Source organism: Borostomias antarcticus (assembly GCF_949987555.1).
Source record: "Borostomias antarcticus genome assembly, chromosome: 5".
Classification (NCBI taxonomy): Eukaryota; Metazoa; Chordata; class Actinopteri; order Stomiiformes; family Stomiidae; genus Borostomias; species Borostomias antarcticus.
The window spans coordinates 20,266,623-20,410,801 of NC_140238.1; the positions used below are offsets into that span (position 1 = coordinate 20,266,623).

General features: G+C 44.6%; 4 protein-coding genes across 4 annotated transcripts; 2 read left to right on the forward strand and 2 right to left on the reverse strand.

Moving 5' to 3' along the window:
- Positions 1–34,919: 34,919 nt before the first annotated feature.
- rrp7a (ribosomal RNA processing 7 homolog A) lies at positions 34,920–41,421 on the forward strand. Its single transcript, XM_084438202.1, has 7 exons — positions 34,920–34,986; positions 35,255–35,397; positions 35,721–35,846; positions 40,221–40,344; positions 40,460–40,557; positions 40,809–41,016; positions 41,152–41,421. The coding sequence occupies exons 1-7, from the start codon at positions 34,926–34,928 to the stop codon at positions 41,235–41,237; spliced, it is 846 nt and encodes a 281-aa protein (XP_084294328.1). The 5' UTR covers positions 34,920–34,925; the 3' UTR covers positions 41,238–41,421.
- Positions 41,422–41,645: 224 nt separating this feature from the next.
- On the reverse strand, positions 41,646–46,377 carry LOC311309663 (zona pellucida sperm-binding protein 4-like; the record flags this gene model as incomplete). The annotated part of the gene is made up of 12 exons (XM_084438991.1): positions 46,167–46,377; positions 45,932–46,053; positions 45,572–45,701; positions 45,109–45,243; positions 44,688–44,860; positions 44,490–44,569; positions 44,013–44,146; positions 43,358–43,529; positions 42,887–43,031; positions 42,463–42,532; positions 42,041–42,169; positions 41,646–41,818 (listed from the first exon to the last, which is right to left on the reverse strand). Exons 1-12 carry the CDS (start codon positions 46,360–46,362, stop codon positions 41,646–41,648), a joined length of 1,659 nt encoding a protein of 552 aa, XP_084295117.1. The 5' UTR covers positions 46,363–46,377.
- A 399-nt stretch (positions 46,378–46,776) lies between these two features.
- On the forward strand, positions 46,777–86,176 carry wbp2nl (WBP2 N-terminal like). Its single transcript, XM_084438084.1, has 8 exons — positions 46,777–46,913; positions 47,897–48,005; positions 49,018–49,156; positions 54,696–54,788; positions 55,203–55,415; positions 55,780–55,875; positions 56,471–56,547; positions 84,611–86,176. Exons 1-8 carry the CDS (start codon positions 46,855–46,857, stop codon positions 84,665–84,667), a joined length of 843 nt encoding a protein of 280 aa, XP_084294210.1. The 5' UTR covers positions 46,777–46,854; the 3' UTR covers positions 84,668–86,176.
- Positions 86,177–88,741: 2,565 nt separating this feature from the next.
- Positions 88,742–101,766, reverse strand: LOC311309552 (heme-binding protein 1-like; the record flags this gene model as incomplete). Its single annotated transcript, XM_084438882.1, has 4 exons — positions 88,742–88,919; positions 89,160–89,340; positions 90,384–90,522; positions 101,689–101,766. The coding sequence occupies 4 exons, from the start codon at positions 101,764–101,766 to the stop codon at positions 88,742–88,744; spliced, it is 576 nt and encodes a 191-aa protein (XP_084295008.1).
- Between the last annotated feature and the right edge of the window lie 42,413 nt (positions 101,767–144,179).

Here is a 144,179-nt window from a genome sequence, read left to right on the forward strand (position 1 = left end):
TAACCTTCCCAACCCTGGTTTCAGCTAGTTTCTTTCACCAGGCAATCAGGCTACTGAACAAAGGACACTGGTGACCTGTAGCATACTGTTGCATAGACTGCACTAAGTACTGTATACTCATCACTTACTGTATAACACTTAACATTGAGATAAGTATCGAGTAACAGGCTAAGCACTGTTATTATTGGGTAATGAGCCTAGCACAATCATTACTATGAGTACTGATGAATCTCGTTGTCTTTTATTATTGTCCTTATTTCAGCTCTGCTTTGTGTTTTTATTTCAATAAAAGACGGCCCCAATCTCACACAATACCACACAGTCCAGTGTCTCCTTTTCAGGTGTATTCCAAATGAATCTCTCCAACACGGGATTTGAGCCTCAGCCTTTATCTCTAACCACAACAATGGTGTTTGGCACAGAGTGTACCAGCCATGTCTTTATCTCATAAGTCTATGGAAGAGGGACACCGTTGCTTACCGAAAACTCAAGCCGACAGCCATACTCAGAGGTCAATCATCATAATTAGGAAATAGCTAACAGGATCATATTAAAAGGCATTTCTCTGAAAATCAACAATATTCAACAGTACTGAGAACTTAAACACTGGACACTTGTGTCTGAACGCTGCTATTACAATGCCACACATTGTATATTTGAGTAACGAGCCGAGTACAATCAATGCTAGAGTACTGAGTACTGTGTTTTAAACATTGCATATCGTGGTGAGTGCTGCTACTACTATGTTGCACATGCATGTATTAGTATTTGTGTAATCATTGCCATTGTAATTATTGTGTATAATTATTATTATTATTATTATTATTATTAACATTGAGTGTAAGTATTGCCATTGCAAGTCTCCATCAGGATTCAAAAAAAAAAAAGGATTTGATGAATGTCAACAATAAAAACAGTAGGTTCCATTCATTGCAGATCAGATGACTATGGTTTGATACTTGCAGATAGAATTTGTTGTGTTTGTGTTGAGAGGGAACAATCAATGTGAGCAGCTGATTCAGCAGGCCTGCTCCTCATCTGAGCACAAGTCTGTCACTTCTGCAGGAGATATATCTTAAAACCCTACACCAATCACTAATTTTGAAACACCAACACAAACTCAGTTATTGGGAGTTGAGTACTGTTGGGATTGGTGTGAGGGGGAGGGGGACTTAGTGATAGGGAGGTTGCAAAAACAGCCTTTTTGTAAGCAGCCTGTTTCTCCTATGAAGTGATAGGAGACAGTCTTTTTCAGGATAAAAATTATTCTTGTTGAATGTAGCCAGTAAAGGCTTAACGAATGTTAAACAAAAAAATTGGGATACACTTGGAGTTCTTTTTGGCTATCTAGCTAACGTAATGCAATTGTTAGCTAATGTTACGATCACAACCAACGTCCGATTTCCTGTCAACTGCAGAGGTCACGTGATTTCCTGTCAATTGTGGAGGTGCCTCTTGCGCATGCTCACAAAAAACGACGGATTTCCTGTCAACTGCAGAGGTCACGTGATTTCCTGTCAACTGCGGAGGCACCTCTTGCTGAGGTCGGCCATCTTGTCTGCAGCCAGGTACTCTTGACTCAAAGCGGGGAGAGCCGGGAACGTGCGTCTACATTTCACATAAAGGTGAACCTGTTCGTGGACGCGCGTAGGCCAGAAAAGCACAAAAGGCACCGGAAATAGTCAAATTACTACAAATTTGCAAAGATGGTGCGGTTCAATAGTGCTTCACTTTTGATAGCGGTCAGTGAATGGAGTGGCTGTATCCAGTTCTATTTATACATCCATGATCTGCCCCCGCTTGGGAGGGGTAGTATTTCCAAACAGATTTGGCTCTAGGTATCGAACACAGCAACACTATTTAGCCGAAATGTAGGCTATCTATAGCCTAGTTCTGGCGCTCCACGTATTCATGCGCTCCTATAGGGACCACTGGAGTGGTTGTATCATGGATGTATTAATAGAACTGGATGCGGTGACTACGTTGACGCCTCGTTTTTGAGAGTGAAGCTTACGAAGTTTACACATTCATGTGGATGTTTAATGCGCGTTCACCGCTCTCCCAGCTGTATTGCATGTCCCTGCATTAGCATTGTTAAGTACCTGCCATCAAATCACGATTCTGACAAATATATAGTTTCGAAAAATTATTTCTTTATCCAGGCATCTTAGTTTTAACAATTGCATTATAGCGGAGCAGGTTATATTTGCTATATGTGGTATTTATTCTGTTCACAACTTCGCGATGAGCCAGGCTACAGAGCTCCAGGAACCCCTATGCCAAGCCGAGCTGGATCACATTGTGGCCGGCCCAGAGTCCTCTGCTACGGCTACGGTTTCTGGAGCTCTCTAGCCTGGCTGTACGATCGCGAACTTGTGAACAAAATAAAAACCACATACGAGCAAATATGACCTGCTCCGCTATAATGAAACTGTTAAAACTAAGATGCCTGGTCTGGGTAACTGAACGCCTTTTCGCCGTAACGACGTAACCCACGCATTCCCGTCACCTGACTCAAGTAGCATGCTACATTTTTCTCGCCTGCTATATCGTTTTCGTGGAGTAGTAGGTACTATATAGCATGCTACTTCTCGCCTGCTATATAGCAAGTAGCAGGTATTTCGGACACAGCCCCAATCTCAAACCACCCCCTAAGCCCTCGCCCTATCCACTCCCCCTCCGTTTGCGCGTTCACGCCGAGCTTCGCTATGTTAAGGGCCGTCCCAAACCAATTAGCGCGGAGTGCGCTTGGAGTGCGAGTGGGCTGTCAACCCCTTAAATAGCAAGCCTGCATCGGTGCAAGCTCCCGATCATAGACATTATAAAGAACTAGACTCGCCACGCCCCCTTTAGACTCGTCCGACGAGACCGCCATGTTATGCAGGGCATCATTTGGAACATGTTACTGTTGGGCTTCAAAGCTGCTTGTCATTTTGTTCGGTAAATGACTAGTGACTCTTATTATTCTTTTAGTATCAGCCTAAATACAGTTAGACTATCCTAACAGTGAGACAAATATTAAATAACAACAAACAACAACAAAGTGTTTTTCAACGGTACACAATATATTGGGGTATAGAGGGATTAATGATACAATATGCCAATTCAAACTTCTATCAGGGTCCTTTAATATGGGTTTCCCATTTGTTCCATTTCAGCAGGTACAACTCTACCTTATTCATAAGTCTGAAGGTCAACTTTTCCATAGCTGCCAAATGACCTAGCTGACTAAACCAAGTGTTCACAGAGGGAGCATCAGGGGCCTTCCATTCACACAATATCAGTTTGCGACCCAGCATAAGTTATTAATTAAATCGCTGAGAAGAGAGGGATCACCCAAGACAAACAGACTAGGAGAGAATGAGACTTTATATCTCTGAATAAGTTCAATATGAGCACTAATTCCCCTCCAGAAATCTTGTATATTAGGACAGTCCCATAGCATATGCTTCCGAGTGCCCACTCCCCCCTGGCATTTCCAGCAGTCAGGGCAATCCCTCAGCTTGACCTTGTGTAATTTCAATGGTGTCCAGTAAACTCTGTTCAATATCTACTGTAAAACAGTCTAGTTCTTAGATCTCTGGACATTTTTTTTTTGAATTCCTTAATATCCGGTTCCATTCTCCCTCTGTGAATGATGTGCCCAGGTCAGACTCCCACACCGCTTTGAGGGCAGAGGCTGAGTTGTCAGAGCAGCGTAGGAGCAGTGAGTAGTAGTAAGACGCTTCGTGGCCCAACCCAAATGCCTTAAGTATCTGCGTGAAGAAGTCTGCCGTGGGGGGCAGTGTGGAGGGGGACCCAAATGTTTGTGTAAGTAGATGTCTAATTTGTAAATAACGCAAGAACTGATGTTGAGGTAGCGCAAAGGACTCCTGCAAATCACTAAAAGACCTAATAGTACCCCCATCATACAAGTCTGCCAGTACCCTAACTCCTCTGTCCACCCACACCCTCCATATAACTGGCGATTTTCCTATACATAACTTGGGGTTTAACCATATAGATGCTGAGAGATGGCGGTGCGAGTCAAATTTACACATAGCAGCACATCTCTTCCACAACCACTGCATGTAAGTTAGAATTGGATGAGGCACCCTTGTCTCGTGCCTCTACCGAGCTCGAATGATTGTGAGAGAACACCGTTAGTTAAGACCGATGCTCTAGGGTGAGTGTAAAGAAGGTGAACCCAGCCTATGAATTTAGGACCGAAACCAAAGGATTCCAGGGTGGAGAAGAGGTACTGCCACTCCACCCTGTCGAACGCCTTCTCTGCGTCTAATGAGAGAGCAGCTGCGGGGGAGTCTGAACTGCTTGAAGCCCACATTATATTAATTAGTCACCTGAAATTATCGGCTGAGCTGCGAGATCGTATAAAGCCCACTTGGTCTGGGTGTATTAGCGTGGTTATCACTTTATTGAGTCGGGCTGCGAGTATTTTAGCAAGGATTTTAGATTCACATCCAATCAAACTGATGGGCCTATAGCTTCTGCAGTCGAGGGGATCCTTGTCCTTCTTCAATATTAAAGAGATGACAGCGTCAGACAAGGAGGGAGGCAGGGTGCCCCTGTCCATGGCCTCGCAGTACATGTCTAGGAGTAATGGGGAGAGTTCTCCTACATAGGATTTATAGAATTCAGCCGTGAAGCCATCCGGGCCAGGGGCTTTGCCAGATGAGAGATTTTGGATAGCTTCGCTTATTTCTTCCAAAGTGATTGGCTGATCTAGTGAGACCACCTGATCCCCTGACAGAGTGGGAAGACTGAGGGGAGTCAGAAACGCCTTGATCTCCTGTCCATCTACATGTGACTCAGATGAGTATAGGGCAATGTAAAAATCTCTGAATGATCCATTTATCTTAATGGGGTCTGTGAGCAGTACATCATCCTCTACTCTCAGAGCTGGGATGGAACTTAGAGCCTCCCTTTGCTTAATATATCTCGCCAACATGCGTCCAGCCTTGTCCCCCTCCTCAAAATGTTTTTGCTTAGCCCTAAACAATGCAGATTCAGCTTTATGAGTTAAAATGCTGTTCAGTTCGTATTTGAGTTTGGTCAGGGCAGTCAAATTGGTGGAAGATGTGTTTTGTTTGAAAGTATTCTCAGCTTTGGTAATCTTTTTCTCTAGCTCAAGCTGTTTGGCCATGTTGGTCTTTTTTTTAAATGAAGCATGTTGTATAATATGGCCTCTAGTGAATGCCTTCAAGGCTTCCCAAACTATGCCTGCAGAGGGCTCCAATGGCAGTTTAGTCTCCTTGTAAAGATTAATTTGAGCTCTTAGAGATTCTTTGAAATCTACATCCAGTAAGAGGCTGGAGTTGAGTCTCCACCTGGGAGAGCGAGCAGTTCTATTAACCCTCCTGTTACATTCAGGGTCAAATTGACCCGTTTTAAAGTTTGAAAATCTAGGAAAAATACTTAAAAGGATTTTTTTTGTATGAAACTTCTTCTGCTTACCTTAATTAGTACTATAAAGATGTAAAATGAAAATGGTTCATTACATGTATTTGCAACCCCCACCTGCATGTTTATATCACAGAGATTGTATTTGGGTCAATCTGACCCGGCAGTGAAAGTGGAGGCTAAAAGGGGTCAGAAGTTCAATTGTGATGCATATTGTCATTTCATACTCCCTCCCATACACACACACACACACACACACACACACACACACACACACACACACACACACACTTTCTCCCTACTTGACGAGAACCGGGAAAACTTCTCCCACACACTCACACCTGGCAGTGAAAGTGGAGGCTAAAGAGGTCAGAAGTTCAAATGTGATACATATTGTTATTTCTTGCTCCCTCCAATACACACACGCACACACACACACTTTCTCCCTTCAAGATTTTTACTTGACGAGAACCTTTATTTTCCCGCGGGAAAACTCCTCCCACACTCGGGCGAAATATAAAGGGTCTCTGCACTGGAGTACAACATTACACTCTGCAGGTGCAGTGATCAGTCAGAGCTTGATAAAATGAGCAACATCAGTGCAGAGAGGACAGCCCTGGGCTATCTGGAAAACATCCTCCATGACCACGACAGTGAAGTAGAGGAGAATGTCTCTGAAGATGAAGACCATCTTGAAGTCAATTCTGATGATGAAGATTCTGTTTATGAATCATCAGATGAGGAAACTGGGAGGAATAGCAATGAGACATTCATGTCAAAAAATGGTGAACTACAGTGGTCCTCATCCCCCAATAGACACCAGGCAACGCTGTCAGCAGCAAACATAATAAAGGCAGTGCCAGGGCCCACCAGGATGGCAGTGACTCGCGTCACTGACATCAAGTCTGCTTTTGAGCTGGTAATTCCCAGTTCGGTACAGAAAATCATCCTAGAGATGACTAATCTGGAAGGGAGCCGTGTGTTTGGGCAGGAGTGGAAGGAGCTTGATGAAACGCATTTACATGCGTATTTGGGCCTCCTCATCCTGGGTGGGGTCTACAAGTCCAAGGATGAATCAACAGCCAGCCTGTGGGATGCAGACACAGGCAGGAACATATTTCGAGCCACAATGTCTCTGGGGACCTTTAACATTTTCTCCAGAGTAATCCGATTTGATAATCGTGAGACAAGAGCTGGCAGACGTGAGAGAGACAAGCTGGCAGCTATTAGGACAGTGTGGGACAAGTGGGTAGAGAGGCTTCCACTACTCTATAACCCAGGACCTAATGTCACAGTGGATGAAAGGCTGGTGGCATTCAGAGGTCGCTGCCCGTTCAAGCAATACATGCCTTCCAAACTGGCAAAATATGGCATAAAAATATGGGCAGCATGTGATGCAAACTCCAGCTATGCACTGAACCTGCAGGTTTACACTGGAAAGCCGGTTGGAGGAGCCCCAGAGAGGAACCAGGGCATGAGGGTCGTGCTCGACATGGCACAGGGTCTCAGGGGTCACAACATAACCTGTGACAATTTCTTCACATCCTACAACCTGGGTCAGGAGCTTCTGAAGAAAAAGCTCTCAATGGTTGGAACTGTCCGAAAGAACAGAACTGAGCTCCCTGCTGAATTGCTGGCGATCAAGAACAGGGCCCCTCAATCCTGCAAGTTTGTCTTCACAGACACCACAGCCCTAGTGTCTTACTGCCCCAAAAAGGGAAAAAATGTGTTGCTCATGAGCACTCTCCATAAGAATGCTGAAATCGGCACCAGAGAGGATCATAAACCAAGCATGATCCTGGACTACAATGCCACCAAAGGGGGGGTGGACAACCTGGACAAAGTGACAGGGACCTACAGCACCAAAAGAATGACTGCACGCTGGCCTTTAGTCATCTTTTATAATATGATTGATATATCGGCCTACAACGCCTTCGTCATCTTCACGGAGATCTTCCCTGGGTGGAACAGCTCTAAGCTCTACAAAAGGTGCTTGTTCCTTGAGGAGCTGGGGAAGGCACTCGTCGTCCCTCATATTGAAAGGAGGAAGCACATGCCGAGGACCCCAGCCACTGCAGCCTCAGTGAGGGAGATCCAGGAGAGGGCAACACCAAGTACTCCTGTGCGTGAGGTGAGTAAGAGTGTGTGCGTGTGTGTCCTTGTGTCAGGATTGGCTAATTTGATCTACAAAGGAACATGACATCATAGATCAAAGCACAATAAATGTATAAATCCTGTGTAAATAATGTTTGAGAGCAGTCCCTCTCTTTGTAGCAATGGATAAAGATTGTTCCTACATTTCCATGTTAGTGGTTATTACTATGCACTAGAAAGACAGTAAAGTAATCATTATCCTCATCTTTCTAGGTTGCTGCTGGGGGGAAAAGGAAGAGGTGCCAGGTGTGCAAGCCGTCTGATGACACCAAGACGAGCACGACATGTGTGTCATGTGCAAAATACATTTGCACAAAGCACACAGTGACAACATGTCCCTCCTGTGCTGTGTAGACACAGACACATTCATTTTTGTTAATTTCTGTTTCTAAATGGCATGAATAAAAAATAACTTTGAATAAAAATCCTTATGACTCATTTGGCATGATTTTAAATGAACAATATGAAAATTTTATAAAAAATAATATAAGAAAATGTATGTTATGCAAAACAAACGTAATATCTATGTTTTTGTGAAAAACGAGTGAATTATCCTAATTTGAGCCATGATCTGTGAGAGGTGAATAACACAATATTTTCTCTTTTTTTTTTTTTCACTAAATATTGATTGAATTGATAGTAATAAGAGGTACAACAATGTTTATCTGAATTTTGAGATTTCTGACAATTTTTGGATAATTAAATATGCACTGGGTCACATTGACCCGGGAATATTTTGGCTGTTACAGAAAAACGAATATGACAGGAGGGTTTAAGGGAAGCATGCTGAGAAATACAGGGGCGTGGTCAGAGATTAATATGTTACCAATAGTGGAAGATGCTGCAGATGAAGTGATAGAGTTTGAGATGAGAAAGAAATCTAATCTGGACAGTGTGCCATGGGGAGAGGAGTAAAAAGTATAATCTCTAGTTGAAGGATTAAACAATCGCCAGACACCTACTAGCCCAAAGTCCTTACAAATGTCCTGTACGGCCCTAGCTGATCTATTAGGATGAGGGGCAGGTGGATTCCGGTCTAAGATGTGATCTAAAACTAAATCTAAGCCCCCCCCCCCATTATGACAGGATAGTCCCCTAATCTGATTAGTTTAGATTCAAGATTCCCAAAGAAGGCGGGGTCGTCAGCTTTTGGGGCATAAACATTGGCTAGTATTACAGTTTGTCCTTGAATTTCAGATAATAAAAGTAGAAAACGCCCAGTTCCATCGCTGACTTCTTCAAGGAGTTTAAATTGCAATTGTCTATTAATCAAAGTTACAACACCCCTGCTTCCATTGGCGATTTTATAGGGGGGGCAGGGGGGGCAAGTGCCCCCCCTGATTGGACAGCCCAACTCTGCTCAGATTCTTAAAAAAAAAAAAAACTTTTTACTAATTAACACAATTATTAAATACATAATTGTGGTTTGTACCAGTTTGTGTTAGATCATCATTAATTTTAAAAGTGTATTTATTACTTAAACTAGGCTACCTTTAAAAATATATATATTCATAATCCACTAATGGCACAACTCGTCCGTCGAAAAAAATGAGATCTGACTGTACTGCTCAGTGCTCAACAAGCTACAACTAGCCAACCTGCTCATGGCAAAAAGAGCTATAAAAACAATTTACCACTTCTTCATAAAATAAAATAAAATCTGGCAATGCTAATGAAGAAGCTACCACTCGAAATGACAGCGTAGCAGGTGCAAATGAATGCAAAAGTGCTCCAGAGGCTATCGGAGCTAGCACTAGCACTAGCAACATCACCATCGGCGAGGAAGCTAGCACCAGCAGGCAGTTGCAGTTTGATGTTGGGTATGGCCTAGTGCTTGGTCATAAAGTCATATTGACATGCTCGTGGTGTCTAGATGAAGTTTGATGCGTTGTACATATTGAATTGTCATACGGATTTCTTATTAGCATATTGTTCACAACTGGTATTCTTTGTAAATAGATGGGACGAGACGGCAGAACTGTTTTGTTTTTTTTCTCACGTCAAAATGTTGCCCCCCCTACTCTCAGAGGGTAAAATCGCCTATGCCTGCTTCTATTACTCCCACACGAGGCAAAGACCTGGCCCACCCAACCCCAGCGTAATTTACGGGTTTCCTCTGGCATCAGGTGTGTCTCCTGCATAAACACAACATCACATTTCTGGGATTTAACAAATGTCATAACTTTCCTTTTTTTGATTGGATGATGCATACCCCTTATGTTCCAGGTCATGAAGCTTAGCCCTGTTTTATAGCCCGCTTGCATTCCAAGAATCATTGTAGAATGTCCCTGAATATTCAAATAAATTAAGTTTGAGTTGACCTGGCAATAACTGTACCATTATAATTTCGAGTAAACCTAGTAATATTGGTACCAATCTAAAATAGTAGGTGTACAAAGAAAAAACATAAAAGACATTAAGATAAGTGTACATAAGAAGAGCCAAAACTATGACTGGGTGATTATAACAGAACATCACCCATGGGCGCTTGAACAGCACTGCACCCAAAAAGAAAAAAACACTTGGGTTCGTGGTTCTCAACAGTGACAGCCTTCAAGGCGGCTGCGTAGCAGTAATCACCATGTGGTAAACTGAATGAGATTGGAGTAAATTAAAACTTCTCCTTAATGGATCACAGAGGGATCAAAGTCCCTAAACTGAAACATTTACATTTTGAAAACACGATTTATAGGGCTTGTAGTAGCCTCTACTTTGACCCAGATTCAAGCAATATCACAAAAAAAAAACCTACACCAATATGCTGACCGATCTAGTAGGCTATAGGTCAATAGCCTTAAGGCGCACTGGGCAGTTTAACCTGTATTGATCTACATTCTACAATAACGCCACGGAAAACGTTTTACTATGCATCTGCCATTTCCATGAAGAGTAACAAACGTCCGCTTCAACAGGTCAGCAGAGTCCGAAAGTGAAAAATACGATCTCACCGGGCTGGATGACTAGTCTACGGCGGGCTGTCGGTAGCAGGAAGAGAGCGGATAAAACCGATCGCTTTCTTCGGGTCATCAAACTCGCGTCGGCCTCCAGCCGACTTGATCACAAGGAAGGCAGGGTACATCAGTGAGAATTTGACGCGTCGTTCATGCAGCAACTGCTTGCACTGGTTGAACTTGGAGCGCATCTCAGCGACTGGCCTTGAGTAGTCCGGAAAGACCATGATGTGGTGTCCATTCCATGTCACTTTCCCCATCTTCCGTGCTGCCTCTGCAATCCGCTCCCTATCCTTGAACTTCAGGAACCGAGCAAGGATAGCTCGCGGTGGATGAACACCATCTGGTCGGGGCCTGGCAATGGTCCTGTGCGCTCGATCGATCTCAATCCCGTTGGGGTAGTCCAGATGCAGGAGCTTGGGGATGGTTTCACTTAGGAATGGAAGTGCGTCCCGGGCCTCACATCCCTCGGGGAAGCCGGCGAACCGTAAGTTGTTGCGCCTGCTCCTATTCTGCAGATCATCGACTTTCCGGCGGAGTTGTTCAACTTCACTCTTGGTGGCAGGCGGATCCGTTTCCATGGCTTTATTGGCATCCTCAAGAAAGTCCAGCCGAGACTCAGCATTACCGATGCGAGCCGTCATTTCTACTATTTTGCTCTCGACGGCTACGGTTGCTCGCTGAATGATGCTGAGTTTTTCCTCTTGTTTCTCAGACGTTTCTTTAAGTAGCGCGTACATTTTAGCAATGTCTGCAGCCAGTGAGGCATTATCCACGTCGGGCTTTTTGATGTTAGGCTCGAGGTTAGCATGAGGCGTTGCTTGGCTAGCAGTGGCACCCTGAGCTAGCTCAGATTTTGTCGTGTTTGAGCCTTACCTAGTGGAAATACCGGGTGTTTTCGCTTGATTAGGCATCTTTGTCGGTTCGCACGTATAGTTCAACACAGGAGAGGTTAATTTCGAGTATTATCTCATAATATTATAAAATATACTGCGTCGACAGCCGGAGCACTCTTTTAAGCCGCCATGCCTGTTGCCCGCCTCCACGCGACTCCTAGACTAGCCTTTTAAGGTTTTATGAATACTCAGGCATTTGCGGGAAGAGAATGGTAGCCTAATATGGGTATTGTAATTGTAATTATTTACTTATCTCACAATTAAATTGCATAGCTAACTGGTTAGGATAACAGAGTAGTCTAGCTGCCCTAAGGTAACATTACACGGATAACGTAATTTATTCCACTCACATCGACTATTAACACAGTTTTATATAATGTAGTGTCTTGTTTTATGCGGGTATATAGAGATAGTCCCTCATATAGCTAATTGTCAAACTTGTATTTTGCGGCTTAACAGAATTTGTTCATATTTAGGTAAAATGTCCAGTTGGACTCAAGGATTAACTGATTACATTGTGGGGGTCAAAGGTCACTGACATCACAAAAGGTGTTTTTGGCCTACTGAACATGATATCTCAAGAACGGCTTTACAGAATTTGTACATATTTGGCCAAAATGTCCAGTTGGATTTAATTAGATTATTTGGATTAGATTTTGGTATTCAAATGTCAAAGGTCAAACAAAAGGCACTTTTGAATGCTAACACTAGCTAGCTAATGCTAATTCTAACACATTAGTCTTAGCATTAGCGTTAGCATTAGCATTGGTGTTAGCATTCGCTAGCGTTAGCAAGCATTAGCATTAGCGTTAGCTATTCTAGCTGTAATGCTAGCTAGCATTAGTGTTAGCTAGCGTTACTGCTAGAATACCAGCAAGCTAGCGTACACAAGCACCATCCACATCAACACAGGGGCCCTCTCTCAAGACCAAATGAATGTTAACTGCAACTTGCATTGTTGGGCGGAGGCATTTAGCCGCTACGTGGTTTTTCTAGTTGATACTGATGCTAGTGAGAATCAGGGTTCCCATGGTCATCAAGACGTTATAGAAAAATCATGGAAAAGTTGTAATATTTATTGGTAAAAATGAGTGGGAACCCTGGAGAATACACCAGATACAGAGTAGACCTTAACAGTATACTGGGGGGGGGGGCTGCATCTATAATCTCTTGGCAAGTCACAATAAAAAACATTTTTTGTCACAATATAAATATACAAGCATTCCAGCTAATCCCAGTGATAGGAAATGCCACTAATGCACAATTACAGGGGCCGTGTCCGAAATGCATACTACCTGCTACTTGCTATATAGTAGGCATACTACATACTATATAGTACCTACTGTTCCACAAAACGAGTGTAGTATGCGAGAAAATACAGAATGCTACTCGAGTCATCCAGCAGAAGTGACAGGGTACGATACTGTTTACTCCCGCGAAACTGTGGTACAATTATCCGGTGTTTTCTGTGATCATTTTGTGTATTATCCACAAAAATGTTGCCTTTTCCTGGCATGGGATGTGCGGCTGCTGCTGCCGCCAGGAGAAGTCGTGTTAACACTGCAAGGAGAAGAGCCGTCATGAGATCTTCTCGACATGCTTGTAGTTGAGGTAAATATTGAACGTTAGCTTGCTAGCTACGCTAGTTAGCTAGGTTAGTTGATAGCCCCGCATGTGCTCGCTTGGGGCTAGCTATACTGTTACATTTGTACCAGGGATGTTATATTAAATTGATTCTGAGAGGCAAGTAAGCAAAACAATAAAACTCAACTCATTTTAAAGAGGTGGGTAAACTGAGTTTACCTGGGTTTACTCATCACTACACGCCTGCTTTGTAATGTTACATTTTAGCTCTACAGATAATGACATCTATCTATTATCATATTGTAAAGACAAGTATATGCCATACGCACAAATGAGTTAAAGTTTGCCCTAATAATATTCCCCCTGTAGGCTCACATGGAAGACAGAGGTCCTCACCAAGTCAACCTCCACGTCCCTGCTGAGGACCTATTTTGACGGCGCGGACACAAGGAGGGACTTCAGATTGTCAAAGTCGACACAGAGGAACCTTGGTGATGGTCAAGGAGGATGGGGCAAGACCATGGAGGTGCTAATAATAGCAATAACAATAATAATAATAATTCATTGCATTTAGAGCTTTTCTCAGTACTCACCCTTTACATTGGTCTTGTCATTCACACACAGGTGCTATAGTCTTTGGAGGTAACATTACATCAGTCATTTAGCAGACACTTTTGTCCAACATTACCTTAGTCATTTATTTAGCAGACACTTTTGTGTGTCTGCTAAGCGACTTACAGTAGGCCTAATTGCATTTAACAATTTAAAGGTTGAAGACCTTGATGGTGGCCATGGTCCTGCTGCTGCAGATCATCCCAACCCTGGAGATGGCCTCAGAAAGTGTCTCACAGCGGCAGCACCAGCACAAGCTGCCTGGATCCCAGCTCTTGGTGAGCACGACTACCCCCATCCTGCCATAAGTAGTCAGTCTATCAGTTCATGAGTGTGCTTTGCCTTGTTCTTTATAGACAGCCTTGAGGCTTTAAACACCAATCAGTTGGTCATAGGCAGCCTTGAGGCATTTGTTTAAATGTATTTAAATGTATGTGTAACACTGTACATAGTAATCAGTTCTTGAAGTTTTTTGGGGGGAGACAACTGATCAGCGTTCTCATCGCATCTCCTGTCAGTACCTTTTGCAAGGAAAGCTAATGATCTGACCAAATATAAACAAGTCAAAAGTATATTTGAAGACCATTGTGTAATAAAAATATCCAAGAAATGTTTATGGTTGTGTTTCTTCCATTATACATGTAAAGGTTACTTCTTGATGTATTAACATTTCAACAAAGTGTAATATCTACACATCAGACACATTGTCTTGATATGTCTACATGTCATGTACAGTAACTTGGAAGGTCTTGACACAACACGCAGAGCACTTTGGACATGTAACTCCCTTATCAAGTAGTCGTTAGTCAGACACATTAAACAGTGATGCTTTCATAACCGTCTCTGAATAATTCCAATGAAGCATTGTGAACCAACATGTGTTCTGTCTTTTATGCCTAATTGCAAACTACAATGTCCATTAGAAATGTTATTTTACTCTAATGACTGGTTTAAGGTATAGTGACATTTGTTCTTTGACTGGGAATACATTACAAGGAATGACACACAAACACCAATTTAATTCAAGAAAATACATTTAATAAAAAATAAAAACAATAATGGAACAAGATAAAACAGTTTTTTTTGACTGAGGCTTCTAGAAGCAACATCAGCCGGTCCTCCCTCTCCTTAAACAACCCCCTTTCCTCCCTCCACTCAGCCTTCATCTCTGCCTTCTCTCTTCCCCATTCAACATCAGCCGGTCCTCCCTCTGGAGGACGGAAACACCACGCTGGAAGGCTTGGAGTAAGTTAACTAATGTATGCATTGTTGTTCAGAAGCAATCCAGCGGTCTGTTTACTTTGGATATTGATTTATGTAGGACCTTAGAAGCTGGGCTGCAGGGGAAGACGGAGGCAGCCTGGATAAAGCACACAGAGAACCTTGTAGCCATGTACAAGGTGATTTTGATCTACAGGCTACATGATACCAAATATATTGTTAGGGACTCAGTTTGAATGACACGAGAAAACTGTTATCTAACCTCATAGGACCTAAAGAGCCCCAGAACTGGGGTCAGCACAGAGGGAGGGGAGGCCACAGCCGCTTCGTGGAAGTGGTACGGGGTCTTGGAAGAGGCGATGGGGGCCACCCATGCAGTTACACCGTAAACAGGGAGGAGTTGGCCGTCCTCCAGAGAATCATCGTCCCTGGTGTCGTCGTTGGTCCCTGTAATACATCCAGAAGTATTATGGGACAATGAATACTAATATATTAATATATGATATATGAACAGTTGAACTCGTTTAAATCATGGAATGAACAGACAATTGTTTAAACAACTTCAAGTAACGTTAGGCTCGGTGGCTTAGGTTAGCCATTTAACAACTCATCACAATTTCGACATTTCTTATACATTTCTTAAGCAATCATGGTCATATTACATGGAAATGTTACTCTGTTTGTCTTGATTCTAGCTATAATAACATTTAAGCTATGACATTAATACGTTTTGAGCAAGAGCCGTCTGAACACCTGTAACGTTAGTAGCCTATTAACGTTAGCTGGGCTAGCTAGCTAACGTAACGTCCACCCCAGAGATCAATGCAAGCAGCTAGCTATCATGACGTTATTTTTCGAAATGTCATTTCTACCCCACCTATATACACAAAACTGCATTTGTAGCTCTGTGTCATTATAACTAAGATATCTGTCAGAAAAAATATTTTTTTCATCGACAAATTAAGTCAATACTTACATTTGAAAGTTCCCGCTGCGGTCCCGGTGACTTGTAGATCCACCATCTTTTCTTTTCTTTTTTTATCACTGCCCAGTGACGTATCACGTCTCGACTTCCGGAACAGTATGCTCTGGACTATGCTACATTTTCGCCCATTTTTTCGCTGATTTCGCCTGCTATATAGTACCTACTATATAGTAGGCGAAATACAGTATGCACAGTTTTGATGTAGCATGCTGCATCTCGCCTACTATATAGCAGGTAGTATGCATTTCGGACACGGCCATTGCTCTCGGGCTGCGTTCCGAATCGCATACTTCTACTTCTTACTACCAGTACCTACTACAGCTGCCCTTAGAAAGTACGTACTTTGCAAGCAGTAGGCATCCAATTGGGACATACTACCTTGTCATAACATTGCGCCTTGAAAATAGCCCACATCCGTCGCTGTCCATAACGTGACATTCGTCTACAGCATGGAGGTATAATATAACTGGAGACGGCATTGAAAATGGCTGCCTATTCATTTCAATGAAAGTTGCTCACCGGCGCATGAAGCCATTTGACGTAGTGGCCAAAGCCCGGTATTGCAAGTCACGTGACGGCATGCGGCCCAAGACCCTTATTTCCCATGGTTTGTGGATTATGATAGATAGGGCTAGAAAAGGAAAACAATTTTTTTCTCGGTATCATTCAGCATCAGAGACCAATCTAATCAATATAAACTTTTAATTCAATGGGGTTTTGTTTGTTTTTGAAGCCACCAATACCTGTATCGAGCCATTTGAAACATGTGCTGTGCACGAGCCTCGGGGACGCTGGTCGCGCGTTCGTGAGTCCTGCGAACTCGGGAAAGCACATCACCATAGGAAGACCCGCCCTACTCTGCCTCTGATTGGATAGGAAGTCATATGTGATGACGTCGGCTAACATTCGCTATGCTTTTAGCAATGAAGCTGCTATGATCATGCTAATCATAGATATATGTCTATGATGCAAATGATCATGACATGTGGTTACTTAAGGACATCGTTGGAAAAGATCTAGAGGGTAAGTGGGTCAATGTTGAATAACTTAGCTAACATTATCTAATGTTACATTTCTTTATATTAAAGGATTAACATGGTGATTTTCACTTTTTTTGAGTTTGAACGTGCTATTTGCACAATAGGACATTGAAGAAACACAATAAAAACATTAAATATATCCGTTTTGTCGTTTTTGAGAAACTGGAAGCGTAACATTTTCAGTGCAATTTGACTCGGGGTAAAAATACTCCGAATTCGTGACGTTTTTCCCATTCTTGGCGTCACCCTAAAGTTTGAAAAACCCTCCTCCACTCCCCTGCACCCGCCTCCAACAGAAACCTGTCTGCGCCGTTTCACCATCTATCGAACACGGTAAGGTAGTTCTGAACCTTTTCTCATCTTGAGAACAATTGAATAGTTGCAGTCTCAATGATGACCACCTCTTATTTTAATATAATTTGTACATTTTATAGGCCTAATTGTATTTGTGGTTGTCATACAAATTGGGAAGTTTTTACCATGATCGTGTCTGATTAGTAGCCAACCTAGCTAATGTTAGATAAACGAACCATAACGTTAGCTGTAATTGGCAACAGTTTTTAAAAAGCTGTCTGATCCAGCTAGCTATCTGTCTTTATCCAGCATGTTGACGTTAGCTAGCCTAATGTTTGGAATGTCAGCTAGCTGTGTTAATTATCCTAGCATGCTAACGTTAGCTCTCAATGCATTTGCTTTTGGTAACGTTAGCCCTCCAGTGCAATGGCAGAAACACAGCGCACCATACTGTACTCTTCCCTGGCAGAAACACAGCGCACCATACTGTACTCTTCCCTGGCAGAAACACAGCGCACCATACTGTACTCTTCCCTGGCAGAAACACAGCGCACCATACTGTACTCTTCCCTGGCAGAAACACAGCGCACCATACTGTACTCTTCCCTGGCAGAAACACAGCGCACCATACTGTACTCTTCCCTGGCAGAAACACAGCGCACCATACTGTACTCTTCCCTGGCAGAAACACAGCGCACCATACTGTACTCTTCCCTGGCAGAAACACAGCGCACCATACTGTACTCTTCCCTGGTATAAACACAGCGCACCATACTGTACTCTTCCCTGGCATCAAATCTACTTGCACCAGGTGCAAACTGTGCTGTAAGGTTTCCGAAGCGATAGCCTACCATAACTGTTGTGAGCGTGCTTTGTTGTATAGGCCAATACAATAGGCAAAGTTACGAAGTCAAAGGTGGATATAAGTCAGTTTGTCTCCACAAGAATCTCCCAATTATCTCTCGCTCAAACTTAATTCGATATAATTTAGACTTACTGATAAATAGCCTATTGTTGTAATTTATGCTGTTTTGCATATGCAAAATATCGATGCTATTACTAATCGCTTTTATAATTTGTCCCCTTTTCTTGTAGCCAGATCACTACATTTCCAATACTGGGACTCGGGAGGTCCAGGTCCCTTCAGGGCTCTGGAGGTGTGCAGGTCCTGGAGGACAGGTTGCAGCCAATGTCACCTAATGATATTATAAATGTTACAACACCGCCCTGTTTTATGAGAAAGTAGCCTATGTCTTAATTTAATGTCATGTTGTATGCGCAACAATTACCTCGGAAAATAAAGACGTAGTCCTACAGTACCCGTGCGGGTTTTTGTCATTTATTTATTCTCACATTTGAACTTGATCAAACACACCTGCTGTGTACTGAATCGTTTGTCCTAAGGTCTTGTATGTTGCAGCGTTGTGATGCGCATATAGAGGCTATTGTGCTAAAATTATGACTACATTTCAGGGTGGGTGGAGGTGAAGATATTAAGTCAAGTTATTATGTTCCTTTCATAATTTACAACTCTAAATAATTGTAATTCTGCAAAACATTCTGAAAGTTGTGTAAACCTTATCATCACTGTGGCATCTGCTCCACATAATGTTGATCATCCCAGCACCTCGATCCGACCCAACTTCAGGAAGCATTGCGCATTTTGGGATTAAACAGCTCCAGTAGATATATTCTATTATAACCAGAGGGCATTACAATAACATTCAAAACGAGATCTATTGACTGCATGACCTGTTAGTCTCCAGACTCCGGAGTAGGCTATACCCCTTGACCGCTGCGCTCACGGAGTCGTGGTGCACGGCCCGCTATCTCTCCAAACGCATGCAGTCTCCCACATAATTCGGGGTAGGATAAGTAGGCTACATGTAGGCTACATCCTCTCCCCCTTTCTGTAAAGCGCACATTGTGTTGCCTTTGTATATGAAACAAGCTATAATGATTGAATTGATCTGACTAATAATCAGTTATTGCGGTGGTATTCCACTCAATTCCTTTATATCACCACAACTGACAGATGTTCCCAGAACAGTAACGTTTCAGTGTTCAACTGGCTTTGTTGGACACCTACTAAGATAAATAACGTTAGACTGGTGAACAATGCGGATGTTATGTCGGTTTCACAGCGCAAATGATCTGTCTTCTGGTAAGACCCACAGTTGCAATTATTTGACTAACTAGGTCTATACTGTTCGTAGCTGGCTGAAAGCTATAAGTCTAATAGCCCAAGCCTCCAAGCTTGCGTGGCCGGCTGCAGGGTGCTTTTCCTCTGTCGCGGGGGAGACGTGTCGTCGTTATACTTTTATCGTACTTTTCCCAAATTGGCCTAATGCAAATTCGAGGATACGGCCTGTTAGGTAGCGTGTATCTTTATAATGTTTGGGGGTTAATATAATATTAAGGACTTTGTAAATGCCCCTAGCAGCTAGAAAAATGGCTATTGATCTGGCTGTTGCGCGATCTAGCTCTTGTGTTGTTTAGCTCGGAGCGGTGGTAGCTATGGTAACGGGGCACACGCCTGTCAATCATAATGATTCCAGTTGGTCATTTGCTCAGAGAACTGTCAATCAGTTGTTATGAATCACGCCCAGTTTTGAGTGAGTGAACTTTTTGAGTGGCAGATTCAGACCTCTAAAAACATGTTTTAAAAGAATTTGTATGGATGAATTCTGAAATAGTTAAACACATGTGTTTTGTTGTTGCCTAAAGATACCTGGAAAGTGTTATATTGAACCACCATGTTAATCCTTTAACATCAACTATATTGATAGGCTAGGGAGCTATGCTAACGGTAGCTATGCTAACGGTAGCTAATGCTAACGGCTTAGGGTTAACGTTAGTTAATGCTAACGTTACGTTCGGAGGTCTCAGATGTATTTCAATTTTAACATAATGTTGAGCATGATCAATGTGACATTGTTCATACATTGATTACAGTCTGTAATCTTGTCTGGCGTTATTTAGCTATAGTGGGCTGATGCTTGCTGCTGCTACTATAGCATTTGCCACATTATACATCAAATTAATCAAGCATAGTTAGTGTTATTACCTGAAGGCATTATTACCATTCAAGTAAGCATGCCATGTATATGCCATGCCTGGAAATCAAATTAATAGTGTAATTCCTCCCCATCATAGCTCATTGTACACTGATATAATCATTCTCCTTGCCTTTGCTAATATTCATCTCTTTTATCAAACTTTGTGCTAGGAAAGAAATCTGGCTGTGATTCGTCGCTAGTGCTCATCCAGGCTGTTGTCATCTCCCGCCTGGACTCCTGCAACTCCCTACTTCCTGCAGCGTTGGCCATCAGACTCCTGGAGAAAGCTGCTGCTGACCTGGTGTTCAACGGCCCCATGCTCTTCCACAAAACTTCCCTACTCCGTTCTCTGCACTGGCTCCCTGCGCTGTCCCATCCCGTTTTGGACTGTGGTGCAAGCCTACAGGGCAAATGAACAGCTCCCTCCTACCTCCAGGCTGTGGTCAAGCTCTGCTGCCTTGAGGTGATTGGTTCCCCAGTTGCTCCAAGCCCCCCTATGGCAGATTGTAACGGCCATGGCTCTTTTCTGTCCTGGCCTCACAGTGGTGGAATGAACTGTGCACTGATGTCAGAACAGAGCCAATAATACACACTGTTCATAGTGAGCCTAGTTATTATTGATTAACTTGGACTGTTTCCTCTCTTCTTGTCAGTCATTAAAATATGTTCAGTGTTTCACAATACTGATGTATAACATTTCATTATTTTGTCTCAGACCATTTCTGAAACAATCATCAGTGTCAGTATACATTTCCCTCCAATGTTATTGCTTGCCCATTTTTAACCATTTAACTACCAGACTGTACAAACGAATTGCACACCTATAGTATTTTCTAGGTATAGCCTACTTCTCCACTTTCTCTTAATGTTGGTATGAAATGGCAGTCAAACTATGCAATGATGTTCAACACTATTTCCACCCAAATTCCCAACAAATGTGGCCACCACACTGTTCAGGACATTCACAGGTCTTGCTCTCAGGGATCGTTAAAAGAAAGGGACATGGTTCCTCCATAATGTGCTAAGGCTCTGCTTAGATCAAAGGCTTGGTCATCAGAAAATATCACAAAGACAGTAATCACAAAACAATTAAAAACATGTCACCAGTGTATGCCTTAACCCTAGTCAAATTTCTAGTATGTGTGAACCATATACATGGCAGTAAACAGATCTTGAGTCATACAAACTGGAGGATGCTTGACCCATACAAACTACTTTAACTCAATTTCAATAAACAACTTAAAATATGGCAGACAGAAGAGCTGAGCAGACTTGGTAGATGACTGGATGATCTTACAGAGAACCAAGGGAAATTGACTGGTATTAATGCTAAGAGTAATGAGGGATGAGGTGCAGCTGGGCAGAGTGGAGACAGGTGGCAGGTGATGCAGGAGATGGGAAGGTGAGTAGGCAACAACCAAGCATGAACAGGAACTGGACCACTGGCTCCCCTTGACTGTCCAACCCATCCATCAGCGCCAGCAGAGTGGACACGATAGAGCCAGAGAGAGAAAGGCAAATGCAACGCAAGGTTAGTTTAGTTCCAATCGCCCATGTGCAACATCAATCAAGTCCACACTGGATCACCCTGTATAGGCAGGCACACTCAATTGCAAACACACTAGATATCACCCTGAGTCGGCACACTGGTACATGGGCGCATAGTTTAAGCTGGGCTAGACAGGCATGTTATCCTCTACCGTGAGTGCAAGTTAACAATTGCTTCGTCAGACTAGTTGCCCTGACGGAAATGAAGCTCCGCTCCCCAGACTGCCGACTGGCTCTGCTTTCTTAGTCCACCCCTCAGCAATCAAGTCCAGCCGAGGGTGATGTGAAAGTTATTTTTAGTCAGATTGTCAAAGAACACGCTGAGTGGTCGATCAAGCTGGTTTTAACAAAGTACAATAGTTTATTCTATGTTACGATTCTGCAGAAGCGGACCCTCGCACCGGAAGTGATTCCAGGCAAGAGTGAAGCATGGGAGTAGGGTTCGGGGGTTTATACAGTGAAGGAGGAAGTGACAGTTTCAGGGGGAATGCAGGGAAGTGATGTCACACAGGGAGGGATTTGTAGTTCTGACAGACTGATCTATGAGAACGAACTACAAGGTTTAGAATTACAGTCCAGGGGGAAAACAGAACACTTTGTTGAGACTTGAAATTCATTCACAATTCCCCACTTTGTGGATTAAATATCCACAACTATAATAGAAATGAAAGAATCAACAATGTGAAATCAAATTATAAAATAGGCCTATCATAAAAATAATCCAACATCTTTGGCAAAAACCCTATTCTACACATATGGAAAGGAAGTAATCTATTTCTCCACTAGGTGGAGCATAATAAAGATTTAACAAACTCAAGTTATTTAACACACCAAGATCATTTTCTTCTCATATGCAATCACTTACCAAAACTCCTCACCTTAATTTGGCATAAGCAAGGTAAAAAGATACCATGATTATTAATCTAAGACATCATATCTTCATGACTGAGTGGGAAAAACCCTATTTGTTTTAGAAGAAAACCCTTAAATTCAAATTAGAACCAACAGATTATGTATCAAAATATTCCAAATAGTCAATGTCAATGGCACAGACATCAAGATCTTGAATTGCCATGATTAATAGTTAATTTAACTTTTTCTATCATTATTTAGGCAGCATAGGCATATCTGGAACAGCATTTAAACATACACTTAAGAATATTTAAAAAATAATAACGATGAAGAACATACAACTGAAAACACACATATTTGAGAATATCCAGGATCTGAACTAACCGAACAGCAGATATAGCCAGTATTCTCTCTAAGGGAAGTCTATTTTGTAGCACAATCTTTTCCATGTAATTTACTTCTGTAGCTAAGGCTGAAATTACTTGGTATTGTGCGATCATGTGTCATGCGTTCATGAGAGAAATAATATACTGAAACTAAATTGAAAATTCGAGACAGCTCTATGGTGTCTAGTTTGATTGCTGATGAATTCCCTGCATTTGAGTGTGATCAATCTTCTTAATCCTGGACATTACATGAGCAAGATAACATTCATATGACACTGTTGCAATTTAAAGTTGAATACGCTATTTCCCTATAGCTCAAAAATATGCCATTTGGAATGGCTCTCTGAACCTTAATTCCACATCTCATAAATCTGCTTAAACACTAATTTGTCCTAATCTATGTGTTGTATCTGAAAATATTAATACATGCTGTGATGTATTGAAGAGGTCACTTCAAATTGTTTAACTCGCTTTTCAAGTTCAGCCCTGTGGATGCAATTCTGTTAGGCTTCATTTTGATACTTGGTTGATGTAGTTAGGTGCATAGCAGTTAAACACAGTTAAACACAGTCCCCTGAGAATAGTCCGGAACAGCTTCTACAAAGATCAACTTTATAATTATGAATTTTCAATACTTCTATACCCACTCTAAACTAAACTCCAGTCACAGTTTCAACAGTATAACCTGGAAATCTCTGTTGCTTTCAAATCTTATATATGCAGAATGTAGTATTTTCCATTCATCTTCGTCTCAACAGTCAAGTGGAGTGCAACATTCAAATAGGACAAACGCTTGTCCACATTGCCATAACGATCCTGAGAAGGAGGTGACAGGCAAGGTCACTTCTTTCAATAGCTCCTCCTCAGAGGAAGCCACAGTGTGGTGACCCATGATTGTGTTTTGCTGAAGTGGTGGTCAGAGTTGTCCTCCTGACAGCAATGAGGAAAAGTAGTGCGTTATTCTTTGTCTGATTTCTCATCTGAGGAGACCAGAGAGTGAGCTTTCGCCCTGGTGGTGACACAGGATATTGCATCTTGGTTGTTGGAATTCTCAGGCCGGGTGGCCTCGTCCTGGTTTGGAACCAGCCTGCAGTGGCTGGCGTGTACCCGCAAAGTCCTCTCTGCTACGTCTGAGTTAGCAGCAGGAACTGGTACGGGCCCAGCCAACGGGCACTCTGGTTTCAGGTCTCTGCTCACAACCCATTGGCCTGGTTGGAAATGATGCAGGTCGGCTCTCTCAGGTCGGCAGACCTGTGAATCCACAGATGAGACAGCATAGACAAAACAGGACCGGACCGCAGCTTTTAGCAGCGGAGTTAGCAGCCATACTGGACACAGGATCAGAGGTTTCAATAGGAGCTTGGCCTTTGCCACCATCTTAAAATATTACACATTAAGTTTCTTCTTCAGCTCTGCATCTTGTTCTTTCAACTACTTTCTAATTTCCTTCAACTACAACCTCCTCACTACCTTCAATTCAACTTCTTCATTACCTTCTTCACTACTACTAGTCTGTTTCATTACCAACAACCAGTTAACTTGATAACATCCTTTACTCCCCCTCTTTTTTGAAACATGATCTGGTCAGTGTGCTAATTTGAAAACATAATGAAAGCATGGAATATGCAGTATAGGTTATGCTAACTATGAAATGAGCATTCATTCAAAATCAGAGTGAGAGGAGAATATCTGAGAGGTTTGAGCGTGGCTTAATTGATCTCGGTCAATATGTTGAGTCATGTCTCTCTGCCTTCTGGAGGAGGAAGCAGAGTTAAGAACAGTGCATCTTTGAAATGCACGGTCAACAGTTCATTCTTATTAAAGCAGCAGCCACGCTGTGTGTAGGTGCGATGTAAATTATGAATAGTCACAACATGCAGGACATGGATAAAATCGCTTGCGCAATGCTACTAGGTCTAAAACAGCATCAGTGGTAGTTGCCACTGGTTTCAAGTAGGACCCAAGTCCTTTTAACAGAGTCAAGTCTTTTTAGTCAGAAATACTTAAACAGAGTGCATTAGTCATCGTCAAAACCAGTCGGGCTCGTCAGTCCATGTAATCTTGTCAAGTGGAGCTAGCTTTTGTCTAATGAGGGTTGTCTGCTAAATCAGGGATAGACTCTGCAGTAGTCTATTACCAAGCAGCCTTTGTTTATTTATCATTAGTAAGTGACCAAGGTAATTAACCTGCTCACGCACCAATTAGATTTAGGTCTTAGAAATTCTATGGCCATTTCCTAAAATAAAACAACATATTCGTATCATCAAACCATGAGTCCTTGTTTCTAACAAGAAATTGTTATTCAAAATAATCATTTAAAAAGGGGAGCACCAACACATTATGTAAAACAGCGCCCTCTAATGGTGAAAACAAAAATTCCCTTAAATCAGGGTGAACAAATGGAAAAAATGCATTACTCAAACCAAAACAATAAATGAATAGCTTCATATGGGGTTCTCAAATCATGAACATTTTACCATTTTACCATGCAGCTGTCTCTGTGGGCCCTCAGACGCACAGACAGAGCCGCATGGGCAGTTTACATACAATAAAAGACAGACAAAATAAAAGACATTTCAATTTCTCACCACTCTTGTGGGTAACACCAATTCTTAGAAATTATGCGCCAGAGGCACATAAACATAACAAAATAAATCATAGACCGCAGTTTTGATAAATTGGAGTGATGTCTTTTCTTTTTCAAGAATATGTATCTGAGCATATTAAGTTAACATGACAATACAGTGGCAGTCATTTCAAATTATTAAAATACTTGCGGTTCCAACCGGTTTGGCATTTATCCGGTAGTCCAGGAACGTCAATTCTCTGTAAAACTCAAAACCAATGAATGTGCATCTGAAATCAGTAAAACATGAAATCTTAAACAAAACAAAATTCTCAAAATTGGGTTGTCAGACAAATGTATCAGACTAAGATATTGGCAAATATGAATGATTTTTCTTTTTTCTCTTACCTCTACCCTCCCCCCCCCCCCCCCCCCCTTGTCACGTACACTCTCACTCTCCCTAGAATGGGAGAGGAACCAGAGGGAGGTGTCTCAGAAGAGTAATACCCTAGGGGGGGCGTTATTTCAGACATCCCTGTTTGGGGTAAGGGTATGTAGCAGCCGTAGAGATGACAGTTGGTCGAATAACAGGAAGGGACGTTTGGACAGGAACAACGGACGTGGCCTGAACCAACAAAACTGTTTGGATAGGTGTCACAACAAGGAGGGGCCAGTATTGGGGGTTGGTTGAAATAGTTTACATCTGCTTAACAAGGGACATGGCCTGAAACAACAAAACTCTTGTTTGGATAAGAGGTCAGAACAGGAAGAGGCCTATCTGTCCCTTCACTTCTCACACACATGCTTCAGTGCACTAAAAATAACTCCCATTTTAAAAGAAAATATGAGAACAAACAATGTAATAAAAAGTTACAGAAAAAAAACTAAACACGTTTAGTCAACCAAATTACTGCTGTGCTGAGAGATACTTTTTTTTTTTTTTTTTATCCTGTTATATATATTTTTTTTCCCAAGATGGCAGTCATCAGAAGCCAAAATGGTCGACCCTCAAATGGAAAAGAGGAACAGGAAGTCTCTCTTTTTTTTTTTTTTTCACACAAGCAGCAAACCAGGAAGTTAACCACGTGGGCACAGAGGATAGAACTAACACGTGGGTAAAACAACATGTGGATGAACCAGCTAGCATTGAAACAATAGAACAGAGGAGAAAGCTAGTTTGTAGCTAGTTTGAGCAGAACAAGAACAGTACTCAGCTAGAACGCAGCTAGCACGAAAATCAATCACAAATGTACACAAACCAAAACCCAGCATAACCCCAAAACACTCAACATAACTATGGGTTTCAATCAGTTAAACAGGACCTCAAATCCCAAGACAAGACAAACAAAATGAAACAAAACAAGGCCTACCCGACTCACTTAGCAAAAGCAAATCACCCGGGGTTTAAAAGTTCTCGAAGTGTAACAGCCACCTCCGTGTTATGCCCTTCACAACCGGAGTACAAAAAACAAAATAACGAGCCTTAAAACAACAAAAGCCCCGTCGAGTCGCAGCAACCTCCCGCAACGCGGATCCCAAAACCAAAAATTCAAAAGAGAAGGCTTTTCGAGAGTAATAACGCTGTGTAGTACTCCACTATTCAGTACTGAAAACGCTGTAAATGCGTCGCAAACAAAAACCTAACCCTGGTTAAGATATATAGGGCAGGGAGAACATTAGGCTTTTTAAGCGGGCATGCGGTCAACAACCGGCTTTAAGAACAACAACCAGGACACGTGTGCGCGACACCGGCTCGAATAAACACTATTGTCTAAGTTTTCACACAGCTGAACAAACAAAAGACCACTCTTAACTAGGTTCAAAACAACGTACCAGACTCCAGCAAGTTCAGGCTGACTCGGGCCTCGGGGGAAAACCGCACCAACTAGATGTGTCCCCGAGATTGAATTCCCCCCGTCCTTTGAGAAAAGTACGACACGCGTCCGTGAATTCAGCCCAAAACACACCGAAGTCCAGCAGTCGTTCCCATTAGAGCATTTTCGTCGCCATATTGTGAAAGTTATTTTTAGTCAGATTGTCAAAGAACACGCTGAGTGGTCGATCAAGCTGGTTTTAACAAAGTACAATAGTTTATTCTATGTTACGATTCTGCAGAAGCGGACCCTCGCACCGGAAGTGATTCCAGGCAAGAGTGAAGCATGGGAGTAGGGTTCGGGGGTTTATACAGTGAAGGAGGAAGTGACAGTTTCAGGGGGAATGCAGGGAAGTGATGTCACACAGGGAGGGATTTGTAGTTCTAACAGACTGATCTATGAGAACGAACTACAAGGTTTAGAATTACAGTCCAGGGGGAAAACAGAACACTTTGTTGAGACTTGAAATTCATTCACAGTGATCAGAGCCTCTGTCAGCGGCCCAGTTCAGGTGCACCCCATTAGTCTTTCATTAGTGACACTGCAGCTTCACTACAGTACCACTGCTCGCTAGAACTCATAAGTGCATCTCCTTTCTAAACAAGCGTCTAAGAGCTTAACCTGTTGCTAAAGACAAAGTACAAGAACAAATAAAATAGGTGTTAAAAGGAAGGGTCCAGGGCACATCTTGAACAGGTGAATTTTCAGCATGCGGCGAAAGATGGGCAGCGACTCTGCTGTACTGACATCAGTGGACAGTTCCCACCACTGTGAGGCCAGGACAGAAAAGAGCCATGGCCGTTACAATCTGCCGTAGGGGGGCTTGGAGCAACTGGGGAACCAATCACCTCAAGGCAGCAGAGCTTGACCACAGCCTGGAGGTCGGAGGGAGCTGTTCATTTGCCCTGTAGGCTTGCACCACAGTCCTAAACTGGATGGGACAGCGCAGGGAGCCAGTGCTGAGAACGGAGTAGGGAAGTTTTGTGGAAGAGCATGGGGCCGTTGAACACCAGGTCAGCAGCAGCTTTCTCCAGGAGTCTGATGGCCAACGCTGCAGGATGGCAGCAAGTAGGGAGTTGCAGGAGTCCAGGCGGGAGATGACAACAGCCTGGATGAGCACTAGCGACGAATCACAGCCAGATTTCTTTCCTAGCACAAAGTTTGATAAAAGAGATGAGTATTAGCAAAGGCAAGGAGAATGATTATATCAGTGTATAATGAGCTATGATGGGGAAGAATTACACTATTAATTTGATTTCCAGGCATGGCATATACATGGCATGCTTACTTGCAATGGTAATAATGCCTTCAGGTAATAACACTAACTATGCTTGATTAATTTGATGTATAATGTGGCAAATGCTATATAGTAGCATCAGCCCATTATAGCTAAATAATGCCAGACAAGATTACAGACTGTAATCAATGTATGAACAATGTCACATTGATCATGCTCAACATTATGTTAAAATTGAAATACATGAGACCTCCGAACGTAACGTTAGCATTAACTAACGTTAACCCTAAGCCGTTAGCATTAGCTACCGTTAGCATAGCTAGCCTATCAATATAGTTGATGTTAATATAAAGAAATGTAACATTAGATAATGTTAGCTAAGTTATTTAACATTGACCCACTTACCCTCTAGATCTTTTCCAACGAAGTCCTAAAGTAACCACATGTCATGATCATTTGCATCATAGACATACATTCATATCTATGATTAGCATCATCATAGCAGCTTCATTGCTAAAAGCCTAGCATGTTAGCCGACGTCATTACATGACTTCCTATCCAATCAGAGGCAGAGTAGGGCGGGTCTTCCTATGGTGACGTGCTTTCCCGAGCTCGCAGGACTCACGAACGCGCGACCAGCGTCCCCGAGGCTCGTGCACAGCACATGTTTCAAATGGGCTCGTTACAGGTATTGGTGGCTTCAAAAACAAACAAAACCCCATTGAATTAAAAGTTTATATTGATTAGATTGGTCTGTGATGCTGAATGATACCGAGAAAAATTTTGTTTTCCTTTTCTAGCCCTATCTATCATCATCCACAAACCATGGGAAATAAGGGTCTTGGGCCGCATGCCGTGACGTGACTTGCAATACCGGGCTTTGGCCACTACGTCAAATGGCTTCATGCGCCGGTGAGCAACTTTCATTGAAATGAATAGGCAGCCATTTTCAATGCCGTCTCCAGTTATATTATACCTCCATGAAGCCAGCAGGCTTTTCTGGCTATTCTGACCCACAATCCTGTGCGCAGCGGAAATGTGCGTCACATGTGCAAGTCGTGACAGCTGTAGACCAAGCCCCCAGGATCAGCTTGGCGCATTGAAGCCACCATGGGCTTTCAGGCCAAGCTCGGTATTGCAAGTCACGTGACGGCATGCGGCCCAAGACCCTTATTTCCCATGGTTTGTGGATTATGATAGATAGGGCTAGAAAAGGAAAACAAAATTTTTCTCGGTATCATTCAGCATCAGAGACCAATCTAATCAATATAAACTTTTAATTCAATTGGGTTTTGTTTGTTTTTGAAGCCACCAATACCTGTATCGAGCCATTTGAAACATGTGCTGTGCACGAGCCTCGGGGACGCTGGTCGCGCGTTCGTGAGTCCTGCGAACTCGGGAAAGCACGTCACCATAGGAAGACCCGCCCTACTCTGCCTCTGATTGGATAGGAAGTCATATGTGATGACGTCGGCTAACATTCGCTATGCTTTTAGCAATGAAGCTGCTATGATCATGCTAATCATAGATATGAACGTATGTCTATGATGCAAATGATCATGACATGTGGTTACTTAAGGACATCGTTGGAAAAGATCTAGAGGGTAAGTGGGTCAATGTTGAATAACTTAGCTAACATTATCTAATGTTACATTTCTTTATATTAACATCAACTATATTGATAGGCTAGGGAGCTATGCTAACGGTAGCTATGCTAACGGTAGCTAATGCTAACGGCTTAGGGTTAACGTTAGTTAATGCTAACGTTACGTTCGGAGGTCTCAGATGTATTTCAATTTTAACATAATGTTGAGCATGATCAATGTGACATTGTTCATACATTGATTACAGTCTGTAATCTTGTCTGGCGTTATTTAGCTATAGTGGGCTGATGCTTGCTGCTGCTACTATAGCATTTGCCACATTATACATCAAATTAATCAAGCATAGTTAGTGTTATTACCTGAAGGCATTATTACCATTCAAGTAAGCATGCCATGTATATGCCATGCCTGGAAATCAAATTAATAGTGTAATTCCTCCCCATCATAGCTCATTGTACACTGATATAATCATTCTCCTTGCCTTTGCTAATACTCATCTCTTTTATCATACTGATGATGTCACTAAATCCCACTGTGATTGCTTTTTCAGTCAGTGAACAGGAAGCAGAGCAACCCCTCTCTGTTCGATCACCTGATAGAAGAACCTCCTAGGTGAGACCACACTACAGTACGTTGCTCCAGTAAACATATGAAGACCCAGCCGTATTTAAGCTGTCTTGTCTAATTTGAGCTGTCTTGTGAAGTCCCTGTTTTTCACATACTCCCCCCAACACCCCCCCCCCCCCCCCCCACCTACAGATGTGTAGTGCTCTGATCTACAGTCCCCCAAGTACAGGCAAGACCCCAGTGGCGCGGGTGCAGACTAACGAGTGTAGGCAGGGAAACACAAAGGTGTCTATAAGGAAAGGTGCTGACTGCCTTAGAAAGTGGGTTGGTGAATCAGAACACATAATCAGCTCTGCCTTCTCTTTGACCAGGTTAGCCAATGGGGCAACTGTGGCGGTTGGGGGAGGGGGGTATAATTATTGGACAGGACACCTGACCATCATCCTCAGTGTTGACTGAGAGCTTGTGATGGCTGTTTGTTGGTCTCTCCCCAGGTCAACCTAATGAGACCCTCCTTCATCTTCTTCCACAAGATAGACCGGCTGGCCCCAGTACGCTCCAGCAGACAGGACCAGATACACAGGTGAGGCCTGTCTGTCACAGAGCCACCGCCTCGCTCCGCCTCTGGTGTAACTCGGTTCTTCAGCTTGGCTGCGTACTTGATTGATGTTGCACATGGGCGATTGGAACTAAACTAACCTTGCGTTGCATTTGTCTTTCTCTCTCTGGCTCTATCGTGTCCACTCTGCTGGCGCTGATGGATGGGTTGGACAGTCAAGGGGAGCCAGTGGTCCAGTTCCTGTTCATGCTTGGTTGTTGCCTACTCACCTTCCCATCTCCTGCATCACCTGCCACCTGTCTCCACTCTGCCCAGCTGCACCTCATCCCTCATTACTCTTAGCATTAATACCAGTCAATTTCCCTTGGTTCTCTGTAAGATCATCCAGTCATCTACCAAGTCTGCTCAGCTCTTCTGTCTGCCATATTTTAAGTTGTTTATTGAAATTGAGTTAAAGTAGTTTGTATGGGTCAAGCATCCTCCAGTTTGTATGACTCAAGATCTGTTTACTGCCATGTATATGGTTCACACATACTAGAAATTTGACTAGGGTTAAGGCATACACTGGTGACATGTTTTTAATTGTTTTGTGATTACTGTCTTTGTGATATTTTCTGATGACCAAGCCTTTGATCTAAGCAGAGCCTTAGCACATTATGGAGGAACCATGTCCCTTTCTTTTACCGATCCCTGAGAGCAAGACCTGTGAATGTCCTGAACAGTGTGGTGGCCACATTTGTTGGGAATTTGGGTGGAAATAGTGTTGAACATCATTGCATAGTTTGACTGCCATTTCATACCAACATTAAGAGAAAGTGGAGAAGTAGGCTATACCTAGAAAATACTATAGGTGTGCAATTCGTTTGTACAGTCTGGTAGTTAAATGGTTAAAAATGGGCAAGCAATAACATTGGAGGGAAATGTATACTGACACTGATGATTGTTTCAGAAATGGCCTGAGACAAAATAATGAAATGTTATACATCAGTATTGTGAAACACTGAACATATTTTAATGACTGACAAGGAGAGAGGAAACAGTACAAGTTAATCAATATTAACTAGGCTCACTATGAACAGTGTGTATTATTGGCTCTGTTCTGACATCAGTGCACAGTTCATTCCACCACTGTGAGGCCAGGACAGAAAAGAGCAATGGCCGTTACAATCTGCCGTAGGGGGGCTTGGAGCAACTGGGGAACCAATCACCTCAAGGCAGCAGAGCTTGACCACAGCCTGGAGGTCGGAGGGAGCTGTTCATTTGCCCTGTAGGCTTGCACCATAGTCCTAAACTGGATGGGACAGCGCAGGGAGCCAGTGCTGAGAACGGAGTAGGGAAGTTTTGTGGAAGAGCATGGGGCCGTTGAACACCAGGTCAGCAGCAGCTTTCTCCAGGAGTCTGATGGCCAACGCTGCAGGATGGCAGCAAGTAGGGAGTTGCAGGAGTCCAGGCGGGAGATGACAACAGCCTGGATGAGCACTAGCGACGAATCACAGCCAGATTTCTTTCCTAGCACAAAGTTTGATCAAAGAGATGAGTATTAGCAAAGGCAAGGAGAATGATTATATCAGTGTACAATGAGCTATGATGGGGAAGAATTACACTATTAATTTGATTTCCAGGCATGGCATATACATGGCATGCTTACTTGCAATGGTAATAATACCTTCAGGTAGTAACACTAACTATGCTTGATTAATTTGATGTATAATGTGGCAAATGCTATATAGTAGCATCAGCCCATTATAGCTAAATAATGCCAGACAAGATTAAATAATGCCAGACAAGATTACAGACTGTAATCAATGTATGAACAATGTCACATTGATCATGCTCAACATTATGTTAAAATTGAAATACATGAGACCTCCGAACGTAACGTTAGCATTAACTAACGTTAACCCTAAGCCGTTAGCATTAGCTACCGTTAGCATAGCTAGCCTATCAATATAGTTGATGTTAATATAAAGAAATGTAACATTAGATAATGTTAGCTAAGTTATTCAACATTGACCCACTTACCCTCTAGATCTTTTCAAACGATGTCCTAAAGTAACCACATGTCATGATCATTTGCATCATAGACATACGTTCATATCTATGATTAGCATCATCATAGCAGCTTCATTGCTAAAAGCCTAGCATGTTAGCCGACGTCATTACATGACTTCCTATCCAATCAGAGGCAGAGTAGGGCGGGTCTTCCTATGGTGACGTGCTTTCCCGAGCTCGCAGGACTCACGAACGCGCGACCAGCGTCCCCGAGGCTCGTGCACAGCACATGTTTCAAATGGGCTCGTTACAGGTATTGGTGGCTTCAAAAACAAACAAAACCCCATTTAATTAAAAGTTTATATTGATTAGATTGGTCTCTGATGCTGAATGATACCGAGAAAAAAATTGTTTTCCTTTTCTAGCCCTATCTATCATCATCCACAAACCATGGGAAATAAGGGTCTTGGGCCGCATGCCGTGACGTGACTTGCAATACCGGGCTTGGCCTGAAAGCCCATGGTGGCTTCAATGCGCCAAGCTGATCCTGGGGGCTTGGCTGGCTTGCATACTGAAAAATAGGTCATCCTGGTATTTTTGCCATACTGCATGTGGCATACTATGTATTGGGACATACTACATTCTGTTTTGGCATACTATATAGTAGGGTAGTAGGCGATTCGGAACGCAGCCCCGATAGCCGAAGCAGGAAGTGCACGTGCCAAAGAGATGCCGCAGGAAACCGCATATAAATAACGTTCCGTCTTCCTACACTGTCAATTATTGCAGATTATTTTACAGCACTCAAACATTTGTTTTTCTCACACTGATTTAATTGCCTCAAACAAAATCGAAGACAAAAATAGGAGAACATCACTTTATCCCTATATCACTTGACTTGTAGCAAACTCTTAAAAGCCTGTATTCATAGCCGACATAAAATAAATCTATAGGCCTAGGTCTACGTCAAATGTAGCCTACATCATATATTCCTTTCCATTAGGCTGCGATATGCAAATGGATCTTCACAAAAGAAGGAATGCTGCCAAAGAGGCATAGGAGTAAGTTATTAATTGATTTATGTATTTGTCTCGGGACAGTGTTATAGTATTCATTTAGTTAGAGTTCATTTGAAAAAACATATTTCCGTTTGGACTTTTGACCATTTCTCATCATACATGGATTTAATTATAGTGATTTATATTTGTATTATAAATCCTAAACATTTTTCCCATAAATCACCTAAATATGCCATGGTGACGGCCCTGTCCCGGTCGGTTCCGGTGGAGTGGGGAGTCCATCCCACATTTGGCTTTCCATTTATATACCCCCCTCGATTGAGAGTGCCCTCCACAGCTGCGAGTGACACTTCATTTGGAGGGACACTCGGTGGTGGAGTGGGAGTGGGTAGGGGGTGGTTTGGGATTGGGCCGAAGTAAATCGCTTCCTGGCCCCTTGGGGGTAGTATCCAGTTCTATTAATACATCCATGCTCTGGGGTCACTTCGGGGCTATGTACTTCCTATGTCAGAGGCCACAATAAAGATGGCGCCGTCCAAGACGCAACATGCCAGCCAGGCTTATATTATTCCAGGAGGATTTACTGGTAAGTAAAGCATTTTTTTCACGAATAAGGTTATAGAATGAGATAAACGCGTTAACCGATTAAAAAAAAAGATTGTCCAAATGCTAACGTAGCCCGAGCTCCATATAGGCTACATACGATGCGTGGTGTTCTTATGCCCGCTAGCTTACTAAAATGACTTTGTAATTCGTTAAATATTTGGCTCCTGCTGTATTTAATTTAATAGAAATGTTACTTAATAAAACATAAAACGTATTTTATTGACGTGTCCGTCTTCTCTGTCTGTCAGTGCTGTCCCTGCAGTTCAGTTCGGACTGTGCTGCGCAGCACAGCGTGTGCGTAAAAGAGCACAAGGTGCGAACAGAGAAGACCTCACAACGACCCTTCGACAGAACGCTGTTCGCCATCAACATTCCTCCCTATTGCACAGAGGTATAGTGTCACATCCATCTAGCTAGTCCCCACCTATTTATATATTAATACATACATGGTCTCCACTTCAATGGAGCTGAGTAGGGTGACAGTCTACTGCTACTGTGATTCAGCAGGGGTATCTAAATTCGACTGAACATGCTTTTGTATACTGTTACATAAACAAAAGCTTACAGAGTCAATTGTGGCCTAGACTCGGCTTCCCCAGACTGCTGCATCCCTATCCAATGGGTGTAACCTTTAGAGAGAGTAATCCCAGTGTGGTCTGTACAGGAAAGATATATTCAGTGTGTTCTCTCCCACCATCGTTCTCCCTCCTCCAGAGTATCGTAAAGGAACTGTTCTCTCAGTTTGGTCCTGTTCAATCCGTGGAGCTGAGGGAGAAACCAGGGTCCTTGGAGCACTCAGGACCCAAACTGGCCAAGTACTTCACACCAGCACAGAAGCAAGTATGTCTCTCTATGAAGATCAAATGCATTAACACAATTGGCTGGATTGCACCTGTCGGAACATCCCTGCTTCCCAATAGATCCAGAGCAACTGTTTCCCTCAAATGAACAGAGAAGATCTGTCTTTGTGATGGACTTGGGTCTGGGCGATTGTGTCATACTTGTAGGGCACAATCCTCAGCAGGGCGGAGCCTCGAGGGGGCACATGTCCTCCAGGGCGCACTCGCTTTCACTCACGAAGAATGCAAGTTGCGCCTCGGAAGATAATAATGGAAATTGCAATTTATCGTCGTCATATCCCCTGTTGTTACGCGTAAGCACTTGTATGTTTGCCGATTTGATATAAACGCATGGCTGTGTTCTATACCTAGAGCCAAATCTGTTTGGAAATACTGCCCCTCCCAAGTGGGGGCAGATCTAACTGATGAAGACGTGGCCTTAAACTTTGCATCATTTATGATTGTTATTAATGTTCCTGAAGGCAACCTCAGATGATTTTTATGTGCCTGTATGAGGTAGGCCTATTTTTCATAATGGCCTACTATTAGTTCCAACTGTGCTTTACACACGATAACGCACCCAAAAAGGGACCCCGTTTAAAAAAAACACATAACCACAAACCCTAAATAATTTTATTCCCTTGCCAGACAACTTGGCTCACCAAGGAACGATTGCTTGTCCATAATCGCTTGAACATTTGGACACTTTAGAAGTCAAATGTCATTGGAAACCAGTGCGCACAGCTCCATCTGAGATCAACAGGGATGATTTTACCCAGTCGCAACTAGACATCATTCGAACTACAAATAGGCTGCTTGTTGTTGATGTCACATTTGCTTTCGGAATTCTGTTCCACTCCTTTGATTTCTAGCCCTTTATTCACCAGGAGAAAACACAAGAGTAACATATTGGCAACCGAGAGCAACAAGAGTTATGGAGTTGAATTGACACGGTTCTTATGACGCGTTGCCAAACCCTTGCACGGTACAAGGGTCCGCTCCTCAATGTGTTTTCCATGTTCGGCCTCTTCGCTTTAGTAGACTATACTGCCCTGCGTTGCCTGTTATTGTATGATATTCTAATATAACCAGCGGGCGTTGCAATAACATTCTGAACGAGACCTAGGACTAGCCTATTGACTGCAGAGGTAGAGACCTACTGCATAGAAAAATGATTAGAAATAACATAGTAATTTGCTATATAATAGTAGTAGTAGTAGTAGTAGTAGTAGTGCTACACCATGAAGCCCAAGGTAGTCAATATGGATGAAAGACAGGTCATTTTTAGGTTTACATCATATCTGTGGTTAAATATTCTTAAAAAAAATAAAAATAAATTAACTAAACTAATATAACAAAATATACATGTGTTAAGACAACTTACTACTTCCAAATAACTATAGGGCTGATGATGGTCACAGGGCTGATGACTCATGGCACATTGCCAGACTCCATGTTGTCGGTTACTCTTGTTCCAGTAATTAAAGACAAAGCTGGTAAAGTAGGTAGTATTGATAACTACAGACCCATAGCACTAGCCAGCATTCTGTCCAAAGTGCTTGAAAAACTGCTGCTTGAGAGGTTAAGTGTCTATATAACCACCACTGATAATCAATTCGGCTTTAAGCCCAGGCACAGTACTGACCTATGTACAGTATAAATGCTCTAAAAGAAGCGGTAGAGACACATAGAAGGCAGGGCTCTACTATGCTTATTGGTTTCATTGATGCATCCAAAGCCTTTGACCGCGTCCACCACTACAAGCTTTTTACCAAGCTTAAGCTTAGGGGTGTGCCTAGTATACTAGTACGCATCCTAGCTTACTGGTATGCTAACCAGCGGATGCAGGTAAAATGGGGGAGCATATTATCCACCCCGTTCAATGTTGGTAATGGGGTCCGGCAGGGGGGGCTTTTATCCCCAGCCCTCTTCAATCTCTATATGGACGACCTGTCTAAGCAGCTGGGGGGGTGCAGGACAGGATGCATGATAGGTGAGACCCTGATCAACCATTTTATGTACGCGGATGACCTGGCCATTCTATCCCCCAGTAGCGCTGGGTTTCAACATTTGCTTAATATCTGCTCAGTCTATGGTGTTGATTTTGATGTTAAGTATAATGCCAAAAAGAGTATGGTACTGATATGTAGGACTAAGGAAGATCTGGAACTTGAGTTTCCTGTGTTTCATCTCTCAGGGCAAACCCTGTGCGTGTCCAATAGTACAAAATACCTGGGACACATTATCACTGACACAATGGAGGATGACGCTGATATGTACAGACAGAGGAGAATGCTCTATGTCCAAGCTAATATGCTGGTCAGAAAATGTCACTACTGTACTGTTGATGTTAAAGTGAACCTGTTTAGAGCTTACTGCACCCCTCTCTATACAGCTCCCCTCTGGTTGAACTATAAGAAGGAGAGCTTGCGCAAGCTTCAGGTAGCTTACAATGACTGCCTTAGGATTCTGCTGAAGAAACCCAGGAGTACCAGAGCCAGTGAGCTTTTTTGTAACCTTGGACTTACCACCTTCATGGCCCTGTTGAGGAACCTGACCTTCAAATTTATGTGCAGACTTGACCGCTCTCTGAATGACATCATTGAACTGATGACAGATCCTGGCCGTAGCTCTGTCAGGTACTTGTCTACCATCCGGGAACACTGGCATGAGTGCCTCTCTTAGCCTTTGTGCCTGTTATGTGCTTCTAATTGTGTGTGTGTGTGTGTGTGTGTATATATATACTGTCTTTACTGTGGGCTACGAGCCTGTAATAAAGTTTATATAGGTATATTTTACACATTGGTGTGACAGGTGTGTGAAAACCTGGCAAAAGCAGTGTTATTAATAAAGGATGATGTTAAATGATGTCTTATTTGGATATGTGCGTGATATTGTTGTAGGCTCCCGCAGGGCACGGTAGCCTATGAGTAATAATTGGTCAACAGTTCATATAACACGTAATGTCACCTCCAGTAAATAATAAAAATGTAATCTACCGTACCTGAAAGACTTGGATACGTATTATATTACAGACAAACTATTCATTTAAATGTAACTATTTTAACTATGACTAAAAACCAAATGATTCGGGACACAGAAGAAAATGGTAAATTGCGTTTATATCAAAAACGGCAAACATACAAGTACTTACTTGCAACAACATAGGGGATATGATGACAATAAATTCCAATTTCCATTATCTTATTCTGACACGCAACTTGAATTGCATTCCTTCACAAGTGAGACTGGCCTAATCCCAAACCACCCCCTACCCACTCCCACTCCGCCACCAAGTGTCCCTCCAAATGAATGTCACTCGCAGATGTGGAGGGCACTCTCAATCGAGGGGGAGGGTATATAAATGGAAAGCCAAATGTGGGACGGACTCCCCACTCCACCGGAACCGACCGGGACAGGGCCGTCACCATGGCATGTTTAGGTGATTTATGTGAAAAATGTTTATGATTTATAATACAAATATAAATCACTATAATTAAATCCATGTATGATGAGAAATGGTAAAAAACCCAAACACATGTTTTTGCAAATGAACTCTTCACTAAATGAATACTATAACACTGTCCTGAGACAAATACATAAATCAATTAATAACTTACTCCCATGCCTCTGGCAACATTCCTTCTTGTGAGAAGAGGCATTTGCATATCGCAGCCTCAGTTGCTTTGTCTGTTCCATTGTCCCTATATAATGGAATATATGATGTACATTTGATGTAGACCTAGGCCTATTTAGATATATTTTATGTCGGCTATGAATACAGGCTTTTAAGAGTTTGCTACAAGTCAAATGATCTAGGGATGAAGTGATGTTCTCCTATTTTTGGTTTTCCTATTTTTGGTTTTATCTTTTGACACCACATTCTGCGATTTTGTTTTAGGCAGTGAAATCAGTGTGAGAAAAACAAATGTTTGAGTAAAATAATCTAAAATAATTAACAGTGTAGGAAGACAGAACTTTATATGCGGTTTCCTGCGGCATCTCTTTGGCACGTGCACTTCCTGCTTCGGCTATCGGGAGCTTTCACCGATGCAGGCTTGCTATTTAAGGGGTTGACAGCCCACTCACACTCAAAGCGCACTCCGCGCTAATTGGTTTGGGACGGCCCTTAACATGGCGAAGCTCGGCGTGAACGCCGGAGGGGGAGTGGATAGGGCGAAGGCTTAGGGGGTGGTTTTAGATTGGGCCAGTGAGCGTTTTTCTTCCTCATCGGACATCAGTGCACCCGGGACGTCATGCGCCGCCATGCTGAGGATTGCGCCCTACAAGCATGGAATTCTGGGGGACAGTGTCCTTGTCATACGGCGGCCTTGGTCAGTAACGTCCACCTTACCCCTGTGCTTGTGTCTTTCAGGGGTTCCGAGTGGGTTACATTGTATTCCAAAACGCCTCCAGCGTAGCAGTGGCTAAGTCCCACCCCCACGATGTCCCACTGGTGGTCTCCACCGCGCAGCAGCCCATGAGAACGGGCATACAGAGTGAGTAGCGCTGAATAAACTAGCTTGTGTTAAATACGTGTAGTGTTGGTTTTCTGAGAGGGAAGGATACTGTAAACTTGACATCCCCACGCTCACGAGGTTTGTATTTTCACAGAATGGATCCAACAGTACAGATGGGCGTTTGTTCAGCCAGACAAGCTACAGGAAGCGGTCGACTTCTTCATTCAGGGCTATGACAAGAGGAAAGACGAGGTGAGGTCTCTCCTCTTTATTTCCTCAGCCTCGTCGCATGGGTTGAGTCTCACGTCTTCCCTCTATTCACGGCATCTGTATATTTATATTCTTTTGCCCTCTGATTTCATGAAGTGCCATATAAATATCATCATCATCTTTGACATGTTCATGAGTCTCCGATCCCCTCAAATCTATGCATAACAGGAAGAACTTTTAGTCATTTCGGGACCATAGATGTCTGTGCCTGATAGCGCGTATGTTTCTCCCAGGAGGCGGAAAGACAGAAGAAGGAGCTGGAGGAGCAGGTGGCGGACGAGGAGGGCTGGGTGAAGGTCACCAGAGGAAGCCGCGGGGCCAAAGCCCGCCCGCGCAGCGAGGCGGCCAACCAGAGGACCCTGCATAAGGAGAACAGGAAGAAGCAGAGGAAGGAGCTGATCAACTTCTACACCTGGCAGCACAGGAACACGCAGAAAGAACGTATGTCATGGTTACGTCTCATTAGGACTGTGGCATTGCAAGACCGGTCACTGAACTGCACCTCACTGTGACCTTGGGAGAAAATCGGCTCAACAAACCTGAAAATATACTTAACCCCCGACCCCTCTCTTCCAGATATTGCTGAATTGAGGAAAAAGTTTGAAGAGGACAAGCAGAGGATCGCTTTGCTGAGAGCACAGAGGAAGTTTCGACCTTATTAAATCAACAAGGCCCTCTTTCTCCCCTGTTTTATCACCCTAGTTATTTTTGTCTGCAATAAATCATCCATCAGTTAAATCTATTTAGATGTGCTTTATTTATGTATGTATTATAGATATGCAAGTTCACTATAGAGTTTACCTCTCTGTATCACATTTAAATGAGTCATACGGTCAAGTGTGTTCTACTGGGAAGCCTTCATACAGTAATTTGGAGTGTCACTTCTATCGTGTACTCTAGTAATTCAGTTTACATTACACTCCCTATGAATCCCTCAGCCTGAATGTAATCTTTGTATCAAAGGTTCAAAAACCATTTGATGTATTGGAAATTAGAATAGGTGTGCATAGAAAACTGACAATTTCTGTATTATAGCACTAAAAAGAGACTTGAAATGGAGTGGAGGTGTTTTATTTTGGTTGTTCAGCGTCCTGGCTGGGATAATCATGCCTGGATTCCTCCTCAGTGACATTGTGTGTTTGTTCTGCTGACGCACGTCTCATCCTCCGCCAAGCAGAGAAGAGCAGGATGAATACGATGGACGGACAAATGACAGCAATGGTGTATAAGGACACCTCTAACACTAAAAGAGAGGGAGCAGGAACACAAGAAAATGTATTAGTATAGAATACCGTGAATATTACCATTTGTTACTATTTTACTGGATTCATTGTGTGGGTTATTTAACTACAACATCACATATACATGTTGTCTTTCTGCTATACTTCTGTCTGTTCTTTGAAGTATTTTTAATGTTTTCATGTTTCCTGCATGTGTGCCAAAGCTGTAGCTGGTAGGAGCGTACCTGTGCCCAGCCGAGCCACTGGCTGTTTCTCCGGTCCAGTTCCCCTCTGACCGAACAGCAGAGGGCCGAAGGAGACCAGCTGGGCCTGCTGAGAGTCGGAGTCCCTCCGCTGCCTCTCCCCGTCAGACACTGTCAAGAGCAGGATGCCACTTCATCGCTACAACATAACTGGATTGGTAGCCATAGTGGTTAACAATTGCCCGGATCAAAAATGCATCTCTCCCCCCCCCCCTTGAAGATACCATGATCGCACATGATTGGATAATGTAAAAAGTAAAAGCATGTGGTTCTCTACATATGTGTCACCGGTCTAGTCATGGCAGGTCAGTGGTTTTTCTGGGAAGGAAGTATTCTAAGGTTGCATGTTTTAAGATTCCCATATGGGGCTTGAGTGCAGTATCTCTATGGCAGCAGCCACTCACAGGGGATGGAGCAACGTTGTGCACACTCAGTGTCCTCTGTGCAGATCTCCACCCAGCAGTAGAAGTACATCTGAGAGAGAGGCAGAGATGGAAAGAATATAAAACTACGTAAATAAAGAAACTTGCTAAGTAAAGAAAATGAGCTGATTTTTAAATAAAAAACGACATTATCTAGAGTAAATGTAATCAGATACTGTCTGACTCTAGTAATAATCAATATAGAACTGCAACAAGGCTTCACCCATGGTAGGCTATATCATAAATAACCAATGCCTGTCAACCAATCAGCTTAGACTAAGTTCAGAACTACTGCAGACAAAGTGTGTACAGTATACGTATCGTATATATAGCAAAATAGCGATCAGAGCTGAGAGATTAGAGGATCTGAAATGTCATGCGTTTCATCTCCACACCGGGCCAGTACCTCCTCCATGCTGGGGTGCCCTGTCTCAGGGTCCAGGAAGGCGAAGGTCTTGACATTGAACCTCCTGACCTGCGAGTGGGAGGTGGTCTTCGCCATGCCGTTCTTGGGGATGGAGCTCCTCATGTTGTCTAGGGGGTTAGGACACCTGACAGGGTGGGGCAGGAGAGACAATGCCAGTAAACACCTATGGAATCCACTAGGTTAATTTGAAAGAGCACAGTAGGGATCCATCATCTATCAGTAGGGAACCATCTAATTATAAACTTTAAATGATAACACGGCATAATATATAGTGTATAGAGAGGATATCCAGGTATCCAAGTCAATAGGTCCATTCACACAGGCAAAACGTAATCCGCATAACTCCAGGGATCCCTTGGTGCAAATGGAGACGCATCGGTGCGGATCCAGATCGTAGTGGTGTAGCAGGAAAGGCGCTTGTGTCCTCCCTCCTCTCCCATCCACCCTCACCCATCGTAGAGCAGTGTCCACACAGAGTGCCTGGAGGCCGGGTAGGCGAAGCAGTCGCGGACGCGCAGGGAGAGGTCGGGGGGCGCGATGGACACCTCCACATACACTGGCTTCCTCAGGGACAGCGTCAGGGGCAGCTGGTCCCCGGAAAGAAAGGAGGTGAAGGATTCATCTGGAACACAGAAAAGAGGGGAGTGGGGGGGGGGCTGGGGGGGAGACTCACAGCGAAAGAGAGTGAGGTGCCTGAACTCCGGGTCATGTTCACTGTTCAAGGGGACGTTCACTTGCCTCTCAAAGTTAAAAGCTAAAATCAGTGGTCAGAATTAAAATTAGTTTTATCGCCATGCAGTTTTTCAACGTACTAGGAATTTGCTTTCGGTTGCGGTGCAAAACATGGAGACAAAATGCTAGTGGAAAAAGAATAAACTAAGAAAAATAACAACATACAAAAAGTAGTGTGGTCGGTGTATATATAGTGAATGTGCAGAGTGTAATGTGTATGCGAGTGTGTATATGGTGTGTGCGGCGTGATATGTGAGTGAGGTGCGTCCTATACAATGCATTCACTATTGTGTTTGCTCCCTACTTCATGTTCATTAGGTTCACAGTTCCCTCCTCGTTGGGTGCTGGTGAAGATGCTGTGACCAGGCAGTACCTGTGGCTATTCTCATCTGGACTCTGACCGACCCCAGAGCAGTGACTGGCGGAGGGTTAATGGTGGGACTCAGGGAATGCAGGTCTTTGTGCTGCTGGTCGTTTGATGCCTCATACTGACACTGGACCTGCAAACTGGAAAACCCAGATTCTTTAAAAGGCAGACTCCGGAATGTGATGTCTCTCTTCTGAAATGAGAGGGGCAAAACCCGCTAGAGATGATCAAATAACGAGCTATTCAACCTCCTGCCAGAGCCTTCAGGCTTAAAGTGATCACAGAAATGCACAGCCACTGAAAAAGAGGGTTATATCTCCCTTTCTTTCTTCTCTGGTCGGTGAGTGCCCAGTTTTCTGGGGGATGAGGCTGCATTGCTTGAGTCTGACTTTAACATCGAACAGCAATGATCATCTCTCAAGTCTCTTACAATGAATCGGCTAGTTGAACCTCAACCAAGAAGGAAGGCCAGAAAGCATGTACCTGAAGGGTGAATGTTTAGAAGACGTACTGGTCTCCAGTTCCTCCACCTCCAACTCATAGCTTATCACATCCCCCTCCATCTGTAAACACAAAACAGGTGGCAGTAGAACACCTCTGATGTATTTAGTTAGAACCCCTGTCTAAAGATAGCCTTTTAAGGCAACATTATTATCACCTTCATAGATAACTAGAAGTCACCTTCATCTTAGTGCCACAGTCCGTCACCCCGACCTTGAAGACGGCTGTATCTGGGGTAGTAACGACGGGGGAGCACTGAGGCTGGCCGTTGACCACCAGGCTGCTGGGGTTGATTGGGGGATAAGCGTCGGAGGCCCTCACCCAGAACACAAAATGGCCATCTTGGGAGCAGGCTGATGGCAGAGCGAAAAGGACAGATCATCAGTTACCCTGAATGTGAAGTCACTGGAAGATGACACTTGCCAGAGGTGCCTCTTTTTCAGTTTATGATGTCACATCCCAGAATCTAATAGTCATGCAAATGGTGTTGACACTATAATTTTTGTAATCCTCATTACATGCAAGATAAATTCAGTATCTGTAACAGTCCAATCATAGCCTATATCTCTGTCACAAGCCAAACGCCATCCACCTGCCTTACCATTCATCCTGTAGTAACAGGTGAAGTTCTGAGCATCGTAGCAGCATCCTAGTTTGAAACAGGCATCGCCAGAGACATGCTGGGGTCCACAGGCCACTTGCAGGGCTTTATTAATCTCACACTGGCCTGGTGGTGCTGGAGAAGAGCAGGTTCACTGAATGGACTTTTGATACAGAAATGACTGGTCAAAATGACTAATCACTAGAGGGATGTAGAATGGCTGGGAGTTTTTGAGGGGACGAATACTGCACGTGTCTATGGTCTTTAGTGAACATACACAGTGTAGCTTCGGTTAACTTTATTCTAATCGTATGTGGACAAGGGTTTAATGGCTTCCTGTTTTGAAAGCTGGACTCCCCCACCTCCCACATTCCCATCTAACCCCTGTACTGTATGTAGGCCTGCTGTAGTACTCACCACCTCCCACCTCCCAATGTAACTATGTAGGCCTGCTGCTACTCACCAGTGGGAGTGATGTGGGATTTCACAGCCTTCTTCAGAGCCTTCCTTGGCAGAGGGCAGCTGATATTGACCCTGTACCACTGTTCACCTGTGGTCAGCTGTACTCCCAGAGATACCACAACTGTGTCACCCTATAAAACAAGAAGAGATCAGTAAAAACACTAAGCTCGATTTCTAGACACTGGTGTTCAGGGCCTGCATTCAGGTCACACACAGACAGTGACAGACGCAGAAGGACAAGACGCTGACAAATGGACATAGACGGACAGAAAACACTGACTGAAAGTAATGTGACAGAAGAGAAGACAACATTGGAAAAGACAGCATACAGGCAACCAATCCACAAACCAATTCAGTTTACCTCAGCCTGGGAATAGCAGCTGTCATATCTACTGAAGAATGAGAGGCTCCCATTCTCACTACCCCTCCACACACCACATTGTTCTTTGGCTTTGGGCACTGGTACACTCATTCCAGTCCTGTCTAAAGATAGGAAAAGAGACAAATTCTTAAAATCCACCATGGGACTTGAACGTAGTTTTGAGGTCTAAAGTGAATGCATAATAAATAAATTAGGAAATAAACTAATACTTCACCTCTGATATGTAGATTGTGTCGAACCAGTGGACCGAAAACAGCACGCATTCGTCGGCTGGCGCAGGTGACTCGAGGCAGAGCGTCTCGTGCTCTTTGTTCAGGTGTTTTGTGTATCTCAATAGGTGGTTGGCATCGGCAGCATGGCACCACTAAAGCAAATAATACATAAAACGGACGACGAAAAGAGAAATGCATTTTAGTTTGTATCGATTGAGATTTTAGTGATTGAGAAAATGTAGTTTCGTTGTTGCAGCTGCGACGTTTTTTGTTATCGTGAGAATAGATGACAAACTATATGTCGCACGAGACTTGTAATCACTGCTGATTGATTTTTGACGCACTCAGTGTAGTCAGACTCTCCAAACGAGGTACATTTTTTGCAATACATCGTTGGCTGCAAGGCTAACCCAAATATATTAGATATGCTAGGTTGCTTACAGCATGAGCATAGATATCACTTGCCTTAAAAATGTGTAAGCATAATAGCTAAATCTACTAACGCTGTAGTCTACAACATGACAAATTCCACCTAGCCTTTATTGTTGACAAATTGGCAACTGTCAACAAAATATTTGAGTTGCGAGTCACGAGACAGCTGTTCAGGTGACGTAACAGCCTGACGTTTTGGGGCATCCCGGTTGACAGAACCAACGGCCATATCGAGAACTACTAGACCTCTCTGTAAACATGGCTTTGAATAGAAACCATTCTCAAAACGGAGGCGTTCTGATAAACAACGGCGAAAGGTAAGGACATTAGGCAATCATCAGCTAGTGCTAGGCTAGCTAGCAAGCTTGTTTACATTTCCTAAGCCAGCTAGCTAGCTTGCTCGTACTAGCTAGCAGGGATAGCTAAGCTAGCTACAGCGAGCTACAAGTGTCGTAGTGATAGTTATTGCAGTAGCCTGGCTAGTTAGCTAGTGCTAGCTTTACCAGCCTCACGTCGTATTTGGTCCTATAATAACATAAGTCGACTTCAATGTTATTCAGATGTGGTTAATTGCAACGTTTGCAACTGGATCTAACTATGCTAGACGTGAAAGCTGGCCTGTTCGCTAATAGCTAACGTTAGCTAACCACACTCTTGAAGACTTCTCGTCTAGAAGTTGAGTAAGTTGTTTAACGAGATGTTTGCGAAAGGTGTTGACATATTCCGGAAGTGTTATGGTGCGTTCGTTTATTACTGGGAGGTGGCAAATTGCGACTTGCTACTAGGAATGATTAAATAAAACGCCGCATGAACTCACACTTCCTCGTTGCAAATTCGGATATGTGTCTCACCCCCCAGTTGCCGGCTGAAGTCAATATCATCATCATATCATTCGCTATAGCTCGAATGCACACAGGTCGGAGGTAGGTATTTTGCCACTTGCGACTTGCCACCTCCGACCACAAACGAATGCACCATTAGTTTTGCAACACACACACACTGGATGAGTAGAGGCAACACGCACACCAACTTGCTCTGTTTTAGTGGTGCTGGGAATCAACTCCCAAAACTGGATTCCAGCACAAAATGTCACCTCTGCATTAATTTATTTAAAAGTCGGCGTTTGTGTCACAGAGACCTTTCTCAAGATATCAATACAGAGGTGAAAGTGTGTGCGGTAATCCACTTTTTCATTGGAATGGCTTGAGTAAACAGACATCAGGTGTTTTACAGTTTTTCCGCCCCTGTCTATCTGGATCCATTACATAACACACACATGTATGTGTTGATGTGCTCACAGTGTGCTGAGGGACTGCAAGAATGTGGAGCTGTCCTTCAGTGATGTCACCAGCAAGACAGACCTGCTGAAAGGGACCAAGAAAGGGACAGTCTATCTGACTCCATACAGAGTAAGCCTAGCCTGCTGCTTACTATCCAGTTATTCACCGTTATGCATTATGTCTGTACTGGTGTTCATGTGGGAGAATGTGTGTTTGTGTGTGTGTGTGTGTGTGTACATTAGAGGTCTGCAAGGGCCTGAAAGGTTGGCCCCAGCCCGGTCCAAGCCTGTGGCATTTTGGCCCGGCCCTACCCTAGCCCGACTAGTTAAGCAATTTCTCAGCCCGAGCCCGACTTAAGCCCGAAGCCATTATCACCACACACAGCTTCACGAAATTAGCCTACGACTAAAATTGCACAGTGCAATAATGGAGAATTACTTTCTCTTGGAAAATGAATCAGGTGAAACATGAAGTTGAAAATGTAATGAGTTGATACAAATACCATGTGCATGGAGGTAATAACAAAATAATTTAAATAAGAAATGTCTCTCTTCCTAGCCAACAATTGGTCTACATGACCACAAACTGAAACATTAATGTCAGATTCACCAGTTCTCTGTTAGATGAGCAACAAAACTGCTTGTGTTGAATAGCCTTAACATTCCTCACAAATCTTCACCAACCAGTTAAATCCAAAGGCAAAACTATTTATAGTTAATTCTACTCAGCTGTTCATTTGCGTGCACTGTGCAGGAAAAGGATGACAGCCACATTAAGGTACAGTAATGTTGGCTAACTAGCTAACGCAGCCAGCTCAGCTGTGAACATTCGCTCTAGCCTATTTTCACATCTCACGTGCAGGAACACTACATCACGTGTGTCTGTATCACAGAGCCCAAGCCCAAGCCGAAACCTATGCATTAAAAAATCATCCTGAGCCCAGACCTAATCTGTCCATGGGGTTGGGCCCCGTCAGTCTTGCAAACCTCTAGTGTATGTGTGTGCATGTGCCTTCTGGGATGTTGGAGGTCAGGCTTTAAGTTATGAATTCTGTTACATTGCCCCCACCTCTCTCCCTCTCCCTCCCTCCCTCTATTTCTCTCTCTCTCCCTCCCTTCCTCCCCTCCTATCCGTGGTTCAGCTGGTGTTTGTGTCCAGTAATGCCAAGGACAGCCTGGAGTCTGTGATGTTCCCCTACTACCTGATGAAGGGCTGCAGCATCGAGCAGCCCGTCTTTGCCGCCAATTACATCCGAGGGACCGTGTCTGCCGAGGCTGGGGGTTAGTAGAGGGACCAAGGTTGGGGTTACAGTAGTAGAGGGACCAAGGCTGGGGGTTGGTAGAGGGATCAGGGCTGTGGGTTGGTAGAGGGACCAAGGTTGGGGTTACAGTAGTAGAGGGACCAAGGCTGGGGGTTGGTAGAGGGACCAGGGTTGGGGGTTAGTAGAGGGACAAGTGAGCTCTGTGGTGCAGTCCTCCTTCTACCAACTACGCACCATATCCAAGATCAAGTCCTTCCTCACCCACAGTGACCTACGGATGGTCGTCCTCATGCTCATTTTCTCCCGGTTAGACTATTGCAGCTCCCTTTATGCTGGGGCTACAGACAAAACCATCCATCGCCTGCAGTTAGTACAAAATGCCGCTGCCAGACTGGTGTCAGGCACCAAAATGAGGGACCACATCTCCCCTTTCCTCATCTCCCTCCACTGGCTTCCAGTGAAGCAGAGAGTAATATATCTGCATGTTTGCTTTCAAGGCTCTCAACGGTCTTGCCCGGCCTATATCAAGGACCTGGACCAGTCCCCGACCTCTAGGTCCAGGCCCAAGCTCAGATCTGATGACCAACTGAGCCTGAGGGTCCCACGGACAAACCTAGTGAGGAAGGATGACCGTGCTTTCGCAGTAATGGCACCGAAGCTGTGGAAGGGGCTCCCTTGGAGCATCAAGACCGCCCCCACTCTAGAGTCCTTTATGGCCAAACTTAAAACAGACCTTTTCAATGTTGATTTCTGAGCTAGCGTGTTATGTGTTTTGTCATGGATGTTTCAGTCTCCTGTTCTCTAACTGTTGTTCCTGTTTTGTCGTTTCTCGTTCTGTTACCTATCTGTCTCCTGGGCTGCGCCACGGGCTGATGTAATTATTGGATGGGGGGCGCATTACAAATAAAAACTAGGGCTGCGAGCAGCAGTGAGCGGGCCCTCGCACCCCATGCGTGTCGGGGTGCGGCACCGTTAAAGGGTGTGCTATTTCGGTGTCCAGTACAGAGAGAAACTTCCTGTCACCAGTAGGTGGCGCTCTAAGCGTGACTCAATACCGACGCATATATGTGTTCAGGATGCGACCTTCATCAAACCTGAGCAATTTGGAGTAAATCGGATAACATATGTAGGAGTTATGAGGACTTCCTGTTTCACCAGTAGGTGGCGCTGTAGGTATGACACAGTTCTGACTTACAGATGTGTTCAAGATGCGACCTTCATCAACCCTGAGCAATTTGGAGTAAATCGGATAACGTGTAGGAGTTATGAGGACTTCCTGTTTCACCAGTAGGTGGCGCTGTAGGTATGACGCAATACTGACTTACAGATGTGTTCAAGATGCGACCTTCATCAAGCATGAGCAATTTGGAGTAAATCGGATAACGTATCTAGGAGTTATGAGTACTTCCTGTTTCACCAGTAGGTGGCGCTGTAAGTGTGACTTAATACCGACGCATAGATGTGTTCAGAATGCGACCGTCATGAAGGGTCAGCAATTTTGTGCAAATCGGATAATGTATGTAGGAGTTTTGAGGACTTCCTGTTTCACCAATAGGTGGCGCTATAAGTATGACGCAATATTTACACATAGATGTGCTCAGGACAGAACCGTCATGAAGCATGAGATATATCGGACAAATTCGATAATGTATGGAGGAGTTATGAGGACTTCGTGTTTTATGGCGAAATGTCAAAATTTGGCGGGGCGCCACGGCAAGCGTGTTTGGTGAAAACTCAATTTTTTTATACATTTTGATCACAAAGGTCTTAAGATGAAGCTGACCGAATATGAAGTTTATCGCATGAAATCTGTAGGAGGAGGAGTTAAAGTATGAGGCATGGAAATGGTAAAAACAAGGAAAACATGGAACATTAAGAGCAAAATGGCTGACTTCCTGTTGGATGTTGGGTATAGGTCCAAGAGACATTTTAGTGTGTCTTGCTGAACTACATATGCCCACCAAATTTTGTTCGCCTACATCAAACTGAAAGGGGGGGCTCGCCATTTTTTATTTTCCAGGGGGCGCTCTTGAGCCGTTTTGCCACGCCCATTTCCGTCACCCATGAAATATCAATTTTTTCACCGGGAGTGACGTATCTGCAAAGTTTCATCCGTTTTCATCGATGTTTAGGCCACCAAAAAGGCGTTTGTTTGGGGAGAAGAAGAAGGTAGAAGGAGAAGAATAATAATAACTAGGGCTGCGAGCAGCATTGAGCGGGCCCTCGCACCCCACGCGTGACGGGGTGCGCCGCCGTTAAAGGCTGTGCTATTTCGGTGTCCAGTACTGAGAGAAACTTCCTATCACCAGTAGGTGGCGCTCTAAGCGTGACTCAATACCGATGCATAGATGTGTTCAGGACGGTACCTTGATGAAGCGTGAGAAATGTAGTGTAATTCGGACAATGTATGTAGGAGTTATAATGACTTCCTGCTTGACCTGTAGGCGGCGCTATAAGTATGACTCAATACTGACCTCCAGATGTGTTCAGGACGTGACCTTCATCAAGTGTGAGCAATTTGGTGTAAATCAGATAACTTATGTAGGAGTTATGAGGACTTCCTGTAAGCAGTAGGTGGCGCTATAAGTATGACTCAATGCTGACACACAGATGTGTTCAGGATGCAACCTTCATCAACCCTGAGCAATGTGGAGTAAATCGGATAACGTATGTAGGAGTTATGAGGATTTCCTGTTTCACCAGTAGGTGGCGCTGTAAGTGTGACTCAATACCGATGCATAGATGTGTTCAGAATGCGACGTTCATGAATCATCAGCAATTTGGTGCAAATCGGTTAATGTATGTAGGAGTTATGAGGACTTCCTGTTTCACCAATAGGTGGCGCTATAAGTATGACGCAATATGGACACATGTTCATCCTAAAAACAAGGACTAAATGGCACATTAATAGCAAAATGGCTGACTTCCTGTTGGATGTTGGGTATAGGTCCAAGATACATATTAGTGTGTCTCGATGAACTACATATGCCCACCGAATTTCATTTGCCTACATCAAACTGAAAGGTGGGGCTCGCCATTTTAAATTTTCCAGGGGGCGCTCTTGAGCCGTTTTGCCACGCCCATTTCCGTCACTCATGAATTATCACATTTTTCACCGGGACTGACGAATCTGCAAAATTTAATCCGTTTTCATCGATGTTTAGGCCGCCAAAAAGGCATTTGTTTGGGGAGAAGAAGAAGAAGAAGGTAGAATAATAATAATCCTTCGAATTTCAATAGGGCCTCGCACCGCCAGTGCTCGGGCCCTAATAATAATAATCCTTCGAATTTCAATAGGGCTTCGCACCGCCAGTGCTCGAACCCTAATAATAATCCTTCAAATTTCAAATTCCGTGTCCTCGGCAGTAAGTCGTCTTCCTTTCCGGTGGGAGTTGGCCTCCGCCAGGGCTGCGCTTTGTCACCAATCCTGTTTGTGATTTTCATGGACAGGATATCGAGGCGTAGTCGTGCGGAGGTGGGTTTGCAGTTCGGTGAGCTGGAGATCACGTCGCTGCTATTTGCAGATGATGTGGTCCTCATGGCATCATCTGCCTGTGACCTCCAGCACTCTCTGGATAGGTTCGCAACTGAGTGTGAAGCGGCCGGGATGAGAATCAGCACTTCTAAGTCTGAGGCCATGGTTCTCAGCAGGAAACCAGTGGTCTGTCTGCTCCGAGTAGGAAATGAGTCCTTACCCCAAGTGAGGGAGTTCAAGTATCTGGGGGTCTTGTTCACGAGTGAGGGAACCATGGAGAGGGACTTTGGCCGGAGAATCGGAGCAGCTGGTGCGGTTCTGCAGTCGCTTTACCGCACTGTTGTGACGAAAAGAGAGCTGAGCCAAAAGGCAAAGCTCTCGATCTACCGGTCTATCTTTGCGTCTAAAGGAGCCAGTTGAGGTGGTTTGGGCATCTAGTGAGGATGCCTCCTGGGCGCCTCTCTAGGGAGGTGTTCCAGGCGTGTCCGGCTGGGAGGAGGCCGCGGTGTAGACCCAGGACTAGGTGGCGGGATTACATCTCCGCACTGGCCTGGGAGCGGCTAAAGATTCCCCAGGCAGAGCTGGTTGATGCTGCCAGGGAAAGGGATGTCTGGGGCCCCCTGCTGGAACTGCTGCCTCCGCTACCCGACCCCGGATAAGCGGATGAAAATGGATGGATGGACAATTTCAATAGGGCCTCGCACCGCCAGTGCTCGGGCCCTAATAATAATCCTTACAATTTCAATAGGGCCTCGCACCGCCAGTGCTCGGACCCTAATAATAATCCTTACAATTTCACTAGGGCCTCGCACCGCCAATGCTCGGGCCCTAATAACATAACAGGGACTGAGGCTGGGGGTTAGTAGAGGGACCAGGGCTGGGGGTTAGTAGAGGGACCAGGGCTGGCGGTTAGTAGAGGGACCAGGGCTGGGGGTTAGTAGAGGGACCAGGGCTGGGGGTTAGTAGAGGGACCATGGCTGGGGGTTAGTAGAGGGACCAGGGCTGGGGGTTAGTAGAGGGACCAGGGCTGGGGGTTAGTAGAGGGACTGAGACTGGGGGTTAGTAGAGGGACTGAGACTGGGGGTAAGTAGAGGGACGAGTCTGGGGTTTAGTAGAGGGACTGAGACTTGGGGTTAGTAGAGGGACTGAGACTGGGGGTTAGTAGAGGGACAAGGCTGGGGGTTAGTAGAGGGACTGAGACTGGGGGTTAGTAGAGGGACGAGGCTGGGGGTTAGTAGAGGGACGAGGCTGGGGGTTAGTAGAGGGACCAAGGCTGGGGGTTAGTAGAGGGACTGAGACTGGGGGTAAGTAGAGGGACGAGGCTGGGAGTTAGTAGAGGGACCAAGGCTGGGAGTTAGTAGAGGGACTGAGACTGGGGGTTAGTAGAGGGACCAGGGCTGGGGGTTAGTAGAGGGACCAAGGCTGGGGGTTAGTAGAGGGACTGAGACTGGGGGTTAGTAGAGAGCCAAGGCTGGGGGTTAGTAGAGGGACTGAGACTGGGGGTTAGTAGAGGGACGAGGCTGGGGGTTAGTAGAGGGACTGAGACTAGGGGTTAGTAGAGGGACTGAGACTGGGGGTTAGTAGAGGGACTGAGACTGGGGGTTAGTAGAGGGACGAGGCTGGGGGTTAGTAGAGGGAGCAGCCTGAGACTTGGCGTTAGTAGTAGAGGGCAGTCCTCTGCCCTCCGACCACAGATCATCTGGATTTAGATTTGTTTTTAATGTATTTAATCTTGTTATTTATGCAAGAAGTCACTATACATGGGTCTCTTTTTATAGGCCTGCTGAAAGGGTTATCGGCTGGAAAGAGCTGGCAATGATGTATAAATCATGTCAATCCTTCTCTATTGAAGCACTCATTACAATGAAGTTTATACAGGATAAGGCTGGGTAGTGTAATCTCATCCTGAATCAGTGAATGGTCAGTTGACCTAATCAAAAACTGAATAAAAGAAAGAAATCGTACACTCAAGCTCTCGATGCAGGGTGATTTAATCAAACAGACCCATGTTTCGGCCTTGTAGCCTTTGTCAAAGTCTAATCAACCTGTTGACAGTGAGTGACATACTATCCTGTGTTTCTAGGAGGCTGGGAGGGCCAGGCCACCTTCAAGATGTCCTTCAACAGCGGGGGCGCCATTGAGCTGGGGCAGCACCTCTTCAAACTGGCCACCAACGGTAGGTCGTGACCTCGTTCATCCCGGCGCTCGCCAACTCCTGCAACCTCACCTGTGAGATCATCGTTCCAGATAACTAAGTGGTGTTAAATTAGGTGGGAGGAGCCCACAGGATCTGGGAACCAAACAGAGTTGAACTATCACATCTCATTGCACCCTCCTCTTGTGAGTTGGGCTCCTTCCCGTCTCCTGAATTCCAATGTAACCCCTGCTAATAACTCATAACATCCTGGTTAGAAACAAAAAGGTTTACTGGGTGAACATTTTGATCAAGTAGTTCAGTATGTATTTGTTTGAAAATGAAATGGCAAGCCATTTCAAGGGTGTTATCATAGTCGTCGTTCTCTATGTAATGATGTTAGTTTCTTAGACAGTGGGACCCGACCTTTAACCTCTATCACTCGCCGTGTCTCAGCGTCCCGTGCCCCCCCTGCCCAGAACGGCGGCGCCTCCTACGGCTACCCCGCCCCCGGGATGATGAACGGCTACGGGCCCCTGCCACCTGCCCCTCACAGCTATCCTCAGAACTACCCCTACGGACCCCCGCCGCCACAGCAGAACGGGTTCTATCAGGGCGCCCCCGCCCCCCAAGCCAACATGGGCTACCCCTACCCAACAGCAGCTGCAGGTCTGTCACCTCGGGCAGCTTGGCTGCTTCTAACATTGCAGTATTTCGTTTGAGTATTTAATTGGTTTATGCAATGGTGATAATGTAATTTAATTAAAATGTAATGATGTTGGAAGTGGTTGTGTCCAGGAATATGATTCACATGTTGTGGCTGAGTAAGATTGACATGGTAGTCTTGGCCAATCTAGAAAAATGATGATACACTGTTGACATCCACTGTTGTGATGTGTGTGGAGTTAACCAGTCATTTATGTAAAACAGTGATGTGTCCTAACACCCTATGCTGTTTTAATAATAGGTTTATCGCTCTCTTTCTCTCTGCTTTTTTCTTTCTCTCTCTCTCTCTCTCTCTTTTGTATTCTAGGAGCGTACCCATCTGCCCCTGCCTACATGGCTCCACCTCCCCCGTACCCTGGACCGCCCCAGAACTGGTCTGCACCTCCCACTGCGCCCCCTCCAGGTCTGTTTCTCTCTCTCTCTCTCTCTCTCTCTCTCTCTCTCTCTCTCTCTCTCTCTCTCTCTCTCTCACCGAGACAGGGAGGGAGGGAATGTCTGTCCCCATGCATCTGTCACATCGGATGTGTCCTCCTCAAAATGAATCCTGTGGTGCACGGGACAGTGAGAGGGGTCCTCCTCCACGTCAAATTCTGGGAGGATGAAGAAATGGGACACCAAATCACTCTCTTGTCTCCCTTAACACCCACTGGACCTCCCTGGATACCACACGATAGTGAGCACTCACTGGGCTGTCGCTGACATGTCAGCTTGGTGGTGGTGTGTGGGGGGTGTGGAGGCCTGCCCTCTGTGCTTCATGGTGCAGTAGCAGCAGTGGTCAGGCCTAGCAGTGTGACGGGCCTAGCAGTGTGACCTGTATCGCACTCCCATCCACGCTGGCTCTCCTTACGCTTTCTGGAGCTGGGTGTCTGTTACACAATGTGTGTATTATTCATGTCATTTCTTTCTTTCTTTCCTCTCCTCTCTCTCCCTCTCCCCATCTCTCCCCCTCTCTCTCTCCCTCTCTGTCTCTCTCTCTCCCTCTCTCTCTCTCCCCTCAGGTAATGCCAAGGCAGCAGAGGCAGCAGGCAGTGCTTACTACAACCCCAGCAATCCTCACAATGTCTACATGCCCATGGTGAGCAGCAGACCACTTTCTCTTTCTTATTGTAATGACCTGTAAGGCAAGGCAAGGGAAGTTGATTTCTATAGCACATTTCACATCAAACATCAACACAAAATGCAACAAACACAGTTTATTACACTGCAATGAATAATTATTTGATTTAATGGAAAGCAGCGGCAAAAAGAAGTCTTCATTCTTGATTTAAAAGAACTGAGAGTTGCAGCAGACCTGCTGTTTTCTGGAAGTTTGTTCCAAATATGTGGAGCATAAAAACTGAACGCTGCTTCTCCATGTTTTGTTTTAACTCTGGGGACAGAAAGCAGGCCTGTGCCAGATGGCCTGAGAGGTCTGGATGGTTCATAACGTACAGTAGCAGCAGATAAGAAATATATTTTGGCCCTAAACCATTCAGTACTTAATAAACCAACAGCAGTATTTTAAAGTAAATTCTTTGACAGACAGGAAGCCAGTGTAAAGACAGAACTGGATTGATGTGATCCACTTTCTTAGTCTTAGTGACGACTCAAGCAGCACTGTTCTGAATCAGATGCAGCTGTCTGATCAAATCAAAGCTTTATTTGTATAGCACATTTCATACCCAGAGGCAACACAATGCGCTTTACAGAGAACAAGGGAGGTGGGCATACGACCCACTCTCTACATATTCCAGAGGGAAGCAAAAAAACAGTAATCACCCGGGGGCCAGATAAGTGAGCTGTAAAGTTTTCCCTGACCCCTCTCAACAAGGCGATCGAGCAAGCTCCAGGAGTATGTTTGTCTACCGGCTAAGAACATTTATAAAGCAATACATTACATTAAATTACATTTCAGAGTAAGAGAGGCTAAAAAAGCATCATAGGAGAGACATGGCAAATACTGGTGTGTGTTTGCTATGGCCCAGGCCTAAAGCCGGAAGTGGGCTGGTGTATGTCTGTGTGTACGTGTGTGTGTGTGTTAACTAAATGCTACGACAGACACGGGGGTATCTATCGGACTCCGGGAGGTCTGCTGGTGACAGTGGGGCATCCACTGGACCTGGTTAGAAGATAGGAGGGAGAGAGAGAGGCACTAGGGAGAGGGAAGGCAGAACAGGGTTAGTAGCACATAGAGCCATAAAAACCACACAGATATTTAAAACAGGCAACCTGGAGCAAGCTCCTAGAATATATTTGTCTAATGGCTAAGAACATTTATAGAGCAATAAATTACATTAAATTAAATTTTCAGAGCAAGAAAGGCTAAGAGAATCAGGTCCAGGCCTAAGCCGGATGTGGACTGATGTGTGTCTGTGTGTGTGTGTGTGTGTGTGTGTGTGTGTGTGTGTGTACCAAGGTTATAATAGTTTTGCTTTTTTCATTAGTGTTTATTTTTTTATCGTTTTAACTTTTTGTTTTTAATTTCAGTTTAGTTTTGATTAGTTTTAAAGCAGGTTTGCTAGTTTCGTTTTTATTTTTTGAAAATGCTTAGTTTTAGTTTCGTTTTTATTAGTTTCAGTATTATTTTTAGTTTTTTATTCTTCTGTGCAAGACTTGTGAGACCATCCTGATTTCGTGAGCTCACGTTGTTTCACTCCGTGTGAAACAAACCATCTGGACCACGTCAGGTTACTCCTGCGCTGGGGCACAGCTAAAAAACATGGAGGATAGATTTTATATCCACCCAAAATACTAGGCTTATGTATCAAATGAAAAAGACTAAAACTAAGGACATTTTATTAATAATTTTAATTTATTTTAGTTAGTTTTGTAAACACACAATACAGTTTTAGTTAGTTATCGTTTTTCTGTAAAGTCTAGTTTTTATTTTTATTTCAGTTAACTAAAATGTTTTTTCACACCTAGTTTTCGTTTTTTTGTTAGTTTTCGTTAACTATAATAACCTTGGTGTGTACTTAATACTACGACATCCACAGCTGACACGGGAGTATCTATTGGACTCAGGGTGGTCTGCGGGCGACAGTAGGGCATCCACTGGACCTGGTTAGAAGGTAGGAGGGAGAGAGAGAGGCACTAGGGGAGGCAGAAAACGGTTAGTGGCACACAGCCATTGAAGCAACACAGCTGTCAGAATAGAACAAGCCTGTTTCAGGGTAACCAGCTTCTGTACACTACTTGATATATATACAGTGCATAGCAGGATAAATACCAATGTATACAGAGGATTCACAGGTAGGTTTGAGGCTGCCTTTCTGTGTCTCAAGGTCCTGGCTAGTGATTGTAGGCTAGGTCGAAAAGGTACGTCTTGAGATCTCGCTTGAAGACCTCCGTTGTTTCGGCCCTTCTTAGGCACTCCGGTAGAGTGTTCCAGAGGTTGGGGGCATAGAAACTAAAAGCTGCCTCTCTGTGTTTCTTGGTCCTGGCTTTTGGAACTGTTAAAAGTTCAGTACCTGAGGATCTGAGTGGTCTGTTGGGCATGTACCTAACAAGCATGTCTGAAATATATTCTGGTGAGTGACTGTGGAGAGATTTATAGACTAGTAATAGTATTTTAAAGTCTATTCTAGAGTTGACAGGTAACCAATGTAGTGATTTTAAGGCTGGTGTGACTTCGTCTAGTCTTAGTGAGGACTCGTGCTGCAGCATTCTGTATCATTTGTAGCTTAGAGATTGCTTTCTTTGGTAGGCCTGATAGTAGAGCATTGCAGTAGTCCAGCCTGCTTGTGATGAAAGCATGCATTAATCTTTCGGTGTCAGCCTGAGAGAGAAAGGGTTGCACCTTGGCAATGTTCCTTAGGTGGTAAAAAGATGTCTTTGTAATATTCTTGATGTGGTTTTCGAAATTAAGATCTGAGTCAAGTATGACACCTAGGTTTTTAGCCTGGCAATTGGTGTCAATTTCCAGAGTTTTTAAGTGTGCAGATAGTTTCTCTTTTTCAGCTTTTTCTCCAATGATCAGTACTTCTGTTTTGTCCTGGGTTAGTTGGAGGAAATAATGTGACATCCATACATTTATATCCGTAATACACTTGACAAGGCAGTCAACCAGGCTGTAGTTACTGGGTGTTACAGAAATATAGAGTTGGGTATCATCTGCGTAGCTATGGTAGCTAATGTTGTGCCTCCTGATGACACTGCCAAGGGGCAGCATGTACAGGCTGAAGAGAAGAGGTCCTAGAATCGATCCTTGGGGCACCCCACAGGTCATAGGGATCTTTCCTGAGCTATGTTCACCAAGGGCAACGAAGAAATCACGACCGGTTAGATAGGTCCTAAGCCAATTTAGGACTGGACCAGAGAGGCCAACCCACTTCTCCAGTCTTTCGATGAGGATTGCATGATCTATAGTATCAAAGGCTGCACTCAGGTCCAGGAGGACGAGAACAGAGAGCTCTTTAGAGTCAGCATTAATTCTGAGCTCATTTACAACTTTGACTAATGCCGTCTCTGTGCTATGATGGGCACGAAAGCCGGACTGGAAAAGGTCAAGGGTACAACTTGTAGCTAGGAAATCATTAATTTGTTTGAAAACAATTTTTTCCAGGATTTTACTCAAAAAGGGAAGGTTGGAGATTGGTCTAAAATTGCTAAGAACTGTGTCTAAGTTGTTTTTCTTCAGCAAGGGTCTCACCAAAGCAGTTTTAAGTATTGGTGGGAAGACACATGTAGATAGGGAGTCATTAACAATGGATAAAATGTCATAGGATACAGTCAAAAATAGTTTTGAAAAAATCGGTGGGGATGGGATCCAGCAGGCATGTGGAGGATTTGAGTTTGGATACTACTTTTCTCAACATTTCTGTGTCCATCAGTGTAAACAAGCTCATATGTCCATTACATGGAGGGAGAGGATCTGTGAACGGGATGCATGGCCTTTCCTGGGTGATATTCCTCCTAATATTCATAATCTTATCTCTGAAGTAAGCTGCAAATTCCTCACAGTTGGAGGTAGAGAGCAGGTTTTCAGGTGTTTTTATGGCAGGGTTTATTAGGCTATCAATTGTTGAGAAGAGCACTCTTGAATTATTTCGGTTGATAGATATCAATTTTGAGAAGTGGTCTTTCCTTGCATTTCTTATTGCTTTATTAAAGGCAGAGAGCTGTTCTTTGAGAATATCATGGTGGACCTGTAGCTTGGTTTTTCACCATATGCTCAGATCTTCTGCAGGTTCTCTTTAGTTGATTTGTTTCCTCATTTCGCCATGGAGCTTTATGATTGGCTGTGATCCTTTCAGTTTAATAGGTGCTAGAGAATCCAAGGCTGCCCTTACTCTGGTGTTAAAGGTGGTTGCTAAGTCTTCAATAGTTCCTAACTGCCCCACTTCTGGAGTTGATAAATTGTTTGTGATCATTATTTCTCTAAAACTATCGGCTACTGCGGAGGTAAGATAACGTTTCTTGATAAAGCGCCCAGTACTACTTTTGACTTTAGGAACCAATGCAGTGAAGAAGATACAGAAATGGTCGGAGAGAGCGAGGTCACTAATAGAGGAGACGGTGATAGTCAGGCCCTTAGTAATCACTAGATCAAGGGTGTGGCCTCGGTTGTGGGTTGGCTCAGTGATATGTTGGGTAAAATCCATGGAGTTTAGGAGGTTGATAAAGTCCCTGGCTTTCGAGTCCGCCTCAGTGTCCACGTGTATGTTGAAATCTCCAATGATGATAATCTTATCATAATTTGTATGGATGATGGACAGGAGTTCTGAAAATTCTGTAGAGAAGGCAGGGCATTGTTTGGGAGACCTATACACGGTTACTGCCAGAACTGGGGGCTGGCATTTTAAGACAATAGCGTGGTATTCAAAAGAGGTAAAATCATCAAAGGAGATGGTCCTGCAGCTGAGGGCATCTGTAGCTATGGTGGCTGTTCCACCTTTTTTCCCACTTCTGATAGATTGAAAAAAGCTGTAGTTAGGAGGAGAGGCTTCAATGAGGGCTGCTGGTCCATTTATATTTAGCCAGGTTTCAGTTAGGAACATACAGTCTAATTTACGTTCACATATAAGATCATTAATGAGAAAAGTTTTGCTTGGTAGGGACCTGACATTCAGGATCGCCATTGAAATAGCTTCCGCAGAAAAGGGCTGGCTCGCCTGACTAGTAGGCCTGGGTGGTATATTCACTGGAACAGATATCAGGTTTTTCATATTAGATCCACCTGACTGTTTCCTTATGGTAATAGGGGTGCGGTGGGAGATAATTCGCTGAATGGCATATTCAGGTGGGCAAAATTCGTTTATAGAAATATAAACGTCGCTATGCCAGGTCTCAGTGAGGGGCAGGGAATCCAGGTCTATGGTGATTGAGCGCTGGTGAGATGGAGCTGGTGTAGCCCGACCCGTGGGTACAGGAGGTTTATGTTTGGCAGTAGGGTGGTTGAGATGGGTCGGGCTTATCCCACATCAGACGCTGGATGATCTCAGCGTCAGGTCCATATTCATACTGAGCAGACGGGCACCTGACCTGCTAGGATGAAGACCGTCCCTGGCGAAGAGGTCCGAGCGGTTCAAGAAGGTGGTGAAATTATCTATGAAGGGAAGCTTCAACTGGCAGCAGTAGCCTTTCAGCCAGATGTGGAGCTGACGGATCCTACTATATTTGGCATCACCATACCGGGGAGAGGAGAACGGGCCAGAGATGATGCAGGTCTTTCCTGACGCCTGAGCAGTGGAGATCAGGGCCTTGAAATCCTCCTTCAGCCGCTCAGACTGCTGGAGCTTGATGTAATTTGTTCCGACATGGATGATGATGGATGAGGCCAGGGGATAATCCGCGAGGAGTGATGGGACAACAGTCCTGATGTCCGAGACCTTAGCTCCTGGGAAGCAGCAGGTCCGGGCTTTCGGGACCATTACATGGCGCACCATGGATGATCCGATGACGAGCACAGATGGGGGGGCGGGATCAGCGGCGGGCCCACTGGGCTTAGGGGGCCTCCTTGGCTGCCTCACACCTGAAGGCCAAGTGGCAGAGGGTGGGGGCCGGGGGTCCCCTCGGTGGACTGGACTGTGCTCAGGCCGGGGAGCAGGCTGATTAGCCTGGCTGTTATGCCGCTCGCCAACCAGAGAGGCGTGGGTGGGCTGCGGAGGACTGGTAAGGTACTGAGTAGAGCAGGGTGTGAAATGAACCCCAACAGCAGGGAGCCAGACCGAGGAGCTGATGCTGCTAGTATCCTTGGACCTCTTGGATACAGGCTCGGCCAGCGGAGCAAAGCTATTCCTCAGCTGGAGGGTGTTGTCGTCGGAGGGTTGGGAGACGACCCTGGAGGTTTCCCTTCCTCGTTTCCTCCTAACAGTGGTCCAAGGAGTGGAGCTTAAATGCTTGGGTCTGGCTCCGAGTGCGGGCCAGGACTTCTCACCCAGGAGGAAACCAAAATCCACATCCCCACCCCCGGACGCCGCCGACGGTGGAGCAGTGGGAGGCAGGACGCCGACGTCTGGGTCGGGTACCAGTGAGTCCAGGAAATGTTCGGTTTGGTGTATAGAGTGTAGAATAGAGATCTACCTTCCAACTCTGAGATTATTTGGCTGCGCTGGGGGCAACCCGAGCAGTTTGGGGCGGCAGGGTGTGGAGCCATCGCAAGACTGGTCCACGCAGGTGAGAAAACGCTTCAAACTGCAGGAACAGCCCTCTGTTTGCTTGTAGATGTAATAATCCCAAAGCCGAAGAGGGAGAAAGCCCGGTGGCTGTAGGCTATCTGTAGCTACAGTATTTCTAGCTAGCTCAGGACACGCATATAGAGCTTCCCCTCAGGGTAAAAGGGCATCAGATCGTTAAAATAATTGCGGAATTAAAATAGGAGGATAAGAACCACCAATCTATTTGCTAAAAGCAAGGCTCAGCTGCTGGCTTGAGCAAAACAACGCTCAGCAAGCTGTAAGACAAGCGCAAACCAGAAGACAACCAACCCAATCTACTTGCTAAAAGCAAGGCTCAGCTTCTGGTTTGTAAATCCCGCTCAGCAAACTGTAAACAAACGAAAACCAGAAGACAACAAACTTAGTCTACTTGCTAAAAGCAAGGCTCAGCTGCTGGCTTGTAAATCCCGTTCAGCAAACTGTAAATCAAACGAAAACCAGAGGACAACAACCTTAGTCTACTTGCTATAAGCAAGGCTCAACTGCTGGCTTGTAAATCCCGCTCAGCAAACTGTAAAACAAATGAAAACCAAAGACAACAGACCTCGAGATCCAGACGTCAGACTCTCAGGTACCACCAATGTTTATGCGCGACTTCGATCACGGAGGTATGGTATGCAAGTGGATAAAACTAGAAAAGAGCAATAAACCTGTGATGCTAGCGGGGAGAGGGAGTGCTATAAATCCTTTAATCCTTGATATATTCTTCAGGTGATAGTAGGCTGACTTTGTAATTGTTGTCTTAATGTGACTGTTGAAATTCAGGTCTGAGTCCATGACTACACCAAGATTTCTGGCTTTGTTTGTGGTATTTAGCATTACTGATTGGAGCTGAGCACTGACTTTTAATCGTTCTTTGGCTCCAAAGACAATAACTTGTTAGGGCCCGAGCACTGGTGGTGCGAGGCCCTATTGAATTTATAAAAAATTTGATAATTCATGGGTGACGGAAATAGGCGTGGCAAAACGGCTCAAGAGCGCCCCCTGGAAAATTTAAAATGGCGAGCCCCACCTTTCAGTTTGATGTAGGCGAACGAAATTCGGTGGGCTTATGTAGTTCATCGAGACACACTAAAATGTCTCTTGGAGCTATACCCAACATGCAACAGGAAGTCCGCCATTTTGCTTTTAATGTGACATTTTGTCCTTGTTTTGACCATTTCCATGCCTCGTACTTCAACGAACTCCTCCTAGAGATTTCATCCGATCAACTTCATATTCGGTCAGCTTCATCTTAAGACCTTTGTGATCAAAAGTTATCAAAAAAATTGAGTTTTCACCACACACCCTTGCCGTGGCGCCCCGCTAAAGTTTGACATTTCGCCATAAAACACGAAGTCCTCATAACTCCTCCATACATTATCCGATTTGTCCGATATATCTCACGCTTCATGACGGTTCTGTCGTGAACACATCTATGTGTCAGTATTGCGTCATACTTATAGCGCCACCTATTGGTGAAACAGGAAGTCCTCATAACTCCTACATACATTATCCAATTCGTCCGATATATCTCACGCTTCATGAAGGTTCTGTCCTGAACACATCTATGTGTCAGTATTGCGTCATACTTATAGCGCCACCTATTGATGAAACATGAAGTCCTCATAACTCCTACATACATTATCCAATTTGTCCGATATATCTCACGCTTCATGACGGTTCTGTCCTGAACACATCTTTGTGTCAGTATTGCATCATACTTATAGCGCCACCTATTGGTGAAACAGGAAGTCCTCATAACTCCTACATACATTATCCAATTTGCCCCATATATCTCACGCTTCATGACGGTTCTGTCCTGAACACATCTATGTGTCAGTATTGCGTCATACTTATAGCGCCACCTATTGGTGAAACAGGAAGTCCTCATAACTCCTCCATACATTATCCAATTTGTCCGATATAGCTCACGCTTCATGACGGTTCTGTCCTGAACACATCTATGTGTCAGTATTGCGTCATACGTATAGCGCCACCTATTGGTGAAACAGGAAGTCCTCATAACTCCTGCATACATCATCCGATTTGCACCAAATTGCTGACGCTTCATGAAGGTGGCCTTCTGAACCCATCTATGTGTCGGTATTGAGTCACACTTACAGCGCCACCTACTGGTGAAACAGGAAGTCCTCATAACTCCTACATACGTTATCCGATTTACTCAACATTTCTCATGCTTCATCAAGGTACCGTCCTGAACACATCTATGCTTCGGTATTGAGTCACGCCTAGAGCGCCACCTACTGGTGACAGGAAGTTTCTCTCAGTACTGCACACCGAAATAGCACAGCCTTTAACGGCGCAGCACCCTGACACGCGTGGGGTGCGAGGGCCCGCTCACTGCTGCTCGCAGCACTAGTTTTTATTGTTGTTTAGTTGAAGTAAATTCTGGTACATCCAATTGTTGATTTGTTCAATGCACTTACTCAGGGATTATAGTCCCCTGGTGATATGGTGATATAAATTTGTGTATCGTCTGTGTAGCTATGGCAACAATTTGTTGTTTTCCATAATTTGAGTTAGTGGGAGCATGTAAATGTTGAACAGAAGAGGCCCCAGAATGGAGCCTTGGGGATCTCCACAAGTCATTTTTGTCCGCTCAGATTTGTAATTGCCTATTGACACAAAGTAGTCCCTGTCCTTCAAGTAGGATTCAAACCAGTCTAGCACTGTGCCAGAAATTTCCAGCCAGTTTTCCAGTCGGCCTAGTAATATGTTCAACCGTGTTGAATGTGATGCAGTAATACCTTAATAAGAGTCTCTGTGCTGTGGTGTGGTCGAAATCCTGACTGGAAGACATCAAAACAATTATTTAGTGCTAGGAAGTTGTTCAGCTGTTGAAAAACTGCATTAAAAAAAGAAAGAAAAGAATTTACTTAAACGGGAGGTTTGATATGGGCCTATAATTGTTCATTTGTAAGGTGTCTAGATTATTCTTTTTTAAGAGTGGCTTGACGACTGCAGTTTACAGGGTTTGTGGGAACAGAAGATATGTTTACAATTTGTGGGAAATCAGAGGCCTGCAGTTGGATACATTTTTGAAGAAGCCTGTAGGCAGAATATCAAGGCAACAGGAGGATTTCAGATAATGTATAATGTCCTTCAATGCTTCATGGTTGATCGGATAAAATTGTGTCATGGTATTAATTTTAAGTGGACACTGGGACAACATATCCTGTACTTGATATGGAGGCACTGACTGCTTGTCTAATTTTCTGAATTGTGTCAGTGAAGAATGAGGCAAATTCATTGCAGGCCCTGGTGGATAGAAGTTCAGAGGCTTTGTTAGCCTATCAACAGTGGCAAAAAAAGCACGTACATTATTATTGTTTTTGGTGATGATGTCAGAAAAGAAGGACTGCTGTCCATTTCTCAGCTCCAAATGATAAATGCGAAGTCATAATGAACATGGAGATATGTTTTTCGCCACCTGCGTTCAGCTTTTTGTCACTCTTTTTTCTATTCTGACCAGCGTGGCGTTTTTCCATGGAGATTGTTTCTTACCAGAGACCACCTTCACCTTAGTGGGTGCAATGGCATCAATAATATTAGTAATTTTAGAATTGAAATTATCTACAAGCTCATTGACTGAGACCCAAGACAGGGCAGGTGTGGATGAGAATGCCTGAGTAAATATTTCACTGTTGTTTTCAGTGATGTACCGTTTTGTGATGACCTCTGTTTGAACTGTTTGTGTGCATGGAGATAGTACTCTCAACGAAAACACAGGAATGATCAGAGAGCGCAACATCAGACACCTCAACTTTAGAAATATTCAGACCTTTGGTGATGATCAAGTCCAGAGTGTGCCCCTTGTTGTGTGTGGGCTCCGTTACTATGAAGTCAATCCATAGTTACACTATATTGCCAAAAGTATTCGCAAGTTTCAGTTAAAAACATGAAATCAAGATTGTGCTTGATAAAATCATTGATTAAAATAGGGCTGCACAATTAATTGTGAATTAATCGAAATCGCGATTATGATCTCCACGATTAACTAATCGCAAAAGGCCGCAATTAATGTGATTAATAATCTTGCTTTGAATTGAGTGTGCTAGGACTACACGGATGAAACACAGTCGCTTATGCTGTCTGACCAATCACATGCGTTCCCACTGAGTGCGCTGTGCGCAGCAATTTCACTGAGAAGACAGATAGCAGTAGTGTCACGAGTACAGTCGTGAGTAGTGATAAAATTAGCGAAAATGAGGTCAGTGAGTTAGTAGCAAGAAAGGGATCAACATTTGTGATTTGGGAGCATTTTGGTTATTAGTTGGGCTAGCTTGCAAAAGCTAGCCCAACTTGTGATATTCCCACTATTTCTTTCTTTATTAGGTGGGCTAGCTTGCAGAAGCTAGCCCAACTTGTGATATTCCCACTATTTCTTTCTTTCTTTCTTTCTTTCTTTATTATTAGGTGGGCTAGCTTGCAGAAGCTAGCCCAACTTGTGATATTCCCACTATTTCTTTCTTTCTTTCTTTCTTTATTAGGTGGGCTAGCTTGCAGAAGCTAGCCCAACTTGTGATATTCCCACTATTTCTTTCTTTCTTTCTTTCTTTCTTTCTTTCTTTATTAGTGTGAATGCTGCAAGCATTCACACTATTGTTATCCAGTTCTTTATTTTTTTTTTTACTTCTTCTTCCGTACGTTTTTTGGCTCTCTGTAGCTCCTTCATACTTTGAGCCACTTAAACCATTCAAGTATCAAAATGTTCAGCTTGTTAAGGACATGCGCGGAATCCTTTCAGATGTTTTATACCTTTTATACTTTTTAAAATATTCAACTTTTTAAACAATTTTTTTGAATGGAAGTCTATGGGGGAGTTTTGAAACCTTCTTCAGCCATCAACTCCTTCATACTTTGAGCTACAGAAACCATTCAACTATCAAAATGTCCAGCTTGTTAAGGTCTTTATGGGATATCTTTCAGATTTTTTATATCTTTTATACTTTTCAAAATATTCAGCTTTTCTCAAAAAACAATTACAATGGAAGTCTATGGCAGACCTTGAAACCCCTTGTCAGCTTTGAAACCTATCTCCTCCTTCATTTTTTGTGCTAGAAACCTCCTTCAAAGTTTAAAATGTTCAGGACCTTTAGCTGAGTAAAGGATCTATTCAGATTTTTGAAATTCCTTATAGTTTTTATGTAATTTAAGTTTGTTTTGGACCTTTTTTAACATTGAAGCGGATATGTGGAATGTTCAGTTTATAGAGTGTGGCAGCCTGTGTTTTGAAAACATCTACACGTTTTGTAAACTGCTGTCGCACCTACAGTTTTAACAGCTCATACACATATTCTACATTAAAACGTTCACACAACTGTGCTGATTCGTACAATGTAAGTATCTTAGCCGTGTGACTTGTAGTTTTCGCTGTATGACGATTTGTTTGGCAACTGCGCTCTCCATTGAAACGTATGGGCCCACACTCTGACTTTTGAGCTGCTCATTTTGCAATTTTACCCTTTTTCTAACTCGTTGCCATGCCTACAGTTTTTAAGCTACACGGACAATTATACATAGAAATGTTCAGCAAATTCTCAGGATTCCTACGGTGTCAATATCTAAGCTGCAGCCTTTATACTTTTTGAGAGAGAGCTGTCTGAAGCCGGCATGCCTTTCCATTGAAGTGAATGAGAGGATGCTCAGTGTCGGTTGGGATTTGAATTTGGGGACACGCGCAGGCTCTCTGTACGCACCCTTTTATGACTACTGTGGTAGCATTCATATTCCTTCCTTCCATCCTTCCTTCCTTCTTTCCTTCCATCCTTCCTTTCTTCCATCCATCCATCCTTCCTTCCTTCCTTATATTCAAATAAATATTTAGAATGACACCCTTTTTCAGGCTGCAAACTCATATTAATATCTTTTCTCCTCTTTCAGCTATTGAACTCAATAGCTGAATCCCAATCTGAGTGCGCAAACCGCACTTGCGGCCCCTCGCACTTGTGGCCTGAGGCCTGAGCACTTAATTGACGTCAGCTGGAAGGGCCAGAGGGTGCAGGGCCGTGAATTAAATGGGACAGCACTCCCAGTTTCGCTCAATGCCCCTCCCACTTCGTTTTCATTGGCTGCCGCGTTCCTCCGACGCAGAGGCTGCTCTGACGCTCCCTTCAGCTCTGCAAATTGACCGATTTACGTCTGTTTTAATTTAATAATAATTAAAAAATTAGGTTGGGTGGGATATGTTTGCAGCATGTGGATTTCAAGATAAATGTTGTGTTATTTGCAAATGTCATCATTTATGTGTGATGCACTTGGATCATGACTCGGATGTAGGCTACTCAAGCACTGTGTCACATGAGACGCGGTGGGCTGTGGGTATTTTCTGCTCCTAAGTCCGTGAAATTGCGGACTTTCGGTAAGTGCGGTTACAGTGCGCAAAATGGCGGCGTGGCGCACTTGTGGACCTAGCGATTCCGTTTTGGGACTACCCTGAGCCCTTGTGGACTTAGCGGGAACGCGCATGTAAGGCCACAAGGCCGCGAGTGCTCTGCACTTTCGCCTAAGTGCGCGATTTGGGATTCAGCTAATAAAACTATGAGTTATGATGAGAGGTCTAATCTATTTTTGAGTGTAGTACTAGCAGTACTTATAACAAACACCTTCTGCCTCTCACTGCTACTGCTTCTAACCTCAACTTCCATACAACACCTCTACAACTACTGCTCAGCCCCGGAGTGGGCTATAGACACATGGTCTCCAATGAGGGGTGCATGGGGATGGCCTGGCAATCACTGACCTGCCCCCCACAACCTCTGACCTGAGGGGGCGGAGTCTCGCCACCACGCCACTATCCACGCCACCGTCCCCACATCTCAGACCCTGAGTTGGCTAAAGACGCAGTTTTCACGGTTGGGTGCATGTGGGTGGCCCGGGGAGCAGTACCCTGTCCTAGACCGGCTCTTACCCGAGGGGGCGGAGTCTCGTCACCACGCCACTATTCACGCCACTGTCCCCACATCTCAGCCCCTGAGTGAGCTACAGACACACGGTCTTCACTGTTGGGTGCATGAAGATTGCCCGGATGTCAGTGCACTGCCCCCGACCTGCTCTGACTGGAGGGGGCAGAGTCTCGCCATCACGCCGCTATCCACGCCACCGACCTCACAACACAGCCTCTGAGGTGACTAGAGACACACGGTCTTCACTGGTGAAGGCAGGTGGGTAGCCCGGCACGGCCTACACTGTCCATGACCGGCTCTGACCCAAGGGGGCGGAGTCTCGCCACCACGCCACTATCCACGCCACAAACACCACAACTAAGACCCTGAGTGAGCTACAGACACACGGTCTTCACTGGTGGGTACAGGGAGATTGCCCGGACGTCACTGCACTGCCAGCTACCTGCTCTGACCCGAGGGGGCGGAGTCTCGCCATCACGCCACTACCACGCCACGGACCTCACAACACAGCCTCTGAGGTAGCTAGAGACACACGATTTTACTGGTGAAGGCAGGTGGGGAACCCGGTGCGGCCTACACTGTCCACGACTGGCTCTGACCCGAGGGGGCAGAGTCTCGCCACCACGCCACTACCACGCCTCGGACCTCACAACACAGCCTCTGAGGTGGCTAGAGACACACGGTCTTCACTGGTGAAGGCAGGTGGGTAGCCCAGTGTGGCCTATACTGTCCGTGACTGGCTCTGACCCAAGGGTGCGGAGTCGCGCCGCCACGCCAAGGACACCACAACTCAGCCCTTGAGTGGGCTAGAGACACATGATCTTCACAGGTGGGTGCACAGAGATTGCCAAGAGGTCACTGTACTGTCCCCGACTGGTTGTGACCAAAGGAGGCGGAGAATTGCCACCACGCCACAGATCCCACAACTCAGCCCCTGAGTGAGCTAGAGACACACAGTCTTCACCAGTGGGTGCACTGCCCCCGACCAGCCCTGTGACCCAAGGGGGTGGAGTCCACCACACCACTATCCACGCCATGAACCACAGAACTCAGCCCTTGTGGGCTAGAGACATACGGTCTTGACCGTCTGGTGCATAGAGATTGCCCACAGGTCACTGTACTGTCCCCGAACGGCTTCCAAGCTATACATTCCATCATGTATTCCATCAGCTTTGACAGTATTACTCTATTGCTCATCTTTCAAGCTAAAGGCTCAGTTCAAGGCTTAAACTACTCAGGTTCAAAAGTTTACCAGTATTTAAGTTCTTAGCTTCTTTAGGTAATGCAGTTCCAATTCTGCAAGTTTCACATTTCAGCTAAGCTTCCAGGTTTTCCAGCCTACAAGCTTTTTAGCAATACATTCCGTCATTTATTCCATGTTTCAGCATTGACATTATTACAGTTTATCTTCCAGCTTTTGTAGCAATGTAGTTAAGTTCTTAGCTTCTTTAGGTAATGCACTTCAGCTTCCAATTCTGCCAGTTTCAGCTAAGCTTCAAGGTTTTTTCAGCTTCCAGGTTTTTTCAGCTTTCAGGATTTTCAGCTGTTCAGGTGTGATACATTTGACATTTCAGATTTTTAACATTCATGCATTTTCAGCAATGCTTTTGCTATTCAGTTCAGCTGCTCAGCATTCACACGCATTTTCTGCAGGAAATGCAATTTTCTAGTTATTATTATTATTATTCTCCCCGCTTTTTTGAACCTCTACTAGTTCTTCATATTTTGTGCTAGAAACCTCATTCAAACTTTAAAATGTTCATGACGTTCAGCTCTTGAACGGATCCATTCAGATTTTTGATATTTTTTATAGTTTTTAAGAAATTTAACTTTTAAAACATTTTTTTGTCCTATTGAAACTGCTTGAAATGCTTTTGGAATGTTCAGAAACTTTATGTTTTTAGAGTGGTGGCAGCAGTTGCTTTGAAAATATTCACACATTTTGTAAACTGCTGGCACTCCTACAGTTTTGAAAGCTCACACACATATTATACATCAAAACATTCACACAACTGTGCTGATTCGTACAATGTAAGTATCTAAGCAGTGTGACTTATAGTTTTCGCTGTATGACGATTTGTTCGGCAACTGCGCTCCTCATTGAAACGTATGGCAACACAGTCTAGCTTTTGAGCTGCTAATTTAGCATTTTTACTATTTTTCTAACTTGTCGCTATGCCTACAGTTTTAACAGCTCATAGACATATTATTATCAAAACGTTCCCATAACTGTGCTGATTCGTACAATATAAGTATCTAAGCCGTGTGACTTGTAGTTTTCGCTGTATGACGATTTGTTCGGCAACTGCGCTCTCCATTGAAATGTATGGGCCCACACACTCTACCTTTTGAGCTGCTAATTTTGTATTTTTACCCTTTTTCTAACTCGTCGCCATGCCTACAGTTTTTAAGCTACACGGACATATCATATCCTAAAATGTTCAGCATTTTCTCAGGATTCCTACGGTGTCAATATCTAGGCTGTGACATTTATACTTTTTGAGAGAGAGCTGTCTGAAGCCAACATGCCTTTCCATTGAAGTGAATGAGAGGATGCTCACAGTGTTAGTTGGGATTTGAATTTGGGGACACGTGCAGGCTCTCTGTACAGGCACCCTTTTATGACTATTGTGGTAGCATTCATATTCATTCATTCCTTCCTTCCTTCCTTCCATCCATCTTTCCTTCCTTCCTTCCTTTCCTTCCTTCCTTCCTTCCTTCCTTCCTTCTTTCCTTCCTTCCTTCCTTCCTTCCATCCATCCTTCCTTTCTTCCCTTCCTTCCTTCCATCCATCCTTCCTTCCATCCTTCCTTCCTTCCATCCTTCCTTCCTTCTTTCCTTCCTTCCTTCCTTCCTTCCTTCCTTCCTTCCTTCCTTTCTTCCTTTGCTTTCCTTTCCTTTCCTTTCCTTTCCTTTCCTTTCCTTTCCTTTCCTTCCTTCCATCCATCCTTCCATCCTTCCATCCATCTTTCCTTCCTTCCTTCCATCCTTCCTTCCTTCCATCCATCCTACCTTCCTTTCCTTCCTTCCATCCATCCTTCCATCTTTCCTTCCTTCCTTTCTTTCCTTCCTTCCTTCCTTCCTTCCTTCCTTCCTTCCATCCTTCCTTCTTTCCTTCTTTCCTTCCTTCTTTTTCTTTCTTTCTTTCATCCATCCATCCATCCATCCATCCATCCATCCATCCATCCTTCTTTCTATCTTTCTTTCTTTCTTTCTTTCTTTCTTTCTTTCATCCATCCATCCATCCATCCATCCTTCTTTCTTTCTTTCTTTCTTTCTTTCTTTCTTTCTTTCTTTCTTTCTTTCTTTCTTTCTTTCTTTCTTTCTTTCTTTCTTTCTTTCTTTCTTTCTTTCTTTCTTTCTTCCATCCTTTCTTTCTTTCTTTCTTTCTTTCATCCATCCATCCATCCATCCATCCTTCTTTCTTTCTTTCTTTCTTTCTTTCTTTCTTTCTTTCTTTCTTTCTTTCTTTCTTTCTTTCTTTCTTTCTTTCTTTCTTTCTTTCTTTCTTTCTTTCTTTCTTTCTTTCTTTCATCCATCCATCCATCCATCCATCCATCCATCCATCCATCCATCCATCCATCCATCCATCCATCCATCCTTCTTTCTTTCTTTCTTTCTTTCTTTCTTTCTTTCTTTCTTTCTTTCTTTCTTTCTTTCTTTCTTTCTTTCTTTCTTTCTTTCTTTCTTTCTTTCTTTCTTTCTTTCTTTCATCCATCCATCCATCTTTCTTACTTTGTTTCTTTCTTTCATCCATCCATCCTTCCTTCCCTCCTTCCTTGCATCCTTCCTTCCTTCCATCCTTCCATCCTTCCTTCCATCCATCCTTCCATCCTTCCTTCCATCCTTGCTTCCTTCCTTCCATCCTTCCTTCCATCCTTCCTTCCTTCCATCCTTCCTTCCCTCCATCCTTCCTTCCATCCTTCCTTCCCTCCTTCCTTGCATCCTTCCATCCTTCCTTCCATCCTTCCATCCTTCCATCCTTCCTTCTTTCTTTCTTTCTTCCTTTCTTTCTTTCTCTTTGTGGTGGCGTGGTGGTCTCGCCACCACGCCACAGTCCCCACAACTCAGCCCCTGATTGAGCTAGAGACACACAGTCTTCACCAGTGGGTGCAAGGAGACTGCCCGGAGGTCTTCATGGTGGAGTCAGGTAGGTGGCCCGGAGAGGGGTACACTGTCCCCGACTGGCTCTGACCTGAGGGGGTGGAGTCTCACCACCACGCCACTATCCACGCCACAGGCCCCACAACTCAACCCCTGAGTGGGCTAGAGACACAGTCTTCATTGGTGGATGCATTGAAATTGCCCAGAGGTCACTGTACTGTCCCCGACTAGCTGTGACCCAAGGGGGCGGGGCCTAACCAGCACGCCACTATCCACGCCACGGGCCCCACAACTCAGCCCCTGAGTGGGCTAGAGACACACGGTCTGCACCGGTTGAGTCAGGTAGGTGGCCCGGAGAGGGCTACACTGTCCCTGACTGGCTCTGACCTGAGGGGGCGGAGTCTCACCCCCACGCCACTATCCACGCCACGGCCCCACAACTCAGCCCCTGAGTGGGCTAGAGACACATGGTCTTCACCGGTGCGGGCGGATAGGTGGCCCGGAGAGGGGTACACTGTCCTCGACCAGCTCTGACCTGAGGGGGCGGAGTCTCACCACCACGCCACGGGCCCCACAACTCAGCCCCTGAGTGGGCTAGAGACGCACGGTCTTCGCCGGTGGGTGCATGGAGATTGCCTGGTCCGTAGTATTTCTAGCAGTAGCTGTTACATACAGCTGCAGCAGCTAGCCCACCTCACATTTTCTCCAGGAAATGTACTTTCTAGTTATTATTATTATTCTCCCCGCTTTTTTGAACCTCTACTAGTTCTTCATACTTTGTGCTAGAAACCTCATTCAAACTTTAAAATGTTCATGACGTTCAGCTCTTGAACGGATCCATTCAGATTTTTGATATTTGTTATAGTTTTTTAGAAATTTAACTTTTAAAACTATTTTTTGTCCCATTGAAACTGCTTGAAACTGCTTTTAGAATGTTCAGAAACTTTATGTTTTTAGAGTGGTGGCAGTAGTTGCTTTGAAAATATTCACACATTTTGTAAACTGCTGGCACTCCTACAGTTTTGAAAGCTCACACACATATTATACATCAAAACATTCACACAACTGTGCTGATTCGTACAATGTAAGTATCTAAGCAGTGTGACTTATAGTTTTCGCTGTATGACGATTTGTTCGGCAACTGCGCTCCTCATTGAAACGTATGGCAACGCACTCTAGCTTTTGAGCTGCTAATTTTGCATTTTTACTCTTTTTCTAACTTGTCGCTATGCCTACAGTTTTAACAGCTCATACACATATTATATATCGAAACGTTCCCATAACTGTGCTGATTCGTACAATGTAAGTATCTAAGCCGTGTGACTTATAGTTTTCGCTGTATGACGATTTGTTCGGCAACTGCGCTCTCCATTGAAACGTATGGGCCCACACACTACCTTTTGAGCTGCTAATTTTGCATTTTTACCCTTTTTCTAACTCGTCGCCATGCCTACAGTTTTTAAGCTACACGGACATATCATATCCTAAAATGTTCAGCATTTTCTCAGGATTCCTACGGTGTCAATATCTAGGCTGTGACATTTATACTTTTTGAGAGAGAGCTGTCTGAATCGGACATGCCTTTCCATTGAAGTGAATGAGAGGATGCTCACAGTGTCAGTTGGGATTTGAATTTGGGGACACGTGCAGGCTCTCTGTACAGGCACCCTTTTATGACTATTGTGGTAGCATTCATATTCATTCATTCACTTCCTTCCTTCCATCCTTCTTTCCTTCCTTCCCTCCATCCATCCTTCCTTTCTTCCCTTCCTTCCTTCCTTCCTTCCTTCCATCCTTCCTTCCTTCCATCCTTCCTTCCATCCTACCTTCCTTCCTTCCTTCCTTCCTTCCTTCTTTCCTTCCTTCCTTCCTTTCCATCCATCCTTCCATCCTTCCTTCTTTCCTTCCTTCCATCCTTCCTTCCATCCATCCATCCTTCCTTCCTTCCTTCCTTCCTTCCTTCCTTTCCTTCCTTCCATCCTTCCTTCCTTCCTTTCCTTTCCTTTCCTTCCTTCCTTCCTTCCATCCTTCCTTCCTTCCATCCTTCCTTCCATCCTTCCTTCCTTCCTTCCTTCCTTCTTTTTCTTTCTTTCTTTCATCCATCCATCCTTTCTTTCTTTCTTTCTTTCTTTCTTTCTTTCTTTCTTTCATCCATCCATCCATCCATCCATCCATCCATCCATCCTTCTATCCTTCTTTCTTTCTTTCATCCATCCATCTTTCTTACTTTGTATCTTTCTTTCATCCATCCATCCTTCCTTCCCTCCTTCCTTCCTTCCTTGCATCCTTCCTTCCATCCTTCCATCCTTCCTTCCATCCTTGCTTCCTTCCATCCTTCCTTCCATCCTTCCATCCTTCCATCCATCCTTCCATCCATCCATCCATCCATCCATCCTTCCTTCCTTCCATCCTTTCTTCCTTCCTTCCTTCCATCCTTCCTTCCATCCTTCCTTGTTTCTTTCTTTCTTTCTTTCTCTTCGTGGTGGCGTGGTGGTCTCGCCACCACGCCACAGTCCCCACAACTCAGCCCCTGATTGAGCTAGAGACACACAGTCTTCACCAGTGGGTGCAAGGAGACTGCCCGGAGGTCTTCATGGTGGAGTCAGGTAGGTGGCCCGGAGAGGGGTACACTGTCCCCGACTGGCTCTGACCTGAGGGGGTGGAGTCTCATCACCACGCCACTATCCACGCCACGGGCCCCACAACTCAACTCTTGAGTGGGCTAGAGACACAGTCTTCATTGGTGGATGCATTGAAATTGCCCAGAGGTCACTGTACTGTCCGCGACTAGCTGTGACCCAAGGGGGCGGGGCCTAACCAGCACGCCACTATCCACGCCACGGGCCCCACAACTCAGCCCCTGAGTGGGCTAGAGACACACGGTCTGCACCGGTTGAGTCAGGTAGGTGGCCCGGAGAGGGCTACACTGTCCCTGACTGGCTCTGACCTGAGGGGGCGGAGTCTCACCCCCACGCCACTATCCACGCCACGGCCCCACAACTCAGCCCGAGTGGGCTAGAGACACATGGTCTTCACCGGTGCGGGCGGATAGGTGGCCCGGAGAGGGGTACACTGTCCTCGACCAGCTCTGACCTGAGGGGGCGGAGTCTCACCACCACGCCACGGGCCCCACAACTCAGCCCCTGATTGGGCTAGAGACACATGGTCTTCACCGGTGCGGGCGGGTATGTGGCCCGGAGAGGGGTACACTGTCCTCGACCAGATCTGACCTGAGGGGGCGGAGTCTCACCACCATGCCACTGTCCACGCTACAGACCCCACAACTCAGCCCCTGAGTGGGCTAGAGACGCACGGTCTTCGCCGGTGGGTGCATGGAGATTGCCTGGTCCGTAGTATTTCTAGCAGTAGCTGTTACATACAGCTGCAGCAGCTAGCCCACCTCACATTTTCTCCAGGAAATGTACTTTCTAGTTATTATTATTATTATTCTCCCCGCTTTTTTGAACCTTAACTAGTTCTTCATACTTTGTCCTAGAAACTTCATTCAAACTTTAAAATGTTCATGACGTTCAGCTCTTGAACGGATCCATTCAGATTTTTGATTTTTTTTATAGTTTTTAAGAAATTTAACTCTTAAAACATTTTTTTGTCCTATTGAAACTGCTTGAAATGCTTTTGGAATGTTCAGAAATTTTATGTTTTTAGAGTGGTGGCAGCAGTTGCTTTGAAAATATTCACACAATTTGTAAACTGCTGGCACTCCTACAGTTTTGAAAGCTCACACACATATTATACATCAAAATGTTCACACAACTGTGCTGATTCGTACAATGTAAGTATCTAAGCCGTATGACTTATAGTTTTCGCTGTATGATGATTTGTTCGGCAACTGCGCTCCTCATTGAAACGTATGGCAACACACTCTAGCTTTTGAGCTGCTAATTTTGCATTTTTACTCTTTTTCTAACTTGTCGCAATGCCTACAGTTTTTAAGCTACACGGACATATAATAGCCTAAAATGTTCAGCATTTTCTCAGGATTCATACGGTGTCAACATCTAGGCTGTGACCTTTATACTTTTTGAGAGAGAGCTGTCTGAAGCCAACATGCCTTTCCATTGAAGTGAATGAGAGGATGCTCAGTGTCAGTTGGGATTTGAATTTGGGGACACGTGCATGCTCTCTGTACAGGCACCCTTTTATGACTTCTTTGGTAGCATTCATATTCCTTCCTTCCGTCCTTCCTTCCTTCCATCCATCCATCCATCCTTCCTTCCTTCCTTCCTTTCCTTCCCTTCCCTCCTTCCTTCTGTCCTTCCTTCTGTCCTTCCTTCTTTCCTTCCTTCCTTCCATCCTTCCTTCCGCCTTCCCTCCTTCCTTCCATCCTTCCTTCCTTCCTTCCCTCCTTCCATTCCTTCCTTCCTTCCTTCCTTTCCTTCCTTCCTTCCATCCTTCCTTCCTTCCTTCCATCCTTCCTTCCTTCCATCCTTCCTTCCATCCTTCCTTCCTTCCTTCCTTCCTTCCATCCTTCCTTCATTCCATCCTTCCTTCCATACTTCCTTCTTTCTTTCTTTCTTTCTTTCTTTCTTTCCTTCCATCCTTCATTCCTTTCCTTCCTTCCATCCTTCCTATCCTTCCTTTCCTTCCATCCTTCCTTTCCTTTCCTTCCATCCTTTCTTCCTTCCATCCTTCCTTCCTTCCTTCCCTTACTTCCATCCTTCCTTCCTTCCATCCTTCCTTTCCTTCCTTTCCTTCCTTCCATCCTTCCATCCTTCCTTCCTTCCATCCTTCCATCTTTCTTTCCTTCCTTCCATCCTTCCATCCTTCCTTCCTTCCTTCTTTCCTTCCTTCCTTCCATCCTTCCTTCCTTCCTTTCCTTCCTTCCTTCCTTCCTTCCTTCCATCCTTCCTTCCCTTCCCTTCCCTTCCTTCCTTCTTTCCTTCTTTCCTTCCTTCCTTCCATCTTTCCTTCCATCCTTCCTTCTTTCTTTCTTTCTTTCCTTCCATCCTTCATTCCTTCCTTCCTATCCTTCCTTCCTTCCATCCTTCCTTTCCTTCCTTCCTTCCATCCTTCCATCCTTCCTTCCATCCTTCTTTCTTTCCTTCCTTCCATCCTTCCCTTCCTTCCATCCTTCTTTCCCTCTCTCTTTCCCTCTCTCTTTCCTTCCTTCCTTCCATCCTTCCTTCCTTCCATCCTTCCTTCCTTCCTTCCTTCCTTCCTTCCTTCCTTCCTTCCTTCCTCCTTTCCTTCCTTCCTTCCTCCTTTCCTTCCTTCCTTCCTTCCTTCCATCCTTCCATCCTTCCTTCTTTCTTTCTTTCTTTTATTCCTTCCATCCTTCATTCCTTTCCTTCCTTCCATCCTTCCTTCCTATCCTTCCTTCCTTCCATCCTTCCTTTCCTTTCCTTCCATCCTTCCTTCCATCCTTCCATCCTTCCTTCCTTCCTTCCTTCCTTCCTTTCCTTCCTTCTTTCTTTCTCTTTCCTTCCTTCCATCCTTCCTTCCATCCTTCCTTCCATTTCTTTCTTTCTTTCTTTCTTTCTTTCTTCCTTCCTTATATTCAAAGAAATATTCAGAATGACACTCTTTTTCAGGCTGCAAACTCATATTAATATATGTTCTCCTCTTTCAGCTATTGAACTCAATAAAACTATGAGTTATGATGAGTGGTCTAATCTATTTTTGAGTGTAGTACTAGCAGTACTTATAACAAACACCTACTGCAACACCTCCACGGCTACTGCTCCGCCCGGCGTGGGATATAGACACATGGTCTCCAATGAGGGGTGCATTGGGATGGCCTGGCAATCACTGACCTGCCCCCCACAACCTCTGACCTGAGGGGGCGGAGTCTCGCCACCACGCCACTATCCACGCCACCGTCCCCACATCTCAGACCCTGAGTTGGCTAAAGACGCAGTTTTCCCGGTTGGGTGCATGTGGGTGGTCCGGGGAGCAGTACGCTGTCCTAGACCGGCTCTGACCCGAGGGGGCGGAGTCTCGTCACAACGCCACTATCCACGCCACTGTCCCCACATCTCAGCCCCTGAGTGAGCTACAGACACACGGTCTTCACTGTTGGGTGCATGGAGATTGCCCGGATGTCAGTGCACTGCCCCCGACCTGCTCTGACCGGAGGGGGCGGAGTCTCGCCATCACGCCACTATCCATGCCACGGACCTCACAACACAGCCTCTGAGGTGGCTAGAGACACACAGTCTTCACTGGTGAAGGCGGGTAGGTGGCGCGGAGAGGGGTACACTGTCCTCGACCAGCTCTGACCTGAGGGGGCGGAGTCTCACCACCATGCCACTGTCCACGCCACAGACCCCACAACTCAGCCCCTGAGTGGGCTAGAGACGCACGGTCTTCACCGGTGAGTGCATGGAGATTGCATGGTCCGTAGTAGTTCTAGCAGTAGCTGTTACATACAGCTGCAGCAGCTAGCCCACCTCACATTTTCTCCAGGAAATGTACTTTCTAGTTATTATTATTCTCCCCAGTTTTTTGGCCCTTAACTACTTCTTCATACTTTGTGCTAGAAACTTCATTCAAACTTTAAAATGTTCATCGTCTTTAGCTGTTTCCCGGATGTATTCAGATTTTTGATATTTTTTATAGTTTTTTAGTAATTTAACTTTCAATAGTAATTTTTGTGCCATTGAAACTGCTGGTGGAATGTTCAGTATCATTATGTTTTTAGAGTGGTGGCAGCTGTTGCTTTGAAAATATTCACACAATTTGTAAACTGCTGGCACTCCTACAGTTTTGAAAGCTCACACACATATTATACATCAAAACATTCACACAACTGTGCTGATTCGTACAATATAAGTATCTAAGCTGTGTGACTTATAGTTTTCGCTGTGTGACGATTTGTTCGGCAACTGCGCTCCTCATTGAAACGTATGGCAACGCCCTCTAGCTTTTGAGCTACTAATTTTGCATTTTTACTCTTTTTCTAACTTGTCGCTATGCCTACAGTTTTAACAGCTCATACACATATTATATATCGAAACGTTCCCATAACTGTGCTGATTCGTACAATATAAGTATCTAAGCCGTGTGACTTGTAGTTTTCGCTGTATGACGATTTGTTCGGCAACTGCGCTCCCCATTGAAACGTATGGGCCCACACTCTACCTTTTGAGCTGCTAATTTTGCATTTTTACCCTTTTTCTAACACGTCGCCATGCCTACAGTTTTTAAGCTACATGGACATATCATATCCTAAAATGTTCAGCATTTTCTCAGGATTCCTACGGTGTCAATATCTAGGCTGTGACATTTATACTTTTTGAGAGAGAGCTGTCTGAAGCCAACATGCCTTTCCATTGAAGTGAATGAGAGGATGCTCACAGTGTCAGTTGGGATTTGAATTTGGGGACACGTGCATGCTCTCTGTACAGGCACCCTTTTATGACTATTGTGGTAGCATTCATATTCATTCATTCCTTCCTTCCATCCATCCTTTCTTCCCTTCCTTCCTTCCATCCATCCATCCTTCCTTCCATCCTTCCTTCCATTCTTCCTTTCCTTCCTTTCCTTCCTTTCCTTCCTTTCCTTCCTTCCTTCTTTCCTTCCTTCCTTCCTTCCTTCCTTCCTTCCTTCCTTCCTTCCATCCTTCCTTCCTTCCATCCATCCTTCTTTCCTTCCTTCCTTTCCTTCCATCCATCCTTCCATCTTTCCTTCCTTCCTTCCTTCCATCCTTCCTTCCTTCCATCCTTCCTTCTTTCCTTCCTTCCTTCCTTCCTTCCTTCTTTCTCTTTCTTTCATCCATCCATCCATCCATCCATCCATCCATCCTTTCTTTCTTTCTTTCTTTTTTTCTTTCTTTCTTTCTTTCTTTCTTTCATCCATCCATCCTTCTTTCTTACTTTCTTTCTTTCTTTCTTTCATCCATCCATCCTTCTTTCTTTATTTCTTTCTTTCTTTCTTCCATCCATCCTGCTTTCTTTCATCCATCCATCCTTCCTTCCTTCCTTGCATCCTTCCTTCCTTCCTTGCATCCTTCCTTCCTTCCTTCCATCCTTCCTTCCTTCCTTGCTTCCTTCCTTCCATCCTTCCATCCATCCATCCATCCATCCATCCTTCCTTCCTTCCTTCCATCCATCCTTCCATCCTTCCTTCCATCCTTCTTTCTTTCTTTCTTTCTTTCTTTCTTTCTTTCTCTTCGTGGTGGCGTGGTGGTCTCGCCACCACGCCACAGACCCCACAACTCAGCCCCTGATTGAGCTAGAGACACACAGTCTTCACCAGTGGGTGCAAGGAGACTGCCCGGACGTCTTCATGGTGGAGTCAGGTAGGTGGCCCGGAGAGGGGTACACTGTCCCTGACTGGCTCTGACCTGAGGGGGTGGAGTCTCATCACCACGCCACTATCCATGCCACGGGCCCCACAACTCAACCCCTGAGTGGGCTAGAGACACAGTCTTCATTGGTGGATGCATTGAAATTGCCCAGAGGTCACTGTACTGTCCCCGACTAGCTGTGACCCAAGGGGGTGGGGCCTAACCAGCACGCCACTATCCACGCCACGGGCCCCACAACTCAGCCCCTGAGTGGGCTAGAGACACGGTCTTCACCGGTTGAGTCAGGTAGGTGGCCCGGAGAGGGCTACACTGTCCCTGACTGGCTCTGACCTGAGGGGGCGGAGTCTCACCCCCACGCCACTATCCACGCCATGGCCCCACAACTCAGCCCCTGAGTAGGCTAGAGACACATGGTCTTCACCGGTGCGGGCGGGTAGGTGGCCCGGAGAGGGGTACACTGTCCTCGACCAGCTCTGACCTGAGGGGGTGGAGTCTCACCACCATGCCACTGTCCACACCACAGACCCCACAACTCAGCCCCTGATTGGGCTAGAGACGCACAGTCTTCGCCGGTGGGTGCATGGAGATTGCCTTGTCCGTAGTAGTTCTAGCAGTAGCTGTTACAAACAACTGCAGCAGCTAGCCCACCTCACATTTTCTCCAGGAAATGTACTTTCTAGTTATATATTAATATTATATATTAAATATTAATCGCAATTATTAATCGCAATTAGCATTTTGAAGCAAATAATCACAATTATTATCTTTTGTCATAATCGTGCAGCCCTAGATTAAAATCATTGATGTGATGTGTGTGTGTGTGAGAGAGAGAGAGAGAGAGGCAGAGGGTGGGCTGTGTGAGGGAGGGAAAGAGGTGCGTGTGGGTGTTTGCATTGGAATTGGAGTGTGTACTGTAGGTGTTGGCTTTGTACTGTAGCGTTCAGTAGCGATGTCAGGGGAGGGCAGTGGCGGCACAGGCCGCCTCCACCAATGGCATGACGAGACAGGCTGTGCTTTAGCTGTAGTTTTGACGAAGGCAGCGGACCAGGAAGTGCATATCCTGCAGCTATAAACTCCATCACTGCCTGTCTTCTAGCAATAAATAAATGGATGAGCAACAACCTCAGGACAAAACTGAGATTCTACTGATCAGCCCTAAAACAAAAAGCTGTTTAAAAATCTGGGGAAACTGACATCCTGGATTAAACCTGAGGTTACAAGTGTTGTTGTTATCGTAGACTCAGATCTAAACTTCAAGTCCCATATTAAAGAGGTGAAGAAAACCTACTTTTTCCACCTTAGAAACATAGCTAAAGTACGACCATTTATAAATCAAACAGATGTAGAAAAATTGATTCATGCTTGTATTTCAAGTTGACTCGATAGCTGTAATGCACTCTCTCCCGGCCTCCTCCCCAAAAAACACTGAGAGACTTAAGCTCATTCAAAACTCTGCAGCCCGGCTATTTACCAGAACCAAGAGGAGAGAGCACATTAGTCCTATCTTAGCTGCTCTGCCTCTGGCTTCCGGTAACATTTAGAGTTGATTTTAAGGTCCTCCTCCTTATATACAAAGCCCTTAATGGGCGAGGACCAAGCTATATTGCACTTTTTTTTTAAATGTATGTCTCTCCAGTACAATATTTTATTTAATTGCATTTATCAAATAATTAATGATAAAACAATTATTTGGAATAGATTTCTAAAAATGCAAATCTAAAAAAGCAGAAACCTGGAGATACGCCGACATCTTGAAGGTACTAAGAATCACTATGAATTATACAAATGTGTGAAGTAGGCCTTGGTCTACTAAGAGTCAGTCTGTGTAGCTAATACAAACGTGTGCAGCACGGTTCACAAGGGAATAGAACAGACTCTAATTGCGCATCTCAAAAATTGATAACTGGGTTTTATGACACAACAAGAAGTGCCATACAAATTTGTGGGATTTGGTGCTTTGTGATATTGTATTGGTTTTAGAAATGTTGTATTTTACTTGATTTCTTATCTTCATCCTATTTTTGTGTTTTATCTTCCATCTTATTTTTCCTGCCTTTTGTTCATTTTCTGTCTATTTTTTTATGTTGAAGTGCATGTAAATTCTCTGTTCTAAAGCACTAGGAGCTGCTTTTATTTATGTATTTATTATGAAACGTGCTATACAAATAAAGTTTAATTATTACTATTAAAATGCTGTATGCCCCCCCCCCCCCCTTGCAGGAGCAGCCTCCACCCTACGCCCCCTATCCCAGCTACCCAGAGAAGAAGGACAACTGATGCTCATGGAGGGGCCACCACTCCGATTTCACTCCTGTTCCCCAAATAGATCCTACAGCAAACCATGAAGATGCTGATTCTAATTATTATTAGGATACCATCATAAACGACTACTCTTGATTTCCTGGCTGTATAGAAGACCATACTGTACTTCATATACAGAAAGCCTAGTTCTTTGAATGCTTGAAGTGATGATAGAGAAAGGAATATTTCTTGGAAATTATGGATGTGTTTTCTGCCCGCGTCTATATAATGTAATCCAAAGCAAACTGGAAGGTTTTAATTGAAACAGATACTTATTAGAGATAAGCATTATGCTTCTCTGGTTGAAACAGTGGGCTCACCCTCTCTTTCCACCAGTGTGCTTGAATGTGAAGCTGTCTTTGGGAAGGGGCACTCAGGCCCATGTTCACCATGAGTGTGAGTGCCAATCTCTTATCACTTGTGTCTATTTCAGGTAATGATAATGAAGATGAGGCTGGGGCGCGATCTGATCCTAGATCTGCATTCCTACTCTTGAGTAGCTACAGGCCCTTTAAGTATGCTGTGTTTAGTCATTCTGCAGTGCAGTACACACACAGGGCAGTATGAGGAATGTACAGGCAATAGACTTCTATTTACCACATTTTTAGTCAAATGGTTTATTAACAAAACATTTTATAGCGATTTTTTGATCTAAATTCTAACGCTTATTAACATTGGACATTTTCTATTTCTAACTAGTATTGTCAAAGTATTTTTTACATTCACGCTGCAAGTTGAGTGTCCGTCTGCGAGATTTTGTCTGTTTTGTTCCAGAGAGCCAGGAGAGTTTTGGCTCAAATTCTCCGTGCTCTGTTTAGCTACACCATACGCACTCTAGAGTATTTGCTTTTTATCAAAGGGCTAGTGCATGTAGATTGATTATGATGATGATGAGGAGGAGGAGGTTAAGAGAGAGCATGCAGATATGTGAAGTCGATGTGCAATGGTCCTAACTCCTAGCACCTCCCGAATCAAACTTCTGTTGAGGGTGAAAGCCCCAGAGAGACGACATTGTAGCTGGTCCCCTTAATGAATAATAGCCCTTGGCCCGGTCCAGACCTGTATTGTATTGACGTATACAGGTTACGCATATATTGATGTTTGGCTGGCTGAAACCAGAGCCCTTTCTCTGTGTAATTACAGCAGTGTGGGGTTACAGGGTATCCTCTCTTCCTTTGCCTGCACCTCCCTGACTGCAGACTCATTTATTCTTGATGAAACTGGGCCGAAGTGACTAACAGTCAATAAAATATATATATATATATATATATACATACATACATACATACATACACACACTTTGTGTGCAGTGAGATTTAGTCTGGAGGACATTTTACACTAGTTAAAGGATATAGAGTTGTGATCTGCTTGAATTAATCAAATGTCTATTATTATCTTGTGTTTGTAAACTCGTTTTCCTTACTGAGGTCCTTTTATGTTAAATATAAAATAAAATTAATATTGAATTATGAATAAATGTTTATGTAAAACCCATTCCAAGTGGCATTTCTGTGTTACTTTGCACACTAATAGTTCACCTATAAGTTAAAATTGCATTATTTTGTTCTGGACAAAGTAGTTGCGGTAAAGAGCCATTTATGAGTTATATGGAAAACTTTTGCCAAACTACATTTGTGCTGACTCCATTTGCACGGATTGTAGGTGTACAATTTTGAATATCCATTTGTGAATGTTATAGAGGGGTGAAATGAGAAGACATTTAACTTTATAACATATTTATTATGATATGAAACTAGCAAACCCAGACAAATATATTTACTACATACACAGAAAATTGCACTCAATACAGAAGTATTGCAAACAGTTTAAAGAATTATAATGAATCGTAGTAGATGACATCATATATTTCAAACACCTTAAAGGACAATGCTCGTTTTTGACAACCTGGACCTTATTTACGACATAATATAAGACGTTTAACTCACCGAGATCATTTTGGTGTAGTTCGGAGGCCTGTAGAAGAAATTTAAAATCCAGCGCGAGCCAGTATATCCATGTAATGGCGATGGTCGGGGCACCGGGAATGCAGTTTCTAAAAATCTATTTTCTGCCGCGAAACGGTTGTTTTCATCAATCTGTCTTTATGAATGGCTAGTTGTGCTTACATAGAGGGTAGGCCTGTTGTGGTTTTTCACATGCCTCTGTAATATGATCTTTCGAAACGTCTTTAGACACAAAATAGCTTCCTCACTTGCTCCAGCACGCATGCGCACAGCGTGCTGGAGCAACGATTGCGCGCTGTGCGCATGCGTGCTGGAGCAAGTGGGGAAGCTATTTCGTTTCGAAAGACTTTTCGAAAGATCACATTCTCTGCGCTACGATCGGATTGTTGCTGACGAATGACGACGACAATATTCTCGGCACCAACAACGATCGTAGCGCAGAGAATGTGAGCCGGAGAATAGCCAGTCTGCGCGCTGGCCTGTGCGCATGCGTGCTGGAGCAAGTGGGGAAAGGCGTGTAAAGATCATATTACAGAGGCTAAAGACCCCGTATTTGAAAACCACAACAATGCGTCGCGTTGAGGAATCTCAACTGTCGATTCATCCAATCTGATTGATGAAAACAACCGTTTAGCGGCCGAAAATAGAATTTGAGAAACGGCATTCTCGGTGCCCCGATCACCGCCATTACATGGATATACTGGCTCGTGCTGGATTTTAAATTTCTTCTACAGGCCTCCGAACTACACCAAAGTGATCTCGGTGAGTCAAACTTCTTATAATATGTCGTAAATAAGGTCCAGGTTGTCAAAAACGAGCATTGCCCTTTAAATCATTAAGTTAAGGATTAGGCATGTCTTATAATAACACTCAAGTGACCAAATTAATAACTATTCAACATCCTCTTTCAACCCACCCACCTATGAAGTCATATAAGGAAAACATTTGACTACTACAACTATATGGCTGAAATCCTATTCCTTCCCTCCTTATGTGGGGGAAATGAAGTGTGATTTAACTAGCATGCCATTTTGATTGTCAGCTTGTCTTCATGGATTCAGTTGAACATGGGTTCATAATGTACTATAATGTAGAACCTGATTTGATAAACATTTGATTGGTTTCAAGCTAAATAAGTCCTGTCCAATGGGGAAAGTGTAATTTGAGCATAATTCTGAGGGTTAACTTAGCAGCACTGTAGGATATCTCTGTATACTGTATAACCCACTTCACTCAGCAGCAGTTTAAATCACTCAGACCCCCCTGTTCTAAAGGTCCATAACCAGTGTTGGTATTCTTGCACTGCTTCAGGTCAGTAACTGGGTGGCCAACTCATCCTTACTGATGTACCATACATAGAACTAGTTTTCCAAAACAATATTCTTCATTAAAAGAACTTCTTGGATACAATCCTGGAAACATGGTTCTTTGGTTGTCCCCATAGGAACACCCTATTATGATATTGTTACAAGTAGAACATTTTATTGGGGAAATGGTTCCACCTACAACCTAAAGGGTTTTTTCTTATGGGGACAACCAAAGAAACCTTTATTGTTCTAGATTTGACCTTTTTTAATCTGTAATCTGTGTTTTAGTAATCTTAGTCTGGGAATCTTAATGTGTCTGGGAAACCAGTCCAATATGTTTGCCTCTTTATCTCCATTGCCTCTGCTTGGTTGACACTGAATTGAAAGGCATGACAACATCCCCTGAAAGCAAACCCCTATGATAGGCTCTCAAACAGCCAGTACCTGTAGATAAAGGTGAAGATGGAGAAGATGATCTGTGGATCAGTGATTAAAAAGACGAGGAGAGGAAGGGAAGAAGACATGAACTGATGCTGAACTCCCAAACTGTCCACCCAGTTTCCCCGCCCCCAGCTATTCTTCTAGATCTGAAAGGATTGGACAGGTGAAAGCAATATGGCTGTCTCCATTCAACCAATGAATCTGGAACCAAGATGGCTGCTCATTACCATTACTGCTTTTATCTACCCAATACTTTGTCTACGAGGATCGAATTGCTGTGGCAGTCTAAGGGGTCAACATGGGAACCAGTGTGAGATTCTCCCACTATGCCTTGCTCCTTATGGCTCTTCCTGTAGAAACCACACCTCGTTGCGGCGGCTGTAGGGTTTCAATGGCGGGTCGAAGCTGCAGCAGAAGTACTGTTTGCGCTGGTAGGGGGCGGTCTCACCCAGCGTGGTCTTCAAACGAGCCGCCTCGGCCCGGTATTCGTTCTCTGCGGCGAAACCTCCGAACTGCCTGTGAGGAGAGACGTCAGGTCGGGGTGAGTTCAAGTTCAAGTGGGTATTTTAACAGTCTTCAATTGGAGAACGAGGCTGGGTTGGGTAGATTGGACGGGTAGAATCTGGGAGGAGTTGGATCTACGCCCGACCATAGAACGAACGTACCGGAACATAAAACTAGGATGACATAGTGTTGCATGTTCATAAGAGGATGTGAAGGGATGCACAGGGAAGAGAAGAGAACTGAGACTCGTACAGTGCGTAGACAGTCATGCCGGGCCGATCCTCGATCCGGATGGCGCTGTCAGTGGGGGTGGGTGGGCTGATCTGGTACTGGTCGGGGATCCTGAGACTCACCACCAGACGCCGCGACAGCACGCCATCATCCCGGGGGTACACGGTGATGATGAAGGGGGTCGCGGTTCCCATGGATTCACCTAGATGCCAGGAGCGAGAGAGAGAGGGAGGCAGAGAGAGAGAGAGAGGGAGAGAAGGAGGCAGACAGAGAGAAAGAAAGGAAAGCGGGCAGAGAGGGGGGGGCAGACAGAGAGAGAGAACACATGGAGTATGTGGCACTGCCATGGGTAAATGCGCTTCAGAATAATCATCATCTACAGTAGATGGGCACTAGTATAATGCTAACAGCTGTGGTGGGTTCCACCACAGCTGTTGATGCTTCATGTACTCCCCCAACCCATCCTTTTTAGGTGTTACACTGTAAATGGCAGATATCGATGTAGCTGACCAAAGTTTCTCACCCAGTGACCAGTGGCTGCCCAAAGGTGTCTACAGTAACTGGCCATGAATGCTAGCCAGCACTCTTTGAACTACCATACAAGGTAAGATCAACTTGTCTTGAAAATGGTCTTAGACCCTGTTCTGTTACAAAATATATACTGTAGAATAAAGAACAATCAAGCGAACAAAAGCAAGGTGTAAAAAGTGAAGTAAATATAGTTGAAGAAGTGTCCGCGGTGGTGTAGCGGTCTAAGCATCTGGTCCCAGTGCAGCTGCCCGCTGAGGACTGGGGTTCGCGCCCTGGTCTCGCCAGATCCGAATATGGCCGGATCCCACGTGGGAGTGGTATATTGGGCCCAGACCCTCCACAGCAGCAACAGGGGACAATAGGTCAGGTGTAATTGGCAACCAAAATGGGTGAAAATGGGATAAAATCATAAATAAATGTGTATATACATATATATATACGGTATATATATATATATACACGTATATATATACGGAGACATACCTTCTCAGTTATCTGTCAATGAATTGGTAAGGTAAGGCCGAGTTCATTCTCCTCAACTATATATATATAGTTGAGGAGAATGAACTCGGCCTTACCTTACCAATTCATTGACAGATAACTGACAAGGTATGTCTCCATCACAAGGCCCTGACTGGACAGTCTGCTCTCTGATTGGCTCACCTTCGACGTCACAAGGCCCTGACTGGACAGTCTGCTCTCTGATTGGCTCACCTTCGACGTTGCTTCCGCCACTGTACATGAGCAGCTTCCTGATGAGCTCGCCGGTCACCTGATCAAAGGGTCGCCCCTCCGAGCTCACCACCATGTACTTTGATGCGTCGTACCGGCGTACCTCAAAGCTAACCCCCTCCTGAGAAGGAGGGACAGAGAGAGAGAGAGAGAGAGAGAAGGGGTCAGGCTCGATTATGACTCACCTATGATACATGTGTTGACAAATTGGGAAGAACTTCACAATACAGGGGCTATTCTCAGCGGCGGGGGTGGGGAGAATATGTGTGTATGTATGTGTGTGAGTGTATGTGTGTGTGCATGTGTGTGTGTGCTTGTGTGTGTGTGTGTGTGTGTGTGTGTGTGTGTGTGTGCATGTGTGTGTGTGTGCATGGGCGTAATGCATATTATGCATATATGATGATTGGATTCCAGTGTTCCGTGCTCTGCTGCTACGGCCCCGCAGGGTCCAGTCAGCCTCAAGAGAATAATGAGAGATGCCTGTTCTTATATAATACCACACACACACACACACACACACACACAAGCATGTGCATACAGTACTCACACAAACATACTCACATGTGGGTGAACACACACACACACATATGTAAATACACACAAGCATGTGCATACTGTATTCACACAAACATACTCACATGTGGGTGAACACACACACATGTAAATACACACAAGCATGTGCATACTGTACTCACACACAAACACGCTCGTATGTGCCTGTGAACACTCACACACGCACATGTTGGTAGAGGGTGAGGTTCCTAATTTCGGGGTTGTAGGTTCACGCTCCATGTCAGCCTCAAGAGAATAATGAGAGATGCCTGTTCTTATATAATACCACACACACACACACACACACACACAAGCATGTGCATACTGTACTCACACAAACATACTCACATGTGGGTGAACACACACACACACATATGTAAATACACACAAGCATGTGCATACTGTATTCACACAAACATACTCACATGTGGGTGAACACACACACACACATATGTAAATACACACAAGCATGTGCATACTGTACTCACACACAAACACACTCGTATGTGCCTGTGAACACTCACACACACACACGCACATGTTGGTAAAGGGTGAGGTTCCTAATTTCGGGGTTGTAGGTTCACGCTCCATGTTAGGTGAAGCTATGCATTTCATTGTACATGGTATACAAATAAACCACATTATTATTATTATTATTATTATTATTATTGACAGTCTGGACCACTCACAGGGACCTAATGAATGGTAGCAGTCTTCAAATGAACAGCAGATAACTGTGACTTTGAATGTGTGTGTGTTTGTAGGTACTAGTGCAATGTGAGGAAGATGGGGAGAGAGAGAGGGAGCGTGAGACGAGAGAGAGAGGGGGAGAGGGGGGAGAGAGAGAAGGGGAGAGAGAGCGAGAGAGCAACAGAGAGAGGGGATGTTAACAAGCCTGTTATATTTAACTCTGAATAACACTTTCACTCTTGAGTGTGGGCTCAGCATCAGCAAACTAAGCTGACAGACAGACAGACAGACAGATCCCAGCAGCATCTCTGCAGGCTCTGGCAACGACTCCATATTTATCACATCTACATGGTATTTGTAGTCACTTGACTGCAATTATAGGGCGCTATGACGGAGCGTCATGAACGATAGCTAGGCCGCTGCACCGTAATCATTACTGTTGGTTTGTTCTGTGGAGGACGCATAGGTGCCATGCTCAGACACAATTGCCTTGCACCTCAGCCCTCGGTGAAAAGGTGTTATTAGTGTGTGTGTGTGTGTGTGTGTTTAGCTTGTATCCAGCAACCACTGCACTTAATTACTCAGTGTCTAGTCTATATTGGGTAGACAGACATAGGGCACAATTACATAGATCCGCTAATATTAGCGTGTTGTACTAATATCCAGCCTTAATATTTTACTTTCTCTCTCCCTGCCCCCCTCTTTTAGGGAACAAATCACACATTTAAAAGTTGTGAACTTTGAAAATCAAGGATAAATGGGGAAAATGATGGTAAAAAGACTCGATATGAAGATATGATCAGGGATGATATTCTAAAGCCTGAGATACAGTATAGCTTTTGTGTGTGTGTGTGTGTGTGTGTGTGTGTGTGTGTGTATATATATATACATAGTATGGGTATTTACCCGGCTGCCTGTGTGTGTGTCTGTTTGTGCGTGTGTGAAGGTGTGACAATGCATGCCTGTGTGTGTGTATATGTGTGAGTGTGTGTGACTATGCATGTCTGTGTGTGTGTGTATGTGAGTGTGTGTGAGAGAGAGATGTTGGTCCTAGTCCATCAGTGTTGGATGTCTGTTTTAATTAAGTGTTTGGTCAGCCCAGATCAATACTGATCAGGTGACAAGGTATGATTTCCATGTGGTCATTTAGGCTCCAGTCAAGTTTAGAGATATGACTTCCTGTGATGACTTTGTCTTGACTGCTCATTACATGAGGAGTCGGCAACCTTTACTATTAAAAGAACCATTTTGGGGCCAAAAATAAATAAAAAACCTGATTGGAGCTGACTTTAAGGGAGGGGGAGGTCGGAGGGCAAACGCTTGAGCATCAAACACTTACATTTCCTGCATTCTGGTGAATTTCTATGGGAGACAGGGAGCCACTGGGGAGGGGCCTTACACCATTATTCAACACATTTATCTTCTAAACAAATGCATTGGTCTACACTTCACACACACACACGCACACAGACGCTTGATGTATTTGAATGGATTTCAAATACTGGTGTTTAAAATGATCTAGTGTGTTGTCAATGCAACACAGAGTGTGTAGTTATAATTGAGTGTGTAGTTATAGTTGTGTCAGCCAGTGCAACTTGATTCCTTGATAACTTGATCAACTGAACTGGCAGTACCATTTGTTTCTATCCGTCTGTCTTAGTGTTTAAGTAAGGGATAATCAACGAGTAGGTGTGCGTTAATTAAGCAATAAACCACGAGAGGCCGTGTGTTATAGTGATTTTATAACAGCTAGGGGGCGTTGTTAGCGAAGCGGAGTGCCTAAATTTAGCTTTTATACAACGGTTACTACAGCTATTAGTGTAAAATAAACACACAGCAATGTGAAATATTAACATTTATTCAAAACGAAGCGTAATTCCCTCAATTCCGCCGAGCAAAATAGTTCCCCTAACAAAAGGGTTGCCAAGCAACAACAACAACTACAATGCATTGGATCAAATAGGAGGCGCATTAATACTGAAAATGGAATGATATGTGGTCCCAGGTGTGTTTTAAAGTACAGCCAATCAGAATCAAGAACCAGAAATAACCATTGTATAATTAAGCAATTGACCACTCGAGGCAGTGGGTTACAGGGGATTTTACCACAGCTACTGGGCGTTGTTAGGCCCGACGCGCTAGCGGAGGTAAAATCCCCTGTAACCCACTGCCTCGAGTGGTCAATTGCTTTTCTACAACGGTTACTACATATATAGATTCACAAAAAACACTCAGTAGTAACATTCAATAATTTATTTACTGATCATTCTTATCATTTTAGTATTTACAAAATCTTCTGCGATAGGCTATAGTTCAGGGGTGCGTTCAAATTCAGCAAACATAGCGAACATTAGCGAACTATTTTCCGTTTGCTTTGTGTTCGCCGCAAACGTTTGCTAACAGAAGCTAACAGTCTGAAGAGGTAGTTCGCCAGTAACGGAACGAGCATCACAATGGACCCAGGCTTACTGGAGATGTGCTCCTAGATGGGGATTGTTGCATTTATGCTAACTATTTAGAACGTTCATTAAAAGCCGTTCAAATGTGACCGTTTGGAGAAAACATGTTTGCGACAAACGTTCGCCTCTGTTAGCTGAATTTGAACTCAGCCCTGAATAAAATGGTTGCCAGGCAACATAGGCTATCTCGCCTATTTGGGTTGGCCTTGTTCACATAAGCCATAAGGCATAATTCGGGTGGTTCACTTTTATTTGAATATTTCCAGCCATGGTGCTGTTATTAAAACAGTTCTCCAGAGCACTCGTTTTTGCTGGTAGGGGTGTTGAAGTGTTGGAGTTGAAATGATGAGTGCGTTATTGTAATAGGATACGAAAAAGGCGAGGTTGCTGCGAGTGGTTGCTACGCAAAACATAGCCTACCGCTTGATTTTATCAATGGCCTCGTCAATGAGATAAACGGCGCATTAATACTAATTGTTATGCGGTCGCAGCCGTGGGTTACAGAGTATTTTACCACGGCTGCTAGCCAATCAGAATCAAGTATCCAAACTCTCCATTGTAGAAACGGTTTTATACAACGGTTAGTTCTGGTTCTTGATTCTGATTGGCTGGAAGCCGTGTTAAAATTAAGCAATAAACCATGAGAGGCCATGTGTTATAGTGATTTTATAACAGCTAGGGGGGTTTTAGGCACTCCACTTCGCGTCGTGCCTAACAACGCCCCCTAGCTGTTATAAAATCACTATAACACACAAAATTGTCCATTACCTTTTCTTTCAGCAATGTCTCTCAACCCTGGATACGACCTAGCAACCAAACAATGAGCCTAGAAACCCAAACTAGCTAATTCCATATATCTATGACTGTAGCTACCTGATATTGCTAGATGGCAATGAGCGAAGTGTAGGCTACTGCATATTTGCTGTGCAACATATAAATCGTCCTGCTGTCAAACCTAGTTGCCAACAAAGTATGTATGATAGCCAGATTGTCCTCAACTCCAAAAGTGTTGTTTTCACGTCGTGGTATATCACTGTCAGTCGTATGTTATGTTAATTGCGAGTTGATTTGCAAGGACGGGCTGTGTCATATCATTATGTGAAGCAACAGGGAACTAGAATCCAGCAATTGCCTCTTCACACTGTGATATATTTGGATGCCGTATATATTGTACTGTAAATGAATAAACGAGGCGGAGACCGTTTTCCCTACGTCTGGCTTCTTTTACTGCAACTCTTAGACTGACGTTACAAAATCATATCTAGCTACACCAATAACGTGCACCACCACGTTATAACACGAAGTGAAAAAACAGTTTTTGATTTAGGGACAGTGAGGTGTCTGGCTATCATAAAGAGTTTGTTGGCAAATAGATTCGACAACTGGACAATGGATGCGTTGCACAGCAAATATGCAGTATCCAACACTTCGTTCATGGCTAGCTAGCAATGGTACAGCAGGCTATGGGATTAGCTCATTTGGGTTGCTGTCAAAGCCGGCGCATTCATTTAGATCGGTAATTCAACTTCAGCCGAACTACGTGTGCGTATACACGGTTTTAACGCACGTCTGCTGGCCAATCAGAAAAGAGTATTAACCCAGGCAATAAAGAGATAGATCAGTCGAGGTGAATTAGTTTGGACTATGTTTACAGTGCTGAAGAAGTCACAGAGCCATAAGCATGAAATGGCAATTACTGCTCGCGACATACATCACTAGTTTCATCGGAAACTTTCCAAAACACACACACACACTGTGACGGTTTGACTAGATTAATGTGGTTGCCAGTCAGGCTAAACCTGACAATTAAATATTCAAGGTTCCTTTTATCCCCGAAGGTCAGTCAACCTCACAAAGGGTGCATGTATCAGTTATTTTATATTATATGGACTTCTCATGAACCCTCATAATTAAATAACAACCCAGCAGAAATTAAAGGAAAAGTAGCCGAAAGGCTTAACTCACGACTGTCACTCCGTAAATTCAGCAGTCGGTAGGCTACATTGAATAATCTCTAACTAATTTAGGAAGCACGGAGCTTTTCGTATGGGACCACCCGCGGTAACTGTCGGTTTATTCAGGTGTGTAAATCCAGTAGCTGAATGCTATTCTTTGGTTTGTAATCCTCCACGGCATTGGGGATATTTCTCAAGCAAACAAAGGACGGTCTAGCCACTTCCTTGTTTTGTCGCGCGCTCTTCTAGGGAAGAAGGAAGAGCCTCTAATTATACAACGGTTATGGTGCATTCGTTTTTGGTCGGAGGTGGCAAGACGCAAGTGGCAAAATACCTACCTCCGACCTGTGTGCATTCGAGCTATATACCATTATATCACAGTTACCTAGTTATATCTAGTGCATTCGAGCAACTGGGGGCTGAGAAACGTATCCGAATTTGCGACGAGGAAGTGCGAGTTCATGCGGTGTTTTATTTAATAATTCCTAGTAGCAAGTCACAATTTGCCACCTCCTAGTTATAAACGAACCATGGATGTATTAATAGAACTGGATACAGCCACTCCATTCACTGACCGCTATCAACAATGAAGCCCTATTGAACCGCGCCATCTTGGCAAATTTGTAGTCATTTGACCATTTCCGGTGACTTTTGTACTTGCGCAGTTGTGCTTTTCTGGCCTTCCGGTGACTTTTGTACTTGCGCAGTTGTACTTCTGTCCTACGCGCGTCCACGTCGGCACCGCTTCTAGCTATCGAATGGCCGACTGGTGTAAGATGGATAGCCTAACGTTAGAGAGATAAATGTTTATGGTTTCAGTCTATGGTTATGTTAATAAAGCTAACAATGATGTTGTAACATGCATGCAGCACTGCCGATCTGAACGATTGATTCATTATTACCATGGATCGGTATTGGGATTGATCAAGGGCGAATGTGAAATAGCAGCCACGAACTCAGCGGGTTATCCGAGATGCGGTAGCAGCGGCCAAAGCTCCTGCTGGCGGGGAGTGAAGCTTTTCAACTCGCTTGTCACTGGCTCCCTGGAGGAATTTAGCCTGGCTGCAATAACGTTATCGCGAACGGAATGAATACCATCTACTAGCAAACAAAACATGTTCAGTTATATTTAACCTGTTAAAACTAAGATGCCTGGATGAAAAAATAATTTCTCCAATGGATATATTTTACAAAAACAGGTTAATATGCAAGCCGGTTTTCATTGCTAAATCAAAGCGGGGAGAGCCGGGAACGTGCGTGGACGCGCGTCGGACAGAAAAGCTCAACTGCGCAAGTACAAAAGTCACCGGAAATAGCAAAATGACTACAAATCTAGCCAAGATGGCGCGGTTCAATAGGCCTTCACTTTAGATTTCGAATCCTGGGGGCTTGAAACGAACGCACCAGTAGTTCTTGTTCTTGATTCTGATTGGCTGGAAGCCGTGTTAAAATACTTTGCAACACACACCTGGGACCGCATATCATTCCATTTTCAGTATGAATGCGCCTCCCATTTGATCCAATGCATTGTAGTTGTGGTTGCTTGGCAACCCTTTTGTTAGGGGAACTATTTTGCACAGCAGAATTGAGGGAATGATGCTTCGTTTTGAATAAATGTTAATATTTTACATTGCTGTGTGTTATTACTAATAGCTGTAGTAACCGTTGTATAAAAGCAATAAACCACGAGAGGCCGTGTGTTATAGTGATTTTATAACAGCTAGGGGGTGTTGTTAGGCACGACGCGAAGCGGCCTCTCGTGGTTTATTGCTTAAAGGGTTCCACATATGCTAATTTAACCTACCTTCTATCTCTACCTTTGGTCCCGAAAATGTGCTCTATAATGTCCTTTGGTCTGAATAAACATGTATTTATTTATCAGGGCTATTTTAGTATCCCCCCCACCCCTCCAGGCTGAATTGACTTGATTCAGAGTATGCTAATTATTTATTTAAATTAGTTTCCGCCAGGTAATGTTACCGCCCACTTTGCTGTTTTGAAAAGATGGCAGCTAATTTGGTTTCTTACGATTTTGACCCGCCTAGCGATCCAGAAAACGACAACCACCAGCCGTTAGGGTTAGGGTTGCCACCAGGTGCATCAATCAAATGCATCGATTCTATTGATTACAGCGATGCGTGTGCAATTTCGAAACAGGATGAACGTTGCACAGAGAAAGGTCTATAGCTTACCAGCAACTTGTTGGCTAATGTACCAGAGCCTTTTTAGTTAAACCAGGAGGCTAAAATAGCAGTCACATAGGCCTAACGTTATTACCAAAATAGCAAATAGGCGAGCCAACTGTAAACAATCTAAGTGCCTATTAGAATAATACTAACGTTAGCGCGCCGGCTACAACAGCCACCATCCACACACACAAAGCACAATTCGTGGAGTTTGGTATTTTTGTACTTACAGTTTTAGCGTCTTCACGAACAGTTGGTATAGCATCGTTCCATTCGCGAGTAAAGTGCGCAGCGCACACTAAGACTGATTTAGGAAGGGTTTCGGGAATATTACAATTATAAATAAAATTCAACCACTTATCCTTTCTTTCATCGCGTGGGAGGGAGTGGAGAGGCTTGCCAAGGACAGGGCACCGTTTACCAAATTTAATGTCCATCCTCGTAGGAGAGACTGGAGACGCGAGGCTAGGTAAATGATAAGGTGGCCTACGCAACAAGCTAAATATGCTATTCAGGGGCGAAGTATGCAAATTCTCAAAAAACGTGACGTCAGGGCACCCACTTCCGGAAAATGAAGCAATTGATAGGAGGGGGGAGGGGGGGAAAGCGCTCACTGGCAATACAGAGAGAGCAGCGAGTGTTAGGAATTGGGACTGGGCATATCAGTAAGACTCTCAAAAACCGAAATGAGGGTGAAAAATAAATTTTCGATTGAGTTTAGCATATGTGGAAGCCTTTAAGTAAACCACTGGAATTGGTTGAATGGATTCGGTGACAGATGATTGATGGAAAGTGAGCGATGGTTTGGAGCCAACTACGTCGTCGGGTAGGGCGGTGACCAAGACGGAATCGTCACAACACCAACACACACACACAATATCAACATGTGGTCAGGGACACATTTGGGTTTCAGTGTTGGTCTGGTACTCAATTTAACTGAATAGGATTGAAAGCAGGAAAGCAAATAAAAAAAAATATAAAGAGCATATTGTTGTGACCTAAAAAAAAGACCTACACAGCAGTCCCTATTAACTAAATGGTGGGCTGAGTTTTCCAGAGGCATCGTAGCGCTACGTTCATCGTAAGCTACGGCGTTCATCGTAGCTCTACGATGAACGTAGCGCTACGATGCCTCTGGGAAACTCACTGGATTACACTAGCGCGGAGGTCCATGGCTATGTTTTTGAACGAGTTAAACGATCCACGATTACACACGAAATTGCAAACGCATATCACACCACCATTAAAGAGCACATCAAACAGGTGATTTACGAGTTTGAGCTACAGCAATTAAGGGTATATTATAATTGTGAGTTTAAAATGCAGCTGTCCAGCCATCCAAACAACGCCAATACATTTCCATCCCCAACGAATACATTTCCATCCCCAACAAATACATTTCCATCCCCAACAAATACATTCCATCCCCAACAAATACATTTCCATCCCCAACAAATACATTTCCATCCCCAACAAATACATTTCCATCCCCAACAAATACATGTCCATCCCTGTGTGTGTTCCATGTCTGGTGAGTGTAAAAGGGATTTCCAGGCGTCCATATGGTTAAAATAATAATCTTCATATGAATTTGTCGTTCTGCAGATACATAAAACAGTGCACGCACGCACACACACATCACTTGTGCAGCAGTCACGTATAGTACGATGCAGGCTGTCTGGTTCCACTGACGCACCTGTGCGCTCTAAACAGAGTTCACTCATGAACTTGAATTAAACTTAAAACATCGACTAACAGGATAATTCTTAAAACACACTGATACTAACTAATACTATAACATTCTCGAAACACTCACACTGATATTCTGAACCTTCACAACTCCTAGTAGGCTCAGCCAAGTATATTGCCATTAATTTAAGCAGTTCCCTTTGCTTCCCAATCAAAATCTCATCTTCGTGTTGCTGCATTTTTTGTTTTATTCTTTCATGTTTTGAGCGCAATCAACTTTTGATTTGATTTATTTATTTGCTGAGGGACAGCGCAAGTTAATGAACAATATAGGCTATATGATTTTAGCAATACAACAGAGATTGTAAACTAGCCAGGTTGTAGCCAGAGGCTAATTTCCCATGGGAAGATGTTCTCTAAAAGAAGAACAATACTAAAAAAACCTATAACGTTAAATCTAAAAGCATAACATACAACAAAAACATATATCAGGATTATAACAAGATAGCCACATATCGATTAACTACCCTTGTTTGGGTTATGATTTGAAATGTCTACTTTTTTTGGGGTACCTGTAGGCTTAACATTGAATACATTTTAAGTTATAGCCTACATTATCACACTACATTATTATTGCTTGCTGTTTTTTGCGTGACTCCTGTTATTCTTATTTCCAAATGTATATATTAACTATAGGCCTAGTATTCACAAGATAGGCTAATAACTCAAACTCGTAAATCATTGTGTTTGATTGGTTTAATGTTAAGTGAACACAGCTACAGTGTAGCCCTATTACTATCGTTTGTTACAAAAACCTCAGGATCTGCCTACACTACAACGCAGATACGGATTTCGACCTCCAAAACATAGCTCCGGCTGTCTCGATCCGCCTCCGGGTTCGAGCTTCGTTTTGGCCGTGGTAGTGTAATTGCTAGGTGCAAACGTAGGTCTTTTCGAGAAAAACGCCGACAAACGTAGTAGTGTAATCGGGGCCTCAGTTAAAAGAGTCTCTCTCTCTCTTCTCTCTCTCTGTCTCGGAGAACACATCCTTGTCTTGCCTGACCTTAGTATTCAGTGTCATTCCGCTAATGACCTATGGTTAGTGTATCAGTGTTCGTTGCCGTGGTCATCCGAGAAACCTCTTACACAGTCAATAAGGTCAGGTTCGTCTGGACCCGCTATATAAAAATGAAACGTAATAGGCTGGCCACTGGAGTACAATACCTATTGAAACAATTAGTTTGAGACAATGCACACCAGAAATCAGCAAATACTGAGTAAAAAACAAAACTGAAATGGGTAGACAGACATTCTGTCTTTGCATGGAAAGCCGGAGCTGACCCCTTAGGAGTAGCTGACCCCCGCTGTTACCTGACGGGTGCCTTCAGCCTAGTGCAGGTATGGGGTAATTATTATTGGCCTGTGTGCCAATCAAAGGGTACACTATAAGGTCACACAAATCTCTAGAGGTATTTTACAGCGCGCTCCGCACCCTTCTTAGTGTTTTTAGATAAACTGGCAGCCAGTCCAATGCATCAAATAAAATTAACTTTCCCACAATATATATATATATAAAAAAACACGTTGGAAATTCTCTGAAAATCAGATAGATGACCAGCGACGAACCAGCTGTCAACACAAGAAAAATGTCAAACGTTGGCTAGGGTTTGGGGAGGCGCAAATCAGAAGGTGGTTAATCCGAAACATGATTAGAATGAACGCGAAATGTGGAACAGACGTGTGTTGTGTAGCCTACCTTGGTTTCGCTGCTTAGCAGTTTGTATTCCGTCTCCAATGTGTTTCCGAAAAGCGAATTCTTTAGCATGCCAAACATCGCGCTCCGTTCAGGTCACCGCTCCTCTCGACGCGCCGCGCTTTAATTTATCCTTCTGACAATGTTGTTGCCTGCGCTTCTGCCCCTGGTGCGTCTTATTAAATAAAATGTGCTATAAACCTCCCTTCTCTCTTATTGCCCCACTTTCTGTAATTATAGCTCTGAAACGTTCTTCTCAAGCGCAATGTCTCTCCAAAAGATTCTGCTCACCCCGCAGCTGATGATGCCAATTATCTTTCTCTGCCCCCGGATAAGATGTAGGCTACCACTTACAGTACGAGCCAGTGCAACATAGAATGTTATTCTGCTCTTCGCTCACTTGACAAGGCAAGAAACAAACTGCAACCAATTTAACCAACTCTGTCTCCGCCCCCTCCCTTCTCCTCATTCCAGGTTTTAACCCTCTTCAGTTGGGAGGCCTGAGTGATGGTCCACTTGTTCACGCACCTGTCGCACCCATTCCACAGCACGATTATGCTGATGATGAAGCACACATATCGATTTATGGCTCGGTTTGCTTAATGAATTTACATTAATTACTCCCCACTGCGTTCATGTTACACTCCACATTAAAAATACATCAGCTGAATACTTAATGTAGCAGCATTATATGGTGACGAAGAATCGTGATTACAAAGAACTTGTATTCTCTCACACATGCAGGGGCAACAGTAGGCCTGTACTCCGACAATAATGCAATCGTGTCAAAGTAAGTCAGTGCTTTGGTGCGCACCAAGGAATGGAGTGTCGAGGAGCGTGTTTTCACCAATATAATTCGACACTATCCGTTGGTGTGTCATTGCGCATTGCATTCTCCCTGTTGACTTGTCTGTTTGAGTGTATGTGTGTGCACGGGAAGCTGCCCATGTGCGTATTTGTATCACCAAGTTTGTCACTGTGAGTGGTGCTTAGCTACAGGATCAATCAATTTAAACTCACACAGAAGGCAGTGAGTCACCAATGTGAAAACACAAGAAGTGGAGACGCGTGTTGTTGTAGCGTCCCTGCTAACACAGTGGGTTGCAGCAACGTTGCACATAAGTTGTAGTTTGGTAAGTTGCAACATTACCACCAGGTGATGTTGTGACAACGTCCATCCATGGTCGAAAATAACTTACCCTCCTTTACTGCAACGTTGCTGTACTAGTGAAAACGGTAGTGCCTACAATAACGTGGCAGTGACGTTGTATTACAGTCCTATATGGAGGGAAAGTGAAAACATGCGCCCCTAGCGGATTTGTTCCTATTGGAGAGGAGTTTCAATGTAAACTCCATAGACCGGATTTTCTAATAATCACTACGAAGCCATTTCGGTGAAGTTATCAAAACAAAAACTTGTGAGTGTCTTTACAGTAATAACCTACTAACCGTGATAATTTCAAACAGTATTTCACCTTCTTTCAAATTTTCGAAATTGCTCCATTCCAGTCAAAGTCAATGGAATTTAAGAAAAATATTTTCATAATTCGGATTGTGATTGAAAATCAACTATGATCACCAGAATCAATAAAGTTTGTCTCCAAGTATTTGCCGTTTAAGGCATTCTACTAACTTTTCGGTGTCGACCAAGATATTATTTTTCAAAAGACGTGTCTATGAGAAATCCCATTCATTCTCTCGGCATTACTTTCCCTTCCTATAGACCTTTTACAGCCGTCAGCAGAAGTATGCGCGCGCATTCTTGAAACAACAGCAGTGGGAGAAAGACGGATTCAGAACAAGGAACCATAACCCTGCCTCTACCTGGACCCAGGCACACTCACACTCACTCACACACACTGACAGACACCAGTCCTGGGCTCAGATCCCCTTCCCCTCACCCTAACCCGGGTCCGTATCCTTTTCCTACCCCCCACCCTACCCCAACCCCTGCCTCTATCTGGGCCCAGGCACGCACACACACACACACACATTAGTCTTTGCCACACCTCTCCCATGATGCTCTTAGCCTTTCTTGCTCTGAAAATGTAGTTTGACGTAATGTATTGCTCTATATATGGCTCCGTGTGCTACTAACCCTGTTCTGCCTCCCCTCTCCCTAGTGCCTCTCTCTCTCCCTCCTATCTTCTAACCAGGTCACCAGTAGACCACCCTGAGTCCGATAGATACCCCTGTGTCTGCTGCAGATGTCGTAGCAAATTAGTTAACACACGCACACACAGACATACAACAGTCCACTTCCGGCCTTAGGCCTGGGTCCAGTACCCCCTTCCCCTCACCCTACCCCGGGTCCGTATCCTCTTCCTACCCCCACCCTACCCCTGACCCCTGCCTCTACCTGGACCCAGGCACACTCACACACACACTGACAGACACCAGTCCTGGGCTCAGATCCCCTTCCCCTCACCCTAACCCGGGTCCGTATCCTTTTCCTACCCCCCACCCTACCCCAACCCCTGCCTCTATCTGGGCCCAGGCACATTTATGCACACACAGACATACACCAATGTTTGCCATGTCTCTCCTATGAAGTTATTAGCCTCTCTTACTTTGAAAATGTAATTTAATGTTATTTATTGCTCTATAAATGTTCTTAGCCGGTAGACAAACATACTCCAGGAGCTTGCTCGATCGCCTCGCTGAGAGGGGTCAGGGAAGACTTTTTACAGCTCACTTATCTGGCCCCCGGGTGATTACTGTTTTTTTTGCTTCCCTCTGGAATATGTAGGGGTGGGATGTCTGCCCACCTCCCTTGTTCTCTGTAAAGCGCATTGTGTTGCCTCTGGGTATGAAATGCGCTATATAAATAAAGCTTTGATTGATTGATTGAACCCAGAGCAGTATTTTAGTGCAAATCGATTTCATATGCCATCAAGATGTCTGGCTGTTGCGTCTACGGATGTACAAATCGGCGCTCTAGTGGATTAAAACTGTATTCGATTCCAAGAGGAAACCCGCCTTTTCAGAGGAACCGGAGGCGAATCCTAAGCGTACGGACTGGACTGAGGACATCAGAAATGCCCGCGTTTGCGGTGCCCATTTCATATCAGGTACGTTATTTTGACTTTCTGGTTTCACTGGAATGTCTGGTTGAAATGTAGAGTAATATCTATAAAACAGAAGTAACTCATAACCTGCACGCTAAACTAAGTTCAGGAATTGGAAGATAGCTAGCTAACGTTAGCTAATGCTAGCTAGCACGCTACCTAGTGTTAGCTAGCTTACTCAAGGCCCGGACTTGGCTAACGTTAGACAATATTGCAAATACTCCGACAAACTATTGCAAAACTTTTTTCTGTTACTGCTGGCTTTGTGTTTGCTGCGAACATTTGCAGAAACATAAGCGAACGGTCTGAGCTGGTAGTTCGTGTTAGTTAACGTTACTCAAAAATGGCCGCTGGACTAAGGGAAATGTGAATTGTTTGTTTGTTTGACTGCTGAATTTGAGACTCACATTGAGAGTTTGCTCGTGTCAGGCTTTCTAAGGCCATCGCGAATCTTAGGCTACTATTACATAGGTAACAGTGTGTTAAGGGTCAGGAGGTGAACCCAAGAGCAGACACGACGGCAGGATAAGGGGGAGAAGCCAAGATGGCGCATTTAATAGGTTCAAGGTACAGTCCAGGGTTGGGCAGAGAATAGTCAATAATCCAGGCAGGGTACGGTACACGGGCAGGGTAGTCAGGCAGGCTGGGTTTGTTACACAGGCAGGGTAGTCGGACAGGCTGGGTTTGGTAGACGGGCAGGGTAGTCAGGCAGGCTGGGTTCAGGCAATGGCGGGAGTCCTGGAAGGGTAAACCAAAAACAAGACAGGTAAATAAAAAGCTCAGGGGACAAAAACGGTGGTTACAGTAGCAAGGTCAAAAACAGGCAAGGTCAAAAACAGGCAAGGTAAAGGGAGCTAGAGCCGTGAAGTTACCACATGGGAATTCAACGATCTGGCGCCGCATGCTGTGTGGAGTGGCTTCTTAACCTCCTGGGCTGATGGGCTGCAGGTGGTGGCTGGCCAGGATGGGGTGCAATCACCGGAATGACCGGCAGCTGCTCACGCCGACGAGCCCGCAGTTCCCTCTGCGCCCTCTGGGAGGTGCCAGGGGACTCGTTCTCGGAGATAGGGTTAGGGGCAGGCAGAGAGGCAGGGTTAGAGGCATGGGTTGTGACACAGTGAAGGCGAAGCCAAGATAATGCGTTATTTTTTTTCCATTTGTCTGGAAAGTCGTAGAGAGACTGAGAACGACGCCACCCACGAGGTAACCGCGTTACCATAGACAATAACGTTAGCTCGAAACAAAGATGGAGGCAGCTTTGTTTGCCACATCTGTAGTATCAGTGTGTATTGTTTGAGTTCACGAGTCAAAAAAACATGCGTTCCTGTTAAAACTGTGAGTAGTAATGCGTGATTCACAAGGCTTATACATTTAATCTGTGCACTGCAGTGGCTAATGCCTAAACTAGCTTCATGTTTCCCACACTGATGATTGACCGCCATTTCCATCTGCGCATCTACCTGGGCAGACGAGATCATCAAACATCAATGCTACTTGGCTGCCAACTCCCCCTAGTGACGTGTCACTAATTACTTATCGGCTGTAATTACTTGTTGAATTGTTCACTGTTTTACTCTCCTCTTCCCCTCTGCCTACTTTCCCATAGGGTCCTTATGTGTTTATAACCTTAATATTTTTTGTTTATTGGGCAAAATGTATTGCAGCGTGGAGTTTCTGGAGGCGGGACCTGTGTCGGTTGTCCCAGTATCGTGGCTCTCGAAAAAGGATGGGGGTAAGAACAGTTTGTGTGAACAATGTTTCTGATTGGTGTGCTACTTTTCAATTGTACAGGGAAGCAGGTACTAACATGGTTTCACTCACAGTTGCAGATGTGTTGCTGGCCAATGAACAAAAAATACTGATGGGGGAAAAAAACACGATTCATTATTTTGAGGAAAAAGGATGGCTGAAATGTATTGATTATGGTACTTTATGCACACAGATCATTATGAAGGTGCCAGGATCATGGCAAAGGTGTTCGAGCAGCAGTCATCAATGGATGAGTGCCAAGATGTTCAAAAGAGAAAAGTGCATTCAACAGTCCCAAAAGATTACTACTTTTGAAATTGACTAATCTGAGCTAATTTACTCATATTCCACTAGATATTCCAAGCCCCAATATATAAACGTTTATATATTACTTACTTACTTTGTTACGTTGCAACGTGGTCTACACTTCCATTGGCTACATTTATAATTTGCATTACAAAGACAAATAAGCTCTTTGCACAAGCTCCACTACTTCCTGAAACTCTACAGGCATAATTCTTTCCTGTCCTATACTATTGGATGGCAATTGCGATGAATCCAGTGTGCAGCACACCTGATCAATCACTTCCATCCAATAGTATAGGACAGGAAAGAAATATGCCTGTTAGAGTTTCAGGAAGTAGTGGAGCTTGTGCAAAGAGACTATTAATGCCATATAGTCAATGCAGCAAGCATAATTATGATATAAAAGGTATGACACAACACCATTAACAGTTAAGAACAATTTATTATATTAAAAAAGTACAATATCACACAAAATCACACTATGGCTAGCCAGACAAAAAAGTACACACAATGTCTGGCCTGCAACATTATAAACAAGTTCTAAAAACAAAAATGATTTAAAAAAAACATCCTGTTAAAAAAAGTTATTTACAAAAAAATGTCGGGCTGTGCTCAGATAGGCTGAGCACAGCCCGCTTATCCGGGGTCGGGTCGCGGAGGCAGCAGCTCCAGCAGGGGGCCCCAGACATCCCTTTCCCTAGCAGCATCAACCAGCTCTGCTCTGAATCTTTAGCCGCTCACAGGCCAGTGCGGAGATGTAGTCCTGCCACCTAGTCCTGGGTCTACCCCGCGGCCTCCTCCCAGCCGGACACGCCTGGAACAACTCCCTAGGGAGGCGCCCAGGAGGCATCCTCACTAGATGCCCGAACCACCTCAACTGGCTCCTTTCGACGCAAAGGAGCAGCGGCTCTACTCCGAGTCTCTCCCGGATGACTGAACTTCTCACCTGATCTCTCAGGGAGACCCCAGCCACCCTCCGGAGAAAACTCATTTCGGCCGTGATCTCGTTCTTTCGGTCATGACCCATCCTTCATGACCATAGGTGAGGGTGGGGACGAAGATAGACCGGTTAGACAGGTTCCCTCACTCGTGAACAAGACCCCCAGATACTTGAACTCCTTCACTTGGGGTAAGGACTCATTTCCTACTCGGAGCGGACAGGCCACCGGTTTCCTGCTGAGAACCATGGCCTCAGATTTAGAAGTGCTGATTCTCATCCCAGCCGCTTCACACTCAGTTGCGAACCTATCCAGAGAGTGCTGGAGGTCACAGGCAGATGATGCCATCAGGACCACATCATCTGCAAATAGCAGCGACGTGATCCCCAGCTCACCGTACTGCAAACCCACCTCCCCACGGCTACGCCTCGATAACCTGTCCATGAAAATCACAAACAGGATTGGTGACAAAGCGCAGCCCTGGCGGAGGCCAACCCCCACCGGAAAGGAAGACGACTTACTGCCGAGGACCCGGACACAGCTCTCGCTCTGGGTGTACAGGGATTGGATGGCCCTAAGTAGGGACCCCCTCACCCCATACTCCCGCGTAACCCTCCACAAGACCTCTCGAGGGACCCGGTCATAAGCCTTCTCCAAGTCCACAAAACACATGTAGACAGGTTGGGCAAACTCCCAAGCCCCCTCCAAGATCCTCGCGAGAGTGAAGAGCTGGTCGGTGGTTCCACGACCAGGACGAAATCCGCCTATAAAGACATAATAATAATAATAATTGTGTCTGCAAAAAATAAAGACAGTCATTTACTGTACCCTTCCCTGCAAAAATAAGGCATAAAATTCTGCCCTGCAGACACTCACCATCTTCCTCTGATGTTCCCGGTCCTTCAACTTAGCCTCAATGACCTGCAGCTCCTCCGTTTGTCTAGGGTCCAGTGCATCCAGCACTTCTCCCTGGGCACCTCTGGACTCCCCAGGCTGTATGCTCTGGGCCAGCTCCCTCACACTCTGCGTGAGCTCACGGAGCTGCTCCCATAAGTCCGAGAACTGCTGATGTACCATGCTCTGGAAATCTAGATATCAACACAGATGTGGCTATAAGTACATTGACATAAAACTAAATTCAACTAAAAATATATCCCTGCATGCAACATGTTCCTGAAATTGCACGTACCAGCATCTGCAGAGCAGCATCGATTGGGTAGAGGGGTACACAGAGTCAATGCTGCTGGAGCCGTTCTCTTGGGCGATGGCATCACAGAGCTAACTGAAAACCAAAAGGGATAAAGGGATTAGCAGGAAACTTTATGGTGTTGGCAGCATGCTTTGGCTTCTGGCATTTTAAGGAAAACTAGTGCTGCGAGCAGCAGTGAGCGGGCCCTCGCACCCCACGCGGGTCGGGGTGTGGCGCCGTTATAGGGTGTGCTATTTCGGTGTCCAGTACTGACAGAAACTTCCTGTCACCAGTAGGTGGCGCTCTAAGCGTGACTCAATACCGACGCATAGATGTGTTCAGGACAGTACCTTGATGAAGCGTGAGAAATGTTGTGTAAATCGGACAAAGTATGTAGGAGTTATGAGGACTTCCTGTAAGCAGTAGGTGGCGCTGTAGGTATGACGCAATACTGACCTACAGATGTGTTCAAGATGCGACCTTCATCAAGCATGAGCAATTTGGAGTAAATCAGATAATGTATGTAGGAGTTATGAGTACTTCCTGTTTCACCAGTAGGTGGCGCTGTAAGTGTTACTCAATACCGACGCATAGATGTGTTCAGAAGGTGACCTTCATGAAGCGTCAGCAATTTGGTGCAAATCGGATGATGTATGCAGGAGTTATGAGGACTTCCTGTTTCACCAATAGGTGGCACTATAAGTATGACGCAATACTGACACATAGATGTGTTCAGGACAGAACCGTCATGAAGCGTGAGATACATCGGACAAATCGGATAATGTATGGAGGAGTTATGAGGACTTCCTGTTTCACCAATAGGTGGCGCTATAAGTATGACGCAATACTGACACATAGATGTGTTCAGGACAGAACCGTCATGAAGCGTGAGATATATCGGACAAATCGGATAATGTATGGAGGAGTTATGAGGACTTCCTGTTTTACCAATAGGTGGCGCTATAAGTATGACGCAATACTGACACATAGATGTGTTCAGGACAGAACTGTCATGAAGCGTGAGACATATAGGACAAATCGGATAATGTATGGAGGAGTTATGAGGACTTCCTGTTTCACCAATAGGTGGCGCTATAAGTATGACGCAATACTGACACATAGATGTGTTCAGGACAGAACTGTCATGAAGCGTGAGACATATCGGACAAATTGGATAATGTATGGAGGAGTTATGAGGACGTACTGTTTCACCAATAGGTGGCGCTTTAAGTATGATGCAATACTGACACATAGATGTGTTCAGGACAGAACTGTCATGAAGTGTGAGACATATCGGACAAATCGGATAATGTATGGAGGAGTTATGAGGACGTACTGTTTCACCAATAGGTGGCGCTATAAGTATGACGCAATACTGACACATAGATGTGTTCAGGACAGAACCGTCATGAAGCGTGAGATATATAGGACAAATTGGATAATGTATGGAGGAGTTATGAGGACTTCCTGTTTCACCAATAGGTGGCGCTATAAGTATGACGCAATACTGACACATAGATGTGTTCAGGACAGAACCGTCATGAAGCGTGAGATATATGGGACAAATTGGATAATGTATGGAGGAGTTATGAGGACTTCCTGTTTCACCAATAGGTGGCGCTATAAGTATGACGCAATACTGACACATAGATGTGTTCAGGACAGAACCGTCATGAAGCGTGAGATAAATCGGACAAATTGGATAATGTATGGAGGAGTTATGAGGACATCGTGTTTTATGGCGAAATGTCAAACTTTGGCGGGGCGCCACGGCAAGGGTGTTTGGTGAAAACTCAATTTTCTTGATAACTTTTGATCACAAAGGGCTTAAGATGAAGCTGACCGAGTATGAAGTTGATCGGATGAAATCTGTATGAGGAGTTCGTTGAAGTACGAGGCATGGAAATGGTCAAAACAAGGAAAAATGGCACATTAAAAGCAAAATGGCTGACTTCCTGTTGCATGTTGGGTATAGCTCCAAGAGACATTTTAGTGTGTCTCGATGAAATACATAAGCCCACCGAATTTCGTTCGCCTACATCAAACTGAAAGGTGGGGCTCACCATTTTAAATTTTCCAGGGGGCGCTCTTGAGCCGTTTTGCCACGCCCATTTCCCTCACCCATGAATTATCAAATTTTTCACCGGAACTGACGTATCTGCAAAGTTTCATCCGTTTTCATCGATGTTAAGGCCGCAAAAAAGGCATTTGTTTGGGGAGAAGAAGAAGGAGAAGGTAGGAGAATAATAATAATCCTTCGAGTTTCAATAGGGCCTCGCACCGCCAGTGCTCGGGCCCTAATAAATGAAGACATGAAACAGGTAGACATCACAACACCACAGCAGTACATGCCACTCTTACCTGGTCTGGCTGGGGATGCTATACATGGTGCCTAGGCTTGCATGGTTTTCGCTCACAGGGGATGAGCTCAGAAAATCTGCAAGATGAGTAAAATGGTATTCAAAATCAAAAAAAATAGTCCAACTATCAGTGTGCAAATAGGCATAGACATTTCACAACACAAACATGCATACCTGGATTGTACAGCACACGCGGATTGTACTGGACAGCCGGCAGAGGCCTTTCGATTCCGGCACCTGGCATACTGGCTTTGGCCTGCGTTGTGGGGACCGATGGCTGCCTGGGGCTTGGAATATCTAGTGGAATATGAGTAAATTAGCTCAGATTAGTCAATTTTAAAAGTAGTAATCTTTTGGGACTGTTTAACACTAGCAGCGCCAAGCATTTGAAACTTACCAGCTTCGCCGTGGAGTGGATCAAAAGCCCCCGCAGTCTTTAGAATGTGAGGCTGTTATTGACACACAGTGGCCGCTAGATGGCGCTTGTGTGTGTGTTTGTGACACCAAATGCGGCTATATCGGCTTGGGCTACAAATAGATACACCTGTGTAGAAAGAAGATGGTCGTGTCTGGGACTACATTTTCCCAAGCCCTATTATCAAATAGAAAGCATATCACTGATAACACTTGAAAAATGAGAACACATTGGCGCAGTATGATGTAGGACTATTCACCAATTGAGCAATTTATGGATAGATTTATGGATGAATTCTATGTTTACTCGGGCCCGGTCGGATTTAGCTAAGCCGCTGGGGTAGGCTTGTGTTGCAGTTTTACCACATTAGTTATTATTTTCGGAATTTGAGCTGAAAGGCATTTTTCTTAACATGTATTATGAGATATAGATATATATTATACCAAATAAATATATAATATTTGGGCGGGTTTTTATCGCATTGGGGGGATTTGGAGCACTCATTGGGGCTGGAGCACCAATCTGGCAATCCGGCTTGTTTACATCCGGACGTGAAGTATGTAGCAACATTCTGTGGAGGGCAGTAATAGTTGCATCGACACTGCTGGAAAGACGTAAGAAGAAGTGATTGAATACATTTTCCGCATGTTTGTTGTATTCTATTTGACATGTTCATTTGCCTTATTTAGCACCAGCTGCAACAATCTCCTCCAAATCCGTTCTCTCCGTTAGCAGGGCTAACGTTGCACTCAGTAGCTTGTGCTTATTAGCTAGATTTGGTAAAAAGCTTGTGCAGTGGAGGAGTTCTTTTGGGGGAATTATTGGATTATGCCAGTTCCAAAGCTTGTTTGATAACTATTCGATGCAGTCTGCCAGGCTAGTGCCTGTCGCCGTCATGAGACGGCCCCAGTTTATAGACGGCCCCAGCTTTTGTTAGCTTTTAACTTCAAATTAACGTTTTTGTGTTTTGGGGCCAACTCTTAAAATAATATAATACGGCATGCATAGCTAGCGAGAGATATGCCCCCGCATCATTTTACAACCTGTATTGTTCGACTTGCTTGCTAGCTAGCTTAGCTAGCCTAACGTTGGGTGTATGAAGCTGGATAGTGGCCAATTGCACCACCCTCATCCCACGATGGAGGCTATCAACTGGGCTTGGGACTTTGCCTCTCATCGCTAACTGGCAACTGTCCCGGTTGAGCTAATGGTAGGTGACGTTAGCTAGCTCAAACATAGTTTTTTATTAGGCTATTATTAGCCTATCCAACCAATATTATGTAGTTGTAGGCCTACTGTATGGGTGGGGTTGGTATTTGCAGAGGGCTACAAACACAGCGTGACACATGAGCACAGTTTTCTATGCAATATAAAGGCTACTGAAAAATAAATTGACTCCAACAATAATCTGATTCAGTTAACACTTTATTTTTGAATAAGTGGCTCTTGTGGCTTAGAATAAGGGTCTGCAAGTGCAATGGGAAAATATCGACTATTCTAGTAGGCTAGAGTTTGTTCATGTTGCACATTAAAATGCAGGTATTGCTTAGCCTATATTCACATTTTGCTTCCTCAATGGGTCAAGACAATATACAATGTAAACATTTACTCGGTACAATAAATATCACAGCCAAGAATAGATGTGGAAGTTGTGATCAAGATGCATTGGACTTGGACGGCTTGTGGATTTATAGATCTTTCAAACCTTTATTTATGCTCGAGAGGCACTGAGGTTGCCCTCATTTACAGTGACGACGAGCGATCTTGCACCCAGCCACTGCAAAACTGTCAGCTAGCAGTCTAAAACTGGCAGCTAGCAGCCTAGCCTATTTGCAAAACTGCTGCAAAAGTGACACCTACCATCCTAGGCTATTTGCATGTCCATGTAGGCTCATTGAGAATTCTGTGAATGGTGGGGGTTGTAGTGTGAGCCTGCCCACTGACTGTGCAAAACGTTGGGTTTCAAAATGAACTAACGTTAGTGGACGAGTGTGCCTGACAAATGTGAAATTAGCAGAATCGTATTGTCTAACTCAGTAGTGGCGACCGCCCATGACTGTTGCTCTCGATGTAATTTTGTGTGTGGAAAAACGAGACAGTGCCAGTTTCCAGTGCAATGTTGTTGGGGTTTTTTTTAATATTTTTTTTTAACTCATAGGCTTAGCCTAGCCTAGCCTAATGTGTGGCTGAACAGCCAGTCAACCCCGTTGTGATTTCAGATTATTCTCAATCTCACGCACCGTTCCTTCATGGATCACGAGGGTAGCCTACCTACACCGAAACCAATTCAATTGGGTGATAAGTGATACGCCGATAGGCCTATAAAAACATACATGTTCAAATAAAATGCCACATCAGATGCCACAAAGTAAACATCATCTCATCACTTAGGAGAGTTGGCTGAAATAAAAGGTTGCTCCCTGTCCTTTGACATTCGCTACCAGCAAACAGACAGCTAGGCCTATGTGCATGTCAATGTATATATATAAATAAATGAAATAGCATAGAAAAGTTAGTTAAAATAGCCAAATACATCTATAATCAAAGCCTAAAATACAATTATGTAAAATAATTTTTTTAGTAAATTGTTGTTTTTCACTTTACTTTCCCCAAATGTAATACTGGGATGTAATAATACTAAATAATGACTACACACCACATAAACCTTCATGGAATTTCTGGAAATAAAAAGACCAAGGAAACAGGTTCTCTTTCTCCAAACGTATCATTTACTTGTAATTTTTCACTGGAATGAACAAACAAACAATGGACTTGCTACTCCATAAATTAATAAAATCAATAAATAAACCATCTCATGAAGTGTATCAAGCTATGAACAAGATATCTGATAGCAAAGCCGGTGGTCTTGAACGCATCTCAGCAGAACCAACTAGGATGGAAACTGGCGTGGATAACGTGGCTGGTTTGTGCTTCTCTTTTCTGAAAAATACAAAACAGAGAAACAACATTAATGATAAATTAGATTTATAAAGCGCCTTTCAATACACCCAAGGACGCTTTACAAGAACAGAGAAGACCAATGAGACAAAACAACAGGCAGGACTAACAACACAGGGTAAGCTAACCGAGTAGGTAAACTGGCCAACTATGGGCCAAAGGCCTGGGCCTGGGCACGCGCGCACACACACACACACGTGTGCATACTCTAGTAGAGCACTGGCAAAACAGACATTCACTGGCAAATTAAACATTCATTGTTGTATAGAAAGATGTATATTTTGCAGGACGTAAATCATTAGGCCTACTTTAGATTTGGTTTTGACTGAAACAAGAAGTCGGCGCACTTTGGAGAAGCACAGCCGCGCCTAGGCCGGATTCATAGTCGACGCAAACTACATAAGCGCAAGCTTCGCAAGGCCACGCAAGATGTAGTGTGCACCAATGATGTTTCCATGACGACGGCTGTAAACAGGAGTAGACCGGCTTGAGATGTAAACAAGACGTAAACATGGAGATGTTACAACGCCTGTTGCTCATAGCACCAGTGCTTATTTATGTTCTTGTCCTCTTATTTCGGTTATTAAAGTCATAATATTTCAGTTATTCAGTCCCTCATCACCTTTGCGCTAGCTAGCTCGATAGCTAGCTCGCACTCCACTGGAGAGTCAAGTAAACAAACAGTGCGCCCCACAATGCACAGCGCATCTGACTACAGGGTCTTTTTTAGGTCAAACATCCGTCCGAGAACGGGCAGTTTCACACAACAACTGGAGCGCCCTAGAAATTGGTTGTGACCACTCCGAAAACACTTATTCAGGAGGGTCTCGGAGCGGCTGTTTTAGTGCGCACTTGTCTGCGATTGTTGTCTTCACACAGGCCCATACAGAGCGCTCTCGGGCCCAAAGCTCGTTTGGTGCGCACAAAACTGTATGTGTGAAACCATCCTAAGTTACTCCCTTTACGCACAAATATAATGAGCGGATATTTATTCTTGATAATTTCATGAGGTAACTTACAGTAGGATTGATCATTTTGTGTGCATGAACAGTGGCTAAGCATAAAACATAAACAAACAGAGCTAGCTAACATACAGTGCTAATATAAACAGTGCTAGCTAACATAAGCAGTCGGCAACATTACAGTAACGTCAAAATTACCGGTAAGAATGGGCTAACGTTAGCGAAGCTAGCCAAACTTACATCATCGACAAGATCCAAATTGTTGTCACGTCTCCAAATCCCCCAAGCTCCTCTTCTGATGAGCTGGACTCAAAGACAGCCTCTAAAACCTCAGCACAGCTCCTGTTTTTTGTTTGTTTGCTCATTTTATCTCCTCCGGTAGCCTAAGTTCATTCAGGTAACGTTAGCCCAGCCGGATTCAAAACATCCTCCCTAGTTGTTTGCAAACCACATGGCCCAGGTTTATCCAGTGGGGGGCTCTCTTGATAGAAAGTGGTGAATAATGTGGATGGTCATTGGTTTATTATGTCTGAGACTGATAGACAGCTGAATCCATGGGGAAAGCTCCAACCAATGGAGATTCAGAGAAGGCGGCGTAGGATGCCTTCAGGAACCAATCATAAACGCTGTAAATCTCAAGACACGAAACAGACGTCTTATACACAAAACAACAGTTAAAAATTATGTATATGATTTCTGTGCGTGTTGATATGGCTGAAAAATCTATAAAAACGTACAACGCCCGCGCCACCGCGGGCGCAGACTCCAGAGGGATAAAACCCAGTTCTTTTTACTCACACCAATGCTCCTATATAATTATAATTATATTATACTCCCAGTTATATTATATATGTGCTTTGTCCAGATTGCCAGTTGAACAAAAACGAGTGTCAAGTGCAACATTGTAACATATTATTCCCTGAACCGATGCAAACGATCTAGAGGGTTGAATAGCCTGCACCCCTAGTAATTTTGCATTCATTCACTAGCCTACATAAGCATTCACATCCATACACGTAAGGGTGTGTTTTCAAGACATTTACAACATTTCAAAATTCAACATTTGCATCATAGACTATTGAGTGCTATTCGTTTGAGGAAATTTGACCTGTGTTGAGCTGATAGCATACATTTTGAGATTAAACACAGCCATTGTGTGAGTCTAACCTTTTGCATTCATTGTTGAAGTCACATATAGTCTACCACAAAAATATTATTGCTGTGCACATTCTTATATCCATATGTTAGGATGGATTATTCATATTCCTATTAAAAAAAAAAAACATTGATGAACCTAGGCGACATCTGCTGGGAGAAAGTAGCATTGCAGCCTAAAAGTCAGGTAAAAAAAAGATGGCTGACCGGCTTTTAGCCAGAATTCAAAAAAAAAAAAGACCAAACTACCTTTTCCTGGTGGGATTTCAAAGTTTCAAAAACACTGACACGTAAAACGCACATATCTAGGAAAATTCATGAAAGCAGGGCGCTGTAACTTGAACGGTTGCAGAGAATAATTTTTTAATGTAGTTGCATGGGTCACCTTGACCCACCCTCAGCTATTCTAGTGTTAAGTACTTAATAGCACAAGCTACAGGTGTTTTGCTCCCCAGTTACATGTCTGTGGGTTAGAAAGGGATCATGACTCAGAAGGTCGACGTGAGGAGCTTACAATAGGAGTGTTAATTGACGACGGACCCCGTGTAGCTCTTCTAGATTCAGGAAGTAATCACACTCTAGTCAGACAGGACAGTCTCCCTAGGGATGTGATCTTTTGTGGGGGGACAGTTGAGGTTTTGTGTATTCATGGGGACAAGGTTGGATATCCCATAGCTAAGGTGGCTATTCAGGTCGAAGGTCAACACTACTGGCTTTCAGTAGGAGTATTGGTACAATTACCCTATCAGGTAGTATTTGGCTGTGATCTCCCCATCCTTGCTGAATTGATAGCCAAGCAGTCTCACGAGGCTAGGGCTAGTCGCACCAGTGAAAGTTAGCAGTCACAAGGTCAAAAAGCAAGCAGGAACCGGTCGGACCAACGGGAATGGGAGGAGTTACCTTTTGCAAATGAGGAAGTGTCTAGTGTTGAGCACACCAGTCAGTTTAAGGTGAGGAGAAGAGAAGAGACAGAGAAGACAGGACAGCGTAAGGGGAACAAGATTAGCTGAGTATGTGGTCGAGCCCTTGGAGTCAGACCTTGTGACTATTTCTAGCGATGTTGCTAAGCTACAGAGAGAGGACCCCAGCCATACAACTTTGTTTTCGAGATGTGTGCCAGAGTCAACCCAAGTGACGGGTAGGGGAAAGGAAGCATTTGTGGTCAAGGGAGACATGCTGTATCGCCGTAGCCAGATTTGTGACCAGTTAGTCCTGCCGCAGGAGATTGGTGACCAGTTAGTCCTGCCGCAGAGTTTGAGACCCACAATCCTTAACCTAAGTCATTCTATCCCTTGGGCAGGACACTTAGGACAAACAAAAACCTTTTCTAGAATGGTTCCCCATTTTTATTGGCCTCAGCAGTATGATATCCTGACGCCTTCCCATTGAAGAAGATCAAGGCCCGCCAGATTGTCAACTGCCTCATACACTGTTCTCCAGAGTCGGAATCCCAAAAGTGATCATCACCGACCAAGGCACCATCAAGCCTGCTGAAACATGTGTACAGCATGTTGGGAATTTGAGGTGCGAGTACCAGTCCCTACCATCCGCAGACAGATGGCCTTGTTGAACGTTTTAATAAGACACTGAAGTCCATGCTAAGGACGTTTGTGACTGACTCAGGGTCAGACTGGGACCAATGGCTTCCATTCCTGTTGTTTGCATACCGGGAAGTTCCACAAACATCAACTGGCTTTTCACCTTTTCAGCTATTGTATGGACATTCAGTGAGGGGTCCAATGGATGTCTTGAAGGAGGCGTGGGAGGGTCCCATGCCACAACAGCAGTTCAGTGAGCTCTCATATGACCTGAAAATGAGAGACAAAATGGACCAGTTCCAATAACTCGCCAATGGTAACCGGGCTCTAGCACAGCAGAACAAAAGCAGAGTTACGACAAAGCTTCTAGGAGGAGAGGTTTCCAGGTGGGCTAGAAAGTTCTACTGCTGCCAACATCTTGCCAAGTGGCAGGGTCCATACACCATTGAAAGGAAGGCAAGCCCTGTCGCATATGAACTCTTCTTGCCAGACTGCGGGAAAAAGCATCAAGTCTTCCATGTAAACCTTCTGAAAGAGTGGGTAGACCAACCGGAGCAGTCTTCAACCTTGTGGGCACGCATAGTTGTGGACGAGGAAGAGCTTCGGGAGCAGTATTTCCCATCTTCAACGGAGACTCCAGTGTTTCCAGATCTAGGTCATCTCACAGCAGATAAACGGCAGGAGTTGCAAGCCCACATGGCAAGGGACCTCTTCAGTCTGAAACCAGGCTGTACACACCTCATTGAACATCAGATCTGTCTACATGCTCCAGATCAGCAGCCGATCAGGGACACCACTTGCCGCATTCCAGCCAGACTTGTCCCGGTATTGAAGGAAGAAGTGGAGGAGATGCTGGCTACAGGAATCATCGAGCCTTCTCGCAGTGAGTGGTGTAGTCCTGTTGTGTTGGTGCCAAAGAAGGATGACCCTAAACTGAGATTCTGTGAACTTTTCAAAATTGAATGATGTGTCTGCTTTTGATCCCTATCCTATGCCAAGGGTGGATGAACTGATTGAGCACTTTGGAAATGCCAACTTCCTCACGACCCTAGACCTCTGCAAAGGATACTGGCAGGTGCCCTTAACAGAAGTTTCAAAGGACTTGACAACATTCAGAGTTCCAAGTGGGCTTTGAGCAGAGGACTTCACAGCAGCCTACATTGATGACATTGTTATCTTCAGCCGGACCTGGGAGCAGCATGTGCAGCATTTGGCGGAGGTCTTTCAACGCATTCGGAGTGCTGGTCTGGTCATCAATTCCAAGAAGTGTCACATTGCCAAGACTGAGGTCCAGTATCTTGGCTACGTGATTGGAGGCGGAAGTATTCGTCCTCAGGTTGGAAAGGTTGAGGCAATCGCAGCTTCACCACTACCTAACACCAAGAGGAGACTACGGTCATTCTTGGGGTTGGTAGGCAGGTATTGCCGACTCATTCCAAACTTTTCATCCACTGCTGTACTAACGGATATGACTCGCAAATCCAGTCCAGTAAAGGTGAAGTGGACTCAAGAGAGTGAGCATGCTTTCAAAGACTTGAAAAACGGTCTGTGTCAAAAGCCTGTATTGCAGTGTCCAGATTTTGCTATTCCCTTTACAGTGCAGACGGATGCTTCAGGAATAGGTCTTGGAGCAGTGTTGCTGCAAGGGGAGGAGGGGAGCCAGTTGCCAGTGCAGTACATCAGCCGGAAACTCTTCCCAAGGGAAATGAGGTACTCAATGGTTGAAAAGGAAGCTCTAGCTATTAAATGGGCTTTAGACACCTTGAAGTATTATCTCATTGGCAAGGAGTTTGTTCTTGAGACTGACCATCCTGCTTTGAAGTGGACCACAGAATGAAAGACATGAATGATAGAATTACCAGATGGTATTTGTCTCTCCAGCCTTTCCGCTTTCAGGTCGAGTGTAGGTCAGGACACAAGAATGTCATCGCTGACTTCCTGTCCTGTGACTTGGAGGAGTAACAGTCTAGAGGGGTGTGAGAGCACACCACTTGTCCCCAATAGTGTCACTGCTTTGCAACATTGCTGTGAGTTAATTGTTCTCTGTGTTCACCATACGTACCAGACTAATGGGCTATGCGCTAAAGAGGACATGCCCCACCAATTCCTGGATTTATAGGCTTGATGACATCATAGGTGATGTCACGTGGATGAGACCAAGAGGGGGAGGGGGGGGGGGTAATGTATGTAATCTAGGTTGAGTGTAATCTGCTGTATGGTTACAAATGTATGTTACATATAATGTATGGTTAGCCATGGGAAGTGTTTATGTGGGAGGGGTGGTAGAAATGAGAAATGTATTACTTACCTGTGTTCAGGGGAGGAAGGAGGTTTTACCTGACAGATGGTATAGTCCAAATTGATTGGGTTTTGGAATGGACATAGGGGCTATTTAAGCAGAGCGATTTGGGCTATGGAGAGGCAGGGCAGATCATTGGGTGCAGCTGTATGCATGTGAAGTTAGGTTCATTTAAGTTTCAGTATTATGAGTTGAGTTCTGTTTAGTTAAGCCAAGTTTATTGTTTGTTTTTATTTTTTGTGAACATATTTTTGGTCATGATTCATTGAGCCACTTTTGTAAATAAACCACCTTGTGGTGATATTGGGACATGCCATCCTGCCTCCTACTTCATTGCCACCTAACACAAATGATCAAACACATTTCTATACATTGCAGACGAGGGTACTACCGTTACACAGGCTTAATTCAATTAAAGAGAAAAAGTGGAGGGTAGTAGCCTCCCAACAAGCCAAAGGACGTCATGATGACGTTGTGATGACGTCTTTCAGAGACGTTCAGGACTAAGCCAGATCACGTCTGTTTTGGCGATTTTTTTAACGTCTTTTCAGGACGTCATCATAACGAATTTTTAATGACCTGGGGCCTCATTTATCATTGAGGTACGCCTTCTTTTACACGGTCTTTTTCGCGATTTCAGGCGTACGCCATTTGCCCCCCCCACATTGCGATTTATCAAGCCGAAAGGGCGGAAATTTAGTCGCCTTTCTCCGCGCTTTTGTACGACACCTCTCAAGTTGTCGTACCGATTTACACGGTGTTCTACGCCCTCTTTGAACACAGGGGGAACTGGCGACGCAGGTGGTGCGTCGGTGAATTACTATGTTTGACGGAGAGAATAAGAGCGACAGTTCATGAACGCACAAACATGTAGGCTAATAGCCCAATTCAGCACAAACATATATCGCAATGCAAGATTAGACGTGTCCTCTAACCGGCTCATTCATGCTCCGATATGGATTTGTTCCCCAAACTTAACCTATGCGCTGTCCCAAACCCTTCCGCGCTATATGTCCCACACTTAATGCAGGCACTCCATCAAACGGCAATAATTGACCAATTAGATTGTCATCAATATGTGATCATGTGCAGCTGTTTGCTGCCCGCTAGGCATATAAATGAAAGTCCCCCTGTGCGTAAAGCTAGACAACATGAATCCTGCACTACTAGTACTGCTAGTTGAGAATGCACGCGCCGATGGTGGGAGGAGGAGGATTAGGAGGGAGCGGGTGTTCCGCGACCAACACGATCTGCTGGCCCATGATGATGACTGGCTAATAAGCCGATATAGACTACCAAGAGCCGTGCTCTTGGAGCTATGTGCTGAACTGGGTCCAGCATTGGAACGGAGCACCCGGCGCACCCACGCAACATCCGTGCCAACACAGGTAGGCCTACGGACCACATACCATATAGAATAATGATGCCAAGGCAGCACTCCCAATAATAATGAAGAATGTGCTGTGAACATTTGGACATGATGAAGTGATGTAAATCCACTTGTCCTGGCACAGGTACTGACCACGCTGGGTTTCCTGGCAACCGGGACATACCAGCGGGAACTAGCCGACAGGTGTGTAATGTGTCTGATAACTCAACATTAGTTTGCTCATCCTTGGCCCCTGCTGGGTATGATCTAATCCTGCTAAATATTTCCCCCATAGGTCTGGAATATCTCAGCCGTCACTGAGCGCCATCATGCCTGCAGTCTGGGATGGCATCCTCAGGATGCACGCTAGGTACATCCGGTTCCCTTACTCTGTGGAGGAGCAGGCCGACACCAAAAGGCGATTTGCAGCAATGGCCGGTCTCCCCAATGTGATTGGGGCCATTGACTGCACCCACATATTGATAAGGGCACCATCCAATAATGAATACGTCTATGTGAATCGGAAAAATGTGCACACCATAAATGCCCAAATCATATGTGACGCCGACATGCTCATCACAGGTGTAGTGGCACGGTGGCCTGGCTCCACACATGATTCGTTCATCCTGGCACACAGCAGGGTAGGGGCTAGACTGGAGGCAGGCGCTGCGCGTGACGGCTGGCTTGTCGGTGAGTGCATATGCCAATATACATATTCAAACCTGATAAGAATGAGAACCAGTTCTGACTGATGATTCTGTCACCCACAGGCGACAGTGGCTACTACCTGAGGGAGTGGCTGCTGGTTCCCTTCCCGGCCCCTCAGACTGAGCAGGAGACCCAGTTCAATGAGGTACATGCCCGGACACGCAATGTCGTGGAGCGCACCATCGGCCTCCTCAAGGGCCGATGGCGCTGCCTGGATTCGTCGGGTGGTAGACTCCTCTACCACCCGACCAAGGTCTGTACCATCATCCGGGCATGTACCATCCTCCACAACGTGGCAGTACGGCGCGGAGTGCACCTCCCTCCGGCCCTCCTCCCACGCCAGAATGTGGACCCAGCCCCTCTGCCTCCTCCACGTCATGAGGGGTACCAGCGGGGCCAAAGGGCTAGCGCTGAGGCAATGCAACAACTATGAACACCTGACAAGTAAGATTCACATTAACCATTTTATTGGGGGTTGGTGAGTGACTGTGTGAGGTGTGTGAGTGCCTTTGTGAGTGACTGTGTGAGGTCTGTGAGTGTGGCAGTGAGTGACTGTGTGAGGTCCGTGAGTGTGGAAGTGACTGACTGTGTGTGGGCTGTGACAGCATGTGTGAGTGTATGAAGTGCAGTGAGAATGTCCTGTTGGCCCTGGTGGAGAACTGTTGTGACCTCCACCAACTGCTGCACAACCGCCCCAATCCCTTCTGCCATGTCCCTCTGGGCCCCTAGGGCGTCCGTCTGGGCCTCCAGCACCGCGTCAGAGAGGGAGCCCAGACGGTCTTCCCCAGGGACAGGGACGCTGGCAGCAGGGACCGGGGCGCTGGAGCCAGTGGTGGAGGTGTGGACCGGGAAGTGGAGGCGTGGATGTGGGCGGTGGAGGCGTGGACCGGGCGGTGGAGGCGTGGACCGGGCGGTGGAGACGTGGACCGGGCGGGGGAGGCGTGGGCGGTGGAGGCGTGGACCGGGCGGTGGAGGCATGGACCAGGCGGTGGAGCCAGAGGTGGAGGCGTGGGCGGTGAAGGACGCCATGCTGGAGACGGAGGCGCTGGAGGCACTGGTGGTGGAGATGGCACTGGAGGTGGAGGCCGGCGCGCTGGAGGTGGAGGCTGCAACCGGCGGGGGCACGACCGTCAGGTCCAGGATCATTGCAGACTCCCCCTCCTCTGAGTCCCACCCCACGTCAGAGTCTGGGAAAACATGATTTAATTTAGTTGGGGTTTTTCAGTTAACCTTATTTACCAAGACACCTATGGTGAAGCCATATGTATTAGTTATGTTTGTCTGTTGCCAGCTTAATAAATGGTTAAGTGTGATTTACCGGGGTCGTCTGCAGTGACTGTCCTGTCCGACTCCTCCCCCTCCCCCTCGTCCGCCGGGACGACACCATCCGTGCATTCACGGCCTATGATCACCTCGATGGTGTCGTCCAACGGCGTGGGAGGGGGTGCTGCCGGGCCCCCACCGGTGCGCACTACTGCCTGTCTGTGGGCAGTAATGCGCTTCTTGGCCTCCCTCTGTAACAATGCTAGTGTTAACATTGCACTACACACGTTGTGGTAGGAGGGTACACATGGGTATGAGATTAGATGTAGGCTATTACAGGAATGACACCCACCTTCAGGTCCGTCCACTTCTTCCTGACCTCCGTGGCACTCCTCCCTGTGGCGCCGGCCTCGTTGACCGCCCTCGCCACCTCCAACCACTCAGTGCCTTTGCGCTTGTTGGAGAGGCCCGGGCCATAGCTGATTAGATGGGAGAGTATTAATCTCCCATGGGGGACAATGTCTAATGTGGTCCAACATTATGAAGTGATCATCTGGGGTTATTGTTCCATGTTTGTGGTCCTAAATCAATCATAGCCGGCCACATGATGTTGGGAATGTTTGCTTCCCTCGCAGCCACATGTTACAGTATGTCCGTGTATGCCCAATCCTAGATGCACAACACGTAGCTAAACTAGGCTACTAAGCTGTAGGAGCAATCAGACAAAGGTAGGCGATTTATACCTTCCGAAGAGGATTGCCTTCCTCGCGTGGACCTCACCAACTAGCACATGCACCTCCGTCTCCGAAAAGTTCCGCTTTTTCCCCCTTCGTTCCATGTTTCAATGTCCCGCCTGGGTGCTCCACACTAGCCTTTTAAGCCGATTCCTTCCGGGAAACCACGTTTGGCCACTCATGGTTTTGACCATATATGGTTGGATTAGGGCGTGACGAGGGCGGAACATGGGGCGCGTGCGCGTACGCTCTCTTCCCCGCCAGTCTCGGATTTCTCGTGCAGAAAAGGGCGTACGACCTTTTTGATAGATCCGAAAAGCGTGTATATATTCTCGTCGTACGCTCGATTTCGCATTTTCCGCGTTTTCGTCGTACGCCCTCTTTTACACCGGAATTTACACGCTCTTTGATAAATGAGGCCCCTGAACTGGCCGTTTTTTTGGGTAATTAAAAAGTTGTTATGATGACGTCCTGAAAAGACGTAAAAAAAAATCGCCAAACAGACGTGATCTGGCTTAGTCCTGAACGTCTCTGAAAGACGTCATGACGCCATCATGATGTCTTTCAGAGATGTCCCAGAATAGGCCAGATCACATGTGGATATGGACAAATTCAGGACGACTTCTTGATGACCTGGACTGGTCACAAAATCATTGAGGTGGGCAATGAACACACATTTTACAATACAAAAATATTTGTTGTTTTGTATTTGTTATTTGTGTAGTTGTTTTTTTCGGTCTGCGTTCATAAGATAACAGAAATGTCCAAGAGTACAAATCTACATTTGTATACACTCACACACACATGCATAAAATAAAAATAAATAAAATAATTACTTCAAGTAGGCTATCACAGTTGAAAAATCCACAACCACAACTCAAGATCTCTGCAGTCTGAATCAGTGTAGGCTTATTACAACTCGTCTAAATGCCTTCAGAACCCAGTGAACATCCATCCAAGATTGAACAACATCTAATTTACGGACTGAACTGTCAAAACCAAAATCTCCAGTGTCAAGTCTCTCCTCACTACCTGTCTCACAGTGATTCCTGTGGATTATACACTACAAACAAATCACTCAGTATCTCCATAAAATCTCCAGTGTCAAGTCTCTACATTTCTAATGACCAGGCAGTATGGAGAGGACTGATGGGGTGGGGAGGGCGTAGCATATGCTGCCCTATTCGCAGCACTGCAGGGGTTGTAACCCCCTCCCCCAGACCGTCCAGGGGCATGCTTCAGGTAGTCGCCGGCGAAGTATGCGTTGTCGTGGTCTGTTGCAGTCGGGGTCCAATGCTTCACCGCCTCTGTAATAGATAAAAATTAACATTATCAGAACTTGAAAACCAAACTTGGCTTTTTAGCCCACTCAAGCGAAGCCCAATCAAGCAAAACATAAAAATAAAGTATCAAAATCAAAGGAGCAAACTGACCATAGGACCATCCATATGGCTGGATGACAGTGATTCAACGCCCTTGCTGCCAGAGGGAAGCTCTGCCTATACACATCAATCAAAGTGTTTAGGCACAGCGCCTCTCTGGCGGCCAGGGCGTGATGTGTTTGTGATTAGGCACAGCGGCCCTCTGACGAGACAGAGGCTAGGGAGACAGAGAGAGAGAGAAGGACAGGGAGAGAAAGACTGACGGACACACAGTGTGTGTTAACACACACACGAGAGAGAGAGAGAGAGAGAGAGAGAGACACACACACACACAGTCTCAGAGAGAGAGAGAGAGAGCAGGCATGTGATCGGCTACGGATAAAAAGCAAAAAAATACATAAGAGTGCAGAGCATGCGAGGACATGTAATTATATTTAATCATATTATCATGTTGTATGGTTAACAATGTGTGTGTGTGTGTGTGTGTGTGTGTGTGTGTGTGTGTGTGTGTGAGTGAGAGAGAGAGAGAGAGAGAGTGTGTGCATACATACATGAGTGTATTTTTCTGAATAGTTTATAGCACTAGCCTGGGCCTGTTATATAATTTCTCTTAGATCTGATGATGACATCAACACAGGACCCTCCACTTCAGGTGGATAGCACCTTTCTGCTCCACCATCTGGGAGAGGTAGGCTACATAATGGTCACTAAGAACTTCAGAGTTCCTGTGCATATGTGAAAATCTGACTAAAGTACATATCACCTCTTCAGCCCTCCATCAGTCTGGCCACTAGGGCTAGAGACTGAAGCCAGAGAACAGCAGCTGGCGACGATAACGTGTCAACTCGTCAGACCAGTGAATCATTGAAACATCTGTTAGCGTCAGAGTATCGTAAGTATCTTTTGCTTGACTGGACTCTGCACTGGATGGATTGCTCAGAGATGGCAGAACTTAGATTCTCCAAAGGAACACTGAAGTTCTGAGTGACCACAGAGTAGCCCATTACTGATGGTGGAGCAGAACAGGGCTGTCCTAAGACAAATTTAGCCAATCAGGTCAGAAAAGCAGGAAATCCTGTTTAATCAGGAAATCACATCCCTGAGAGAGAGAGATACAGAGACAGAGAGACCGACAGAAACAGAGGGAGAGAAACAGACAGAGAGAGAAACAGAGGGATGGAGAGAGAATCAAGACAGACACGAGGGAGAGACAGAGAAAGAAAGACAGACAGATAAAGAGAGAGAGGGAGACAGAAAAAGAGACACAGAGAGACATTAAGAAAAACAGAGACTGAGAAAATGAGAGTTGATGCAATTACCTAGAAGAACGTTAAACAGGGCTGTCGGCCTAAAGGCCATCTTCACTCCTGTTCCTCTCATGTTCATCAAGGCCATCATGCTATTTGTGAACATCCTGAAACAGCAGAAACACACCCAATATGAAACACAGAACAGTTGAAAAGCCGTCTTCACTTGCTCAATTGAATCCGCTTTAATACAATGTTTTGCTCAACACTTCATTACGACTGCATAATAAAAGGCAGAATTAATCTAGTCCTTTGTACACACCTATCCATAATGTTGGTCACACAGTCCTTTAACTTCCTCCCCCCGATTCGTGACAGGTGGGCAATCAGTGGATGTGTAATGTCACCTGATTGTATCTATTTCAGAGACACCCCATACATTGATAATATTGTCAAGTCAAGAGTACAAAATATAGAAATAAAAAATTGAAGACACACCAACTTCTCCTTGAACTGCGGGTCTGCATCCAGTCGGTCCTCCATGTCAATGAACTCCTGGATGGAGTCCATTCTCTTTATGGAGACACCTCCCTTGGTTCCTTTGATCTCCTTCAGCTGGTCTTCAATGTCCAGCAATTTCTTTAGGACTTTACGCTGAAATTCTGCAATAATAAACCATTACACGAATGCTCAAGTTTTTTTAGATTTTTTTTTTACCACAGGGCAGCAGGCTAGCAGTGGTGTAGAGATGAGGTCAGTCACTCATGTACAGGACATGGGGCGCTATGTGAGTGGCCTACAGAGGGCACCGGAGCAGCATGATCTCGAATGCGCTTGTTTATCTGTTTGAATTAATTTTAGCCTTAGAAATACAATACAAGCATTAAAAGGATAATAGCTGTATGTGAAGAGATTGTTATTGAACCTCATCATCTAGGTGTGGTTATACTTACTTTCTGCAGGCATTGGGAAGACCAGTCCTTCATTTAATTTGAAAAGGAGGGGCAATAATGAACAGATTACACCACTTTTCACAATGTAGACATGTGGTTAATAATTAGTGCTCAACTGCATATTATGGCTTACCGCCAGTATTCCTTGAAGCACTTGGCTGGGGGGAACTCCTCACTTGTTTAAGCAGATTGTGGCACGTCAACATAAAACAAATGACCAAGGACCAAACATCCCAGTGAGCACAAGACGTGTTTTCAATATTGATTTCTAGGTTGAATCTCGGTGATATTCGGTCTGAACGTCTAAGACTTGTTTTCGCCATATTTTCAACATTCAAGGCCTATAGCCCAGCTATTTTATGGCTATCATATAGGCCTAGACCTATTTTAGACTAAGCATATGAGCATTATTACAATTAATTAAAAACTGTAAATACCAAAAATATGCACCAGACAAGGTAGGCAAGCAAGATAATTATCAGAGCAGCAAATATGAAAAAGATGCACCGGAGACGTCCATAGGCTACAAGATAATGCTTTATTTTTGCACAAGTAGAATATTGATGTGTGAAATTTGATGCAGTGCCTTACCTTGAATAGTTTGAACAAGCACATTGCGCATGCCTGAATTTCAAACCATCACAGCGGAACGCAAGCAGTTGGTGTAGAGCAACAGATGATCGATCCCCTCCGATGGAACAAGTGCTTTTTGGCCTGAGTGCTTTGGTGTGGAGGTCGGGTGTCCTTGAGGCATGTCCTCTCGGGGTGGCGGGGGGGAGTTCGGGGAAGAGGGGTAGATCATTGGAAGGTAGGGGGCCGGGGAGTGGAGGTCCGCCCGAGGGGAAACTGCTTAGACGGGAGTCGGTGGATGGGGACGGGTGGCGGCTGATTATCAGGTTCAAGGATGGTTCGGGTGGGTCCGTGAAACCGTTGAAGGTGTCCAGCGATCTCACCCAGAAAATCGGTTCGATCCTGCACGCCAGGTCTTTGTCCGATGGCAATCTGTTGGTTTTCTGTAAAACGGAGGCCCAGAGGAAGAAAGGATTGGCGATGTCAACGGGGCTCAGGAGACAGGTGGAGTGCGTGGTTCCGGGTAATGTATCTGACCGTGGGTTGCAGGGGGTGATATATGGGGTGGATGTGGAGGTAACTTACGACGAGATCATGCAATAGGGGGCAAAGGTTGTAGGGGTTCGGAGGTTTGGGACGGTGCGTGCGGGGGTGAGGCAGGCTAGCACGGCCGTGTTGGACTCCTTTGCGGAGGAGGCTTTACCGGAGCAGGTTAGCCTGGGGTTTGTGTCATATTTGGTCAAGCCCTACCAGCGCCTTCCCTTGCGCTGTTATAAGTGTCAGAGGTATGGTCATGTTGCTGCGGTCTGTAGGGGGGTGAGGAGGTGCGTCCGGTGTGGGGGGGGGGGCATGAGCTGGGGGAGTGTGTGAGCGAGGTGGTTAAGTGTTGTAACTGTGGTGGGGTTCATGTGACAACTTTCCGTGGGTGTGGGCATCATGTGAGGGCTCAGCAGGTAGGAGGGGTGAGGAATGAGGGGAAGGTGTCGTATGCTGAGGCGGTCAGGAAGGTGGCTGCGGCGGAGGTAGCGGGGGAGGGGGCGGGTAGGCCTGTCCCGAGGGGTGTGGCGGTCCCGGCAGGCTCGTTGGTAGTGGACCGGAATGCTTTTCTGGCATTTTTGGTGGAGGTGTTGTGGGCTGCTAAGCAGGTGTTGAGGTCAGCTGATATTAGGGGCGGTGGCGAAGGAGGCGGAGCGGTGGAGTTTGGAGTGTGTGGCGGTGTGTGTGTCGGGGAAGCAGGGGCCATGTTGGTTGTAAATGTGTACAACCCATGTCTGCAGCTGGAGGTTGGGGAGTTGGTGGGGGTGATGCAGGTGGTGGGGTCCCCTGTGTTGTGGGTGGGGGACTTCAATGCGCATAACCCATTGTGGGGTAGCAGGAGTATGGACCGTAATGGGGTGGTTGTAGAGGAGTTCATGGAGGAGTGTGGGCTGGTATGCCTGAATGATGGTAGGCCTACGCAGTTTCAGGTTGGGTCGGAGGGGGGTGTGTCTTGTCTTGACCTGGCTCTGGCGGTTCTGGCAGGGAAGGGGGAGTGGAATGTTATGGACAGGTATATGGTAGGGAGCGACCACTTCCTGATTTATATGCGGTTTGAGCAGTCCCTGCTGGTGCAGGCGGACAGGAGGCCGAGGCAGAGGGATTATAGTAGGGTGAGGTGGGAGGAGTTTGATGAGGGGTGTGCTGGTGAGCTGGATGTTGTTCCGCATTGTGGACCGGTTTATTCCCTGGAGGGTGGCCCCTAGGGAGTGCAGGAGTGTGCCTTGGTGGGACTCAGTGTGTAGTGTGGTGGTGAGTGATCGGAATCAGATCTACAGGGTGCTCAGGCGGCACTTGGGGGTGTGGGAAGTGGTGGAGTATAAGAGGCTGCGGGCGGTGGCCCGGAGGGTGATCAAGGGGGCTAAGCGGGATTGTTAGAGGAGGTATTGTGGGACACTGGGAGCGGAAACCTCGGTGGGGGAGGTGTGGGCTGCGGTCCGGCGCATGTCAGGGGTTGGTAGGCATAGGGCTATGCCTGTATTGGAGGAAGGGGGTGTGGTGGCTGTTTGTGATGCTCGGAAGGCCAGCATGTGTGTCTGGACATTCCAGGCGGTCCATAGTCGAGAGAATGTGGGGGTAGATGGAGTTAGGCGGAGGGAGGAGGTGTTGAGGGGTCAGGGGTTTAAGTTGGAGGTGAGTGGGGATAATGGGGACCCCTGTACTCTGTTCTTTACCATGGGGGAGCTGCGTAGGGCGTTACCGCATGGGTTTATGCAAGATTATGGAAAGGATGGTGACTGACCGGTTGGTGTACAAGCTGGAGAGGGGTGGTTGGTTTACACCAGTCCAGAGTGGCTTTAGGGTGGGGAGGAGTACTATGGACGCGGTTCTGGCTCTTGACCTGGATATCAGGAAGGCCATGGCGTATAAGGAGTGTCTAGTGGTAGTGTTCCTGGACATTGAGAAGGCCTATGACATGTTGTGGAAGGAGGGGCTTCTTGTGAAGTTGTATGATGCGGGGGTCAGGGGGTGCATGTTGAACTGGATTGGGGCATTTCTGAGGGACAGGGTGATTCATGTTAGGATTGAGGGGGCGTTGTCTGGTGAGGTGGGGATTGAGAATGGCACCCCGCAGGGGAGTGTGATTAGCCCGGTGCTCTTTAATGTCATGGTGAATGATATGTTCCAGGGGGTGGGGCCGGGGTTGGATGTTCCCTGTTTGCGGATGATCGGGCGGTTTGGAAGCGGGGGGGGGGGGGGGGGGGGGGGGGGGTGTTGGGTTTGTGATGAGGAAGATGCAGGAGCTGCTGGGGCAGGTGGAGGAGTGGGCGGGGAGGTGGGGGTTTAGGTTGTCGGTGGAGAAGTCAAAGTCCCTGTATCGGCAGCCACTGGAGAGGGTTAAGGTATTTCGGTTTCTGGGGGGTACTTTGATGAGAGGCTGACCTGAGGGTGCATGTGGATAGAACGGTGGAGAGGTGTGAGAAGGTGGTGAATGTGTTGAGCTGCCTTGCAGAGAGTGATTGGGGGGCTGTCAGGGGGACGATGCTTATGGTGTATCAGGCTTTGATCCGGTCTGTCCTGGACTATGGTGGCCTCGCGTATGGGAGTGCAGTGCCGACTACCTTGGCGAGGCTGGATGTGGTGCAGGCGAAGGCGCTGAGGGTGTGCTGTGGGCAGTTTCGCACGACGGCCATCCCGGCTTTGTTGGTTGAGGTTGGGCAGGCCCCCCTGAGGTTGCGTCGAGTTAAGCTGGCTCTGCATTATATTGCGAAGGTTGTTGGCCAGGGGCCTGGTCGACCAGGGAAGGCGTTGGTGGGGGAGTGCTGGGAGTGGGGCAGTAGTAGGAGAGGGAAGTGGAGTTTTGTGAACCGGGTCTGGATGGAAGAGGCGGGGCTTGGCCTGGGTGTGGTGGCGCCTGTGGTGGTCTGGCCGTGTTTGCCCCCGTGGCTCTTGCCTACGCCGGAGGTGGACGTCTCCCTGCTGGGGTCGGTGAGGGTGGGGGTGAGGGCCCGGCTGGGATAGTGAGGGAAAGGTTGCGGAATGTGTGGGCGTCTCATTTGCAGATCTTCACAGATGGTTTGGTGGACCCCTGGAGTGGGAAGGCTGGTTTTGCCGTCCATGTCCCCCAGCTGCGTATTACCGAGGGCAGGCGGCTGCCTGACGGGCTGTCGGTGTTCACTGCTGAGGTGATGGCACTGGTGTGGGCGCTGGACTGGGTTGAGCGTGCCCGCCCGCAGCAGGTGGTTGTGAGCTCCGACTCAGCGGCTGCCCTGGGGGCCGGGGTTCACGGGTTAGGCCCGATCTCATCCTTGAACTGGTGATGGCTCTGTACAGGGCGGAGAGGGTGGAGTGTAGGATAGGGTTTATGTGGGTCCCGGCTCATGTGGGGGTGGAGGGGAATGAGGCTGTGGATGCAGCTGCTAAGGGGGCTTTAGGGCAGGAGGTGGTAGGGGTGGGGGTGGATCTGGGGGTAGCTGAGTGGAGAGGTAGGATACGGGGGGTGCTGATTGAGAGGTGGCAGGCTGAGTGGGAGGTGGAAGCAAGAGGGAGGCATTTCCATGGGAGTGTTAGTGGGGAGGGGTAGGAGGGAATTGTGGCCTGGCCAGGGACCTGGCCCGGATGGGGAAACATGGATGGTCTGTGTAGCGGTGGGGGGAGTGAGACGGTGAGGCATGTCATGTTGGAGTGCGGGAGGTACAGGAGGGAGAGGGCTGATATGTTTGCTCATGTGGTGGGGGTGGGAGAGACAGTTGTATCTCTGAGGGTCCTTTTGGGCCATGGGAGTCTGAGGTGGAGAGTGCAGTGGCAAGCTTTATGTTTGCTACTGGCCTACATCTTAGAATGTGAGGGTCTGGGAGGGGTGTAGTACCGTGTCTGGCCAGGGAAAGTCAGCAATACGCCATGTAGGCGTCCAGCCTGCCAGAAACCAAAAGAAGGAGAAGAAGAAGTGCTTTTCACATGCAAGGAATTGGGAAATCTTTACTTTGGGGTAAATATTGATCTTTGTATTCATAAACTGCCTCCATTTAATTGACTTTTAACTATTTTTGTGACACAGTTTCACATAGTTTGCTAGTGCTAGCTCGCTAACGTTAGCTAGTTAGCTAGTAACCTAGCCCTTCTCAGGAACTGTGAGTGCGCTGATGACGTAGCATCTGATACCACAGTCCTTTCTACCACCATAGGAAATTTTTACTTTTAAATAGTCGCGAAGTTGGCGGCGCTTGGCGGTCATATTTAAAAGTGTCAAATAAACATTTCAAAGCCAAAGCAGAAACGCCTTTTCTAACAAACGATGGGTTTTGAAAGCCCAGCGCTACCGTTAAGTGACTCTTTTAGCCGGTTTTTGTGGCATCGTCATTATTTTTCGAGGTAGTCTTCTTCAACTGCCATACAACTCCGCGTAGCGGACAGCGCCCCATCTGGTCGGATATCATCGAAACTACCTTGAAATTCTCCTGATGTCTCTAGCTACGAGGAAAGGGAAGATCAGTCATGTAAGACTTGACTGCATGAGATCATCTTCAGTTGCAGACACCAGTGCTGTGTCCGAAATGCCGGGACGGGTTAGGTGACGGGAATGCGTGGGTTACGTCGTTACGCTGAGGCGAAAAGACGTTCAGTTACCCAGACCTCGAACCTGTGGTTAGTTTATATTCTGGTTATATTCTGTGAAATACATCGTTTCGAAAAATTATTTCTTTATCTAGGCATCTTAGTTGTAACAGTTTCATTATAGCGGAGCAGGTCATATTTCCTCGTACAGTATGTGGTATTTATTTTGTTCACAAGTTCGCGATAGTACAGCCAGGCTACAGAGCTCCGGAAACCGTAGCCGTAGCAGAGAACTCTGGGCCGGCCACAATGTGATGCAGCTCGGCTTGGCATAGGGGTTCCTGGAGCTCTGTAGCCTGGCTGATCGCGAAGTTGTGAACAGAATAAATACAAAATACGAGCAAATATGACCTGCTCCGCTATAATGAAACTGTTAAAACTAAGATTCCTGGATAAAGAAATAATTTTTCGAAACGATATATTTCACAGAATCGTAATTTGATGGCAGGTACTTAACAATGCACTGCTTACTGCCGTCGTAGCATGCTCTGCACTTTGCTACGTTTTTCGCCATTTTTTTCGACAATATAGCAGGCGAGGTAGCAGGCGAGAATAGCAGGGGGTAGCAGGCACATTTTTGAAGTAGCATGCTACTTCTCGCCTGCTATATAGCAAGTAGCAGGCATTTCGGACACGGCCCAGGTTTTATGAAGACATAAGTCAAAGGACCACAGTAAAGTTAGAGTCCGGGGATGAGCCCAGAGTTACAAAAAATGGCCTTCCCCACCAGCCACATCAGAGAAATACAACTTCTATCCTTTTTAATTTCTCTTCCTCTGTCTTTATTTCTGCACCTCTGAGCAGTGAGCACACTGTAAAAAAGAATGTTCCTGTTCTACTTTTAAAAAAAAATAAGGCAACTATTTGCATCAGCTTTTTGAGTATTTCCAACAAGTTGGATTTTTGCTTTGATCCAACATAATTTATGGAGTTCACCCTACCTATTTTTCTCAATTCCAAAGCCGTTTTCTTTTATTTGTCCTACCTATTATTTTAAATTCCATAACTATGATTATAAGTTTGTCCTACTTATTTTTTTCAATTCCAGATTCATTACTGTAAATTTGCTATACTTCATTTTTTCAGTTCCAGAGCTGTTATTGTAAGATTCCCATACTTATTTTTTCAGTTCAAGAACTGTTATTGTAAGTTTACCATACTAAATTGTTTCAATTCCAGAGCCATTATTGTAAATTTGCTATACTTAATTTGATCAATCCCGGAGCTAGTATTCTAAGTAGGCCTGCCCCCGACTAAAGATTTTCCTGCTCGACTAGAAGTCCTCATTTCAAGTGACTAGACGACTAGTTGTTCCTTTATTGTTATGATGATTATTATTATTATACATATAACCTTACCATACACACGGAGCGAGCGGCAGCAGCCGCCTCAGCAAAGTGGTAGATTAATTATCAATGTGTCGGCATTTGGCAACACAGCAAGGAGACTGAACAACATTGTTATTACTCATTTATTTCAACACAGTCATATAGCCTACATCAAACTGTAACACGGAAAACAAAAGTAGCCCACACACATTTAATTTTTCACAACAGCCGAGCGATCAGTGAAGAAATAAAAAATAAAGGGGAGCTACATGAGAACTCAATTTTCTGAGGTCAGAATGCAAACGAAAATGTAGCTGGCCTATTAGGCTATATGCACATTTCTTAATAAGAGGCCGAACGAATGAGAACGATGAAAAGAATTAGGCCTACGTTGGTTTCTCGCCAGGCCCGGCCTGTGCATTTCTGCCGCGCTAGGTGAAAAGCAATTATGCCGCTCTCTATTAGCAACGTAGGCCTACCATACGACAACAACACAAAGGCCAATATAAAGCGAAAACCAGCAACAATACACAAACACCAATATGCCATACATATGGCTTATAGGTGCTCGGTGTCAACAATATTAGCTTCAGTATGCATGACGCAATATGCGGGATCCATACAAATAACACCAATGTCTGCATAATAAATATAACCTGGTTACAAATTATTTACAGCAGAGATAACAGCACATCTATTTTCCAAATAATCGAATTTCAGCTCAAGCTAAATACCAGTGCAAACCTCTCCTATGTGCGTAAAACAAACACATACACGCACGAAATGTGCGCATTTGCGCAAGCACATTCTATCAGCAGATTCTCAAACTAAATAATACCAGTGTACAGATGTGAGAACATAAGAATGTAACTTGACCCGCGGTATTCTAATAGGCGCTTTACGGCATTCCGCACCACCGCTCGCATGCCCATAGTGGGCACAGTAATACTAGGTTACTCATTGACTCATTGCTGTAGCTCATCTCGCACATTAGATGAGCCTTCCGTTCTCAAACTCCTTGTTCTCTGTCTGGTTGTAATTTAATTATTACGAACAAAGCCTATCTATTTATAGTTTCTATCTCTGTAACTGTCGCCGGGTCTAGATCTGTTAACTCATGTGTCGGGACAAGTAGAAGTTTAATACAGTAAGCTAACTGAGTGTTCTCATATGGAACATGGCATCAGGACGAGTAAGATGGCTAACGGAGCTGACCAGAGATGTGTTTGAAATGGTTCACTCACTCCCTATTCCCTATGTAGTGCTACCATGGATGTATTGAGTGCTACTCATAGTGAACTACATAGGGAATGATTTAACAGTTTTGGGACACTACATGGAATATCATTGCGTAGGATATTCATGACGCAAACAAAAAGACGCGCCGATCACTGATGGCAGCAGGTTGAAATATCAGGTAGTATTCAGGTTCCATGTTTAGTTGAATATGTTTATCCCATATAAATGTTTGGAATTCTAATGATGTGCAAGTGTGATTTTGTCAACTTTAGTGCTGTCTGCTAATAGCAGGCTGTGAAGCTGCACGATAAGTCCGTGATAGCAAGTTAGCTCACGACAGCAGCTTCCATAATATTAACGGTAGCTGTCGGTGGCTAAAAAGCAGATAGCTAACTTTACAACGATGATTCCTGTAGCTATTTTGATTTTGATGCTATTAGTTCAACTTCTGTTTCTCGGGCAGGAACGGAGACGAACTCGCATTCCCTACTAACACAGTACGTAAAGCTGACGGGACACATTGGTCACAGTTTGGTAGATTTGCGACGGTACCAACAGCGGACCTAGCTGACACCTAGCTGACACGTGCCTATAGAGTCGCAAAATAACCGACCTCAAGGAGACTGTAAGGCAACGTAGCCGTCACTGCTGCTTAAATCCGTAACTACGATGTAGTTAAATGACGTGACAATGCTGTTACATTACAGTCCCACCCTGACTTTATTGGAAATGTACATTTGTCACAGTGGGTCAGAACATTTGAAAATTACTTAGGTTTTAAAATACATTTTGAAGTCATACAGTTACAGAATTGTAATAATGAAGAGAAATCCTGCATGTCTGTTTTGTGTGTAATTTCTAATTTACAGTTAATATTAACACTAAAGATTTGCAGTCTAGGCCTAATAAAAATAATGATTAAAAATATGCCTATGAATAAAGTCCTAATTTTGCAACCTAAATGTGAGCAATGAACGCTGAGCAGTGAACGAAAAACAAAGAATGCAAGGCATTGGTCTACTTTCTTAGGTGACACAATTGAAGAACTAGACAAACAAGTTACACACTCGGGTACAGTAGGTGGCCGTATGCACATTAAAGTTGTTTGCGATCCGCCACTAAACCCAGCGAAGAAGACGACGGGGTATCCTTCCGTTTTGTTTGGAACAAAACGGAACAGTGCCTCTCTCTCTCCCTCCTATCTTCTAACCAGGTCCAGTGGATGCCCCACTGTCACCAGCAGACCTCCCGAAGTCCGATAGATACCCCTGTGTCTGCTGTGGATGATGTAGCATGTCCGTAGAATATTCTCTCTCCTATGATGCTTTTAGCCTCTCTCACTCTGAAATGTAATTTAATGCAATGTATTGCTTTATAAATGTTCTTAGCCGGTAGACAAACATACTCCTGGAGCTTGCTCGATCGCCTTGTTGAGAGGGGTCAGGGAAGAATTTTTACAGCTCACTTATCTGGCCCCCGGGTGATTACTGTTTTTTTGCTTCCCTCTGGAATATGTAGAGAGTGGGTCGTATGCCCACCTCCCTTGTTCTCTGTAAAGCGCATTGTGTTGCCTCTGGGTATGAAATGCGCTATACAAATAAAGCTTTGATTGATTGATTGATTGATTGATTGATTGAGAAAGACCAACACGCCAGTCTTTATCCCTGCGACAACATAGATCCTGTAAGTATCTCAATTTCAATGTATACATAGCTAGCTATGTATTTTGGTATCGCCCCAGATAAATGACACCAACGTTATGTGCAAGCTACCCTTTTGTAATGATTATCTATATGCAGATGCTCTCTTTCCAATGTTAGCTAACTAGCTAGCCAGCTAACGTGATTAGCCTTGTAGCACCCGATAATGTAATAATCAACCGATAATGTAATAACGCCTGATAATGTAATAAAAGTTTGACTTAAGTCCATCGAAAATGTAATAAAACCTGATAATGTAATAACTTAACCAATAATGTAATAAAATGTCCTGACTGATAATGTAATACCATTTTTCTGATAATGTAATACCTTATTACATTATTGGTCAAGTTATTACATTATCAGGTGGGTCTTTTTTTTTCAAAACTGGTAATGTAATACTTGACTGATAATGTAATAATTTAAAAAGTGAATGAATAATACTGTTAGGGTACTTTGTGGTATACTTTGGCGTACTTTGTCGTACTTGTGGTATACTTTGGTGTGTCTCATGATACATTGCAGTATACTTTGGGGTGCTTTGAGGTACTTTGTGGTATACTTTGGGGTACTCTGTGGTATACTTTTCAGTACTTTGCAGTACTTTGTGGTATACTTTGGGGTACACAGCAATACTTTGCAGTACTCTGCAGTATACTTTGGGGTACTTTGAGGTACTCTGCGGAATACTTTGAGGTACTTTGTGGTGTGCTTTGGAGTACTTTGCGGTACTTAGTGGTATACTTTGGGGTACTTTGTAGTACTTTGCAGTACTTTGCAGTACTTTGTGGTATACTTTGGGGTACTTTGAGGTACTTTGCGGTACTCTGCGGAATACTTTGAGGTACTTTGTGGTGTGCTTTGGAGTACTTTGCGGTACTAAGTGGTATACTTTGGGGTACTTTGTAGTACTTTGCAGTACTTTGTGGTATACTTGGGGTACACAGCAATACTTTGCAGTACTCTGCAGTATACTTTGGGGTATGTTGAGGTACTTTGCGGTACTCTGCGGAATACTTTGAGGTACTTTGTGGTGTGCTTTGGAGTACTTTGCGGTACTTAGTGGTATACTTTGGGGTACTTTGTAGTACTTTGCAGTACTTTGCAGTAAACTTTGGGTACTTTGCAGTATACTTTGGGGTACTTTGTGGTATACATTGAGGTACTACTTTGCTGTATACTTTGGGGTACTTTGCTGTATAGTTCGGGGTACTTTGGTATTTTGCAATATTTCACAGTACTTTGCGCTTTACTTTGGAGTACTTTGCGGTACTTTGTGGTATACTTTGGAGTACTTTGAGGTACTTTGTGGTATACTTTGGATTATTTTGAGGTACTTGGTGATTAGTAGGGCCCTTCAAAAAGGGGTTCAGTATTTTATCTTAACCTATATAGTAGGAGACAGGATTTAATTTAAGACATAGATTTAATAATATGAATAATATGAATTGAAAGCAAAGTGTATGAGGAAAATTATGTGAGGCTGCTGTTCATCAACTATAGTTAAGAGCTGCTATCCATTGACTATATTTCAGATTGCAATACCATACCAACTTCTTATTAGCATGAACTACCCTTTATCCTCACATGTCACCTACCTCTCCAGAGCACATGAGACAAATGGATGGAAGTGAGGTCTGAAGATGTGTTTATGGGGAAAACCAATGAGGTGCACACAATAACTGACATTCAGTGCCACATTGCCCGTTTGTTTATACAAACTTTTTATCATGTTATTCCAGTTTTTCGGATAGCCATAGATGTTTTAAAAATCATAATTGCACTAGCCTACACACGCATTACATTAATGAGGACAGAATTAGTGAGGACAGAATTTAAGGTAGGCCTACTCTATAAATCCAGACAGTACCAGCACCTTCAGGCCAGATTTGTGGACAAGCCCATCCTGAAGCTAATCAAGGATGTCCAGACCAGACACCAGATTGATCTTGTAGATATGAATAGATGGAAAGTATGGTATGGCAAAGCCACATAAAGATATATTCTAATGGTGCCAGACATCTTCAGTATATATTTCTGGCTTAAGCAGCTGACAGGGAAAGGTAGCAATGAAATAGCCAAACAAACAACCACATTTATATTAAACATGGTCCTCATACAGTAATCCAAAATGACCAAGGTGCTGAGGGAACTCATGCAGTAGCTTAAAGTAAAGATCAATGAAATTTCCCCTTATCATCCACAAAGTCAAAGAAAAGTAGAGAGTATGCATCGAATATTGCATAAAAATATGTTGTATGATCTAGGGAACTTAGAGGGTGAAGGAGTAAACATAGCATATTCAAGTCAAAGTTTTATCGGTAACATGCAACATACCCTGACAATGAGCAGTGATGTTTCCACTAGCTGCTAAATATGTACACTAGGCAAAGTAAAAAGGAGAAACGTACTATACACACCAAACATATAAATATGTAAACCAAGTCCAAAATATAAAATATTTATTAATGGAATGAAATAAAATGAGCTGAGATGACATATGAAATTGGACAGTTCACCTAAATAGAGAAGTATACATATGGATCTAGAGAGAGTAAATGTATGTATATTCACATTTATTTACAGAATGTAGATTTTTATAATCTAGCAGGTGCTGTTGTGCAGAGTATAGTACTGAGTTAAGGACAGAGATGAGCAGAGTGTACTCATTCCGGATGTGGATGGTCTGAAGGTAGAAGCTTCTTCTGAGCCTCTGTGAGTTGATCTTCTTCAGTAGGCAGTACCTGAGCAGAGAGAAGAGGCTGTTGTCCGGGTGGCTGGGATGTTTCAACATTCTCCCGACCTTGGTCCTGCAGCGCCGTGTGATGTCCTGGAGGTGTGGGAGATATGTTCTGCTGACCAAACACTCTCTACAGTGACTTGTCCTGCATGGTGTTGCTTCCATAGCATGTTGGTAGTGTTGATGTTCTCAGTCAGACACCCTCTCAATCATGCATATACAGGAATGTTTGTTGTCCATGTCTGGAGATCTGTACATCAATAATCTGTACTTGTAAATACACTGTCTCCACAGGGGTCCTACTGCTGTTCAGGCAATTGGCCGCTCCTGCTTCCTGCTAGTCCACTAGAATCACTTTCATCTTCCTGCTTCCTGCTGTAGTCCACTAGCATCTCCATTATCTTACTGACGTTCAGGTGGAGGTTGTTGTCCTGACAACATTTAGTTTGGCATGCCACCTCCTCCATGTAGGCCTTCTCATTATTGTTGCAGATCAGGCCTACCGCAGCTGTGTCATCAGTGAATTGATAATTGAGCTGGAATTGTAGGTAACTATGCAGTCGTGTTTGTACAGAGGATATGAAACAGCCCAGTGTTGAGGGTGAGAGGGTGACTTTCTCCAGTGTTGAGGGTGAGAGAAGATGATGCCCACTCTCGCCCCCTGAGGTCTGCCCGTCAGGAAGTTGAGGATCCACCTGTGCAGGAAGGGTTTAATCTCCAATCTCCATCCTGCGTTTGGAGATGAGTATGGGGAGTTATGGTATTGCAATCTGAAATATAGTCGATGGATAGCAGCTCTTAACTATAGTTGATGAACAGCAGCCTCACATAATTTGCCTCATACACTTTGCTTTCAATTCATAGAATTAAATCAGTTCCTGTCTCCTACTATATAGGCTAAGATAAAATACTGAACCCCTTTTTGAAGGGCCCTACTAATCACTAAGTATCTCAAAGTACTCCAAAGTATACCACAAAATACTCCAAAGTATAGCGCAAAGTACTCCAAAGTATACAGCAAAGTACCCCAAAGTATACAGCAAAGTACCACAAAGTACCCCAAAGCATACTGAAAAGTACCTCTGTATACCACAAATTACCACACATTACTGCAAAGTATGGGTAAGTACCTCAATGTATACCACAAAGTACTTCAAAGTACTCCAAAGTATAACGCAAAGTACCCAAAGCTTACTGCAAAGTACTGCAGAGTACCGCAAAGTACTCCAAAGCAGACCACAAAGTACCTCAAAGTATTCCGCAAAGTACCGCAAAGTACTGCAACGTACCCCAACGTTTACTGCAAACTACTGCAAAATATCAAAGTACCTCAAAGTACCCCAAAGTATACTGCAGAGTACTGCAAAATATTTGCTGTGTACCACAAAGTATACCACAAAGTACTGCAAAGTACTGCAAAGTATACCACAGAGTACCCCAAAGTATACCACAAGTACCACAAAGTACTCCAAAGCACACCACAAAGTACCTCAAAGTATTCCGCAGAGTACCGCAAAGTACCTCAAAGTACCCCAAAGTATACTGCAGAGTACTGCAAAGTATTGCTGTGTACCCCAAAGTATACCACAAAGTACTGCAAAGTACCCCAAAGTATACCACTAAGTACCGCAAAGTACTCCAAAGCACACCACAAAGTACCTCAAAGTATTCCGCAGAGTACCGCAAAGTACCTCAAAGTACCCCAAAGTATACTGCAGAGTACTGCAAAGTATTGCTGTGTACCCCAAAGTATACCACAAAGTACTGCAAAGTACTACAAAGTACCACAAAGTATACCACTAAGTACCGCAAAGTACTCCAAAGCACACCACAAAGTACCTCAAAGTATTCCGCAGAGTACCGCAAAGTACCTCAAAGTACCCCAAAGTATACTGCAGAGTACTGCAAAGTATTGCTGTTTACCCCAAATGATACCACAAAGTACTGCAAAGTACTGCAAAGTACTACAAAGTACCCCAAAGTATACCACTAAGTACCGCAAAGTACTCCAAAGCACACCACAAAGTACCTCAAAGTACCCCAAAGTATACTGCAGAGTACTGCAAAGTATTGCTGTGTACCCCAAAGTAAACCACAAAGTACTGCAAAGTACTGCAAAGTATACCACAGAGTACCCCAAAGTATACCACAAAGTACCTCAAAGCACCCCAAAGTATACTGCAAAGTATCATGAGACACACCAAAGTATACCACAAGTACCACAGCGTACGCCAAAGTATACCACAAAGTACCCTAACAGTATTATTCATTCACTTTTTAAATTATTACATTATCAGTAAAGTATTACATTACCAGTTTTGAAAAAAAAAGACCCACCTGATAATGTAATAACTTGACCAATAATGTAATAGGGTATTACATTATCAGAAAAATGGTATTACATTATCAGTCAGGACATTTTATTACATTATTGGTTAAGTTATTACATTATCAGGTTTTATTACATTTTCGATTGACTTAAGTCAAACTTTTATTACATTATCAGGCGTTATTACATTATCGGTTGATTATTACATTATCGGGTGCTACAACGTGATTAGCCTTTTTCTGTACATCATGGCTAGCTAAGTAGCCTACGTAAAATTACTCTGTCGCAATGATTGTTATAACTTTCGCTTTTGTGTAATTGTATCTTAAATTGTAATGTTGGCTTGGCAACTTGAGAATATTTCAGTTGTGTACACTATAACTTTGGTGAAGTGTTGTCGTGGGCCATTGTTTCCTAATTACAGGCAATGGTGGAGTCTTCTCGAGTCTAGCAGACTCGCTCGAGCTCCTGCACGTTCGTACTGTTTCATCGCTTGGAATAAAATGGGATAATTAGCTTACTCATTGATTTCGCATTAACCCACGACAGCGTTAGTAGGTGTTCGTTTTTAGGCATTCATTTTTCCGAAGTTAACGTTAAACACCATCAAAACCACTTATCCAGTATCAAGTAGAATTATTATATATATAATACTTATGATAATAAAAAGTTGAATAACTATAAATAATTAATCAAGTAATCAATAAAATATTGAAGAATTAATCAATTAATGAACTAACCATTTATCCTTAATATCAAATCAAGTAACCAAACCAATCAATCACCTCATCATAAAACACCAAGCCTCAAATGCATATCAACAACTCAAAATAATTAAATCAGGTGATCAGTCTAGTTCAATTAATGAGCATTAATCAGCAATCAAGCTTACTTTTCGATGGAT

What these genes read in the sequence shown, in the direction of transcription:
- wbp2nl (XM_084438084.1), top strand. Translation starts at nt 46,855, where the DNA reads ATGGCTTTGAATAGAAACCATTCTCAAAACGGAGGCGTTCTGATAAAC. An exon ending in TCTATCTGACTCCATACAGA is followed by an intron (nt 48,006 to 49,017) that starts GTAAGCCTAGCC and finishes TCCGTGGTTCAG; the next exon opens with CTGGTGTTTGTGTCCAGTAA. An exon ending in CGTGTCTGCCGAGGCTGGGG is followed by an intron (nt 49,157 to 54,695) that starts GTTAGTAGAGGG and finishes CTGTGTTTCTAG; the next exon opens with GAGGCTGGGAGGGCCAGGCC.
- rrp7a (XM_084438202.1), top strand. Translation starts at nt 34,926, where the DNA reads ATGGCGCCGTCCAAGACGCAACATGCCAGCCAGGCTTATATTATTCCA. An exon ending in TTCCTCCCTATTGCACAGAG is followed by an intron (nt 35,398 to 35,720) that starts GTATAGTGTCAC and finishes TCCCTCCTCCAG; the next exon opens with AGTATCGTAAAGGAACTGTT. An exon ending in CAGGAACACGCAGAAAGAAC is followed by an intron (nt 41,017 to 41,151) that starts GTATGTCATGGT and finishes CCTCTCTTCCAG; the next exon opens with ATATTGCTGAATTGAGGAAA.